The sequence below is a fragment of the Passer montanus genome, unplaced genomic scaffold (assembly GCF_014805655.1).
Source record: "Passer montanus isolate IOZ18808 unplaced genomic scaffold, ASM1480565v1 scaffold130, whole genome shotgun sequence".
Classification (NCBI taxonomy): domain Eukaryota; kingdom Metazoa; phylum Chordata; class Aves; order Passeriformes; family Passeridae; genus Passer; species Passer montanus.
In genome coordinates this window covers 67924-210694 of record NW_024359833.1, presented here as the reverse complement: position 1 = coordinate 210694, position 142771 = coordinate 67924, and the positions used below count along the sequence as shown (strand labels likewise).

Genomic DNA, 142771 nt, shown 5'->3' with positions numbered 1-142771 from the left:
TTGTTCAACACCAGCCACCAGCATCTCCCAGGCCCTGCTTCAACAGCAAGGGCATAACAAGATCAGCTGACACTTTCTCATCTGGACAGCAGAGAAAGGCAGCCGTGCTTCCAGGATCCTCTCCTGCCTGCATTGGCAGAGTTTTGCCCATTTTCTGTGTCTGAGGCTAAAAGAGCAGCGTGGCAGAACAGACATGGGCCCTCCTGTCAGAATATGGCTCCTGGACAGCTGAAAAGTGTGAGCATCTCCCTGGGAGCCTCCGTGCAGCCAAGCATTGTCCATCCCATGATTGTTCTGCAGCCCCAGTTTGGAGCAGACATACCCTTTTGGGAAGGGCTGCATTTGCCCTTCTGGTGCAAGCAATCACAATTTTTTCAAGTGTTCAGGATGCTGTGGTTTTCTCTCATTTCCCGTGAGAGCATCACTCTTAGCATGAGCTCCAGTCTGATTACAGAAATAGATCCTTTCTTGAGCTCACATACAAACAATGACTCCAATTTCCACCTTCTGAAAGCAGGAAGTTGTGGAATTATACAGAATCATGGGAAATAGGAGCTCCCTCCAGCAGGAAGATGGGATTAAGTACAGTCAGTCCTTAACTACACTCAGCACAGATTTGGCTGGCATTTGCCTGATGTGTTCTCAGAGACCCCCAAAGTCACAGGTTTTACACATTTCCACACGTTAAATACTCCAGCTTCTGTGCTGGTGGATCAATTTGCATTCCTCCCATTTACTTCTACTTCCTACCACCCACAGAAAGGAGCATCCCTTCCTTTTCTTGTATCCATCTTTTATGGCTTTTGAAAACGGCCTTTTATGGTCCCTTTTCTTCAGGCAGTGCTATTTCTTCAGTCTCTCCTTGTTGTTATTCTGGAGCTTTGATCACTTTTCTGTCTTTAACAGCTGCACATAAATAACATGAAGAACCTTGTTTGCTGCAGGAAGCCAAGGGACTTCACATGTGGTTGCTGAAGACCACTAAGAGAATTTAGGAATTATCCTCCTCTCCAGAGCACTTTCAAAATGAAGGCAGTAGTAAGTTAAGAAGGTAACACAGAATTTAGAATTCATTTTCAGGAGAACCCAAAAGGAAGCACACCTCAATCTGGCTGTTTCTGTGGGAATGCCAAGGCTTCAGCCTCATGATGTGCCCCCAAAGAGCAGCAGTTCCACGATGTTCACACCACTCCTGGGCACCCAATTTACATCCAAGCAGGAAATTTGTGGCCAGAGCACTGCAAGAGAGTGACAGGAGATGTGCAATGTGCCATCTCTCTGTGCAGCTGAAGGATCCTTTCTCCTACATGTGGGCATCTGCTTTATTCCAAGTATCTTCATTGTATCCAAGTATCTTTATTAAAAAATAAACCCTCAAAGACAGCCAGCCAATAAGCAGAGTAAGAAACATGTCAGGATTCTCCACTATGTATTATGTCATGGTAACTGCAATGAAGTGTGTTAAATGCTGCCCAAGATGACAAAACAAAGGATGAAACAGCATCTCAAGCTGCAAATTAGACTCCTTTTAATCAGTGTTAAATATACACTTGTACCTTCTGAAGTGAAAACATTTTAACCTGAAGAATATCTTACAGGTATTATCAACCATTCAAGACATCCTCCCTTTCAGGGACACGCATATTTTTTTCATTAGTCTTTTCATCTACAAAGTCAAACGTTTGACAGATTATAATTTTCTGAGAGCATCTTTTCTTTTGCTCTTAAACATTTACCACATCTGAGAAACTCACAGACTTGCTGCATGTTATTACACCAAGAAGTTCAGGACAACAGTTATGAACATGGAAACCACAAGGACATTCACTTTTTTTTTTCCATTTTAAGGAAAAAGTACAAAAAAATTCTACCTGAGAAATTACCCCTTATGATGTCATGGTTACTTTAGCAAGTGAATGGTGTTAGCAGGATTTTACATCTCTCTCTCCTTCACCAGGCAGAGCAAAGTTACCATCCAATTGAAGAGCCAGCCTGACAAGTTGTTGCCAGAAGCTGAAAATTTACTCCAGTGTTTCAGTGGCAGGAGAAACTGAAACTGAGAGGACTGGCAGGATTGCTGATGCAAATTTGATGTAACAGTTGGTATTTGTACACATTTCTTCTTTCCCTTAAAGAGTTCTGTGGAACAGAAAACTGTGAATAACCCCCATTTCAATCTACTTGCAGGAAAGCAGGGATAGCTGTAATTTGCTAAAAAACAGTAAAACATTTTACAGGGAGAACACAAGGACTGGAACATTAAAACCAGAATTTTATTTCTTTTCACGGGGAAGCCAGCCCAGCAGCATGCACCTTCACATTCTTAAAGAAGGACAAACTGAAAAATGTCCAATGTCAATAGTTTCTCCTTCCATTCACTTAGTGTTACACCATTACCACATACCTCCTGGATGTAAAGCAGGTCACACAGGTTCTGTGCCACAGAAACATTCCACTCCCAAGAGCAACCCCTTGCTCATGGTAGGGATGTACCAGTCTCAAATCAAGCACATTTGAGGTACTTCTAGCTCTGGTGTTTTGAAGTTAAACAGTCACACATCTCCTTTAAAAAAAGAGGAACTTCTCTGAGATTTTCCCATCCTAACCTTCTCTCAAGCTTGAGAATTGAACAGTCTGAAGGTTCTGATGATCCCAGGAATGTCAAAGTCACCTGGCCACTGTTTACATTTAAGGAGTCAACTGCCCGTAAGTGCACTGCAGTCCTCTCTACTCCTTTTGTGCAGCTTTTCTTTCAGCTTCCCTTCCCTCCAGCTGCTTTTCATCTTCTCCTTTAACCACGTGGAAAAAGCACGATGAAGGTGAAGAAAACACCTGTTAAGCAAAGGGAGGAAAATGTCTCCTTAGGAAACAGGTGGGGCAAAGGAAACAGATCTCCGTGCCTTCGGGCACTGGGAAATCACGAAGTGACAGCTCTGGGGACAGCTCTGCCAGCAGACAGGGGTCAGTAGATTTGGATGACATTGTCCCACTCATCAATAGGCCAGACTCCGTTGTCCTGCACGTTGAAGGGTGAGCTCTTCCAGTCCCACGTCTTCACAGGCACCTTCCACTCCGGGCCGTAGTTGGCCTCCACGTACTGCAGGGTTTCGCAGGGCACGTGCACCCTGAGCTCCACAAATTCAGTCCAGCACAGAGTAAACTTGGGAAAGAGATACCTGTGCCAGAACAAAAGGGAAAAAAGCTAGAATGCACCTCTGAGTAAGTTCAAGGAGAGAGCAAGCAACTGCAGCAAGTGGCCGTGTTACATTTGTACTGTTTTTTCTCTTACACACTGGGGTGTTATCAACAGTAACTGGTGAACGTTTTGCTTCGTGTGCTTAGGAAGGAGCATTCCTAATTCTTTTGTTGCTTTTATTCACGTCATTCTGCCACCTACAGGTTCATCCCTGCCTCTGCTTTGCCTGTTACAAATGGGATTTAGTAGTTACCCCTTATAGAAAGCACTGCATGCTTACAGCAGTGGCAGTTCACAGGTAAACTTCACAGCTTGACCAGAAATACATCCTATCAAGTGTCAGAGTCGAGCTGTCAAACAATACCAAAGTCTACCCATTATTCCTGCACAGGATCACTCCCACTTCTGAAGTTCTGAAGACTTCCACACACAAAAAAGAATTTAAAAAGTGATCCTAAAATTCCTTTTCACAGGTTAAAATGAAACCATAAGCACTCTGTCCTTTAAAAAAAAGGTTTGTACATTTGTATGATGAACTAGAACTGCCCCCTCCATCTTCTTTCAAACCTGAAGTTAATTTCATTTCTAAGCTCTCAGCAAAGAGTATGAGAAAATAAAACAATTGTGCTTCATGCCTTAAGTGGAGGGAAAGAACAAAGTGATCAAGCATTTTTTGGATATATATCCAAAGATTGCTGATTGAACTAAAATCTTACACAAAGTCCTCTTTGTTAAAAAAGTACAGAATTAGCTCACTTCAAGGACTAAAGCAAACAGGGTGGATTTGATTCCCAGACTCAGTTTTTGAGGATTCCCTGCTGGAGATTGCAACTGTCCAATATTAAATTTGCAAAGAAAGAAGAAGCCTCAGTTGCTGCAACTCCCAGACAGTATCAGGAGGATGCACATGCTTGTGTCAGGAATTCTGAGGAAATGTTTGTGCACATGGAAAAGCAAACCACACAGGCAGACTGTGAGGGTTAGAAACCAGCTCTCCAAGGAAACAGAGGCTAAAAATGACTATGAGAAATATTTTAGGGACTCAATGAGAAATGCTCTAGCTCTCCACCCTCTAATTTAGATGTACAGAAAGTATGCCTGTGCAAAAATTTAGCTTTCTGAAGAAAACACCTTCTACCTTTCAGTTTTAATCCTAGAAAAGAACTTCTACCCTTCTCTGTGATGACCCAGTAGCAATCAGCATCTCTTCTGACACTACAATTTCTTTAAAATTGTTAGAGTAGATTTAGGATTCAGCATGAGCAAACAATCACTACTCTTCTGACTGACCTCCTCACTTTTGCCTTCCTCCAAAACTCTGACAGGGCTTAAGCAACATTGAGGGTCATTCTGGTGTTGCACATAGTCAGATCAGGCATTCCAAGTGGTCTCACATCTCACAGTAACAAAAGCTGCATCTCTTTTCTCTTTTTGAGGATGTATTTGGAATAACACATGACTGGAATTACTTGGCTAAGGATTCTGAACAGCTACAGTTCTGACATGGCTCAGGGCCTTTATGGTGGTAAACAAGAAGTTTTCCTGATCCTTTTCTGTGTGTTTTAAACTAAGAAACACCAGCTCAGAATTAGAGGCTTGGCTTCCTTATGATGCTACGCCTAAGCAAAGTTATTACTGAACTAGAAAGCTACATTTGGAACTTGTAACAAGCTACCACCAAAAATAAGTACAAGGCTACAAGAAAAGGCAAGAGTTTTGTGGAAGATGGAGCCCCAAAAGAGCTGTAACACCCAAGGATACAAAAGCTGGAGTGCAGCACAGGGTCACATTGATCCCCTATTCTCATCTCTTGGACCAGTCATTATCAAAAAATGGGGGAAAAACATCTCTCAAGTATCCAAGGTTTGATGGAATTTTGAAGGAGCAGTGTCAACTCCACTGGGATGGAAACAGCAATGCAGATGCAACAAGAGCACAAAGAGGAAGAAAGGAATTTATTGGCCACCTTGCTTTTCAGAATGCACCACACATGAAAACTGGAACTGCTGCTGTATTCTAAAAAAAAAACCAAACACCAAACTTTGCTACACAGCACGTTTTCTGTGGGGATATTCCAAGACCTCTTTCTTTTGTCTATTTCTAAATGTGCCTTTTGAAGCTGGTTATCAAAATATCTTTTCCAGTCTTTATTTATCACTTCAGAACAACGATAACTAAGACAAGGATTTGGACATTATCTCCAACTGGATGACAGTGCTCACTAAACAAAAACAAATACATTTCAGGCAAAATATGAAAGATAATGAAATCCTGTAGAAGCCTAAGAGGTTTTCAACTAGTCTGCAAGAATCACCTACTGAGTGAAGGTATGTGATTGAAAGAAATAAATCTAATTATCAAAATCCACATTCAGTTTGCTGAAGTGATTGGGATTGAATCATTAAATTAAATTATTAAGTCATTGCTGATTTAATACTGAAAGGTGTGATTTAATACTGAAACAAGAAACATGGGATCCTATTCAAAATTCCATTTTGAGAACATGAACAGTAAGGACTGCAGGAATTGTCTGTGTTCCAAATTGCTACCTCAAAAATCCCAAATTGTGGGCTTTTCTGTGCAAGGAGAGTTGAGGCTTTTTGCCATAATACTTCCTCATCAAGACAGATGCCTAAGGATTAATGTTCTACTACAAAATTAGATTGTGCAATAAACACTGTTTTAGAGATTTTCCTCATCTTGGGTGTTTATGTAACTGGGAGCCTGTCACAGTCAGATAAGATCTGCTTGATATATGATATGCCAGCCCTGCTTTTGATTTCACAAGAGATCTGACATTTACTCTCTAGTAAGGCACAGGACTGTTCTCTCTCTGCTTCACTGGTCTCAGAGTGCAGAATCTCCACTGATTCCCCTCTGACATCCACATTTCCACAAAAAGCACAGGCTTTGCCAGGCAACAGCACACAAAATGCCATCAGTAAACACTATCTTGTTCAATTTCTTTCCTACTAGTGGTACAAATCCAGTTCTTACTTAAATTTCTTGCCCGATTTGGCCTGAGTTCCTCCATTCCATATGTGGTCATTCTCTTCATAGAAGAAAAAAATGTCAAGTTTCACATCATCTTCTCCCTGAAAAGAGAGTTCCAAGCTGTCTTCCACCTGAAAGACAAAAATACACACTGTATATACACATAAAAATACAAAGCAACTTATGTCAGCAGAAAACAAATTAATTTTCATCAGATGTACAGACATACTTCTATTCTAACTGAAGAAAACACAGTAATTCTGCATTATTTTTAATATTAAACACTTCTTTAACTTTGTCAAAGTCCACAAATCCACAGAAACATACATATGAAGTAAAATGTTCGTTTTCTATGTACCTTGCCAAATTTATGCTTCAGTGGCAGCCCTGCTTTCTGAAAGGCTGGAATGATGTCTGCTTTGTAGTCCCTTATAAAGATTCCCAAATCCACATCCTTGCTGTGAGGAATGACATTGCACTGCCTATACCAGCCTGAGGGGGAAGAAAATAAAGCAGAAAAATCCCAAACTAGTTAATTCAGGAATGTGAATTTAATAGAACTAAAGCAACACAAAAATGTACTCTCCTTAGATCACCAGGCAAAAGTCTTTGACTTTTGAGGCCATAAAACAAGACTTCTGCCTTTTTTTAGTATGGGATGAACCACACCAAAGGAAATAAGTATTACTGCACTTGTAGTCATTCTCTCCCTTCAGAAAGCCAAGAATGCAAGAGAAAACAAAGATAATGTATCTTCAGTTTCCTAATTTAAATCCATTTATAAAAAAAATTACATTCTTTATGTGGGTCCAAATCTAATCAGCAGTTAACAGCTACAGGGCCACAGCTGTGCTTCTGATTTGCAACTATTGTTTTATACTGCATCCAAGATGTTAATCATCTTTCAATCACCACTGCAAAGCAGAAAGACACAAAGTGGGACATCCTTTTGTCTGTTTCATTAAGGCATCTTTTAGTAACTGTTCATTCAGAAAATTATATTCCCTAGTGTTAAATAAATACAAGACAAATGTGAACACATGAGTTTTCACTAAGTGTTTCAGAAACAAAGGAATCCTCACCAGTGATAAGACACTTGTACCTTCAGCAGAACTGAAAACTTGCATTACCTACTTTAAAGGATTGTAATTTTATTAAAAGGTTGTTTTGAAAGAAAATAAATTAATGTAAACTGTATTTTAGAAGTCAGTGATAAGCATCTAATTGCATGGGAAGAAAACCAGGGTTAGAGTGTACTTGGACAGCAGAACAATGTGCTCATCACTGCATTTTCCAACTGGCACTTCAGTGAATTCCAAGTCACACAAATTAGGGAACTGTTGATTACATCCTAGCAGGGATGAACACAACACAGGTAATTGTTAACAGCACTAAACACTGTTAATTTGCCCAGCATCTCTGCCGCTCAGGTTTCTAAAGAAAAAGCTTATTTCAGGAGAAAAAAGGCCTCTTGCAATACAGTTATTACCTTCCAACCCAGTACATTTCGCCTCTGCTGACATCACAAGCAATGGAAAATCAAGTGTTTAAAGTTTCAGGTGAGTTTAAAAATACAACACAACACAATTTTTTTACCAAGACATGTTCCACTGCTCAGCCAGAACTTCACTCCCAACTTATTCAGTGTCAGGGCAGCCAGATGAAGCAAGGATTTTGCCTTTTTCCTGAATTCCACTGCATCAAGAGAGGCATCATCAGGATACAGCTGGAAGGCAAGAGCAAGCAAGTTACTGTCAGAAATCAAACTTGTGCCTTCATTTTTTCAGCATCCTAGGGAGAAATTACCTTAAATGATTAACTTAACCCCTGGGCTAATAACTGTTCTTACATACACAGTCTATGTTCAAAATATGCACTGGAATGACAAGTGGAAATTAAAACTCTGAATCACCATCCTTTCTTTTTCTCCTAACCATCAGAATGAAAATTCACAGTGGACTACAATAAGAAAATATGTATTAGACACGGATTTTCAGCACTTGGCAGCAACATGGGTGAGCCCTTGTTCTGCACATGCTGAAGTAAATTCCTGGAGTCCAAGGAGAACACAGGGATAGAAACAGTCCTTGCCAGCACAGCAAGGCTTTTCCAGCCTCCAGAACTCCATGATTAATTTATTTGGCGCCACCAAGTGTCAGAATTGGGTGTTGAGTTTTAAGGAGAGCTGCCAAGGAGAAAGTGTGAACCCAAGAATCTTGGAGACAGAACTGTGGCAAGGTCTGCCGTCCATGCAAAGCCAAAACCAACACGGGAGGCTGAGCAAACATTACCAATTCCAACAAAGGAACAACCACTCGGCTTTGTCATGGATTTCTTTAAGAGCTCTTGGGCAACAAGCAGCCGAAGAACTTTTCAAAACAGGTACCAGCAGCTTGTCTCAGTGTTAAAGCTCCACCAAAGTTCAATAAACATTTAGAGGCACATTTTCTCTGCCTGTGGTGATTTCTGCCTGGAGGGTGAAGTGGATTATATATTTTCTGTCTTCCACACTTGAAGGGACAACAGATGGATGCCCTTGTGACCCTCCTGCTACCCAAATAAGGATCTACAGCCCACTAGAGTGAACAGGAGTGGTCCCCCCTTTCCCCAACACCTGAATGACTGGAGACTGGAGCCTCCAGTGCCCTTTTCCCCCCTTCCATGAACTCAGAGATGGCTCAGATTCAGTGGTCTGACTCTGTAGTCTTAACTGTGAATTCTTGATCACTTTTATAACTCATGTCCTTTCCAAGTTAGGACAACATGCCCCCCACACTGAAGCAGAGACATTTCTATCTGCTAAATCAAGTAGTAAAATTCTAAAAATAATGCTTTGAATAGTGGTGAAAACATTAGCTTACACAGTCAGAAAAGCAATTAAATCAGTCACTTTGGAATGTGACCATTTCAGATAAGCCAAATGAGGAACATGGAACTGCAGGACGAGATGCAAAAAATGTAAAATTAAACACTTCTCAAAACTTCAAGGACTGCTATAAGGAAAGTTTTCAGCCATGAAGATAGACAAGATTTATTTGTGTATCTAATAAAACAAGCTAGTTTTATTTACATAAGATCCATTTAATGGTAAAGTTGTGTTAGAACCATGGATATGTTGGTTTCCTGTTGGGGAAAAAATGTGCTCACAAGTAAAAAAAACCAAAAAAGGCCATGATCTTCAGGTAAAGTTTTGATTTCATTACCACTTAGCAAGATCTGTGGAATGAGAATCAAGTGTTGTATTTAGCTTTGTGAACAGTCCCATTTAGGTAAAAAAAAACAGTGAACTGTTCTTAGGTTTGGGTCAATCAGTGAAAACACACATTTCATCTCAGAGACACCACCCAGTTACCACTAACCTGAAAGAAAGCCCGAGCTTCTCTGTACCTACATTCAAGAAATCTAGAGTGGGACATCTCCTCTAGAAAACTGGACGGATTTTTTGGAATTTGAACTTTTAAGTCATCGATGGAAACAAGCACAAGTTCTGGCCTGCATGGAAAGAGAGATAATATATTACCCTATTTAATTCTATTACAAACCACATGGCACTTTATCCTTTAACTCAGGTTGTAATCTTAATGCAATGCACTACTGGCAGTGATCCCTCTGTCCAAATACAGCCAAAACCAATTATAAATTAAAAAGGCAACAAGAGGTTCACCAAATTCCCCATACGTTTCAAAACTTTGGTTAAAAATAATTCCTATACCTCCATATCCCAAGCTGATTTTTCAGATCACTGATTCCTTTACTGACTCTTGACTTGAATTTGTTCAGAGATGTTGTTCAGTGCATCTTCAAATTCAGTCTATTTGGTTGTCTAAGTATGAGATGCACTTTAGAATCAAATTTTACTCTGTACTTTGAGGCTATTTGCTTTTAAAAATTAAAAAAATATTCAGCCTTCATAATGATTGAAGCAGGATTACTTAACAGTTTACTTCGAACATTTAGGCACATAACTGATACAGATTCTGTGATTTTAAAGGATGAAAGAACAGGGTCAACTTAATAGAAAAAGTTAAACAGTTTTATTTTGATGTGTGAGATGTCTCAATATTTTTCTCGTTTTCTCAGAAACTATGTTCTCAAAGCCCTCACTTTGGGGTCTCTCTCATACCCGAGCTGAATTTTAGAACCTGACTACAGGAAAGAGAGTAGTTTTACACACAGAGGGAGTAATTTTGGGAGTGCCATGATGGCTTTCTCCTTGCCCTGTTGTGAGCTCACTTTTCATAGGCCCCAGGGTAGCGGCCGAAGTGGAGCTTCCGGAAAGGCACAAACTTTCTGTCCATGTGCTGCTTGAGTCTCAGGGGCCCGTGCCAGAGGAAATTGCCACTCCTCTCATAGAAGACCACCAGGTGAATGGCATGGGATGCCAGTTTGAATATGTAGTGCAAGGGAATTTCCATCCCAGACAGGTCATCCATCCCATCCAGGCGGGGGTCCTTGTTTATGATCTTTAGCCACTGGAACCCCATCTTCTCAGCAGTTCTAAAAAGGCCCACCTGAAAATGAGGAGGACAGGAGGCAGAGCAGGCTAAAGATTAGAGAAACCAAAACTGGAAGCTAAATGCTTATTACTAACTCACACCATTCCCCATTTCATTTTCTAATCAGGCTTAAGCACAAATTAATCAAAAATCTCTAAGAGCTTGAAGACTAGCAGTCACAAGCAATTCCAACCACCTTCTTTCTTTGTCTTAAATTTTGTCCTTCAAACTACAAAATAAAACAACAAATAACTGTTGTAAGCCATGCTTGGATTAGGTTTGTTCCTTGCCATAGCACCCTAGCCTACAGTCTCAAACTATTCTCTAAAACTGTTCTTCTGCCAAATTTGGTGTTCCTAAGTCCTTGAATAAGAACACCACTAACACAAAAATGATTAATCCAAAACCTTCTTTTGTAGGGCAAATAAAAATCTCACCAAACACTGAGCACTGCTTTCAGGTAACAGGCTTTCCTATTTCTACAAGCAAAGGGAATTAAATTCAGGCTGATTTAAAAATAAAACAAACTAATCAGCACCTGAAACACCTGTCAATTTCCCCCCTTGGAATATTTTGTATAAGCAGAATATCAGCTTCTCCCCTGAATGATACAGAAATTATCACTGAGACACAAAGCAATGGGAAAATGGATTTATGTGCTGCCATACAACTTTACTCTTAGTTTCTGAAATTCCTTCACACCTGTGGGTAAAACAGCTGCCTGATCAGGCCCAGAGTGACACCCCTCTTCACTCAAGTTCTTCAGTGAAATAGTCACTGATCATTTCAGTGTCTCTTGCTTTTTCTAATTAAAAAAAAATAAAAAGGGGGAAAAAAACAAAAAAGAAAAAGCTGATTGCCATTGTAGAAATGTCTAATAAATATTTCCAGACTACACTTAATTCATGAAATAATATTGGATTTAAATTTGTCATTCCTCACATGCTACACCTATTTCTAAAACAGCCATTAAAAATGTCCTAACACCACAGAGAAGCAGAGACACCATCAAGTATCACCAACACATTAAGTGAAATGGCATTAATTACAAGGATGTGCTAAAAGAAATGTAAAATAATAGACTATGGTACTTGTCACATCAATAACTGCATTTCCTTCTTGATAAGTCCCCAAACTCCAGATTTACAACAGAGGCACCTACATTACAGAATCCAGGTTCTCCTCCTTCCTTTCTAACAGACTTCTTTCTTTCCTTTTGGCATAGACCCTGATTACCTGTGTTTTTTTTAATATTGCAGACAGCTTCTGAAAAGTTTCAGCTATAAATTACTCCTATGCATCCAGGCTACTAAATGGGCAACTTTTACTTTCAAACAAAGTTTCCTCTGCCTACAGCATTACCACCACATGAATTCAGATACAAACATGCAAGCATTAAGTGACAACATCAGAGAACAGCTGAGTGCATTAAAATACACAAATGTGAGCAGAAAACATGCACTTACATCATGTTTCCATGTTTTGTCCAGTAGTGCAAAGGTAGTGAAGTCTCTTGGAGCACAGAAGTATTTGCATTCTGGGCTGGGGCCATCAGGAGAGCTTCTGATCTGCTCAATGTCTTTATCAACCAATCCCAGAATCAAAGGGTCGATCAAATACACTGGAATGTTGTGACTGGATATCAATCCTAGGAACTTCCTAACCACGTGCTGCTTGACAGAGGACAGAAAGACCATCTTTGCATTAAAACTCTTTGGCAAAAGAAACCCCAACCACTGAAAGAAGGAAATCTTATCTCCCTAAATACATCCCCTGAGTGTACACTTCACTTCCAAAAACAGTTGTGAGGCTGAGTGAGAAGGCAGGATGCAAGTGCCACACAGAATTTGCATTCTGGTGTACCCAGGGCACTCAGCATTGCATAAGGAGTAAAAAGCTGCAGCAATTCTGTGCCTAATGCAAGGGTTTAATTTGATTCAGTGGAGAAAATTAATCAAGCACATTTAAGTGCCTGTGGCACACAGAAACCACTTACAGGAGCCACAGTCACTCTGCCACTTAAATATATTCAACTGTAACATTTTCATTTAATGATTTTAAAGCTCTGGCTTCAGAGAGATGTGAAAACATGAGCACAGGATGTGGGTCAACAACAGAGTTGTGGCAGCAGCATTACCTGTGTGGTACAGGCACAAGCAAGGCACCCCTCAGCTGCACAAAGCTGAAAGGGGAGTGATGAGCTCGTATTCCTTCTGTGACTAAAACTGGCACACCAGAATGATGAACAGGGAAAAAAAAAAAATCTGTGCAAAAGTATCCACCTTCCCAATCCATCACTACTCCAAGAAAACAGATGCTTTTCAGCTGAAACTCAAATAAGTTAAAAAAAAAAACCAACATAATGGTAGAAAAGCATGGCCTTGATGTTAAGTCACCAAGAGAAACGTGTTCAAATTTAGTATTTTGGACACATCCCTGCAGGGACTCTTAAGGAAAGCCTGAAGTGCAGGAGGTGGCAGGGCCGTGGCACATCCTTTATCACATATGATCTCAGAAGAGCAAGTTAAACCTTTAGAAGAGCTCTGCCCACAGACTGGAAGCCCCCTGTGACCGTGACACCTCACACCTGGCAGGCAGCTCCCAGGGGTGTCACCTCCAAGAACAGCAGGGCATTCCTGGCACAAGCAAGCAGTCCACAGAGCAGTTGGTTTGGATTTTTTCCAGGGACAGCTCTCAGCCAGAGCACCTTCCCTGTTGCTCAGCAGAAACCAGGCCTTCAAATGACCATCCTGCTAATTAGCAGCATTATCATGTTGCATCCAAAGGGAAAGGCAGCACATCCCTCTCCTTAACCATCTGTGCTGGTTTTCCACTGGGAGATCAGTTAACAAAAAGTCTCCTGTAGAACTGTTTCCAAACAAATCCTCGCTACAAATATGACAGGGGACCTTCTGATTCCCCAGGGTGGGCAGTTTTTGCTTGCATTCAATCCTGCAAGCCTGAAGCGAGACACAACAAACATCCCATTTCCAGCCCCTAACAGCACTCCCAGCACTGGCCATGAGGGCTGGAATGCAGCAGCTGGTGAATGCTGAAACGTGACATTTTCCTGCTTGGGAAGAGCTTCACAGCCAGGACAAGCAGGCAACAGAGCAGTGGCCAGCAGGTGAAACACCTGGAGTGGGCAAAGGAGGGATGTGTGACCCAGGGCAGGCTCAGAACAGCAAAGGAGCTGCATGGCAAACCAGCCAACCTGTTCAACTCCCGGCCTGAAGGGACAGAAAACCCTGGATCAACGCTTCTGCCTCAGGGAGAACAAGTGTTTCCTCCTGAAACTTCAACAGCGCATCCGAGCAGGGCATTGCCTAGGGCTGTGAAGCTGTAACTGTTTCTGTTTTACTTCACACTGATGTTTTGACCCTCCCTTTGCTGAGCGAAGTTACAAAGTGTGTCTCTTCATCTCCGGGTGAAGAGGGAGAGCTGAGCTTGCAGCCCCAGGTGAGTTCTGAGAGCTGTGGAAGAGCTGTGAGGGCCAGTGACACTGTACATACCCATCTGGTGCTGTCTTGGCCTGGCTGGCTTCCTCTGGCCTTGGAAAAAGCTGCTCCATTCTACCAAAAAACAAACAAACAAACAAATGAACCAAAAAACAAACCAAACCAAAAAAATAAAAAAAGAAAACAAACAAAAAAACCCCAAACCAACCAACCAACCAACAAAACAACCCCCCCCCAAAAAACAACAACAACAAAAAAAAACCCAAAAAAACTCCAACCCAACCCAAACAAAAAAAAACCCAAAAAAACAAAAACAAAAAAACCCAAAAAAAAAACACAAACAAAAAAACCCAAAACAAAACACAAAAAAAACCCCAACCCAAACAAAAAAAAACCCAAAAAAAAAACACAAAAAAAACCAAACCAAAAAAAAAAAACAACAAAAAAACAAACAAAAACCAAAAAAAACCACAAAAAAACCCAACCCAAACAAAAACCCCCCCAAAAAAAAAAAAAAAAACCACAAAAAAACACACACACAAAAAAAACAAACCACAAAACAAAAAAAAATAAGGGAAGAAAACCAAACCAAAAAAAAAAAACAACAAAAAAATAAGGGAATGGGGAGGGAGAAAGAAGAGAAAAAAAGTTTCAGCTGAATCCTTGTCCTCTTAACTTGGCATTCAGGGGCATTTATCCCCTTCCTGGTTATGGCTGGGGCTGTGCCTCTGGTCATGCAGCTCACAGTGCTGAATGTGAAACCAGGAGCAACTGCTGTGGCCCAAACACATTTAGAAGGGCAGCCCAAGCCCCAGGGACCTCCAGACACGCAAGCACTGCGTGGTGAGGCCTCGGGTTTCCAAGCCAGTGTGCCAGCAAACAGGAGGGTGACAAACCCTGCCAGGCAAGCACCACAGGGGCACTGTGTAATTTCCAGGTGTAATCCCAGACAATTCCATTTTAAGGGCAGCATTTTCACCTGAGGGAGTCAAGGCAGCTCCTGGCTTTTCCAGAGCGTGGAAAATTTCTCAGTTGTTGTTTAAAAATCGGGAATGGTGAGGAAGAAGTGGAAGGTTGCAGCAGCAGCTGTCACTGACACTGCCTGCACTCAATAATGAAAGAAAAGCCAAAAAAACAAGTCAGGGCGCCTTGAAACCTGCACGGTTCTTCTGTGAACATAAAGGGAGTTCCTTTATACAATCAGAGTTGCAATTGTAAACCAAGAACCACCGGAGGATTTAATTTACAGTAACATTCACTTCCTTTGCTGTCGCAGAGAACCACTCGCCTCGACACTGCAGGTTCGGTGTAAAAAGAGGTGCAGACAGCACTCCGGGTATAAAATCGGGATTTAAACTGTGGCATGCAGCACTTTAGGAGCACCGAGCCACAAAAGCGACTGCAAAAAGAGTTGGGGGTTTCTCTCCGCCGTAGCAGTGTTGGAAAACCTGCCTCCCTTCAGCTCAGCCTTCAGACAGAGCTCGCTGCGGCAATAAAAGCCACGGAGAAACGAGAGCTGAGGGTTAAAATCCCGGGAGCTGGAGAGGGCACCATTCCCTCCGGGAGAAACCCCACGGCTGGCACAGTGACTTGGACAGCAGGCTGGGAGCCCAGACCCGACTGTAGCCCCGCCACCGGACACCGGCCTGGGCTCCCCGCCCGCCCCTCAGGCGCTCCAGGGAATCCCGGGGCCGGGACTGCCGCCCACACGGCGCCCCGCACGGAAAGGCAGCCGGGCGGCTCTCTCACCTTCTGCGACAGGTAGAACTTGTAATAGCACAGCTGGAAGAGCAGGAAGACCAGGCTGGTCAGCGAGAGGAGCGCCAGCACCGCGTTCCTGTTGATTTTCTGCATCAGCCCCGGGAGCCGCTGCCCGGCCGCCCTCACGGCGCTGCGGCTTCAGGCCGCAAAGCGCCGCCGCAAAGCGCCGCCCGCCGTCGCAAAACGCACCCCCCTGCTGTCGTAAACCCCCCTCACGGGGACTCTCGCCCGCCCCGAACCCCCCAAATCGCCCCAAATCGCCCCAAAACGACACAGCCAGAGACACAGAGGGTTGCAGATTTGTTGTATTAGTACAAAACATCGCGTCACACGCGGACGGCACACACACACCCACCCCCGCACACGCTCCCCTCCATGGCGGGGAGCGGGATCAGCGGGATCAGCTCCAAAGGGAGCCCAAAGGGCCCTGCCACGGGACACCCACAAACAGCGACGCTGGGGCACGACACCAACACAAAGTCACGGTCAGCGTCCATCCAACACCCCGCATTCCTCGAAATAAAACCCTGCACAAGTCCCAGGCGGCTCCCCCGGTCTCCACCTGAATCGTGCACTACACTCTGCTTTTCCTGCATTTTTCTAAGAAATGAGCCTGCCACCTCTGCTCTGCCCGTTTGGTATTTGCAGAAAGTATTTATATCCCCAGATTGTTTTTTTGTTTGGTTTTTTTTTTTAATTATCCTGACACTGACATGCCTAGCTGTAGTTAACACAGTTCTTAGTTTTCCACGGGAGAATGGCAGCTAAGCTCGTCTGATGTATTAACACCCCAAGGAAAACCTTTAGTTGCTCAAAAGTCAGGCTTTCGAAGTTAAAAATAACTTCAAAAGAAAGAAAGAAAAAAAGAAAAGAAAAAAACTAAGCATCTCCTTTTGGTCATAGAGCAGAAAACTCCTGTCTTGCCACCACGCAGTATTTGCTCCGGAGCAAACAAGCCTGGTGGATTGAACTACAGACCTCCAAAAAATCTCATCCACTGCCAAAGAGCCACCCCTCTCCAAATCCCTGAAAGCGGATTCACAAAGGAAAAGGTAACTCCACAGGCTCCAGGCATCCAGCTGCAGGCAGAAACCCTGCACCCGCTGCAACAGAAAGGATCACTGGGAGCAGCGTGGGGCCACTCATCCTCCTATCATGATGGGTGCTGGAGAGACACTAGCTCAGAAAAAACACTTCAAAAAAAAAATACCTAAAGTGCTTAAGGCAATTCTTCATATCCCCATTTACTAAAGACAACTGGACTAGATGTTAGCAGCAAAAAATGGACATCTGTGCAAACTATTATATAACAAATCCATCCTTTTAAGGGCAAAGAGTCACATGTTAAGGTTCACCTAGGACATCAGTTAAACTTGCAAGTCACAAGTCACAGTATGAAACACTCCCAAGCTTTCCTCTAACTGTTATAAGAAAAATTACATTTTTACATCCGTGCATATCAAATTCACCTTGCAGGTTACACTACAACTTGCTAAAAAGGGATGGAAAAAAAAAACCAAACAAAAAAAACTTCATGATTTAAATGCTCTTGTAGAGGGCTGGATAATACTCATGGTTCTCACAACACATTAGCTGTTTGTAAACATCCCCTTTCTTTCCACAAAGGGAAATTTGAAGGGGAACTGCAGCTGAACACCCAAGATCAAGACAAGTGATGAGTGGTGATGAGGAGGTGCCAGTCTGCCCTGGTGCCTGGGCACCATATCCCCGGACTAGAACTGGCTGCAAAACTGAGTTTGTAGCAATTTATCCCCAAGAACTCCTAGTCAGGTGTCCATTGCAGTAAAATGGAAATAGAAAAGGTTATACACAGAGTATTTGCATAACAGTAACATCTGCAGATAATGTGTGAAGCAGCTTCAAACACTGTTGACCAAGAACCACGTCACTTTTGAGTGCCTTTGTCCCAAAGCCCAAGCAACAGAACACGCAGAAGAAGGTACAGTTAATCTGGGAACTGGTTTGTACTTTCCTCTGCAAAAGAGATTACACGTTCACAATGCAAATAATTAAGAGATGCTCGAGTTCCAGATACAAAATAAACATTTAGGGCTCAGCCAACCTGTCAACTTCATGACTCCTCAAGAAAAAACAACACTTTCCAGAACAGGTAATCACATTTCCTTGTTAATTTTAACTTTTCACTGAACATCATAGCCAGTTTATTAGAAGGTGTCTCAAGGAATTTCTTCTTCTCTTGAGAAATTGTGACGGACAGAAAGGAGCCAATACTGAGGTTTAACACGATTAGATGCTTATGGTTTTATGGGCTAAAGGATACACAAAAGGGAAATACATTGGCCCAGCAGCAAATGAGCCAAATCGTCATGGACCATGAATTCCTAATAGTTTTCAGGGTGATACCAGAAAACAACCTTCAGTTAGGAAACACCTGATTCAGGAGTGCACCTGAAAACTATTTATAGGCTCCTCGGCTTGATTAGAGGGAAGAAAGAAGATTAAAAAAGCCTGTAATAACCTAGTAATTCCCACTGACAAGCTGGGATTTTCCACGAAGAATATAACATGATTTTTTTTTCTTTTTTTTTAGCTCTCCCTTTACTATGAATCATTTGACTACTGTTTTACTAGGCTTTCAAATGGGAGTCAAGGCAATGGAACATCTACACGTAATTTTCTAAGGTAATTAGAATGCAATTAATGTAATGATGACAAACAGGAGCCAATATCAATACACATGGTTTTAAAAAGGAGTTACCCATGGAAAATAGAAAGATTTTGTATCACTGGGGGAAATAATCACAGCCTGCTGTTTTACTGTTTCTTCATACCAAGCCTACACATTCTTGTAATATCCTTCTGAAACCATGCTGCTGTGGTATTTTGTCAGGCTAGGCCAGCAAAAATCAGTCTGTTTTCAAAATACATCTCAGAAATCACAACTTCTAATGGGAAGCCTAGTAATAATTAAATATATAGTTAAGTAATTTGCATTAGGAGAGCTAAAAAATGGTATTTGCTATATTCTTCATAGAAGAATAGCATTTACAACAAAATTAATATTCAAGTCCGTAACAAAATGCTTGAATACAGTATTAGAAAAGTACATAGTTACAGCTCTTGCTTTCTTTTTTTTTTTTTTTAAATAGGCAACAGTTCAGCTTTCTGACATTCTTCTGGACTCCCAGCACTGGTTCCTAACACTTTAGCCCCAAACGTTTGCACTATCAGTACCCAGGCCCTAAACAGCAGAAGGTAGCAAACCCAGCAAAATCCAATGCTCACAAGCTTCTGTGAGTAGTAGCTACACAGAAAAACAAAAACATTCAGCGGGAGAAGTGTTGAACAGACATTACTAGGCAACATTATTCAGGCTGCTTGTTGAACCACCCAATCCATTTTCAGTCTTCTGAAGAGTTTTCACAGCACTTGGCACCTGCAATCCAGTAGTCACTGTGAGCCCTCCACACCAGATCTGGGGGGGAAAAGAAAAAAATCTGCATTATGAACCAAGCACATCTCTCTCCTCCCATCCCACAATTAACTAGCACAAACACAGCTGCAAGCCCTCTGTAAAATATTCTAATCACAGAGATGCTGATTTTTAAATCCATAAAGTCTAAGATGCTTCACATACTATGTTTCATAACTAAGTTTATTACTAATACCTAGTACTCAAATCACTTGCTCCTAACTAGAAAAATTCTTTGAAGGCAAATGTGCCAGCAGCAAGTAGAGTGACAGTGAAAAGCAACTCTCTCACTATGCTCTAGTGCCTCAAAGCAGTGCTTATTTTTGCTATGTCATCTGGAATTATGCCATCATAAACATATTACACAGAAAAAATAAAACTGAGAAGCTTCAGGGTCACAGGTGTCCATCACCTCTATTCTGCACATGAAAGAATGCAGTCTTTTAATGATTATAAATAAGTTTGAGAGCTGTAATTAAGCAGTTTGTCATTTCCACTTGTCCTGCTCAGTCAGTAAGGCTGCTGTCACTCTGTGAGGGGCTGGCTGTGTGAGGTGCAGAGGGATAGCCTGAATTTTGATGACTTGGGAACTGAACTTACACGAGTCAGCCTTTGCTGTGCTAGGGAATGGCTTACACATGCACCCCAGCAGCTCTGGAGCTGCTTTTTCCCCCCTATGCCGAAAATGATCAGCAAGACAAATAAACAGCTGTGAAAAAATCCAGACCTGATAAAATCCCAGGCCTACACACCCAGCTCCCAAAGCCTGAAGCACTGGATGGCACCTTACAACGCAACTGAGGCCCTCCCAAATCAGCTAAATGAATTTCTTAAATCATTAAAGGAAAACTAATAGTAACTAATCCTTCTCCTGTGTGTTTTTGGCAAGGTTTGAGCCTTTAACACTACAGAAAGTTGTCACCAATTAGCTTAGAGTGACAAAAAAAAGGTTATGCAGGGCACTGACTGCCAAGAAAATCCCACTGAGCTTTTCAAGATGTGAAAGGTGGAGACTTTTTTTCTGGAAAGCTTCTGGTGCTGTTCTGTCCCATGGCACCTGCTCTGATGGCTCAGAGCATCCTGGATTCCATCAGTTCGGATCAGTTATTGCAGTGGGCTCATCAGCCACTGCAATGTGCTATTAATTTCCTATACACAAATTTAATTACTTGTATTTACATAGCTGAGACATCCAGGTGCAGAGTCCTGCAGAGGTGCCACTGTAAGCACCACACAAAACCCAAAAGAGAACAGTTAAACACTTTTAAAAATTAGTAGCCAAACCAAGTGTTTGCAGTTTCTATCTTTAAAAAACAATTAAAACTGAATTCAGTGCTAGAAATGGCAAGATTTTATAGATACTGACCATGAAGCCTGGTAGCAATGGTTGGGTAAACTTTGTTCTGAAGGTGTGTAACAATGCCTTTGAGCTTGCATTATAAAATGAGAGCTGACCTAAGAGAGAGAGGAAGACAGAGAATAAGTTGAAATTCAGCTTAAACATAGTTTAAGCTAAGATGCAGTTGCTGTCTAACTTGTACAAAAAAATTTATTATTTTCCAGGACACACTAAGTGCAGTCTGCAAGAGTGAAAATTCACCATTTTCCCTGAATTTCAGTAGCTCTGTCACACAGATGAACTCTGTTATTTGACATGACAAGAACTTTATGGTCTGTGTTGTCATGCAAGACTGGATCAGTCTGGAAGTAATGCACTTCCTCAGCCTTGGACTGCTCCAGCTCAACAGAAATAGTAATTAACTCTTTTTACTAAATCTCTTAAGGTGTAGTTTACCTCCATCAAAGTCACAGTATACTCCTATTCTGTCTGGGACAGGTATATCTAGAGTCTTTGCTTTATTGTTATGCTTTGCTGAGAAGGTGGTTTGCAGCCAGTTGTTGATATGGATGCACCAGCTGGAATTAGTCTTTCCCAGCTGGTCAAACTTCCCCGGGTTCCTGTAGGTTACTCCCACGCTGTAGGATTTGCAGTCCTTCTGGGCTCTCACTTCCCAGTAATGCTGCCCACTTTCAACAGCAGTGTCTCCTGCCAACAGAAATACATTTAATTACAACCGAGTGTGGTTAATTACAATTGAGTGCCTTTCTAATAGGCACCAGTGATGTCTTCTCTATTTTAAGGCAAAGAAACCTGAACTGTAAGGAACAAGAAAATTGTATAATAGAACATAAATATAAAACAGTGTTATGAGACTGTATTTATCTATGCTTATTACAACAGGATACATTTAACACCAATTTATGTTTAAAAGCAGTGTATGTCAGTTACTAAGAGCTTTCTAACCCAAAGCAGAGTTGAAGACAGAAAATTCTGCTGTTACATGGGCAAACTGCTCCGGGCAGGACAATATGGAGTACGCAGCCTTAAACAATCCCAAACTTCCCCTCTAATTCCTGCCTGCTCTGCCCTTTCCTAAGGGAGCAAACAGGCTCAGCTCACCCAGCACTGTGTAGGATTCACCAGCGAAGCGATCCCGGCTGCCCCTCGCCGAGGCCCTCGGGCTGTTTGTGGATCTCTTCGGAGACGCTGTGCTGCTTCTGCAGGGGAGATCAACCACTCAAAACTTGGACAACACCACAGAAGTGCACACTCAGGTGCCCCCGACACACACACACAAACACTCTGGAAATGACACATTAGTTGATGCCTCTAGCAGCATGCATGCACAACAGCTGAGAGGGAAGAGGTGACAGAAGAAAACACACAGAATGTTGTGAAAAAAACAGGTTCAGAGGCAGCTGAGAGTGGAAACAGAGGTGGGGGGAAAAAGCAGATGTGTGGCATGTGGTTTGAATGAAACACTTCAGGATGGAGAATAGACTAATGAGCAATCAAGTCATATAAAAGAATAATTTTAACCTAATGAGGTTTTCAAACTTTTTTTAACCTCGGTTAGGCCCTCAGAAATAATTACCAATAATTTAACCATTAAACTGAGTGAGGGCTATTTGAAATATTCCTCAGTAGGCAGAGAATCACATCTGCTTACTACTTTAAAGGCAATCAGCAGCAAAGAATTCTAACTTCTCAGAAATAGCTGTACTGTTTTACAGTTTAATTTCATTGACAAAAACCCCAAAAAAGTAGTCAGTTTCTGAAATACACTTGAGAAGTAATTTTCAATTTCTCATCCTCTGCAGTCTATCACACATTAGCCTTGGAAGAAATACCACCTACAAAAGAGTTTTCTCTCCAACTGCTCCTTCAGCTACTATTTGGTGAACCTACTTGCTACTTTTATGTCCATTAATATAGTGAAATTCAGCTTGTTTTCTTTCCAATGCATTCATTATTCTCAAAAACCATTCCAGAAAGGTTTGGGACATGTCCCTTTTTCCTAAAAAACCACTAAAATAAAGTCACACGGGAATCAAAAGCTAAGTGACACTAAGCTGCTAGATGTATGTATGCTAAACTCTAGTTCATGACCAAGTTTTTTTTTTCCATTTATAGAAGCCTACAAAAAAATAAGTGATGAAAAAGCTGTTTATTTGAGCATTACTATTTAGACAACTAAGCTTCCAAACTGCTCACAAGAGATACATGAAGGGGTTAAGTGTACAGGTGCACCACATCAAGTGCTTTTGGATTCTGTAAATATGGGGGATGCTGCAGTTTACTTACCAAAGGAAAAAGTTAGCAAGTGATAGCATGAAAAAAAAAATAGCAAAGCCAAGAATTAAAGCATAATTTCGGAGGGAGGCACTCTGCAGATTCCAACCTGCTTCATGTGCATCAGACATCATCCACTCACATTCCCAACAAACGCTGCTGAAAATTTTCTATTAGACCCAGTGCTATGCAGAAAGCAATGTGGCAATGTGGCCATTTAGAGACTCACAATAAGAAAAATGCAAGCACTTTGCTAGAATTTTCTCAAGGTTAAGCAAGCATTAAAAGCTTCTTGGTATAATTTACTTTGTTCAAGTCTGTAAATGGCCACTGCATGTGCTTTGTCCTCTCAAAATTTAATAGCCTTTATCAGTACAGAAAATTACACTGACTATTTGACATAAAAGCTGCAAAAAAAAACCAGTTGCTCAGGCTTCTTTTCCTCCACAGTGCTTATAACTTCCTTCCAATGGAAGGGAGCAAATTTCATAGCAGGAAGTCAGTTTTGTGCCCTTTTTCCAGTAGAGCACAGTCCTTATTAGCCAGTAACTGACATATTTCTTCCAATATTCAGGGGCAGATATTCTTGTCTCATGGTTCAGGATTGTTGCCTACAGCACTGCAATTAATCCCCATTTCCTCATCCATTTCAGACTATATTCCACACAAGATGTATTCTCTTCTGGAGAGGAAAGGTCAAGGAAGGAGATCAGAAATTATTGAAAGGCTTTCTTCTGGTCTAATAAATGAAAGAAAATTAAGAATTTTGTTGCCATTGTGTATTTCCAACTCTTAAAAACTGCACATTTTTTGCTTAAAGTAACTATACAATTTTTACTCCCACTTCCCATGGGGCCAGCTCCAAATTTCCCTTCTAACACAGACACCTCACAGATGTTTTTAGGTGGGAATAAAAGCCTCCTACAAGAACAAAGCTCATCTGAATCCCCTGCTAGAACAGGTCAGTTTGAGATGCAAAATTGAACATGTGACCACATCCTTCCACCACAGCAGAGCCAAGAACTAGGAAAGTTCTTTACTGACAGCTACAAAGAGAGACCAAAGTGTAAAATTCCCTGAGCTGAACAAGTAGGAGCATCTCCAAGACATTTTTTAAACTTAGGTTAGTACAAATTGCTATAATTTGTGTAGTACAACAATTGAAATTGAATGGCTTCAAGAGCTTATTTTGCTTTTTATATAAGCTCTTCTTTACTTCTGATTTCAAATCAGAGATAGATCCACCTGATAGATGAATAACAAGGGAGTAAAACCTGTAAGAACTTTGGATCCTGGGCACTTCTTTTGATCCCATAACTTCTAAAGCAGCAAAATAAAGCACAATATCAAAAACAGGAAAAGCAATTTCTCAGAAAGGTGTTTCACTAGAAAAACAATGAAAATATGTGACACTAAAAAACCACAATTGCACAAAGAATAGGAGAATATTTTACCTAACTTTACATCTCAAAAAAAAGGACTGCTCATTCAAACACTTGGTTCTGCAACTGGAATGCCCATGAAGCTTTTAACATATGCTTCACCCTCTTAAAATATGTAAAAACACTTACTTCTTACCCTCTGATGTCTAGTAACAGCTACAGCAAAAGTTCAGAAGCAAAGAGGTTTTTGAGGTTCAAAAATAATCACCAAAAATATTTTAAGAGGTCTCAGAAAGGAGATCTTTATCATATTTGTAAAAAATTTCCTAAAGGGTTAAGAAAGCATCAATATGTTCTGTAAGTAACAGGGATCTTTGGATCAACATTAAAATACACAATGCCCTTCCAGCCATTGCAAATCAGGTTTCATACACATTAGCATGAATCCTTCCAGAAAAACTCTCTTCCAGTCACTGGAGAATATATAATCTCTGTGAATCCCAATTAAACTGCAAAATAACTTCTAAATTCACATGTGCACTGTTACTGATAAAGGCTATTAGATTTGTTTTTCATGACACCAAGCAAAGGAAAGTAGCACAAATTCCCAAGAAAACTAGGTGCTAGATCCTAGGAATAAGAGGTATATTATCACCTTCTATTGCTCTTCAGCAGAGGTTTCTGGCCACTGTCGACAGAAATAAGTAGTCATTAAAGAACTGGTGTAGCACTACAGTAAATTATCCCCAGTTTTAAAATGCCAATAGAAGTTATTCTATCATGCCTCTGGCAATGTATGACTGTGGAGAAAACATTTGTTCATAAATTATCTCAGACTGTGACTATGGAAAGCCAATAAACTGTGGCTGAGGGAGTAGCCAGTTGTGTGGACCCATTCCCACAGAGCATCCCCAAAGCCCAGGAGGTGAGGCACAGACTGGGAGTGGGGCCAAGGGCTCTGCACAGATCCAGGCTCTGAACACCAGGCTCACAGCCCTCCAGGTGAGGAAAATCCACACAGCAGGACAGGCTGGGGGACACCCAAGGGAAGAACAGCTCTGCAGAAAAACCACTGAGAGACAGTTTGGTAAGCAGAAGCTGACAACAACGCTGCCCTGTGCCCTCGTGGCAGGGCTGGACAGCCAAACCCAGCCTGCAGCCCCAACACAGCGACCAGGAGCTCAAAGCAAGTGACTTCTCCTCCTCTTTAATGAGGTAACAGGAAGGGGAGCAGAGAGGATCAAGCCAGGCTGTCCTCACAGGGGTCACACTGGTGGCTGAGAAGCACCTGGGAGTCACTGCACCACAGGGAATTCCAGTCAGGTACCAGGATATTCCTCCTCTCCCATAAAAGTGGGCTGGAGCAGAGGGCTAGCAAGTTAACACATTCCTCATGCACACATTCTTCATCCCTGGAAATATTCAAGGCTCAGCCACAGTAGGCAGAGTTAAACATTCTTCCAACAGTGTTTATCCAATGACTCAGAATAGCAGACATCTAACAATCTACCAAGAGCTCTGCTGAAGTTAAGTGCTTTTCCTGGATGAAAGCAGTATGTTTAGAGCTGCCACATCCACAACAGTTATGTTTCATTATCCCTTACCTTTTGCTGTCTGTTCTATTGGTACTTTTTCCCCTCCAATGAGGGTTTGAGATAAATTCAGACACTATCTACACACAGTACCAGTTTTATTTAACCATTTCTTTCTCAAAAGGGCAAGGCAGTTAGCTCTTTCCTTATTTTTTTATAGTAGAAATACTGTCTATTGACTAGAATTGACCTGCAACACTAGTAAACACAGAATTACATCAGTTGCCTGTTCACATTTACCTTATCTACTGCCCTGGCCTTATGTGGCAAGGTTTTGGTACCAGGAGAAGGAGAAGCTAGAGGAGGTGGGTAAGCACCTGGTGGGTAGCCAAGGTGAGTCCATCACAATTATCCCTTAGCTCAGTACACTGAATGATACTCTAACAAATGCATTTTTGAAATAACTAAATATTCTTTAACAATTACAACACAATTCTAGCCTCTACATCAGTGTGACAGAGGAAGGAAAATAAAAAAAAATTTAAATTTCTTCCAGAGAAACATTTCTGAGTGAAATTCCTCTCATGTCCCACTGTCCCCAAGTGCTTTAATTCCTGCCCTCTTCCTTTAACTGCCAGAAGTGATATGCCAGACACTTACAAAACAGAGCTCTTACCTGTTTTTATTTTCCTTCCCTTTTATTTTTTCTTGTCCTTTGCCTCCAGTAGGATCCCATTCAACGTAAGTGTCTTCAACTTTCAAGTTCGGATGAGATGAAGTACTGTCCAAACTGAACAGAAATGCTGGTCAAGAGAAAACAGAAAACAGTGAAATGGTATAGTGGTTATTCAGAGAAAATTATAGAAGCAGTAGTAAAGTTGTCACAGAACTTTACTGAGCCTAATGGAAACACCAGCCTTTCAGTCTGACACATAAAAAAAAAACTAATACAACAGACTGAATTTCCTAAATATATTTACAGACTGTTCTATAAATGTCCTGATATCATCAGATATTACAATCTGACCCTGAAAGAACATATACTTGAGATTTTTAAGAGTTCAGAGCTCAGAAATGCACAAGTGTAAACAAAATTTATTTTCTCTGGGTTGATTATTAAAGAAACTGAACTAAGTGTTCACCCAGGAATAATTAAAATAATATGGGAAGCATGGTAACTGCCCAGACAATCAAAACCAGAATTACTTTTCTGGTACTGGACTAGAGAATTATGTGGCTATTAAACAGATACTATGTCTCTGACAATGACTGTTGAGTATCAAACAAGATTATTCAAGAGTATTAAAATAATTATAGAAAAGTTACCAGAATGCCCACCAGCTCATTCCAATTCTATACAGCTTTATTCTTCTAAATAGCATTCAAAAGGAACAGAATTTTTACTTATATAAATTATACAGTTGATACCAGTCTTTTGACCTTTTACACCAGACCTGGACGTAAATCAAACCTCAGGATCACTCTCTCACCTTAACAGCTTTGTGTTCTGTCACAAAACATCCCTTCCAAGAAATTTCTCTTTCAGTTTATTTACAAAATGTTAAGAAGCCACTCTAACAATTCTCTGATCAACTAACTTCTAACACCATGACCACACACCTCAGGCAATTTGAAGCTGCCAGCTTTTTAAATATTAACAGTAAACAGATACTGCAGCTACGAAGTCAAGAAAACCCTCTCCAGCAACTTCTAGTTACAGAATGCTGTCTGCCACCAATAACAGGATAATCACACCAACTGTTTAGATGCCCAAAGAGTCACCCACAACATTCATCCTTCTTCTTGCTGTATGTTGGCATCATGCAGCAGCACATGGGACTGTCACTCCACAGTTCAAAGCAACCAGTGCCAAGCTTTTGGAGAAAGTGACATTAACTGCCCCAATTTTTTCAGGGTCTGAATGCCAAAAGGGCAGCTCTGTGCCAATAAGCTTCTTAATCCTTTACAGTTGTTTCCTTTTCCACTTAGGAAGTGTTTCAGCAGGGCTCATGCAGAAGCAGACTGAACATAACAGGTTCATGTATGAAGGCAGAGAAGTTTAAGTGCAGGATTTTCACCACAGATAAGGTTCAAGAGTTTTTCAAACTTTACCTTTGGTTTCCAGAGTCACGGGGTCAGAGTATTCACCTGCCACAGCTTTGTTGCAAGCTTGTACTCTAAGGTTCATGTACTTTGTATCAAATTTCAGACCTACAAAGCAAATGTTTACAAATTTGAAGTTGTGTTTATTACTGATGACTCCTACAAGACTAAGATCTGTCCCCATGTATCTGTCTTTCATTTACCTCAATCTGCAAAAAACATGCTTGAAGACCAGTGTGAACTTCATATAACACACAATTTTTGATAAAACCTCAAAGTCAAAATAAAAGACAGAACTGTTATTGTACAAAGCACCCACAACTGATGTGATATAATGGCAGCTTCATTACATGCAGAAAAATGGGCATTTTGCAAAACTTCCAAGCTTAAAGAGTTATATCAATATTCTTGGGTTTGAAGTGTAAAAAACCTTTACCTGATAATGTGTATTGAGTAGCTTTAATGTAGTCCACCAGCTCCCAGCGCTGTTCCCCTTTTAGTCGAGGGAGCCCATCAAAGTTGGTTTTCCTGTACTCCAGCACAAAATGATCAATTCTGCTGTCTTCCTCAGGCATTTTCCACGATATTGTTATGCAGTTGTCAGCAACCAGACATGCTGCTACATCTATCTCTGGAGCTTTAGGGACTGCAGAAAGACAAGCACACAGGTCAGTTTGAAAAAGAGAAGGCTAGAGTAGAGTGGACATAAAAATATGAACCTACATTTGGATTAAACACCACACAGGAAGAACACCAGGAAGCACACTTCTGTTCCTATGTCTATGGAAGGTAAGTTCAGCTGCACCCCTCACATAGCATCACTTGTATTTACTTCCATCACTACAGACACTAATATTTTCCACTAGCTTCTCTTCAGTTACCCAGTTTTCCTTTCTTTTCATCCCTTTGCCTTGGAAGGAGGGGGGAAACAGTTCCTAAGGTCCAATAAAGACTTAGGTTTTGTTTACAGGCAAGAGAATTCTACTTCCACAAAATCAAACAACGCTTAAGTCTGTGGAAAAGAAGTTTTGGGAAAAAAGGCATTTACAATTTGTAGAGCCTAAAGGACATGCAAGGAAGACTTTTGATGAAGGAAATGAAAAAGAAGTTTTATTGTTTTCAGTCTGAGCTTTTGATGTCTGAAGCACAGCACTACAGTTGAAAAAGCAAGACTGATACCCAAACAGTCAATTTTCCTGTTAACAAATCAGAGGCCCATTTCAAATTCCTATCTATTTAACAAGGAAATAAGTATAGGAAGGATCATACTAAATAATACCTTTATCTAGACAAAACTTTGTTCTAACTTGCTGTTAGATCTTTGCACTCCCATTGCTGTTAAACACGTGCACTGTGAAATCCAGGGCAGTGACTGACACCCAGAGTCCAAGACTAGAAGGTGAATTTCTGCCTGGACACTGCCAGATGACCACTAGGAATAACAGTGGTCATTTACTGCACCTGCTACCACATACTGTATCTGCAACACATGGGGCAGAAATGAAAACTGATGCTGCCAAGTCCTTAACAGATTTGGATTCGTGACCTAGAGACGAAACAACTTTACATCCCTGCCAGCAGTGCTCTTGTCAATATATTCTCAGTAACAGCCAAGGGCAAAGTGTTTTAAATTGGAAAGCAATAGGATTAAAAAAGGCATGAAAGATACACACTGGTCTAATGCAACCAAGTTTAATAGCTACCACATACTGTATCTGCAACACATGGGGCAGAAATGAAAACTGATGCTGCCAAGTCCTTAACAGATTTGGATTCGTGACCTAGAGACGAAACAACTTTACATCCCTGCCAGCAGTGCTCTTGTCAATATATTCTCAGTAACAGCCAAGGGCAAAGTGTTTTAAATTGGAAAGCAATAGGATTAAAAAAGCATGAAAGATACACACTGTCTAATGCAACCAAGTTTACTATTAAACAGGAATAGATGGATTAATACACAATTTGTAATATGGTGGTATCACTGTACTAGTGGACTGTCCCTCCCTTGTATTTCAGACTGTCACCACTCTTGTAAGCGATGTCTAAGTTTACAGTTTCACACAACACTGCTGCACATGAGCAGGACTTTGGGGTGCCACTCAGGATCAAGCTGGCATGGACAGCCCTAAGAAACCTCAGGTAACTTCACAGAGTACAGAGGAACTGACAACTCATGAAAAAACTTGGTCCAGAAGACTCCCTCTCACTTCTGAGATCAATACTGTTGTCCAAAACGGTGTCTTGTGCAGAAATGAACACAATAAAACTAGAAAACTCTCATCCTCAAGGTATTCAATTTAACATACCATGAGTAAAAATGAATTTAGGTACTCTGAAAAATTTGCTTATTAGGGCGCAAGAGGTGCAATTTTCTTTTGTTTGGTTGGTTTAAATATAGCAAGCTGTTCACATAGCAACAAAATAAACACACTGAATATGGTTTTTACCTGGCAAAAACTTCACAGCTTGGAGCATCCGCTTTTCCAGGGCAAAGTCCACCATCATATGAGTCATACTGTCACTGACTTTTGGTTTCAGAGAGAGGCGGAATGCCGAAGCCACTGTGGCACTGAAGCCAAGAAAGCAGCATTAGCAAAATGTATTTCACATTGTCAAGTCCTATACCCCATTTTCCAAAACAGCAATCAGACAATCTGTATCACTGACGTCAAACTACCGATCAAAGATTAGAACATTTTTCTAACACATAATTGTTTACCATTTAGCACACTCAAAATAGAAAGTTTTGCTAATGTGACTGTCTCAGAATAATGGTGTGAGCTACCAGCTGTTCCATATCACTAAGCAAATAAGTACTCATGGGATGACTAAAGATGAGTTTAAAACTTTTTACTAGTGACAAAAAACCTGGATAAGAAACAGAACAAAATTCACATCACCTGACATAAATTCAGCAAGTATGAAAAGTTTGAAGTAGTGCAGACTCAGGATCATGTTTATGCATTTCTAGACAGAAATTAACAAGCTGACTATGCTGATATTATATCTATCTATTAATAATCTTATCAGGGGAATAAGAAATTTTTCAAGCTGTGAATTAGGACATGCAAGCACCAGACCAGTTTTAGAAGACAGACTAAACACTGAAGAACTTTAATTCAACGAAGGAAATGCAGAGTCCTGCACCTGAGCAAGAGTAACCCCAAGCACCAGCACAGTTCAGCGTGATCTGCTAGCAAACAGCTCTGCAGAGAAGGACCTGGAGGTGCTGGGGGACAAGGAGACCAAGGGACATTAGGACAGATGACCCACTGTGGTCCCTTCCTGGGATTCTGTGAAGCACTGCTCCCATTTCCACTCCTGAAATCTTAGCTGAGTACTGTTACAAACACTCCCAAGACATTTTTTTACTCCAACTACACCACCAAAAAAACCCCAAGGCTCTCATATAATTCTCTAACTCTGAAGATACCAGGCCATGAAGCAGAATTGGAGTAACATTGATCCAGACAGCACAGAGATCCCAACTCCTCCTTTAAAAAAAAGATTCTCAACTACAAAGTAATATACACACCACAAGAGTCAACTGCCAAGACCTGAATCCATTTTACAGCCACTCATGTGTGGCACCTTTAGAACACCTAATACATATTCCTTCCTGCACTCCACCAGTATGTAAGAGAGATTGTATGCTAACCACAGATACATCAAAGAACACTGAAAACCAAAAAAATCTCGTAGTGTGGAAGGAAATGGAAATACGTGAAGTTTAATACTAAAGATATATGCAAGTCAGGAGTGATGAGCTTTGCAATTCTGGGGTATGAGACAATTATGAGACTGAGCTGGACATCATGAAAGACAATTCAATTGATTTCCCAAGACAAAGCTGACACTCTGAAATTCAGCATGGGCTGCCTAGCACATCAGTGCTCAGCCAGATGGGAAGAGAAAAATCTCTCCTTAAGGAAGAATAATCCTTTTATTAGCAGCAAGAAAACACCAGGGAACAGTGGGCTTCAGACAACTTTTTAACTTCTGCATAGACACAGTCTTGGACAGAGAACAACAAAGGATTGGGTGATAATTTCAAGAAACCAAAAGAGGATGCTCATTACTGACAAAAAGTGCTGAAGAGTCCCTTCACTGACACTATCCACTCTCCCTCTGACCTGTTAAGGATACTAAATCTTTACCTCTGGAAAAGCAAAGATTAAATTAAACTCTAACAATTACTCATTTTACACAGGAGGTCAGAGAATTCAGTAAATCAGAGCCTTCACTAAAAAACCTGCACACTGAAAGCCAACCTATTTGGTCCAAAAATAAACTACATCCATCTCAAAATATTACGTACATCATAGAAAGTTTTCTGAACTAGAAGGTCATACTTTTGGAATAGAGTTAACATTCTTCCAAGTGAGGAAAATGGCCTTAATATTGATTTTGAAACAGCAAAGCTTTGTTTTTTAAACAATTGTTCAAAGAAACAGCAAAGCTTTGCTTTTTAAACAATTGTTCAAAGAAAAGCTACCAGAAATAATTTCATTGTGCTAGTGTCACCAGAAGTATTTCCACAGCTACAAGACTTTTTACATTTTGAAGAAAAATTAGCTAGCAAAAATCTTTAAAGAAACAAAAAACCCAACAAGATTCTCTCACAACTAAAAGGGGCAGAGTCAGCTTGAAACATCATTAAATTTCAGCCATGAGGTATTAATAATAAGCTTATTAACGATAATAATTAATGATATACATATATATTCAAAGACATGATAATTGCAGCAGCAGCTGATGCAGAGCTCCACTTCCCTGCATCAAAAACATATTTTTTAAGTTATGGAAAGTCAGGAAAAACCATACGACATGAGCAGCATAGAAGTTTTTAGTTCCCTCTCAGAAACTGTGATAACTAACACTTAGAAAAGAATGAATTTGGTTAAAGCTGACTATGGCCCTTTTACAGTAAATGCATTTTCAAGGATAAGATTAATGCAAAGACACAAAAGTGATGGATTTTGTACTGTACCTATCTTTGATCTGTCTGGCAGCCTTGATGCATGTCAGGGAGAAGAGAGAGAAAGTAGTTAGTATTTCCATGCAAGTATCAATGGCAGTAACATGCAAGAAGGCCAAGAACAATCTCTGCTGCATTGCTCAGATTTGAAGTTCAAAATGAGTTTAACATCTTCCTCAAAAGAAACTGTCCTGTGAAGCATGTTAATAGCACGGGTTAGCACAGCAACACTGTAACACCTGGGAGGTGAAAAAGCTGATTTCCAGAACCACACCAAACCAACTCCAAACTACTCAACTTTCTGAGTATGACTTTGTATTTTTAGATTTTTCTTAATCAGTTAGACTTACTCTCCATGGCTTTTTAAAAGAGCTACAGGACCAAGCCAATAACATTTAACTGGCATGGTATTTTCTGTGAAACTACACAACTGCTTATTTGTGGCACTAACCATGCCTGACTTGCTGAACTACACACCCACGATGCCCTGATAAATAAGACAAAAATAGGACTTAATTCTAACTTTTCCTCTGAAAGGTAGGAAGTGTAGTTGGAAAAGTATAATCAAACTCTCTCCGCATGTCAGCATTCAAAAATGACAGCAAATAGTTCCCCTCAAATAAATAACACTGAAGCAGATGACATTTAAAAGATAAACATCAGCTGGCCATGCGGAAAGACAAAAATCTCTCTCCTTCACCAAAAGGAGCTACAAACCTAAGACAAAATATTATTGCTGAAGTAGTGAGGGCTTGGTTGTGTCTGTTGAAGCCTTACTTCAACACTGCTCCTTGATCCAGCTGCTCATTCAGCTGAATTATTTTCCCTTTCAAAGGGACAAGAATCATCAGGCAGGTTCCCAGTTTGAAGTCCAAAGTGGAGAACTTCCCAATTTTTCACTAAATACAAATCACACTGAAAAAAACAAGGGAAATCAGGCTGTCCCTGCTACAAAACTGATTATATGTTCCTAAAGTGGGAAGCAGAAAATAAACCAAACCAAGTGTTCAGAAATAATTTAGCTTAGGAGGTAGCTTTGCTTTACCTCAAAACAAAGTTACTGTAGGAATTACTGACTGATTTTCCTACATGACATAAAACTTCCCAACAAAATCCTTGGGTTTCAGCTCCATGTCTTGTAAAATACGGGGCAGCCAGGACTCAACATCTTCTGCAAGACAGTCCCAGCTTAACTTCCCTGACTTTAGTTTGTTTCCAGGCTATGGACAGAGCTACAGCCCATCCCTGAGGAGCTGCCCAGCAGTGTCTGATCACACGCTACCTAAACACTGAACCCTCCTGCAATCTGCCACTCATGTTCTTTTGACTTCCAGGAAAATTAATTCTGAGAATAAAGCCACAAAAATATAACATAAGAAAAAAAAATTAAAATAATCTTATGCTAGTTGCCCCTGAACTGATTTACTGGAGTATCCAAGGAAAATTTGTGAATATGCCAGAGTCAGGGCTGGAGCTGTCCCTTCAGAAACACTTGCTATTCCTACCAGCAGAGCAATACAATTAGCTGCCTAATAACCAAGGCAGTATTACCTTAAAATGTGTTCCCCAAATGCACAAATGTAATACCAGTATCCAATCCTGCATACTGGATTTCAGTATCTTAATCTTCAGACTCCAAATCTGAAGAGGCTTTCCCCCAGAAAATCCTCAGCTAGCTTTCCTTGGTGTGTTTGATTGGGGGAAAAAAGCATTAGAGAGATCTGAAATAGAACAACTTCCAAGAAAGTCAAAGCTGCATTTTGCACAGAGTTCAAGAGCCAACTCAATTTTTTGCTACAAGGCAGAAAGGACAACTCCAGCTGAAGTAAAATATTGTTTAGGAATTGCAGTTATTCGAGGCAAATAAATCAAAGCTGACACCCAGAAAGCATGACAGCACACAAGCATGCAGCCAAAAGGTAAAACTGACACAGGAAGACAGCTTTCCCCCTTGTAAACTGATTTGTGTCCGTGTTCCCATTAAAATGTAAAGAGAAAAAAATTAATTGGGCCTTGGATTTGGTGTGGCTGATCCCACTGCTACCACCAGGATTACTGTAGCAAGCATGACTGTACTGATTCAGTGGACATGTGGAACTGTTTCCTTAATTTGCAAGTATATTCTTCTAGTTAGATACATGTTACTTCACCCTCCCTTTCTGGGGTCATCCGTTCAAGTTTGCTTAACAATAACAGTTGTCCAGGAGAAGGCACTGTATTCCCTCCCCATCACCCTAAAGTAGAAAAAAAACAACTTATTTTATCATAAATTGCATAAAAATTCAGGACTGCAATGTTTAACTTGGCTTTTCAGCAGCGCACTGTATTTCATATTTTATATGCCTGTCTACCCTCACTCTAAGTACACCTGGTAAGTTTGCAGTGTCCAGGAGAGCAATGCAAAGGATATTTCAAATCAAGACAGATGTCAACACCTGTCTCACACACATCCAGGCAATGTTTTCTACCTCTAAGAGCTCCACAGGGTTCTTTATGTCCAGTGACTGCACAGCAAGTTCCAGCAGCTCTTCTGAGCTCTCAAGGGCACGGCTGCACTGGCTCAGCTGATCCTGGAGCAAACACAGAAAGAATAATCTGCTGTATTCCCACCAAAAACAGCAACTTGTGAGGCACCAGTCCCAGGAACTACACGGATTTGTTATGCATTTGTGACAAGTTATTCCCTTATATAACCAAGGCCTCTGACAGTGCCCTCACTTCACTGTGCTTGACAAGTGCACAGTGATACTTGGCACATCCCACAGCTCCAAGGGGGGGGAAGCTGAAGTCTGACTTAAAAGCCAGATTTCATTTCAATGTCCTGTTTCCCCCAGCTTCAGGGTTTCAGAAAGCAGAGAAGTAAACACTTATATTCATGTGCACTACAATTTCTATTTACAGGACTGCACTTCATCACTGAATGACTGTGTAGCAATAGCCTTGAAAAAGACAGTGACTTTACCAGCTCTGGAACTGTCACAGGACAATCCTGAAAATCAATATTGCTGTGTAACAAATGGGGATAGCACAACAGGAAGAGAGGAAGTTTTAAAATGCTTCTTTGCAGCTGCAAAATTTTTTCAGAAGGGGTTATTTATTTACCTTCAGAGCTTGAATTTTACGAGCTTCTTCTTGCTGAATAGTGTTGGCCATGCTCCCCTTCATCTCATGCAGGACAGAATACAGACCATCAAACTCCTCATCCAGCTCGCTGATGGCATTAGAGGAGTTTGCCTGAGAAGAGAATTGAAAATGCTGTTTAAACTGGAAACGCTGCCAAGAAACTGAAGGTCACACAATTCCCTACACATGTTTTGCCATGACCACTGGATAACTTGTGACTGCTTTTCAGCTTATCAAAAAAGGGGAAAAATATTATGAATGATCTGTCTCCTAAGCAGACTCTATATCAGGATATATCAGAATGCTGCAGCCTGTGAAAATTCCATGATACTCAAACTTGCACAAAACCAGCACACTTGGCAACTTTGTTCCATGCCAAAAGCCTTGATTTTCCTCACACAAACTGTATGTGGATTGCTAGATGTTTGGAAGGAGGAAGTTGCTCAGTTCCAAGCAAAAATATTTCACTTGATGCTAAAAACTGCACTCAAGAAGGCAGTGTAAAGATTTGCTGGATAATTTCCATTTCTGCAGCCAACCTGACTCAGCTTTAGGACGAAACAACTTTTGGCTGATTGACAGGCTGAATGAACCTAAACCTCATCCTCTTGCAGATGCTTTAACAATCATGTCTAACTATAAACTTGAGCCCAACAATTGGAAACTGGTGAAAACAAAAAGACTAAAGAATTTTCTCTCAAGTACCATTTTTCAGTCTGCCAAACAGAGCAGAAATCTGAAAATACAGACTATTTCCCACTAATGGGAGACTCAGATCATGCATCAGATTAAAGATTATCTTTCCCACAAAAACGGAGTTCTACAAAACCTCTTCACAAAAAATGCAAGACTACCACACCTGTCATCTAGAGACAGAAAAACATTTTAATTTTTAAGTCTGTCTAGTTCCACCATGAAGACGTATCTTGAACTGGATTCTCACAGCCCATCCTTTAGACACTACAGAGTTTGAGACTAAGAAAAGTGCAAAGGTGCCCCCCTCCCTCAGATACAAGCTATGAGCCTTAAAATAAATACCTGAACATTTGATATTGTGTGGTTCAGCATGTCAATGAAGTTGTGAATTTCATCATTTTTGTTCACTAGAGTACTGACAATCCTTTGCAGAGTCTCCTAGAATTAAAAAACAAGTAAGAGAAGTTGTAAAAAATTGTCTTGCAATTTTTTTTTCAAACCATCACCACTTCAACATGCATGAAAATTCATCACAGACATTCCAGCTGCAGCAAATTCAGTTCTGATGGGATCAGAAAATGCATTTTCTCAGGACAGAGAAAGAATATTAAACCTCCAGGTTAAATTAAAGATCTCCAGGTGTTAGTCTGAGAGAAATCAAGAACCTGCTTTAAGATACCCCACTGCTTGACACGTTTTTCTACATAAGTCACCTGCACCACAGCTTCTTCAGATGAGAAAGCTCGTCCTTGTGCAGCCAAATAAAAGAACCAATAAAGAAAATTTTAAAAGCTGGTAAAAAGAAACCCAGAAGAAAAGCTGTGATCTCCTCATGTCAAAAGAAGATACTGTGAAATAACCACGCTGACAGTTTATTCTACATGCAGAATAAATCTGTAAAAGTGATTTGTAAACTTATTCTGCAAGTGGGAGAATATTTTGGGTGAGTAATTTCTATATTCCAGTTAAAAGTGACCTCAAAGACGAAAGCTTCTGACAGCTGAGAAAGAGAACCAAGGTTATTTCAGTGGTGTGCATCCCAGCTGTTCAAAAAGCAGCAGATTCAGCTTACAAAACACACCCCAAGCCAGAAAAACTATTAAAGGACATCAAAACTTATTTTAAATTAAATAAGACCATCAAGTCTAATTTTGTTGAGCAGCTAGTCAGATATTCCAAGAATTTGACAAAAACACATTAATGCTTGGTACTTAACTTTAAGTCAAGTTGTATTGCTCAAGAATTTTAAGTAAAGTTGTATTAATAAAGCATATCAGGATATGTAAGTAAAAATAAAGGGTGATATGATGAGTTAACCAAGAATTTTCTATAATTTAACTCAGGCTGGCTGGTAAGTTTTAGACACAAATCTAACTTTAAAAAGAGAGATCAACATTGTCTTAATTAAAACATTATTAATCAGCTGATCCAGAGTTTCAATTGCTCATCCTAATGTTGTTGCCTGATAAAATTTAGGAAACCAAGGCATAGGGAGATGAAATACACCTTGGAAACAACCAGACCACCAAAGGGGTGCTGCAGAAGTCCCTCCCAGAAGCAATTTCTTAATAACCATGTACTGCCCAGACCACATTTGTTTGCTAAAAAGCAAGAAAAATGTTTTATGCTTTCACGACACCCACGGTGAACCTCAACACTACACCAGATTTAAAGAACTTCTCTATTAGCCCTAAGATGTGCTCCTCCCTCTTTCCTCTGACACCTCCCCAGGCAGTTGCCAACAAACCTACAAGATATTTATGGGTTCTCCAGCCCCTGCCTGTTTAACAGTGCCATACTCAGGAAGTCAAACCACAAGAAGAAAAATCAAATTTTAGTGCTTTTGCCACAGGTGTTGATGGTGTTACACGCAGAGGTAACAGAACAGAGAGCAATGACTCAGGTCTGCACTCTGGGGAACAGAAACCTTGGCTTCTCACAGAAAACAGAGGCACAGAAAATCCTGACCACTTCATTACCGAACCACCTCCTCGCCTGGCGAAAACCGAGCGCGCTTGAAGGCAATTCTGTAGACATCAGAATGCCAGATGAATAGCCATTGTCCAGCCAGCTGCTTCTGCATTCACCACTGACCAGGGGCAATTGTTGTCACAGGCCAGACAGCCTGGAGATAAGCCTTAGATCCTATGAGCACAACTGTCAATTTGGATGAACACGGGAAACGCACAATCCTCTTTCAGCACGGGTCTTAGGGCTTACTCAGCTGCAACACACGGGGGAAAAGTGTTCCTGCGTGCAGTGCTGAGCAATGCTGCTTGGTTTTATAGCTGCATCCTGGTTAAAGGGAAACATTTACATGTGGGGAACGTTTAAAAGACCTTTACACAGCCAAACGCACGGCAGCAATTGCAAGCCAGCTGTTAAACAAGATCTTCACCTGAAGTTACAGCAAACTGACTAAATGTGGGCTGGTATGGCTCTTTTTAAGTAAGCTACCAATTTCTCTGTCACGAAATTCAGCCAGGTTTGGTGAAATTTTAATGAGTTTTGTTGGGAACTCCCCATGTGTGGAGTCACGAGGCTTGGCTCCATGTTTCAGAAGGCTGGCTTATTACCTTATGATATATATTATATTAAAATACTACATAAAAACTATACTAAAATAATAGAGAGAAAAAGATCATCAGAAGGCTTGAAAGAGCAAGAATAGAATGAATAACAAAAATCCTGTGACTGCTCACAGCCTTGGCACAGGTGGCTGTGGTTGATCACTGATTGAAAACAATCCACATGGACCAATGGAAGATTCACCTGTGGCACTCCACAGCAGCACGTAGTTATTGTTTCCATTTCTTTCCTGAGGCTCCTCAGGAGAAAAATCCTGGAAAAAGGATTTTTTCAGAAAATATTACGGCTACAGAGTTTGAATTCTCTTTAAAAGTATGCACCAACAGCAGACAGAATTTTTCTAGAACACCAATGCACAAGCCACCAGAGCAAAGGCAGCTTTCAGGAACCACTGTCTTACTCTATTTCCCAACATAATTTTCTCTTCACTAATAAGCAATAAATAGATTTCCTTCCAGACACACCATACATGCCAATTAAAAACATGCTCCAGTGTTTTCACTTCTTCCTTTAAGGGGAATTTCTGAAAAGCCAGTATAATTTAATAGAAAAAAGGCTTCTAGAAAAATTACTGGTGTAAGCAGCACAAGAGGCCTACATTAGCTTATAAAAGAATTGCAACAGCACTAAGCCCAGTAAAGTTTCTTGGTATTTCTGCACCAAAGGACATTTAATTCTACTGCCCACTGAAATACTGAATGCAGTATTTCACAGAATTCTATTACAACCAATTTTCTTTGAGCTTTCTCTCTGACCTCCATGTGAGGTCAGTTTCAAATGGATTTTCAAAGCATTATGAAATGTTTATTACAGAGGTAATTTTTGCTGCTCCCAGTGAGCTTTCATGATGCTTTTCCCTTTTGTGTCCTAATCTTCCTCTCTGAATCTAATGCACTTTGCTAGGGAAACAAAACAAAAAGGAAAACAACTCAAACATGCCACTGGTAAAGCAAGAGTGTGGACGAGCAAAGGATTAAGAGTAAAAAAGGATAGAAAAAATACAAAAGGGAGCCCTACAACATGTAGTTTGTAGTCTTGCCAAGTGGATGAAAACAGAACATCCAACTTTGAGTGTAACTAACACGACATGGCACCTCTTGAAGCACACAAGCAACTCATAAAAACTAAATTCTGATAAATGAAACAATCATGGCAATGCAGCACAAGAAGCAAGTTACAAAGCTGCTCAAGATCATAGTGAAGGCTCACGAGCTGCCTGCACGCAGAACAGTTCCTGAAGCAGTCCTGGGTCTAGGACAGAATCACGAGACATTATAACCTTCACATCCAGATCAAATTTCAAGGAGGTCGTGCTTACTTGGCTTCCATTAATTTAAACTCCTGCACTTGTCAACACAGTGAGGCTGCCAGAGTTTGAAGAGCTCCACACAGTACAGGTGACATTACCAAATTAACCCTTGGCAGAGGAACTACTGTAAAATACGAGACCCACTGCAGCTTCACTGCCGCATTCAGAACCTCTGGAACTCAAATATCATCCACGACCCCACTCAGAAACATCCCTAGAGCACCCACAACAGGGGCAGTCCTCGTTTACTCTTCCCCCAGAGGGACAAATCTCAGGTGGAGCAGGCAAAGACAGACCCAAATCCACGGTTTCTACCAGAAGCACACTTCCTATGGCGCTCCGCACCTCACATGCCAAAGCACACCTTCAGAAAAATTAGCTGCCTAGCATAAATAGGTTTTATGTAAAATAAGTTTTACGTGAAATAAGTTATTTAGAATGGCAGTATTTTGTGATTTAGGGTGCTGCTCACTGAGGAAGAGGAGCTGGATTTGGCCTTGGGCTGCCAGCTGTGAACTCACAGCAAGTTCTGTTGTGGCTGGGATACAGATAATTTCCTCAGCAACTTCCCAGAAACTCCCACAGTGCTGTCGCTTGGCTCTAGCGGGAGAAAATCACACTGATCTGTAAATTTCATTATCAGCACCAAATTTCTCGGTCCCCCCCCACACACACAAACCCGTTCCCAAGCTGAGGAAAGCACAGCTCCCACAGGACACAGGGCGAGGAGCCCTTCTGCACCGAGGGAATGGCTCAGCCACAACTTTTCGCAGAGGAATATCTGTTCAAGGAAAGCCCCGAGGCTTTGGGGCGAGCATCCCTGCCCTCCAGCGAGCTCCCCGAGGGCTCTGACGGCAGCCAAGGGAAGGAAGGAATTACAGGGCAGCAACCACGGGGGAAAAAAAAAAAAATAAAATCCCCAACAAAACCCTTTTACGCCTTAGTGCCCTCCAACACCAGATTACATCAACGGCAAACAGAAGGGCTTACGCAGGCACCGTAATTACTTATGACAGCAATGCACAGAATGAAAGAGCTCCTCAGCCGCTGGAGCACTTCATTCCACAACCAGGGAAGAGCCAGGGGCTGGGAAGGATCAACCCCATCCCTGTGGCGGAGCAGGGGACACCGGCACGTCCCCAGGAGGAGGGAGACACACCCAGCCGGGAGGCGCACCGGGGGTCCCTCACAACTCCGCCAGCACCCCTCCCCTCCCGCACCGCGCCTCCTCCCAGGCCGAGTGCCGGGGAAACGCCGGGGAATCGCGGGGGAGAGGCCCTGCCGGGCGGCCCTCAGCCCCAGCCCCGCGGGGACTCACCCGCTCCTCGTCCATGTCTGCGGCCGGGCCGGCGGGGCGGGGACCCCCCACCCCGCCCCGCGGCGCCGCGGGTTCGAGTCTCGGCCCCGCGGGTTCGAGTCCCGGCCCCGGTCAGGAGGTGGGCGGCGGGGGCAGCGCTGCTCTCGTCGCCTTGAGAAAGCATCTCAGCACCCCATACCAATGCTCCCAATCCATAGCAACACCCCCAATCCATGGCAATACCCCAAATCCATACCAATAACCCAAATCTATATCAATACCCCCAATCCACAGCAATATCTCCAATCCATACCAATAACCCCAATCCATATCAATACACCAAATCCACAGCAATACTCACAATTCATAGCAATACTCACAATCCATATAAATAACCCAAATCTATATCAATATCCCCAATCCACAACACCCCCAATCCATACCAATACCCCCAATCCATATCAATAACCCAAATCTATATCAATACCCCCAATCCATACCAACACCCCAAATCCATACCAATAACCCCAATCCATATAAATACCCCCAATCCAGATAAATACGCCCAATCCATACCAACACCCAAAATCCGTAGCAATACCCCAATCCATAGCAATAACCCCAATCCACAGTAATATCCCCAGTCCATACCAATACTCAAATCCATACCAATGCCCCCAATTCATACCCACACCCCCAATCCATACAAACACCCCCAATCCATATCAACACCCCCAATTCGAGTCTCGGTGCCGCGGGTTCGAGTCCCGGCCCCGGTGAGGCGATGGGCGGCGGGGGCAGCGCTGCTCTCGCCGCCTTGAGAAAGCATCTCAGCAACCCATACCAACGCTCCCAATCCATAGCAACACCCCCAATCCATGGCAATACCCCAAATCCATACCAATAACCCAAATCTATATCAATCCCCCCAATCCACAGCAATATCTCCAATCCATACCAATAACCCCAATCCATATCAATACACCAAATCCACAGCAATACTCACAATTCATAGCAATACTCACAATCCATATAAATAACCCAAATCTATATCAATATCCCCAATCCACAACACCCCCAATCCATACCAATACCCCCAATCCATATCAATAACCCAAATCTATATCAATACACCAAATCTATAGCAATACTCACAATCCATATGAATAACCCAAATCTATATCAATCCCCCCAATCCACAACAACACCCCCAATCCATACCAATACCCCCAATCCATATCAATAACCCAAATCTATATCAATACCCCCAATCCATAGTAATACCACCAATCCATATCAATAACCCCAATGCATAGCAGTGCCCCCAATCCATACCAATACCCCACGCTCCCAATCCATAGCAACACCCCCAATCCATGGCAATACCCCAAATCCATACCAATAACCCAAATCTATATCAATACCCCCAATCCATACAAATACCCCAAATCCATACCAATAACCCCAATCCATATCAATAACCCAAATCTATATCAATACCCCCAATCCACAGCAATATCTCCAATCCATACCAATAACCCCAATCCATATCAATAACCCAAATCTATATCAATACACCAAATCTATAGCAATACTCACAATCCATATGAATAACCCAAATCTATATCAATACCCCCAATCCACAACAACACCCCCAATCCATACCAATACCCCCAATCCATATCAATAACCCAAATCTATATCAATACCCCCAATCCATAGTAATACCACCAATCCATATCAATAACCCCAATGCATAGCAGTGCCCCCAATCCATACCAATACCCCAAATCCATACCAATAACCCCAATCCATATAAATACCCCCAATCCAGATAAATACGCCCAATCCATACCAACACCCAAAATCCGTAGCAATACCCCAATCCATAGCAATAACCCCAATCCACAGTAATATCCCCAGTCCATACCAATACTCAAATCCATACCAATGCCCCCAATTCATACCCACACCCCCAATCCATACAAACACCCCCAATCCATATCAACACCCCCAATCCATACAAATACCCCCAATTCATACAAATACCCCCAATCCATAGCAATACCCCCAATCCCTACAAATACCCCCAATCCATACTAACACCCCCAACCCACAGCAATAAGCCAAATCCATACTGATAACCCCAATCCATAGCAATAACCCCAATCCACAGCAATAAATCCGTAGCAATACCCTACTCCCAATCCTCAGCAATACTCCCAATCCATGCCAACACCCCCCAATCCATACAAATACCCAAATCCATTGCAATAACCCCAATCCATATCAATACCCCCAGCCCACACCAACACCCCAAATCCATATAAATGCCTCCAGACTCGTTTTGCTGGTGCCCACTGGCAAAACCTCAACGCCAAAACTTCCACCTGAGTTTTTCCACTGAGGATGGCAGGGCACTGGTCGGGTCACACGCCGACTCTTATCTGAATCTCCTCCTGCAAGTCTTTGTTGGAGAAGCTTCTTCTGACCTGGGGTCTCAGTGGCTGCTGTGTAACAGGACAATACCGAGGCCCTGTGGGTGTTTATTCCTTTCATTACTTGTTATTTTAGATTTAAGAGGAAATAAAAAAGAGTGGATGCATCCAACGGTGTATTCTCCCTGGTCAAATATAGCATGGATTTTAAGGGGGTGGCATAATTGTGCAACCGGAGGAATAACGATGCTTAAGTGCAGGAAATTATTTAGAGGTGAAAGAGAAGACCTAAAGATAATAACTGTGGCACGGAAAAGGCTGTCAAAATTCATGGAGAGCCATTAAACACAGGAAACAGTGACAGTCAGCTGTGCAAGAAATTACTGCGCAGTGCCAACAGCATTGTTGTGCTCAGCTCTTGAAATGCTCCTGCCCCAAGTGACCAAAACCTTTGGAAGTTGCCTAGGAGACCCTCTGACATATTACACGTCTAGAATGCAATCTTTTTTGCAAACTTCTGTGGAAGGCTGCCTCTCTGAAGACATCCAAACCCCATCTGGGCATGTTCCTGTGTCACCTGCTCCAGGTGTGCAGTTCCCTGGGAGCAGAGCACAGCCCGACCCCCCGGCTGTCCCCTCCTGGCAGGAGCTGTGCAGAGCCACCAGGGCCCCCCTGAGCCTCCTCTGCTCCAGGCTCAGCCCCTTCCCAGCTCCCTCAGCCTCTCCTGGGGCTCCAGCCCCTTCCCAGCTCCGTTCCTTTCTCTGGACAGCACTTGTATGAGGTTGGATGTCCTGTGAGGCAGCTTTGTTTTACCTCACATCTCACTAATCCAGTCACAGGAAGCGTTGGAAAGAGGAACAGTAGCTTCATGATGATGGCATTTGCCAGAGATGCAGTCACTGGGCTGGAGAGCAGCGTGGTGGTCTCCTGGCAGCTCTAAGCACCGTGCTGGAATTGAAATGAAAAATTAAAATTTGGCACGGGCCCAGCAGCAGGAGCCCACTTCCAGTGCGGAAATTCACCAGTGTGCAGAGATTTTTGTGCCTTTTCCAGCAGCAGCACTGCACAAATCCAGCAGCAGTGCTCCAGTCTCCCCAGCTCCATCCAGAGACCTCCTGGCACTGCATTCACTGGCACCAGGCTGGGCCCTGGCTGTGGTTTGAATATCCATGTTGTCTTCCAAGTACCTGATATCTTATTTTTTTTTCCCAATTAGCACCCACAACCTGGGCTGACAGTGGTGGTTTCAATTTGCAGCCAGCCAGGAGATAAGGAGAGAAAATCATGTCTGGTCATGCCATGCCTCAGGCTGTCCAGAGGCAAGGACCATGACCACGACCACGAGCCCATGAAGAGAGGTTTTCCCCAAACAGTTTAGAAATAAAATACTAAAATCCAAAGGGATTTTTAATCTCTTGGCCTGGGAGGCAGCAGAGTCATAAATAGTGCCTGTGGTCAGACACCCAGGGGTGCCAGCAGCACTGAAACCCTCTGCAGTGTGTTGGGTTAAATTGATTTCTGCCATTCTGGGCCCACTCCTTAATTCCAGACTGGGTTGTGTGGGAAGATTCGACCACAAATTCCTTTCTAAAGTGCTAAAGGAGGGGAAGCGTCACCGCTTGTGGAGAAATATTTCCACAGCTTTGTGGGCTCCTCCAGCACCCTTGTGATGAGTCCAGAGAAGGGCACCAGAGGGGTGGAGCACATCCCATCCAAGGAAAGGCTGAGAGAATTGGGATTGCCCAGCCTGGAGAGGAGAAAGCTCTGGGCAGACCTAATCCCCACAGCTGAAGGAGCCCACAAGAAAGATGGAAAGAGAGAATTTTAAAGGACTTAGGGTGACAGGGCAAGGGGGGATGGCTTCACACTGGCACAGGGCAGGGTTAGATTAAGCACTGGGAAGAAAATTCTTCCCTCTGAGGGTGGTAAGGCCCTGGCACAGGTGGTGGTGCTAGAGGGGATAAAAAAATATCTTCAGAGTGAACACTCTCAGTGTATCTTAGGCCAAAAAGAAATGTCACAGACAGGAGACATGAAGGAAACCATGGCCAGAAGTTGGAGGAGGAAAAAATACTTCAAGCCCCTTAAACAATAATGGACCAGCTTGGGCAAGCACGAATAACACAAACAGAAGTTGCATTTTATCTGTCTCCATGCAGGGTGGTGAATTAGATGCATCTCCTTGTCAAATTTTTATTTGAAACACGGCTTGGAGTTTTAAGGAATGATTTTTTTTCCCCAGAGAATTTTCTTCTGCCACCAAACACAGTGCTTCCTTACACTTATCCCCTGAAGCATGAACCAGAGTTAGCCTCACCTGGCCACCTCCTAAAAGCACTTACTATCTTGAAAGTCACAAGAAATAGAATATTAACACACTATTCTTGCTGCTGCAGGCATAAGACAAGGCTGCTGTTGTGGAGTTTTTTTTTTTCCAAACAATAGCCAGATGGAAGCACTTATATTTATTTGCAGTGCCAGATAAATCTGTGTAAAGATTTACAAGATCTAAAAAATCTGAGAAGAAGAGGGAGCAGGTTGCTGCATTTCTGTATGGAAGAAGTCTTGGAAGCAGATAAAAATTATATAAAAACTCCTTCTGGGAAAGCAAGGGCTAACCAAATAACAGGAGGGGAAGAAGGCCTGTGTGGCACAGTAAATACCCTTTGGGCTGGCTTCGGGAAGGGCTGGACCCTGTGGTGCCTGCTGCAGATGTTTAGAGCTGCTTATGTGCAACTCACTGTGGCTCTGGCACCTCTCCTGGGGCAGCTCCAGGTCACTGTGACTTCGGAAAAGCCTTTTTTTTGGGTGGTTAAAGCAACACCACAGCCCTCCTGTGGTTTTTGGGGGGTTTGTAAGTGGAGGAAGCAAGGAGTGAGTCACAAACCGCCTCCTCGTTGTGCAGGCTTTTTGTGATGCATCATTCCCTCCTTGCCTTCCCCTGTTTTGTCCCTGTTTGGAGAAGGCCGGGAGCCACCAGCACAGGCAGAGGGGGATCGGTGGAGCAGCAGAGAAGGCTCTGTGAACGGGACGCGAAATAATCTGAGAACAATGAAGACTTGCCCGGCTTTCCTGCCACCAAACCACCTGGAAATGGCTGAGCCGCCGGCAGGGAGTCACCGCGGGGGGACCAGCGCATCCTGACAATGCTTGCTTATCACTTCATTACCCTGATGAAAAGCCTCAGAAGCCGCTCTGCTGACGGATCGTTCGCCTTTGGATGTAATTGATGCAGTGCTCCTGTCACAACCCGAGAAAACGAGATTTGTGGAAGTTCCCCTGCTGCCCAGGATCAGCTTCTGCTGCCTCTCTCAGAGCAGAGCAAGAACAAGTGGCTGTGGGCAGGGGAAAAACAGGCTTTCCCTCAGCTCCCTGAATCAGCCCTTGCTCTGAGGGAGACACAGGAAGGTTTTATTTGTGTGCGCGCAGAGAAAGCTGTGGCTGTCAAATCTGCTTTTATTGTTTCCACAGTAGGCTCTGCGCCGATTTAAAATTAAAATCTGCGCACAAGCACGGCTCTGTGATAAGAACTGCCTGTTATGCACCTATACTTGGTATAGCAGAGCTTTGATTCCCCGTGGATTTTCTCAGCAGTAATTTCCGATTAGAAACAGAGGGAAGTAAAACGTGTCCCGAGACTTGAGCAACTGATTTTTCTCCCCTGGAATTCCCATTAAAATCCGCCGCCTTTCTAGTTTTATACACATATTGTAGTTTTAACCCCACCTGGCAATCAACCATCACACAGCCACGCACTCCCTGCCCCACCAGCTGGATGGGGGAGAGAATCAGAAGTGTGAGAGTGAGAAAACTTGTGGGATGAGACAAAAAAAAAACCCCACAAACCCTTGAATTGCTCTTCATTTAGTGCTACCTACATGCCCAGTATAAACATGGTGTCAAATGAGGGCTTGAATCTTTAAAAATAGTATTTTTATCATTTAAAGCACCGTAAGTCAATGGTAAAACTGTCTCCAGTGGAACTGCAAGGAGGGAGGAAAAAAATTGATGTAAAACCCACAGTCATCACTGAATACATCATAAATCAGGATGGGTGGGATGAAATCTTTTTGTCCTCAACTACAGCTTCACATCATCAATGTGACAGAAAAGCTTGGGAGTCTGGATCCTTTAAGGACACATCCTGATCCTGTACCAGGTAGCAGAGTGGCTGTGCTAGCTCTCTGCCCCCTGCTCCCTGCAGCTTGGAGTTCAAAGTTTGGATATTTCTGAGTGAAAGAAAAAAAAAAACCTAAAAACCAAAAACCAACCAAACAAAAAACAAAAGCAAAAACAAAACCAAAAAAACAAACAAAAAAAACACACACAAAAAAACCCCAACAAAACAAAACAAAAAATCCCAAAACAACAAAACAAAACCAAAAAAAAGAAAAAAAACCCAAACACAACAACAGCAAAAAAGCTAAAAAAATAAAAGTGGTATGGAGCACTTCCTTTGATAGTCACAACACTGGAGATTTGGAATTTATGCTGTTTATTTGGGTAGAAAGCTGATTCCTGTAAGCACAGTTATCTGGTAAAAGAGTGGATGCAGGACAGGCTGTCCCACATTAACCCTGCAGCTCCTGGAGGAGGCTATTTCTGTCCTGGTGTTGAACCACAGCCTCTTCCAGAGAACATAAACATCCTGCCCCTTGCAGGTTACTTTTGCGTGTTTCTGTTGAAAACACCTGTACATGCTCCTGGTAACAAAGTGTTCTTAAAATTAAAAAAAATTCTAGAAGAAGTGACCAGGAGAGCCATACCTGAACTAGTAAGTTAGACTGCTGAAATCCACATTCCTTTCCTCTCCCACTTCCTGTTTCCATATCCCTAGGTTCACACTCTGGATATTTCTACCATGCATGACTTTCCCTTGAGCACCACACACCATTTCACACCCGTTTTTTAAGCCAGCTCCTTTGTCAGAGTGTGGTCCCCTTTAGACACAAACTTCTGCCACGGCACCAGAGGTACCACAGAGCCCCTCAGGGCTGTGCCTGGGTCACAGTCTTGTTCAGATCAGTAGAGTGGTAACAAAAACTGCACGTGGATGCAGAGGAAATAGGTGCTGCATGTTTTGGGTGCATCCAAGCCTGCAGGAAACAGCCCTCCAGTGCCACAAGGTGGTACAGAGCCCATGTTAGCCAGGACTGACACAAAATAGACATTCTCCATCCTTGGAAATTGGCCTGGCATTAAACCTCATGAGCTGTGGGGATAAAAGGGAATAGCCAAGCCCAGTAAAACGAGTTCTGCTCATGCCATGCATTGCCCTGTGCTGCTCTGGTAGCACAGCAAGGCTTGTGCCATGGCTGGGACACTGCCCTGCTGTGAATTTCATTTTCCTGCTAATGGTTCCATTGGGTAAGTTTCAAAGGAACCCAGCTCAGTCGAGTTTGGCCTTCAATTTCACTTAAGTACTGTGAATTTCTTTCTTTTCCGACCTCTCTCACTGTGTGCTGTGAGATGGCTTCAGTCCCAGCAGTTAAAGACCTGGGTGGTGGGAGTGTGGTTCATCCCAGAGGCTGGAAAATTCCCTCAACAACCCCTGAGAGAGAGAGACAGAGAGAGGGAGAAGCTCTTAGGAGACAGGAAATATTTGTATAAATAGGATATACCCACATACATGGCTCAAGTTAAGCAGAGCCAGAGGAACTCATGAGGGCTGCTGGAAAGAAACAAAATTACTCACTCCATGGACACTGGTCAGGAGTCACCCATCTGTGAAGCTGAGTCCCTCAAATCACATCGCTCTGTCAGTTTCTGAAGTTGCTGCTCTCATGACAAAGCACCTATTGGAACAAGCTTTGACCCACCTCAGAGGACAGGAAATAAGTACATTTTCTTAGCCACTGCCTGTGAAGGCTTTGCTCAGAGCCACACAGTCAGAAGTCACTTTACATTTTAAAACCAGTTTTGAGAAGCCCTGCAGCCAGCCAGCAGCAGAAAGAAGGCAGGCAGTGAGGGGATAAACTGCAGAAGAGCAGAGGTAACAAAAAGAGGGGAAAAGAAGAGAAAGGGAGGGTTTTTTAACCTGGCATAATAGCAAGCACAGCTGGGGAAAATGGTCTGCAGCTGCCTGGTTTTTTCATGTAGCAGAAGGTAAGAGGAGGAGAGAAAATAAGAGCTCTCCCCTTCAGGGAGAAATGTGCTGGCATATTCCACTGGAGAGGCCAGTTGTGGTGGAAGAGAAGGAGCATAATTAATGAGGTTTTCAAGGCTGTCTGTGCTTTTGCTGGGCTATACAGTCAGCTGCACTCCTCTGGCCATTAAAAATTAAGGAATACTGTTTCTCCAGCTTGTCACATGGACCTCCCATTTCTTTTCCAGAGGTCCCAGAGAGAATTGTGGGCAGGAGCTTCTGCCTCCACGGCAGACTGCTGCTAGGAGGCAAAAGCTTCCACTGATGTCACAGACTGAACCTCAGCCAGCAACTGCTCACTCGCTGTCCCTGCAACAGGACTGGGGAGAGAATTAAAAGGGTAAAAGTGATGAAACTCATGGGATCAGATAAATACAGTTTAATAAGGAAGGAAAAACCACACACACAAGGAAAGATAAGCAAGGAATTCATTCACTGTGTGCAGGCAGGTGCCAGCCATGCCCAGGAAAGCCAGGCTCCATCAAGGTGGCTTTAGAAGACAAAGGCCATCACTCCAAACATGCCCCCTTCCCCCTGCTCCCCGCAGCTCTGCTTGCTGACCCCGACACCATATGGTCTGGAATATCCCTCTGGTCAGCTGGGATCAGCTCTCCCAGCTGTGCCTCCTCCCAAATCCTTGTGCATTCCCTCGCTGGCAGGGTGGTGTGAGAAGAAGCTGGGCAAGTCCTCTTCAGCAATAAAAAAAAAAAGATCCCTGGGTGCAGAAACCCTCCCCAAGGATCCCCCTGATGGGGAGACCCCTAAAAAGTTCTGTGCCAGGATTGAGAGACGGATGGGACTTTTGGCTTTTTTCGTCTTCAGGTTGCTGTTTATTTTTTCTCTTATCAATGGTTCAGCACGCTCTCTGCTCACAAGATTTGGTGTACAAGGAGAAGGCACCAAAAGTCCCAATATGCACAGGTTCAAGGTCTCTTAAAACTATTTTGTCCAATTAACTCTTAGAATATATTTTATTTCTACCTTTCTACTAATAACTAGTTATTTGTCTGTCATGCAACATTTGCATTGAGGCTCTTTCTAACCAATCACTTGGTGCTTGCAACAGTGCAGAAAATGGAGTAGGTGAAGAACAAGAAGGAGATCAGACAACACCCAAAATCCTCCATCTTGTATTCTATCTACCTCCATACTAAACCCCCAAAACTCTAAGTTTTTCACCCTGTGATTTCACACACTCGTATATCCCGATTCATCCCAAAGTCTTGGAAGCTTTCTCCATGGACGAAGGTTAAGAGCAGTGTTCTCCTGGGGATCAGGACTTCTCAGGACAGGCAGAGAAACATTCCCTGTGCCCTGGGTTCCAACACCTGGGTTATCAAGACTGTTTTCAGCACAGAGCCAAAACAGCCCTGTCCAGCAGCCCAGAAGAAAACTCACTCCATCCCAGCCCAAACCAGGTGATAAGTGCTGGCGCACCTTGCAGGACACAAGGCCCCTAAATCTCCTTTGCAGCAAGGATTAGCTGCTGTCCTCTTAATAGGCTCAGGAGCTCCTAATCCTGGTTTTGTGGTGGTTTGCCCTCCTTGCCTCGGGCAGGCACAGGCTCTGCTTGCGCAAGGAGCTTCTCCAGGGAGGAGTGCTGCTGGATGATCCAGCCCCCCCTCCTGGCTGGAAAACTCTTGGACAGTGGCTGCCAGCGCCCAGCTGATGGCACTGCGTCCCCTCAGCCTGCCCGGCCGGAGGAGAAGCGATTCGCCCATGCCTGGCTGGAAAAGCCTGGTTTCTGCTGGCCGAACGAGTCTTTAATCCGCCGGGCATTTATATTTAATAGTGTTTTTACCCGATCCTTCTAGGTGGCTGCAACTCTCTTCACAAGAGGACTGCTGAATCTTGGAACAGAGAGCTGCTAAAGAAAGATGCTAACAGCTATTACAACGAGTCTTTAATCCGCCTGGCATTTATATTTAATAGTGTTTTTACCCGATCCTTCTAGGTGGCTGCAGCTCTCTTCACAAGAGAGAATCTTGGAACAGAGAGCTGCTAAAGATGCTAACCGCTATTAGAAATTAATCAGATGTGACATCATATAATTATCGGGTACTACAGAGAAAATTTCTGGAATGCCATGGCCACTGGGGCTGAGGCTGGCTCGTGGCTTTCCAGGGCTTTGGGCTGGTAGCTGGCATGTCCTCTTCAGAAGTAGCTGCAGTTTTGCTCAGGTCAATAGAAGTTGTTGGGCACGTTTGGACAAGTTTGTCAAAGGTCTGAGGAACAAAGACAAGCCAGGGAGATGGAGGGTGTGAATTTGCAAGCACTTCTGTTGGCTTTGACATGCCCTGCAGCATCCCAGGGCTTCTGCCACATCACCACAAGACCCGAGTCCAGGTTTGGCCTCTGAATGAAACGTAGACAAAGTGCTGCTTGTATTTATATTTCTTCTTGTCTTGTGGAGAATGAAGTGCTAACAAGGGACCCTGCATCTACCACTTCCACTTTAATGGTACTTGAAGAGTGAAGTTCAAACCCACACTACACGAGAGTCCTTGCTGAAGTAATTTTAAGGTAATATGGTTAAAGGTACTTGAAAGTGCCTTACTGCCCTCCCCTTTGTCTGCTGAGGGGGTCAGAGCCAAGAGCAGTTGAAAATCCCACCAAGGCATTTTGTAGGGAGTGGAACCCCCGGTTTCCTCCACAGAGAGAGGAACTGCAGCAGGGATGTGGGAGGAAGTAGCGCTCACACTTTCACTGTTGCCAGCAGAAAAGCAAGGAGATTAAAGCTCAAAATAGCAGTAGAACATGGCCACCAATCTTGCAGGGCAGAGATTTCCATATATGTCACCATCAGGGCAAGCCAGAGTTGGAGACAGTTTCCGTTCTTTTTTCCTTTCCCCCAGGTAATGTTTAATCTGTGAGTCAGACAGATTTTATATCTGGCTTGACAAACGACAAAGAGAAAGAGAGAGGTGGAAAGGCAAGGAGCTTTGTCCCAGGTTTCAGGAGCAGGGCTGGGGTGTGCAGCTGTGGCTGTGTGACACCTCAGGTCTGAGATGGAGGAGAAGTGACACGGAGGGAAGGTCTGGGTGGAGGAGAGGTGTGGATCATACATGGTGTGCAAGGCTGGGGCCATGGGATTGATCTTGGAGAATTATGGGGCAGCAGAAAAGAGAGGGAGGCACAACCAGCAAGGGTTAGGTGAGAGTTTGTGGACAGAAGGGGCTTAAGGCAGATAATGGAGAAGGAAAGTGTCAGCAGAAGGCCAGACTGAGTTTTACATGTGGCATGAAGACCTCCTGTGTGTCCAAAGAAAATAAAAAATTAGGACTACAGTGACTGAGTTAAGGTAAAAAGCAAAATTCAGGGTATGTGAGCCTGGGGGACAGGAAGAGGATTACTAAAAGGCTGAAAGTTGCATTTCTGCACCTCTGCAAAGGCAGTGTTGTGTATTCTTGTGTGCCCTCTTAGAAGAGCAGCAGTGGATGGTGGACCTCACCCCTCAGCTTCCCAAACCTTGCAGGGATAAAGATTGGCAGCAAGAAGAAAACTCCACAGCATGGTTGGGCATGATAAGGTAACAGAAATCTGGGGAGCAGAAAATGGGTGTTCTGACCCTGTCCTATGCTTTCTGTAAATGAAACAGGCAGAAGATGACCTTCGTGTCAAAGGCTGATTCTCTGCCACCTCTTGGGGAGCAGCAGCTTCAGTTTGGTCACACAGGAGCCTGGGAATAGCTGGGAGACAATCTTCTCTTCCATCCTTCCTTTTTCTGGCAGCACTCCTGGGCTGCCTGCATGCAGGAGCACTGAGCCACACAGCCCAGCTCACTCAGAACAGGGCTGTCCCCAGCAGCAGCTGGTCCAGGAAATGCCTTTGAAGACTGGAGACTGACTTGGGATTATTTTTCCTGGTCATGTCATGGGCTCTCAGGACACTAACTGCCCTTTGCTGGTTTGTTAGAGGCCTGGGACAGATGTAAAAAAGAGCTGTGTGCTCTGGCAGGGGAAACCAGAGGAGGAAAAAAAGGTCACCATTTCCTTTCAGGGAGCTGTACTCAGCCTCCAGTTGGAACAGTGGGAGCACCATTGCTGTGGGGCTTCCAAATCTGCTGCTACGTATCCATGCATGCTGTGGGCAGCAGTTGTACACTGCTAGGACACATTCACTAATGAGCTCTGAGCTGCTAGTAAGATCCAGCAGCCTCAGAAAATTCAATTTGCAAGGATCTGCAGCAAAATGAGCAGGTCTGGTTTGGTTTCTTGATCATGCGTAGGGTAAAAAGCAGGCCAGGAGTGTCCCAGAATAATAAGTGTGGGTCAACACACACAAAGTTGAAGCAAATGCAATTATTTATGGAGGATTTCACAGAGCTGAGCCTAACACTGGGTGGCTGCAGGTCCAGGAGGGGAGCTGTGGGCAGCCTAAAACCTTTGCAGGTGGCTTTCATAACCATGCTCTCCTGGCTGTGCTGGGAAAAGGGTACCAGACAGAAAGTTTGCTCTTCAGCAGTGGTCTGAGCACAGCACCCTGCAGGGAAATCCCTTTTGCTGGCAGCCCACGATGAAAATTGCTTCCTGGCTTCTTTGTGACACTGCTCAGATAAACACTCAGTGAGTTTCAGGGAATATGCATTTACTGGCATGCTGCTTCCATGTCAAAATTACCCAGCAGAGTGTTTAAAATGGGGTTATGGTGAGGCATTATCATACTCATTGGTTTTACTTGCTATTTAGTCGTTGTGTATTTCACAGCCACATCACAACGGGTGGCAGTGTAGATTATATTTCCCATTTCTCGTGGTGTTAAACACTTCTCTGTAATGAAAAATTACATAGTGATATAACATTATTATCATTACTTTAGGGCAGCTGGGGAGCACCAAAGCCCACTGAAGCTTTAGCACAGGCTATAAAGACTCCTGGAGAAAGAGTCAGGTTTGGTGTTTTGTAGTATGACATAGACCCATAGCAAAGCAGGTCCCATGGATACCAGAGGGTCTACTGAATCTGTAGCATTTTGAGGGAAATGTAAAAGATATCAACAATTAAATAAATAGTCCTTCATAATCACAAGTGAAGGAATGTATTCTGTGACAGCCAAACTGTTGTGGCAGCCCTTTATAGATAAAGTTAATTTGCTGTGATATTTTTTTCCTCCATTTTAACAGGTAACAGGTCATTAGAAATTGTTTCTCAGAATTTGAGGGGTTGATGCCCCCGAGTGCCCCGATAAGCCCTGACCCCCAAATTTGGGCTGCCACAGTTCTGGGGGTCCAACTGAGCCCAGCCTCCCCTCAGGAATGGGTGTCCCAGCCCTGGGGGTGCTGCAAAGTTCAGGAGATGCCCTGACAAAAGAGAATATCCAACCTGGGGGGTGTCCCACAGCCACCCCAAGTGTCCCAGGGCTCCTGCCAAGCCAGCGTGCCCAGGAAAGAGGATCCCATGGGGATCTGGGGCCACACTGCTGCCAGCCCACCATGCAGGAACGGCAGCCAAGGGGCCAAAATTTGTCCCAGCCCCAGCCACCTTGTCCCTGGGCAGCCATCCCCGGCAGGCAGAGAGAGCTCGGGAGCCGCGTTTGTTCTCCTGCAACGGGAGTTTATTGACAGAGACTGGAAAAAACGGCACTAACAACAGACTAACACAAAAAATATTCATAGCAGTTCACACAGAAATATGTAAAATGAGCAAACAACAAATGTACCCCTAACCAAATATACCAATATACCAAATAACCAATAATCAAAATTTCATAGCAATGAACACAAAAATATTTATAACAGTAAACATAAAATATTTGATGGTAAACACAAACATATTTAATGACAAACACAAAAATATTTATGACAATAAACATAAAATATTTGATAATAAACACAAAAATATTTGACGATAAACACAAAAATATTTAACGACAAACACAAAAATATTTATAACAATAAACACAAAAATATTTATAACAAGTAACACAGAAATATTTATAACAATAAACAAACAAATAATTACACCAAAAATGCATAACGATAAACACAAAAATATTAAAAATAATAGACAAAAAAAATTACAGCAATAAACAAACGCAGAGACCCAGTCCTAACACTAAATATCACTAAATATGCCCAAGCCGAGGTGCATCTCTAGCCAAGGGAATCCTTGCTGCCATCCCAGCTCCATCGTTCCCCCGAGGGGCTCACAGGTCCCGCCCGCGGACGAAGAGCGCCCGCCGGCCGCGCCGGCTCTGTCCGCGGAACTGGCGCAGCTCCTCCTTGAACGCGGGGTGCTCCATGGGCCGATAGTCCCGGGGCTCGCAGTGGCCCTGCAACCCACAGCTCCGTCAGCCCTCGCGGCTCAGCCCCCGGCCCGGGACAAAGCCGGAGCCCGGAGATCCCCTCTCGGAGGCAGAGCCGCCCCTCCCCACTGCCCCGTGCCCCCCAATTCCTGCCCTCCTGCCGCCGGCAGGGACTCACCGGGAACTGGAAGAAGAACTCGCGGTACCCCCCCTTCAAGACGTAGAGCTCGGGGTAGTGCAGCTGCGGGTACTCGTGGCAGGAGCGATCCTTCTCCCGCAGGAATTTGCACCTGTGGCCGGGCAAAGCCCACGGCATCAGCCCCCGGCGGGGATCGGGGGGCTGGCACACCCCGATGTGTCCCCCCCCGAGCCCTGGCTTACATTCTGGGCCCCCGCTCAACAGAGAATTCGCAGTGGAAGATGAGGATCACCCTCTTGCCGGTGTCCTGGGGCACGATGGGACGCTCCAGCAGGAATTTCTCCACGTCCTGCTGCAGCGGCAGGTTGACGGCGCCCTGGGGAGGAGGAACACGAGGCGCCTTTTCCCCTCTGCCTCCAGCTTCAATTTCTCCAGGATGCTGCCCCCACCCTCATGCTCCTCTTTCCACTTGGGAATCACTTTGAGGGGGCGGCTTGGCGCTTCTCAGGGGCTGCTCCATCCCTCCGGGCGGCTCGGGACCCTCCATGGGGAGGGGCTGCTCAGTCCCTCCGGGATCTCAGAGGGGCTCTGGAGTGCTTCCCTCCCCTTTGGAGGGGTTGCTGAATCTCTCGGAGGGTATTCAACAGATCCCGGGGGGATCCTGAATCCCTATTGTCAGCACCTCGGACACCCCCCTTCCTCCCGGCCCCGGGGCCCCGCGGGGGCTCTGACCTTGACGTGGCCGCCCTCGTACTCGTAGGGGTACCGGCAGTCCACGACGACGCTGCTCTCGATGAAGCTGCTGTAGCACCTCGACAGCACCTTGTCCAGCTGCGGGGGGAGCGGGTCACCAACGGGGGACACACGGGGGACACACGGGGGCGGGGACAGGCAGGCCACCCCTCGGGGGGGGCTGCGGAAGGGTCGCTGTCCTCTTACCGTGCCAGGGGAGATGTACTTCAGGCCCGGGTCCTTCCCCTCCACCGTCGGCAGGAGGTGAGGCTGGAGGAGAAAAGCCTGGGGCTCATCGCCGTCCCAGGGGCACTTCCCGGGGGTGGCACCTGTCCCCCCCAGCCCAGGAGCCCCCAGTGGCCGGGGAAGGGACAGATGGACGTGCCTGTGGCACGGAGCAGAGGAGCAGTGACGGGGCTCTTCACCCCCTGCAGGTGCTGCAGCCCCAAGGCCCCGTGTCCCCAAGCAAGGGCCACCAGCTCGCTTTGGGCTCTCTTTGGCGGCACTGCGGGGCTCTGATGCTGGCCCCTGCTCAGAACAACGGGGACAGCGCCCCAGAGCTGCCCCATCCTCGTGGCCCTACCTTGGAGAAGTCCCCAATGAGCTCCTGGTCATCGCTGGCCAGCAGGTTCTCGACCTCCTCCAGCCGGGCATTCCTGCAAGGCTCCGGCCACACTCCCTGCGGAGGCACCAACCAGAGACACCCGCAGGTGTCAGCAGGGGCTCTGGCACAGCCGGGCTGTGGCACTGTCCTGCCAGGGACACGCTGCCTCTCCCCCCACACCTTCCCCATCACCCACCGGCTCCAGCGATGCCTCCTGCTCAGGGCTGCCGGCCACCCTCCTCTGCCGCCTGGCACTGTCAGGGCTGTCCCTGTCCGAGGGAAGTCCCCGCTTCGGGACGGGCCCGGGGACACCGCCGGGCACCGAGGGCGAGCGGAAGAGCTGCCGGCCCTGGCCGCGCTTGCCCGGACGCTGTGGGGAGAGCCCGCGCCGCTGCTCACCAACCTGCCCCCGCCCCAGGGACCTCCGGCCCCAGACCCCCCTTTGGAGGGGGGACCGTGGGGCTCCGTGCACTGCCAGAGGTGGCCACGTACCAGCTTTGCCTCCTCCTTCTTTATCACTGGCGTGGTCACCGGCTTCTCCATGCCCTGGGGCGCGGTGGCATCACCCTGCCACGGCAGCAGCTGGGGGAACTTGGTGGGGAGGCAGAGGAGATGGTGAAGGGGACAAGCCCGGCCAGCTGCTTCCCACCCCCAGGCAGGAACGGATCCCTTGCCCAAGGCCATCCTCGCAGCTTTGAAGTCAGGGGGTGCCCGTGACCCCCCAGCCCGCCCATCTCCCACATGCACACGCCTCCCGCAGAGGCAGAGCGGCAGATGCCACTTGATGGCCCATGATCACCCAGCCGTGGTTCCTCCGGGCGCTCCAGCCTCTCTCACCAGCAGCTCTGGCGTGCCGCATGGGCTCTTGGCAAGGAGGTCCCTCCTGGCAGCCCCGCGGCTCCGCTGGCCCAGCCTCTGCAGCTTCCTGGGGACAAAGCCCTCCTGCAGCGGGGGGACACGGCGTCAGCACCCCTGTGCCCCCTCCCTGACGCCCCCAGCTCTCGCCGTGCCCCTCACCTCATCCTCGCTCTGGCGCTGCCGCCTTCTGTCCCTGCGCACCTGGAGCTGGGAGATGTCCTGCAGGACGGGGCTGGCTTCCAGCTGGCACTGCTGCGGGATAGCCAGGGGGTGAGCGGTGCTGCACAGCCTCGTCCCCTCTCTTGGCTCCATTCTCCCCGTCCCGGCACGGCCCGAGACTCGGCAGGACCCTGCACAGGCTCCAGCACTCACCGGCAAGGAGCCGATCCTCCGGCGAAGGAGCTTCCTGCTGCAAGAGCCGGGAAAGGAAAGCATCGAATGACTGCAGATGTCCCGCATCGCTGTGTCCCACCCCTCTGCCATTGTCACCTCCGTCCCCTATGTCCTCAGGGTGGGGAAAGGCCGCTAAAGGGCTGTCACAGCTCCCCAAAGGGACGTGGGACAACGGCACTTCCAGGCACCGGGCAAACATCAATGGCATGAGTGGGACTCCAGGAGGGACACGGGGACAGCCTGGCTTTTGGGTCTGAGACAGGGACAGCCCGGACACGGGGACAGCCTGGTTTTTGGGTCTGGGAAAAGGACAGCCCGGGCACGGGAGCAGCCTGACTTTTTGGGTGTGGGATAAGGACAGCCCGGACACCGGGACAGCCTGGCTTTTGGGTCTGGGACAGGGACAGCCTGGGCACGGGGACAGCCGGGTTTTTGAGTTTGGGACGGGAACAGCCTGGCAGTCATGTCCTGCCGCAAGGGACAGAGCCCCTCCACGTACTCTTTGAGAGCTCTCCCAAACTCCGCGATGCTTTTCTGGAAGCTGTGGAGAGAGCAGAGAGGGGTTTTATCGGTGCTCCACCCGCGTCCCCGCCCAAGCAGCTCATGGTGCCAAGCTCAGACACAGACTGGGGGTCACAGCCCCAGGCTGAGCCGGGGCCCTGCTGCTCGGGACAGGGACAGGGGCTGTCCCCGGGGATGGGGGGACACCGAGCGCCACAGCCGCGGGAGGGGCGGCCCCCCGTGCCCCCTGCTCGGGGGGTCCCGGTGCCTGCGGGCGGTGGGGACGGGACAGCGTCAGCGCCTCGGGTGCCCTGAGCCCCTCCTTGCCGCGGGCAGGAGCCGAACCATCCCAAAAGAGTCCCAAAAGCGCCCTTGGGCACGGCCCCGCGGCTGTGGGGAGCCCCGCGTGGGGCGGGCGGACAAAGCCCCCTCACCTGTCCCGGCCCTCAGCCGTGCCCGCCGAGGACAGCGGCGACACGGCCGCCAGCGGCACGGGCAGCCCGCGCAGGGACATGGCCCGCGCAGGGAGGGAGCTCCGGAAAGTGGCGGGGGACAAGAGGTGACACGGGGAGGTGAAAGTAGACGACGGGCGAGAGGCGTGTGTTGCTGTGAGACGACGCGACGCGCCCAGCGCCCACAGCCGACTGCGCTCCTGTTTACAGCGCTAACAGCAATAACAACAACAGCGCCGCCCGCAGCCAATGGCAGGCCGCGGCGGGCGCGAGGCGACGCCGCCGGCCAATGGGAGCTGCGCGGGGCGCTTGGGGGCGGAGCCGCAGCCGGCGGGGGGCGGTTTCGAAGCGGGGTCCGCGCGAGGGAGGGGGCGTGGCCGACGGGGAGAGGGGCGTGGCCAGCGCTCTCCCCACACGCGGCGGGGCCGGGCCGTGTCACTGCCGGCGCCACGCTCGGTGGCTGTCGTGTGCCGCCTGCAGGGCAACGGAGTGCTGCTTTTCACCCAGCCCTGACAGCCAGGGCCACGTCCAGTCGCGAGAAAGCAAGGTTGAATTTTTTTTTTTTTTTTTTTTTTTTTTTTTTTTTTTGTGGTGGTGGTGGTGGCGCTTCTGTTTTTCAAGGCATCACTGTGTGTGTGGCCTGCTCCGTTTACCCTGCTGAAAAGTCTCATTTCTGTGTTAAACTGAAGCAAAATCCGTTAATTGCCACCTGTGCTTAAGGGTACTTGATTTCTTTCCTCTTGAAAGCTCGCCCTTGCTGTTGAGTCCTGGGTGTTTATTTCCTGTGTGGTTCCAGCCTCAGTTTCCTCATGGATGTGCCCAAACAGTTGGAATTTTAAGAGGTGAAGACTGAGGGGGGAAAAAAAAATCATAACCTAGAACTAATCTCAAGTGTTGGACTGTGCCTCCCTTTTCTCCTAAATACAGATCAAGCCTGCCCAAACTCCTAAAGGAGTTTAGCAACACGAAGTTGTAAAACTTAAAAAAAAACCAAACAAACAAAAAAACACTTCAAAAAACTTCAAAACTGTACAAACTGGATACAGGGTGTGAAAAAACACTCCGTGGGTGTTTGGAAGGCACCCTGTCGCAGTGCTGAGAGCCAGCAGCTCTGACACAACCCTGCAGAAAGCACCACTTCCTCCTGCTCACGGCAAACTCCGTGTATTTTTTAATATATACATATATTTACACACAAATCAGGAATTCTGAGAAAGCTCTGCATCATTTTGTGCTGTTCAAGTACTGCCAACTGCTGCTTTCAAAACATTTTAAGAGCCTAACGGGGAATTGGACAAAAACTCAAATTGCAGGTGATTTTTCCGCAAAGTCTTTTTTCGTCCCCTGTTGTGCAGTCATTTCTTTTTGCAAGCAGTAAATGGCATTTCTGCTTTTAACTGCTGGATGTGGCTGACAAGCTGCTGTTCAGTCACAGCTTGGACCTGATGTCTCAAAGGCCTTTCCCAACCTAGCTGATTCTGCAGTTCTGTGTTTTGCGGGGTATTTTTTTTTTCTGAAATGTTTGATTCAATTTTAATAGGCCAGCGTTTGTGCGGGGTTTTTTTTAAAAAATTATTTCTAGGTTTCCTTCTGCCTGCCAGCAGCGGTGATGAATGAAAAGCCAGGAAGGGCACAGTGCATCCTCAAAAACTTTATTGGAGCGGCACGGTGCGGGCTGCAAGTACAGTCACGAGTCTAAATATCCCCAACTTCAGCCTCTGCACCATCCCCCTGGGCCCTGCTGCCAGTGCCAGCCCACGGCAGGGCTGTGCGAGGGTCAGGACGTGCAGAAGGACATTCTGCAGGGCAGGGAGGAGGAGGAGGAGGAGGAAAGCCCACGGAGGTGGTGGCACACCCAGGGCTGCGGCAGCCGACCCGTGAGAGGCGCCTGGAACAGCAGGAATGGGGCTCTGCTCCCTGCAGCAACACCTTCAGCCCCCATCCCTCTGTTCCCTGCTGGAGCGCCAGGGACAGGAGGAGTAGAAACAGTGCAAAATAAGATAAAAAGGAGCCCGCCCCTGGACCTGAGCTTTGATCGCTGCTGAGGCTCGCGCGCCTCCTTTCCTTCCCTTCCCCACCCCTTTGTGTTGGTAGCTGTTACATTTGTAATTTGTCCAGTCCAGGAGACTCCTGAAATTATGAGATAACAGTACAGATACAATTGGAAATAATGGTGATACTAATAAAAAAAAAAAAGTCCTGCCCTAGTGTGTTGTAACTACTGCTAAAGGCAGCATCCCAGATACCTGCTCGATGTCCAGACGTGCTGGAAAAAGCGGCTAATCCCCAGTTTCTCACTCTTTAGCCACCCCACAGCTGGCCTGCAGCTTCCCACCAGGAGCTGGCCTGAGCAGAAGGCTGCACAGCCCAGCTGAGGGTAACTAAAGCTCACTATATTCCAGAATACTTAATGCATCCACTGCAACATTGAAAAATGCTAGCACATATGAACTCTTCAGAGATTTACAGGCACTATGTGAAGATTATGTGCAAAAGTCTGCAGATATTTTTTCTCTTTCTTTTTTTTTTTTTTTTTTTTTTTGTTAAACTGCTTCTTTCCTTTTCAGCAACCAGAAAAATAGTTCAATTAAAACATCCCACTTAGGTTATCTCTGTTAATTCTCAGTCTGAACTCAGGGGCTGGAGTTAGGTGGCTTTAGCTGAACTCTTACACACAATACTTCTTGCAGTCTAAAGCCAAAGTCAGCAAAAAAGCTGACATTTAATTACCTTTTCCTTAATTAAATCATTGTTCACCTTGGATCAAACTGAAACCTTTTGGAAAATGTATTATTGAACACTTCACTATCTACTTAGCCTTTGATTTTTTTTTTTTTTTTTTTTTTTTTTTTTTTTTTTTTTTGCATAGCTCTTCTTTGGTGCAATATATTTCCTGCAAATAGAAAGCATTCTTTCCCCCTGAATGCTGAAGGAAATGACAAAAAAGTCAGACTATGTGAGTCAATAAACTGAATTGTTAGGGGAAAGAAACAAACCTGAGTCTACTACTGGGAAAAAAAGAAAAGATGAGAAAAAGTCCAGCAAGTATCACTGTACAAAAACCACCCAGAATAACTATGTGCTTTTGGCATCAGCTTTTGTTCTTCAGGAATAATCATCCACCCACAGAAAGAAGACATTTTACACGATGCAGCAGGATCCTGGTGGGGGGAGACACAAAACAAAAAAATAAAGTCAAGAGTGCTCATACTCTGTTAATTGGAAATAAAACTCACAACGTAAATCTGGGAGAAATTATGGGAACTAAGCCTCCAGGTGGATCCAGAGCAGAGGTAGTGACACAGGATCAATACCCAAAGATCAAAACCCCCAGCTGAGATGTGCTTGATCCTCATTACTCTGTGAAAATGTCTTAGGGAAGCAGCATGTTACACCTTGGAATGCTTGGAATTCCACCAGCCTAAAGGAGTTTGGCAACATGAAGTTGTAAAACTTCAGAAAAAAAAAACAAAAACAAAAAAACCCCAAAACTTAAAAAAAACTTCAAAACTGTACAAACTGAAGGGGTGTGAAAAAAACTTTCCTGCCTGGGAACCCTGAAGTGCAAAGTCATCCCAAGCATTTTGACATAGCAGCAGTTTTAACCATGTCTTGGTTTGGTTCAAGGACTGCCAGCAAAACTCAGCTTTAACTCACGAGCATGAAATTGTCTTTGTGGTAGCCCAGGGAACAGGGAAGAAGAAATCTCACCTGGTAAGGTTAACGTTTAGCTTGCTTTCTGCTTCTCAGATTTGCTGCTGGAGGACTGTCCCTTTGCCTAAAGAGAGGATGAGACAATGAGAAAGTGAACCAAGCTAAAACCTGAAATCAGGCAGTGACAAGACACTCGTCAGAATTACAGTTCAGACATAAATACAAACTGCAACTGAAATACAATAATTTAACAAGAGTATTTGTGACTTGTGCTGAGTGTGAATATTTTCACCTTTTCACCATCAATGGCTTTCTTTAAGACAATGGGTTGTGCCTGACCTCATTATTCCCTGTTCCCTTTTATCCACCCCAGTGATCAGGCCACAGCTCAGAAAGTCCTCCTGAATAGGAGATAAGGACACCCCTCAGTTTTACACTGAGAACTGCAAATCAGTTCTGGGGTCTCAAAAAAGGCACCTGTGGTGATTTAATAATAACAACAACCAGAAATCCCATCACTGACATGTGAAATGTAAAATTCCCAGAGCAGATGTAATCATCTGATTCAGGCATCTATTGCACGTATCCTCTGTGAGAACAATATGATGGAACAAGCTTCACCCTGACCTGAATCAACTTCCTCTACTTCTGGATTAAAAAAAAAATCCAAGCAACCCTTTTTACCTTCCCCTTCTCACCCCTGTTTTTGAATATAGAAACAGCTGCCTGCCTTTCCCCACCATGTTCATTCATAGTTTTTTAATGAAAGTATGTGGGTCTTCATTAATTTAAAAAATAATTATGTTAGTAACTTGAGAGCCTGGCTGGGGTTGTAGGAGTACTTTTTAATCACTTTTGGATGCTGTTACTCAAAACTGTCAAGAAATGAGAGAAGTGGTGGGGATCCTGTGCCTGAGACAGCTACAGGCAGGCAAAATGGGACCCTTAGATCTACAAATCTGGGAAGGAGAACCTGTGGAGCATGCCCCCAAAGCCCCCCCTCAGAGAACAACACTCTGTCTGAAATGTACATATTTTTTGCCCCTGTTTATTGCCAATTTCCCTTGAAATAGAAAGGGGCCTTTCTCCTCTGTGCATGTTTACAAAAATGGATCTCAAAATAACAAAAGAGAGAGTTTACAAAACCTCTCCCCAAAATAACAACCCTATAATATAAGTCCAAAATCCAGCTGCCCCTGTTGTATGCCTGTCCATAGTATAATAAATGTGTCTGTACCGTTTTAGGGTCTCTGGGCTTTCCTTTATCCTTTGAGCTTGGTTTAGTGGTCGTAGATTCCTTTCCACTTTTGTCCTACACTCCAAAGAAAAAAATAATTACAGTTACAAGGAGAATAGAGCATCGGTGGCTCCTGCTTTGACATCTGCCAAAACACAATCTTTGGAAGGGTTTGGCAGCAACACAGGCTGTGCTGACAGGAGACTGCATCAGAAAAACCTGGTAGAGATGGGCAGGTTTTGTATTTACTACTGAGGAATAATGCTGCAGCAGCAGATTTAGCCCTGGGTTTCATGAGCAGATGAAGCAGCTCTTGAAACACCAGTGGTCCTGTCTTCAGCTGCCTGAGGGAAGCCCCTGGGGAAGCACTGCAGTGGCCAGAAGAGCTGTTTGGAAACAGCTCTTTCAGGAATACAGCTGATTTGAACATCAGTTTCAAAGCTGCTGCTCCTTTTCTCAGTTAAAGGACCTCTGGAGCCCATTCCTTCTGCTTTCTTCTTGTCAACTCTACTGTTTTCCCTAACACATCTGAAAGTCTTTGCTGCTCCTTGCTTTTCCCCCTACAAAACCCTCTTGTGTCTCAGCTCCCAGCCAGCAACCATTGCTACACAGTGCCTGCTGTCATTGAGCAAAGGTTTCTCTGCCTCTCTGCAGTTTATGAACACTCTTAAAAACTGTTACCACATTTCTCTGCTCGACTTACTCCTCCAAGCCTGTCTGAAAGGCTCTAACTACCACAAACCTTCCTTCTTCCAGACATTTAGTACACAGCAAAATACATCCAGCTTCCACTGCAGAAGTGAGACAATCCCTGCATCTGGACAGGCTTCCTGTAAACCTAAAATGAGCTACTGCAAAGAAAAGCGAGGAGTGAAAAACTGTTTATTCTTCAAGTTATTAGCAGAAAATGTCCTACCTTTGAGGGCTGGGGTGTAGCAGGAGCCTTTGCACAAGTATCAAAGTCACCTGATAAGGCATCAATAGCTGCACTGTCATCCGCAGGTTTCTGCAATAATTTTAATTTTGTAGTCTCAAAATGTGCAATTCAGCGTCCCACAGTCAAATTAGCGGTTCAGGAATTTATGTCTGCTTTAATTAATCATCCCTTTTCTTAAAGAAAAGCACACCTGAACTCCACACATCTGTTAGAGATATCTATTTGAGGCTCCCAAGAGGCATGATTTCCTGAACATTCATAATGCAGTTGTACATAAAAACTGTGTTTATTGTGAAGAGTTACTCCTCACAAAAGTTTTACTGTCCACTACTGTTCCTATCACCACCTTCATTTATAAGTATTTGCAATTAATCACCCCTTAAGCCTACAGTGACACAACAAAATCATAGCCCATAGCATGAAAGAAAACACAGAATAAATATCATAAATATTAAAAAAAAACTACCAAAACCCCTCAATAAACCCCATCATAAATGTTACCTTCTTTCCTTTGTGTTTCACATCATCCTTTGCTGTTGGCTTTGCTGGCTTACTCTTGGGAAGAAAAAAAAACAGATCCTCACTCATTTTGAACCAGACAGATTAGTTTTAAAATACAAGTATTTACATATGGCACTACTGGGTGTTCACAGATTGCCAATGAGCCTGCACTGTTCTGAATGGATTTTTTTAGTAGTTCAAAGTGATTGATTTGTTCAGACTGCCCAGCTGAAGAAGAAAAAAACCAGCAAAACAAGAACAAAACTTCTTTTTTTTTCCCCTCCCCTTTTGTTTTTTTTACTTATAAGCATGTGAGGATAGAGCTACTCTCACTGAAGGATATTTCCATGTTTTACCCTAGTTCAGTACAGACACTCACTTATTCCACTTGTAATCCCAAAGAGGACAGACTGGCTCAGACAGACTCAGTTTCCACTGCTGCAGATAAAATCTAGGGAAGTTTTTCCTTACCTGCTCACCTGACTCCAGAAGTTTTCGATAGTCAGGTGGGATTGTTTCATCCTTCTCTCCAAGCTTGTCTCTGTGTTCAGATTTAGCCTTTTCCTGAAAGTATTCCATTAAAAAAAAAAAAACAACCAAAAAACTTTGTTATCCATGTTAGAAATATTAGCAATCAACAAGTCAGAGGGCAGGCATATCAGACTCAGGACAGATATCCTTTTTCACTTTAAAATTTTAAAAATACTGAGAAAACCCCCATAGTCATTTAACTATGAAGCGTGTTTCACGCCTGAAAGTTTTAAAAACTACATTTATTTTTCAACTTGTGCTGCTCTGATTTTTGGCAGCATACCAGGAAGATGCCACACAGAGCACCACAAGTTGGTTTTTAACAGAGTGCTGAAGAACATTTTTGTCATTCTTAATGCAGACATTTTAGGGATCTCTTTTTTCTTTTTTCTCCAGCTAAGATTCCAGCTTAAACTTATTGATAGGCAGCATATGGTGGTTTTGTTTTCTCCCAGTAATGTACTTTACCCTAGCTATTTAAAATTACTATTTATTTGTATTATTACTACTATTACTACTATTATGCAGAAATTTATTTTCTTGTTAGCAGAAGGGTTTTATAGGATTTTATGAAAGACTAAATGAAGACAAGACCAGCAGAAACAAGGAAATTTAAAAATGTGATTAAGTGAGCTTGTCGTTATAAAAGTCAAAGCTTGACAGAAAGAGGGCCAGAAAATCAATTTCAGAAACTGAGGCCCAAGAAGACACCTGGAAAATGATGAGAATAATGGCAATGAAAGGCACTGAATTAAAATTATTTCAAATTTCCCGTAACATTTCAACACTTGCCCTGGAGTGGCAAAAGTATATTAACCAAATCATAATTTTTCACAGAACACATAGGTAATCCAGATGACTGAAAAGTGGTTGATATACCCATATGTAAGAACATGGATTTTTTTTTCCAATAACCTTGCTCTAACAACATCTAAAATCCCAATGCCATATACTCCTGTGAGTGTGTGGGAACCATTGCAGATTTTTGGGGGTTTGGAGGGTTTTTTTTTGGTTGGTTTGGTTTATTCCCTCCCACCCCTCCTTCTCCCCAAATCGGTTAAGTTTCAGAATGTCTTTTGTTACCTTCACTTTATCCACAACTGGTTTGTTCTCATCAGGGTCAGGTTCCCTCTGTCCCAGGGAATCAGACAGGAGATCTAAGGCTTCATCCATCTCTTTTCCTCCCTAACAAAGCAGAAACACATTTGTGAAAGCACATCTGCTGCAAAAATGATGTAATGCATCAATCTACTGTAAGTACTGGCTAATGAACTGTAGAACTTGAGTGAAAAAAGAGCATTCCTGTTGTATTTGCAGTGTAGCACAATAGCTGGGGGAAAATACAGAATATTCCTGACCTGTGGAAAACATAATTTCAAGAAGGGCTTATGGAATTATCTTAAATATTTTTTTAAAATGTTTGTTTGTTGTGTTTTTTTTTTTCCCCCTAAATAAGCCTAGCTGCTGCAATGATAACAGATCTGTGAAACAACTGGCAATTGCTTGGCAGTTATTGTTTGGCAATTACCATGGGTTTTGCAATTTTATACAGAGGCTGGATAGGAAAAAAGCCCTTAAAGCCAAGACAGGCAGGAGGAGCTTTATATTCTCCTTCCAAGCCAGGCTGGGAGCACCAGGGGAAGATCCCCCAGCATGGATCAAAATGTGTGAGCAACATTACAATAAACACCAGGAAGGAAAGTTCCCCTGGTATTCAAAGGTGCTCATGGTACTGCCTGTGGAACTCTGTTGAAAATGGAGGGTTCCACTCATTCTTTTTTTCTCCACTTTTTTTTTCTTCCCAGGGGAACATTCTCCTTCTCTGCAGTAGCCATTTTTAGCAATAAATTATTAACTTCTGCAACAATCCACACTGGTCACACTGTCCAGATCACACTGCTGCCTTTCCTCACTACTCAGCCCCTTGTTTTGGTGTAAGAACCTACAGGAGAGGTTTCTTACAGTGGCAGAAGGTGCAGGGGCTGCTGAGTGCACCGAGGAAACTGTAGCAGCAGAGATCACATCCGAGGAACTCGCAGGCTTGGCACCATCCTTGGATTTCTGGAAGAACAGGGGAACCAGAGAAAAACACTCATCAGACCCAAAAATGTATCCAAAACACAGCACCCACACAGCTGATTCCTAGGATTTAATTTTCTTGAGGAGCTTTGCTTATTTCAGATGGAAACACACCACCCCCCCCCACACACACACACTGTGCAACTGTTCCTCATCTCAGTTTGTTCTTCCATCTCAACCACTGGGATAAACCTCACCACAGCTGAAGTTTAAACAGGTTTAACGTGGCTCCAAAAGAACTAAGATTTCACCAAGCCGTGTAATATTCCCAAAAAACACTTTTAAAATCCTCAGCTGGATAGCAGTACTCATGCAAGCAACTGGTAAAAAGATTGGTCGCATAACTAGTTTTTTGTTTGCTTGTTTTTTAAAGTCCTGCTCTTCTATTAACTTACTGCAAGAAGTATTTTAAATTTTTAGTTATTTGATTTCATTGAAGGAAATTTATATAAAGAAAACATAGAAAATGTCATTATTAGTCAAACAACTTGAAAATAAAATCCGATTTCAGAAATCTAACATACTCACCTTTGGTACTGTTGATGTAGGCAGTGGTGCAGTTGGTGATGGAGAACAGGAAAATCCTTCTGTCAAACCCTCTAAAAGATCATTGTCACTCATAGGCTGCCATTGGAAAGAAAAATAAGAAGATTATAACTCTCCTTATCTCTTAAAAAGTAAGCAGTTAACATATCCCATTTTTAAACTGAACACTGGCTAACCCTGTTCATATTTGGTAAGTCATAAATGAAACAGTTATTTGAAATAATTCCTTTTTTTACCTGTGACTTCTGTTCTGGTTTTGGTAGGAGTGGTTTTCCATCTTTATCCTATAAAGAAAAAAAAATCCCTTGCATTAACCCTTAAAAAGCCATGCAATCCAAGCATTCTGGGAGCATTCTCTGAGCAACAGAAGGTGTTACAGGGGACAGGGACCTAACCAGCAGCCTCTGCAGCATCTACTGCTGCTACTTAAAATGCCACTTAAAACATCCAGGTCCTTGGGGCTTACTTAACAGCTTTAACCAATCACAATTTATTTATTTCTAAAATACCAGAAGCTACTGAAAGACTCTGGTGGACTGATCTCAGAATTATTGATATGCAGGTACCTGCATCTAAACCACTTCTATGCCAATGACAGATGACAGATATTTGTGGGAACTACAAACCAGAATTTCTAGATATTATAAAAATGGCTGAATGAAAACTTCAGTGTTTCAAAATGAAATGGGAGTCTCGGTTTCACCCACATGTTCTGAGGAATGAAAGGGAAGTAAAACTAAGCACATTAAATTACTTTGGTTTCTGTTAATCTGTACTCTGGAGGAATTGTTTCTTCTTCTTCACCCAGTTTTTTGTGTTGCTTCTTTTTGGTTTTCTCCTGTGAAGGAAAAATAGGAATCATGGTAAGAAAAGCAACTACCCCTAGAAATTCACATGAGCAAGCTTCCAGCCTTCAGTCCTCTGATTCAAATTGGTCTTTCTCATTCAATCCAACCACTAGATGCAAATCTCATGAAAGTTAAAATAAAGCATTTTCTCTTGAGAAAGCCTTCATTCATGCCTGTTTCTTCCTCTGTGTATTAGAAGTAGCTCTATCTATTTCAGTGAAGCTAGCAGAGGTAAGAGGTAAGAATAGACAAGGTTGGACCAAAATCAAAAATACCTCCGAGTCTTAATTCTTAACATTTTTGCAAATTCACTCAACAGCTGTCTGGGCTGCATGCAAAGGAAGGCTGAAGAGAGAAATCAGTGGCCCACTTCAAAAATTATTATCCCCATATGAGTTATGCTGGGAAAATGGCAACTAAGAGAAGGGACTAAAGCCAACTTTGGGAACTTCTGCTTGACAGAATTCCAGCCACTAGAAGGGCTGTTTCTGACTCCAGCCAATTCCATCTGGTTCAGGGTGGCACATGAGGGCATTCAGACTTGAACAGCATTCCCCTGGAAAGGATTTCAGTGTCTTACTTATGATTCCCTATTTCAATATAGAAATCCCAAAAATTGTGTGCATAATTCCCAATTTAAACCCCTCATCATAAAGTTGGTTCCTTCAGAAAAAGGACCATACTGTGTGCTACCCCTGATGTGCATCTTAATTCTGCTTCAGTTCAGCAGCACACAGCAAAACACAGTTTTCAGAAACTGAGGGAACTACTGCACTGCAATAGTCAGAATTATTAGGAAAGTGTACTCATTGTGTTGAAATCCTACTTGTACTTCCTAAGCAGAACAGAACTGCTTTCAACAGTACATTTGTTTGTTAAAAAAAAAGTGAAAATGTAATGTCTAATTGTTTGTGACCTGAGGAAATGGAGTAATGCTGAAGGTAGTTACATCAACAGTCTATTTTTTCAGGTCTGATTTTTTCCTCTACCTTAACTTTGTCCACAGCAGGCTTCTTCTCCTCTGGATCAGGCTCCCTCTTTCCTAGGCTACTGGACAAGGCTTCCAGTGCTTCATCTGACACAGGACCAACCTGCATGGGTGTTGATACAGGAAAAAAAAAATTTTTAGTCTGAAGTAACGTGGTTTTGTCTTCTCCTGCAGTCCCTATTAGGTTCACAAACAGCATCCCCTTTAGGGCAGGAAGAGCACAAGACACCACAGAATATCAGTTTGGCTTCCTCTCTGGGGAAGGTCACTGACCATTCATTTTGTGCTTGACTTGTGTTTTTTTGTTTGTTTGGTTGGTTTTTTGGTTTGTTGGGGTTTTTTGTTTGTTTGTTTTCTTTTTGTGAACCACTCAGCCTTTGTGGGTTACCACCGTGGAGGAAGAACATGCAATACTGAAAAGAGCATCCCGACAACATGCTCTACCATTCCTTAAATGAAACACTGAGTTTTGTTTCAGCTCCAGCTGAAGGGGCTCACTACTTACTGAAGGCACAGGAGCTGCAGACTGCACAGTGCATGCTGTGGCACGGGGGACCACCTTATCCTCAGTAGCTTTTGCAGACACAGAACCTGATTTCTTCTGAAACAGAACAATTTACACTGTATTTTAGTGAATATGCTTAGAAAACATAAAATATGCCTGTTAAACAGCTTTTTTTTTTTTTCCTAAATACAGTACTGAACAAGAAAGAAAAGTCTAAATTTAAAGGCTGAAGATGCTCAGTGAAGAGCTGAGTGCCAATACTGCATGTTCCACTAAAGGCAATGGGAAAAAAACAGGAAGAGAAGAAATTTTTTTTTTTTTTTTGAAAGAACACTAGCACTACCCAATCTTAGCAAAACTGTCAGTGTCAGCTTCTCCAGTGAGCCAAAAAGACTTACTTTGGATATGTTGCTGGGCTTTGGTGCTTTGGGTTCTACTGCAGGCTGTGCAGGGCAGGAAAAGTCCTTTGAAAATTCATCAACAAGATCAGATTCACTCATAGGCTGCAAAAAAACCCAAAAAACAACCAACATGTGACACAGGTGACTCACTACCTCTTTTTAGTTTACTTTTTCAAAAACTGTATTTCAGCTACTCATAAAGCGGGAAAACATCTGTTGTTTACACTGAAATAACCTTTCAAAATTATGTGCAACAGAACAGACTTAATTTTGCGTGCATAAAATTAAGAAAAACACACTTCAGAATAAGTTTCTTTGTTATCACAAGTCAATATAATGTAGAGAACTGTACACATAACATAAAACGTAATATAGAGAACCAGATGTATAATGTTCAAGACAGGGCTACTGGAAAGGAAAATAAACCTCTTAATTAGAAAGAAAATGCTAATATTTACTAGCAGAACTAGAGTTCCCTGAAAGTTCCCTTAGCTGTCCACTGACTGCTGACACTCAGTGGTTTTCACTGTGTGTGTTTTGGTGAAAAAAATTCAGTTTTAGTTTCCTGCTGTTTGTGATATATTACAATCTACTGATGCTATGTGAACTAGGCAATCCATATATCCCTACATCCATACACCTGAAGTTCCTGGGACCCTCCAAACTGCTGTTCAAAGCTAAATGTTTAAATCTTTGCCAGCAGTGATGGTCATTCACCTGCTGCATGGAACTCGACAGCTTAGGGACAGACTCACAATGCATAAAATTACATTTCTGACAGAGAAATCCCTCCCTCATTCCCTTTCCCTAATTCTTTGTCAAGTGTCTCAACTTTTCATAATGCCTGAAATCCTCCTTCAGACACTAAATAAGAAAAGGTAGTAAATTTTATTTGGTAAGAGTAATGCCACTGCTTAAGGCTACAGAGAGTGGACGCCCAAGAAAAGACAAACACTGGCTGATCTCCTGAAGGAAGGCTTTGCTTTCACCAGAAATCATGGAAGAACAGCAGGTGGCTGATGGTTCCCAGCTATTAACACAGTTTTTAAGACAGCTTTTGCCATTTTGATGATTTTGGGTCCCCTGATCTCAATATTAGTGGTGATTCCCTGACAGCATGGCCTAGTTCCCCCCACAGCAGAGCTGCTCCCTTTTCCTCCTCATGACAGGCCTGGCAGGAGTTCCCTTCTGTCCAGCTCTCAAACATCCACCACTCACGACAATCACACGTCTGAGACCTGAAATAACAATTTTTAGAGACCAGAAGTCTTTTGGTTCCCAGCACTTTGCACTCCCTCCCTCCACACTTTAACCCTGAACTTCAGATTTCTGCCCAGAAGTTTCCTCCTCATGACAGGCCTGGCAGGAGTTCCCTTCTGTCCAGCTCTCAAACATCCACCACTCACGACAATCACACGTCTGAGACTTGAAATAACAATTTTTAGAGACCAGAAGTCTTTTGGTTCCCAGCACTTTGCACTCCCTCCCTCCACGAAGGCACTTGAGCTGGTCCTGACCACACTCCTTTCAGGAGAGCAGAGATTTCCTGTGCTTTTCCAATTTTTGGCAGCACTCTCAGCTCAAAAGCACTCCCTCCCTCCACGAAGGCACTTGAGCTGGTCCTGACCACACTCCTTTCAGGAGAGCAGAGATTTCCTGTGCTCTTCCAATTTTTGGCAGCACTCCTCGGCTCAAAGGAGTGGAGCCCTCAGTTTCTTCAGTGCACAGTTCCTTTGCTTTCTTCCTCTGCCTTTAAAATTAGTGTTTGCAACTGTCTCTTTCAGTATTTTCATCCTCTCTTTCACTTTCTAGGCCACAATGGATACTCTTTGTAAAGTCCAGGTTGTTCTTTGTGATTAGGAAAATGTCCACAGCAGCTTTTTTTTCCTTCTTTCCAGGCAAATTTCTTTATATTTGATCATTAGCAAGAGTAAACTGTCAAGAAAATAAAAGATTTTCCTGCTTCACCTCTCTCTGTCCTTAACAGCTCCAACAGACCTCTATAGAATACTTTATACTAGCTCCCCACACAGCCTTTTTTTCAGTCAGCAGTAATTTTTTTAAAATCTCTCCTGTCTTGAAGTTTCTAAACCTTTTCCTTATATGAGCTCTTCATTCACAGACAAGTGAATTTCAATAAAACCAACTTCCACCTGATGCTTGTGACCAGCAGGTTTTGTGCAAGGAAGTAAAACGCAAAAGCAGACCAAGAGACTTACATCATGGTACAGAGAGAAGTGATGACAGAGAGGGAGAAAACAGGATATCTAGCCACACTCCTACAATATTGTCAGTTTTCTAACCTTTGGTTTTTCTTCAGGCTTCGGCAATATTGGTTTTCCATCTTTATCCTAGAAGGAAATTAAGTATTATTGACATTTTTCTGTTGTTACAGGAAGTGCCATACTCTGTAATCACCAGCAAAATAAGGTAAAGTAAATGACATACTCAAGAATTAATCAGTGACAGGAATTCCCCTACATGGGGCATTTTTACATGGCCAGATATGTAGACCAAAAAAGCAAATGGGATGTCAGCACATTACAAGAGACCAAAAAAAAAAAAGCAATTTTCCCTATTCCAAATAGTTTCCCAATATTTTACATCAGTGCTTCAAGGTTACATTACAAAAGAGCACTTCTGCAAAAGGATGGATTTTTATAAGGCTGAGATTTAATGTCAGAAACACAAAACTTCACTTTTGGAGAAGGAATGGGTGACTTTGCCATTTGAGATTACTCAGATGAGATGAGATCTTTGCCCACAGCGCCTGGAAAAAACAGTGATACCCACAAAGGAAGAGGAGGGAATAAGAGGTACAGGAATCACCAAGAAGAAAGCCATTGATTAAATACTATTTTAGTTTGTTTTCCCCATGTTCTTTCTCTCTCTGTAATGAAAGAAAGTGTCAGGCACAGTGCCCTGCCTACAAAGCAATGGAGATATAAAAAACTTACCAACTCTGGTGTTAACCTGTACTCTGGAGGTATTGTATCATCATGTTCTCCAGCCTTTTTTTCCTTTTTCTCTTTGGCTTTTGCCTTGAAAAGAAAAAAACATTAAAGAAACAAAACTACTTAAAGAAATTAAAATGAAATAAAAGCTGTAGGTACACAACTCCACTATCAGGATTCTTCTGCCTACTGTGTACAAAAGGACTGGCATCAGATCAAATTAATTCTGTGTAGCAAGATACTAAAATACCTCAATTTATTTCTGTCAAATGTCTCTAGTAAAATCATAATGGTTTAAGATTCAACACCATATGTGAATACTGCTAAATTATTTTAAATCCTAAAAACTTAAATCCTAAAAACTCTAGACAGTATTCAGAGCTCTTTTTGGCAGGCACTTTTAGAATTTTTGTGTGTGTGTGTACAAAATTGTCAGGTTTTATTGCACTTCAGAACTCTGATTACAGAACCCATAATTGTGTATCTTTTACCATCACTGGCACCAAAATGAAGTTTTTAATTCTCTGGGCCTCCTCAATAAAGAAATGCATCTGTTAAGTTATCTGAAGGCCCAGACTGACTAAATCTGCACTACAAGAAGCTCTTTTTTAGTCAAAATTTAGCTCAGCAACAGAAGATTTTTTACTATTTCCCCATTGTTTGCTTGCTCTGAACTGTAAGCGAAGACAGGAAAAAACTTGCTCTAATTATTGTTATAGACAGAGTTTGTAAAACTAAACCAAAAAGTTCAAGTTCAACATGCAAACACAGGGTAACTATTTAAATTCTATCTGTTGGGGAAAAACAAAACTCTCAAAAGACAGTGAAGGCAAGACTCAAATTAGACAAACAGTGGAGTTTGATGGAAAAAGGAGCACACACACTGGAAATCAAAAATCAAACAGCAAATATGTGAAAAAGGAAAGATTGCTATAAATTGTGTATAGTGCTGAGGCAGAAAAAACTAAACCAGAGCTGTATCTACTTGTGAATTTATGTATGTATATATGCATGTTTGCTTGTGTAAGCAAACAAATTACATGCTCATAATTTTCCAGACCATCTTATTATGTTCTATTCTAACTGTAGCCACTTGGGATTCTGAATATTTTTCATTTTCTTAACCACACATTCCTCAGGCCTTTGATATCAAAGTCACTTTCTGGTTACTTTACACATTTGTCCAGTATCTAACAAAGAAAACTCAGGATTCAGAGTCAGAGTCTGGAAGCCAGGGTAAGAAAGGAGTGAGGTGTTACCTCTGACACCTCTACAATAGGGGTAGGATCTTCTTCAGGTTCAGGTTCAGGTCCTCCAAGAGTATCAAGGAGAGCATCCATTGCATCATCTTTAATTTCCTGTATTTGAAGAAAATGTGCAAACCACTTTGTAATTTCTTTAAACTGGCATGGGTTTTTACCTCAAGTATTTTTAGATTGTATATGAAGAAAACTGCCAGCACCAGATTGGTCATCTAGGGTAAAGCCAAACTGATTTGGCTTTACCCAATTTACTTAACACCAAATTATGTGACAGAATTAGCACAGTTTTAGTCAGACATGAGGCTTTTCTTAAGGAGACAATGGAAAGAAAAATAAAAAGAAGTAAAAAAAAAGCAAACAAAACAAAAACAAAAACCACAGTGTCATAATGTAATCTAACACAATTCTCATGTGCTTTGACTGGGCAAACTGAAAACTTGCTCTTCAGAGGGAAAAACCAGAAACTTCATAAAACATGAGAAAGTTACTTCATATCCAAGTTTTAAACACATATCACAGAGCTAAGAAAATTTTCCTACAAATATTTCTACTCTACTTCCTCTAATGAGAAGAACCACAGTTATTCTTCAGAATCCAGAAGGAAAATCATCTGATACACCAAAGCAAGATCTTTAAGGCACAATGGAATCTGGGCAATAGCATTTCTTGTTATTCCTGTACTTTCTATGATAAAGTGGATTTACAATTGAAAATTAGAATGACGAGCATATTATGAGAATAAAAAACACATAACAGCAGCACATGCCAGTAAATTTTAATTACAAGGTAACCAGTGAAAGAAGGATTATGTGTACCTCTTTTGATTTTGTTTTCTTCTCCTTAGGAGGAATTGAGCTCTTGACTGAACTTGCTGCTTGTGCTTGCACAATTTCTCCTTCTTTATTTGGTTTCTGCGAGCGAGATGAAATTACAGACAAATTTGCAAATACAGAAAAGAAGCAGGAAATTTTACCTACTTTAAAATGAAATATTAGGATAACAGTGTCATTTTTTTCCACGCAATAAATGCATGCAGTGGAAAGGAAAGTGTCAATACCTCTGTAAGACTTGTCTTCTCCTCCTGAGCAGAAGCAGCACTGCAGGTGAAGTCAGATGACAGGGCCTCTGCAAGCTCATCATCTGTCATTGGCTTCTGAGCAAGGAATTGCAAACCCAGTTATGAACATGAGAAACTTCAAATATCATCATGGCTCAAGCTCAGTTTACAGCCTGAGTGTGTCCCACAATTACTCACACAGTGACCTCACTGGCACAAGTTCCTGACACAACAAAAAATAAAGGTGCTTGCCCCCACTGGTTGATTCATGTCCCAGATAAGCTTTTATTTTTAGTATGTCAAACTTCCTAACCAGCAAAATTGTGCTGGCTGACAGAAATCTCTGGCCAAGTACAGAAATACAAATAGTCTTTGCTGAAGGCATTACAGAGAGACTCCTGCTTGTGTAGTATTTCTCCCCTTTGTTATTTGTATGCCCAATATTTCTGTAAGCATTTATTTGATTCATTTCAGCTTCAGCATCGTGAAAATTCCTACAGCTTTATTAAAACCATCTGTGCCAAACTCTATTCAGTTTTATCAGTAGCTGGGTTATTTGGAAGTCCACATCCCCCTCCTACTACTTGGAACTTTTGGAGAACAGGCAACATTTGTATTTTCCTAGGAATTCAATGATAACTGGGTTATTTTCACCTGGGTTACTTTCACCTTCCAGTATATAAAAAAAAAAACAAGTCTTACTTCATCTTGCTCATTCGGTTTTGGTGGAACCACGTCTTTGCCAAATCCTTTGCTCTAAAGTGAGAATGAATTTTGTAGTAAATGGAAAGAAGAAATACCCACTATTGCAGAAAACACACATGGAGAATGTACTAATTTTTAACTCACCTTCAACAGTTTAACATACTCTGGAGGGAGACTACCTTCCCGTTTGCCCAATTCTTCCAAGTATTTTGAATATATATCTTCCTGTGAAAATAATGCATACAATGTTTGTGCACCGTTCTTTACTGAAATAAATTTCTGATAGAGTCACCTACAGTGATACCACCAAAAAGAAAATGCAAATATTGACTAGGACACTCTATAGCATCTTTCAGTACCTATTGTCATGCACTTGCTTCCTCATCTGCTTCAACAGTGCTCATCATCCAGCAGAACATTCCCAGATTCCTAATTTAAGCCATTTCACTGTCTCAGACCATAGGATGTATTGCTGAACCTAGATTGCTTTTTAAATATTTATGTATTCCAAAATTTTTGTCATGTTTTACCAACCCACTAAGCTTGTAATCTAATAATTTTTACATGATTCTCCTATTCAGACTCAGAAAGTTATGCATTCTTCACCAAATTCCCAAAACTGTCATTTCTATATTAACAAAACCAACATTAAAATGTAACTGTGCACACTCAGTTTTAACTCTTTACAGATCACAGGTACAAGTCCTGGATCAATGCAGTAATGGGCCACTACAGATGTAATTTAGGGATGAATCTTCTAAGAAATAAGAATATGAAGTGTGAAATACCGTAATTTCCGGGCCAGTGTAAACAGGAGTAGTGGGCACGTCTTCCTCAGGTCCACCAAGGGTATCTATTAGGCTATCAAGTGCTGACTCATCCATACTAGGCTAAAAAAAAATAAGCAAACCATTACAGAGGTTACAAAGGTGTAGACAGGGGGGAAAAAAAACCCTAAAACATCTGGTGAATCTTTAGAATACTCCTAGAAACCAATCTAAAAGCTTTCTTTCAGCAGGATATGTACTTGACAAATTTTTCAGTGAGAATGGTTCTAAACTCAATTCTACAGTGTCATTAACAAGGTATTTTATATTTGTGTCAGTGGATAGACATATATATTCAAATATAACTGAGTTTCAGTGAGAATGGTTCTAAACTCAATTCTACAGTGTCATTAACAAGGTATTTTGTATTTGTGTATCAGTGGCATATATATTCAAATATAACCGAAGATAGGGAGTAACTGATTTTCAGCTTGTATAATTTTAAGCTAGCTTCTGAAGAAGTCCTATTTAGCAAAACAGAAATGACACACCAGTTGTTTTCCACCTCTTCCTGCAGATGGCCCTCCACCATCATACACACATTGAGGATGTAACTTCAGCAGTTACCCATTCATTTCTTTTCCTGAAACCAAAGTATTCAGGGAGAGGAGCACTCTCTGAGACATTATCACAAGGGAACCCTTTGTCTGAGGCTGTGTTTACTAACCTCAGTACTTGATTTGTCAGCAGCAGCAGCAGCCACACTTGCACCAGCTGTGCCTGTTCCAGCAGCTGCACCCGTCACTGTGGACATCTCCTTGGAATTTTGCTGGAGAAGTAAAAGAGAAAAAGTAAGAGACAGTTTATAACAATGTTAATAGAGAGACAAAAAAAAAAAAGTAAAACATCTAATGCTGAGGCTGTGCACAGTGTTTTGGACTCAGCAATTGCCTGGTGCAAATGCACAGCACCCAGATGTTTGGGCAGAGTGAGCTACCACCATAACAGCTCTGTTTCCAGTGAGATTCTGCTGTGGGAAAGAAAGCTTGTTATTTTAAGCACTCTACCTCCTTCCTTTTGTCTGCCAGTGAAAGAAATCTGCAGGGAAGGAAAGACTTTGAGGCCCCTTCCAAGTCTTTTTGGAAAGCTGTCACTTACTTCTGGTAGCTCTCAATGCTCCATTAAACTCCAGCAGCAAAAGGTGCTCAAGCAGGTGGAGTAAAAACTGCTGTAGGCAGGGAGGTGGAGGGACACCACCACCACACAAAAGGCAGATTTCTGCATTACTGACAGTGCCATTTACTGCCAAAAACTGTGTTGTAGCAGAGCTGCAGAGCTGTTACGTGTTGCCCCGGCCTTGCCACCAGACACATGCACACCAGCAGAAAAAACATCCACATTCTGATGCCATTTACCATTTACCCTGTGGAAATCACCCCTCCCCAACTTTTTCTTCCCCCAGCCTTCCTCACTTTAGTTTTTTTCAGAGCCTTCCATTCAGGGCTGACCTGCTACATTTGGAGCCAACTCTGCAGTGAGGGGCAAGGGGAGAGCCTGGCAAAGAACCAGTGACAGCTGTGAAACTACAAGGAACTCAGGAAAAAAAACTGAGAAAAAACAGAAGAGCCCCAAGCACACAGAAACGGGCCTAAAACTGTGATGTTCTTACTGTTATTTGCTTGGCCAAGAGCTTAACTACATTGTGATTTTTGGGGGCCCAGAAGTCTCACTTGACAATACTCAGCTAAACAATCCATGTTTATATGGATTCCTAACACTCCCTCAATAAAATAATAAAAGTTAGCTGGAGTAATAAAAACTGGTTGTGTTTCTACGATACCTTTGGTGTCTCTGTGGATGTTGCTGGTGGAGGCTGGCCAGCCTGAGTTGTAGTTACTTTTCCTGTGTTATTTGGTTTAGAAGCTGTTGTCACAGTAGGTGTGGTTTGGTTTTTTCCCTGTGTAGAGATAAACCATTATCACTAGATAAGGAGAGCAGGCTTTTTGTTTTTTCAAATAATTTTTTAAGTGAAAGACAGAGGTAAAGTACCAGAAGAAACCCTTATTAAAAGTAAAGTAAAATATCAGAAGAAACCCTCATTAAAAAATTCAAAGAGCGAGAGAGAAAGAGAGAGAGAGGTAGAAATTATACTACTTACATCACTGGGTTCCTTTTGCTTCTCTTCAGACAGCTGTTTATTTTGAGAGTCTGTTGGCTGTCATAAAATAAAATATTGAGATAATTTACCATTTCTACCACTCAGTGCTACAGAACATGATCCAAGCCAGTCCAAACAAGCACAAGACAGATCTAAAGATGGTTAAGAGGACACTTCTTGGGCTGTTCTGAAGTTTATGCCCAGATATGTCACTGGTCACACACCAGTTTCATGTGACACAGAAACAGCCAGGAGTTCAGCCTCTTTTTTCAAAGTTAGTAAAAGACCAAAGTGCAGCAGCTCTGCAAAGGTGAAAGGTAGATATTTACCTTGTTTGACTGGGTGTTTTTTTCAGTTCCTGCTGTGGTTGTCGGCGCAGACTGAAATATAAACAACATTTATGCAGCAATTAATATGCATGGTTATTTGCAGAGGATCAGATTATGTAAAGGAGAATATCAGACAGGCTCACACTTGTCAGTACACATGCTAACTACTACACACTAATCTTGCAGTTCATAACATCCTAACACGGGCTACCAGTGATTTAAGAGCACTCAAATATGTGCAAACATCCACACACAAACACACTCATTCCTCACATGGGGGACTGACAGGGAAAGATGTTAAAATATAGTAACCAGTTAGATACCAAACCCAACTTGCCACTAGCAATTTCTGAAATAGCCTCAAATATTATTTGGATTATGTGGATTGAATGGATTATTTTTCACTAATTTATCAATAAAATAATTATAATTGCAAAGTAAGTAATTATAAAAATACATGTAGGCATGATGGAAAAGGCATTAACTACTTAGATTCAATGGCACATACACAGGCTGGGACATGTTCAGTTAATACCCTTATACTACACAGCAGAAATTTGTATTTTTTCTTTCCTCTGTAACCTCCTAATGTTCTTATTTTACAACAGAGCTGGACAACCTGGCTAGGATAATCTTACACGACTGCATTTCCAGGGTTTACACCTGAGAACCTTCTGCAGCCATGCCACAAAAGCAATTCCTGTGATTCATCCAGTCAAAGTACAGTAAGCAATAAATTCACAACAGTAAGAGCTGAAAATGAAAAATTGTGGAATTGTTGAGAAGAGAGAAACCCAGCCTCCTCACCATGTTTTTCTTCCTATTTCTTCTTGCTGGTTCACTATGAGCAGCACAGAAAGAGCCTTTCATCTGCCAAACATTCACTACCACTTAGAATCACCCAGCTTCCGTTTTCTGGCTGACCACACAGAGAAATTTGCTAAGTTTGTTTACATTTTGTTACGCAAGTATTCACACCCCCACACTGAACTGCAGACACTTGGCTGGGAAATCCTGAGCACACATTAAACGCAGATGCCTGGGCATAATCCTGGCAGAGGTGTTGGAAGCTTTGAGGGACACACCTCCACGCACAAATGGGGAGATAGTGATGGAGAGTGAGAAGCAAAAATTCTCAAAGTGAGGAAAAGATATTAAAAATAAATGTTTCACTTAAGGTCGCAGATTCCCACCTTCTCCCCAAATTCCCTGCTTTGTATTTTGTCTTGATGCCTAAAACCTGATTAAAGCACAGTATCTCTCAGGTTCAGTCATGCTTTATATACTCTCACTTGTGTGTCCTTGTTACTTGACTACTGCTAACTCAAAGACACACATCCCTGTTTGTACCTGTACACAAAATAATCCTGTAATGAGAGGATAATCCAAGATTTTCCTAGTTTATAAAACAAATTAAGATTGGGTGTGTTTCTGTTACATCTGTAGCAAATAGTCAATCTGACATGAGGTGTCCTTCAGCAGCAAGATGCAAAAAATATAACAGAAGTGCAGAGACGAAGTACAAAAAATACAGAGTTTGACTCTGGGACTACTGCTTGCTCAGGATTCTAAGCACCCTGCTGTTACAGTACAAATTCAGGTTTTTCTTATCTGCCTTTCAGAAGAAAACTAAGCACGCCTTATTTTTGCAGGACCATAAAATACATGTACTTGCACTTCTGCCCACACCCAGCAACACCTGTACAGAGCATTGAATACAAATTCTCAACTTGCCAAACCAGTTATGAACAACTGTAAGTCTTCTTTTTATACTGTAAATATTATTTTACTGATTATATGCACCTTCTGTGTGAGACATGCATCACTCACTATCCTTTTCTATAATGTTTAAAATATGAGGAATTACCCATACTATAAATTTATGATTGGTGATGCTGAAGAATAAATAGACCTATATGGGCAAGGATTTGATTCAAGTCTTGCACACAAAAGCTGAGGCCACAACAAAACACATTATTACAAACACCTGCTCACACACAGAGACACATCTATTTAGATACACTTTTAGCAATTATAAGGTTCAAATCTAATTTAAAAAAAATCAAACATAAAAACCAGGTAATCAAACCAACAATTTTTGTATGAGACTATCCATTCAGAGGAATTGTTCAGCCATCCTTTACACAGAGCCAGCTGTGAGCAGCCACAGACTGAAGCCATGGCATCAGCTGATGGAGTGCACTGAATTTCTGTGGAGAAAACTGCCCACCTAAGCCCAGGCTTTGCCCACAGAACAAGAAATTCCACATTCCTTCCTCCGCCACAGTGAACTCAGGGCTTTCTCGGAGAGGCACAGCCCTGAGGGTTCACTGGGGGCAAAGGATGCACACACAGAGAACTGGAGGTTAAGGAGGGGTCCAGAGCATGTTTAAGAGCAGTGGCACACTAGAGAGACTTCAGGAAGGACAGAGGAGGTGTGGTTATAGCAGGCAGCTGGGAAAGATTTGTTAATTTGCAAGAAATTTAGGACTAGAAATTGAAGTGACTCAGCAACCTTAGTTCTACTCAAAGAAGTCTGCTGTCAAAAATGCAAATAACTTGTTTAATCCAGCAGGAGAAAGACATTAATAATGCAACAGACATTAAAAGAAAACATTAATTATGTTACACATGCAAATGCAGGCCACTGTTTCAAAGGGATTTGTGTTTACCAGTCTTACAGTGCTGAAGCATGCCTCTGCTACTCTATTTTTGGCTCATTTACCACATTCTTCTGAGAGTTGTTTTAAATTTCAAGTAGGGAAAGACCATAGCTGTCTGGGTTAGACCATATGGAGAACCACAGCACTAATGAACATGACACAAATGAGTTTGCCCACAAACACAACAGGGAGGAGAAACCAGATGCTGGCAGATGCCTTCATTTGTGAGTAATGATGATGGTGCACAAATGGAAGACTTGTTTAATTGCCATTCAGCTCTTAGACGTACGTGTGCACGGAGGAAAAGGGTTTCAAAAGGCTGAGTGGAATGTAGTGGCTAAGTCCAAATGCAGAGATGGGCGTGCAGGCCAGAATGAGCAGAGGCAAGAGTGAAAGATTACCACAAAGAAACTTCCAATTTGATAAATGGGGGAAAAAAAAAAACACCACTGTGAAGGTAACCTCAGCTCTGACTGTGCCAACAGGCTGTAGGTGCCCAAAAGGTGCCTGGCAGGGCCTCCAGCAGTGCCATTTACCTGCAGGGCTGGCTCTGGGGCCTCACCCCTCCACGCACCCCTTTTCTGGCATTTACATGAGGTGCAGGCAGCCCGAGCCTTTACCACCACACAAGTCCCTGCTGGCCTGCTGTGGCATCCAGCTTTTGTTGGTTTTGCTGTTATGGCTGCGGAAAATGAGAAGGGCTGGGGGGGTAGAACCATTAATCATCTGTTGAAACAACACAGGTAACTCCTGCTGGGCGAGGTGAGGACGATGAGTCTCCCCTGGCCAGCAAAGGGCAGCACTGATGACACAGCCCTGACACTGAGGAAGCCCCAGTCATAAAACAAGACAGAACAAGCGTGAAGGGCAAAGGCAGGGGAGCTGTCAGACAGGGAGACACAGGAGATTAACCAGAAGATGCAACTGTACGTACGGAGAAAGCTGAAGCTCACCCTGGACTTGTTGAGTGTGTGAAAAATCATCACCAGTTAAATAATTCTGCAGTTTCACTGGGGGGAGCTATGCGCATGTCACAAAACTGACAGAGCTAAAATTTAACATTGCAATTTATTTTCTTTTTATTGCCGTTGTAAAAACCTCTGCTTGCTTTGAATAGCACTTTTTTAGATTTTTTTTTTTCCTTCTTTTGCAAAGGAAACTAAGCTACGATAAGAAATATGGGTAAAGTTATTCAGTATCAAAGTGTTAAAAACTAAATTCCATGGCTTCATACATGGGCCCTGCAAGCATGATTTCCTTCTGAAATTCTTACCCTAGTTTCAGATGGCTTCATAATTTGTGGTTTTGATGCATCCACAGAAGGAGACTGCTTCTAAGAGAAAAAAAAAACAACTTTACTTTTGTAATAAATACTTGTATTAAGCAAGCATAAAGAATCTGAATTCACTTGTTATCAGATGAAAATGAAGAATAAATTATTTCTGACAATTAGAGTTATTTTTTGAGATCTTTAGCCCAGCCTGTATTTCCACAATACATATAGAACTTTGACAGAGGCCCACAGACCTTCTTTAGACATTATATTTTCTCCTCTGACATGCACTGACAGCAAATTTTCCATCAAGTACCAAGACAAACTCAAAGCCTGCTCTCACACTGAAGCACATATACTTATTTTGCAGGATTCGCCCATGCTACTTTTTAAATTTCTTAAACAAAAATTGTGCCTTTGGATTTACTGGTTTGTTACAAAAAATACTGAGTACTGAAGTATCAAACTTAGATATGTCAAGACAAAAAGGAGTAGTTAATATGTGAATAACACAAGTCCCCCTCAGTGTTCCTATGTATCATCTGACCTTGGAACTCTACAGAAGATATGGTCTCTTCTCCTGGCTTCAGGGATGTCAATCCAAAAAAAAACAAGGTGTGTTGCTGTTGTGGCTGTATCAAACTTCAAAGCCCAGAACATTCCAGCTGTCTCATCAATACTTTATAAAGAAGTAAGACTACTCCTCTATTCCTGCTTCATGCTCCTCTGCTTAAAGGTGTATTTTGTATTTTTGCAAATGCTCAAAGCTGTATTCTATGATTCTGTGATTTGCCATCTCTGTCACAGTAACACATTCTTAGGTCACATTTAAGTTTACTGCACAATTTATAATTTTTTTTTTTTTTTTTACTTCTTCTCCTCTCCATCCATTTTTTTTACATTGCCTCTGTTTACCACGCTACTTGGAGTATGAAAACACACACACACACGTTTGAATGAGCAGAAACCATATTACTACTCTAGACCCCAGGGTGGCTTCTTACTTCCACATGGAAAAAAATTTAATTTCCTTAACTTTTTGCACCACAAGGATTTCCCAGCAATAAGAGGAAAGCTGTACAGAATTTAAAATGCACACTGTGATGACAACAGCATGGTCTCCCCACCAGCTTAGCTGATGTCTCACACATCTCAGTGAGAGGTTTGATTATTCCAAATATATATTATAGAGAATCTGCAGTTGTCACACTGCAGAAAAGTAAACAAATAATTCCTGCTTCCATATACCTACAGGTTGACTACTTAATATGTGGGAGTTTTTGCATGGGTGGAGACACACACAGGAATGTAAAGAGCCTCCTACATCACAGCAGAAAAATAAAGTTTTTAATAACCTTTTAACCTATTTCCACTACGACCATCAGCTATTTTTTCTTAATTTGCTCTTCAACAGTTTTCCTCTCCTTTTCTTTCCTCAGCAAGAAATTAATCTGAATTCCTTCTGCATGACTAACAAGTAGGTATCTGTTCTACACCTTAGAATTAGTCACCATAGTCCCTGTCTGTTTAATAATGAAAACATTCATCTGAGCCCTTCTCCCTTCCAGCCCTCAGAAAACTCCTACCAAGCCACTGTCTCAAAATGCACGGAAAAATTCTTTTTTTCCCCAGCAGAGCAGCACCACCACAACCTGCAGGGATGAGTGAAAACTTCCCAAAACCCCAGCTGCTCCTTCCTGCCCTGCCCAGCTGGAGGGCAGTGACCAGCAGAAGCCAAGGGGTGAAGAATGGAGGAGGAGGAGCCCTCTGAAAATAAAAAAAAAACAGCTCGATGCTGACCAGGGGCTGTGGAGGACACCAGGCCATCCTTCCTGGGGACACTCAGGGGAACAAAGCCCCGAGGATCCAGAGAAAAGCAGGACAGGTGGGAAGAGCACAGGAGCGCCGCGCTTCACTTCCTGCTCAAGTCCCACAATAAAGGCCCACCATTTTCCACTCTCTCCCCAAAAAAGAGCCACTCCAGGGAAGAAGCAGGGCCCTTGTTGTGCCAGCCCCTCAGCCAGGGGGGTCTGCAGCCAGGCTGACAACGCCAAGAGGCTGCTGAGCTCCAAGCCCTTTGTCTGGGGTGGTCACCTTGTCACCGCCAGCCTGGCTCAGGGATCAATCAGCCTCTTACCTCACGCTGCTCTGTCCCCAGGACCCTGCTCTGCCGCCAGCTGTGCCCAGATGTTTCGGCCACAGCTCCACAGAGGGACTGCAGAAGGCGTGAAGCAACATCGTGTGTCAGGCGTGGAGGTAAATAGTGAAGCGCTGCCTGGCAACCTGGCAACAAAACCCTCCTGACGCAGGAGGAGGCTTTTGCCATGTGGCTGTGGCACACCCTGCCCACAGCCCAGGCTGGACAGCCCCAGCAGGAAGGCTGGGGTGTCACACAGTGAGGGTTTAGCCGGGAGGCTGGGGCAGGGAACGTCAGGAGATGCTGCAAGAGGGAGAGTGGGGTGCCCTCTGAGCTGTCAGGGATCCCTGGAGGGGAGAACCAGCACAGCCACTGCTGGTTCCTCTCCTCCTGCAGCTGCCCCCGCTGTGGGATCTGCCTGAAAGTGGGTTCTGGAGGGTGCTGTGCCAGCCCTGGTGCCCTGCGAGTGAGGGGCAGGAGGGATCCCAGCCTGGGGCACGGCTAACACACAGCTCTTGTGTCAGCTGGGAGGCAAATCCACAGCATGGATCCACCTAACACCGCCACAGCAGGACTCAGCACACAGGGAAGAGGTCACAGGACAGCACTGATTAGGCAAAGGCTCATTAATTACCCCACCCTGCCAGCAGAGCTGCTGGGTGACCTGCGGTGTGGGGTAACACCAGTCTTTGCACCAGAGCTGACCAAAGGACCTCAGGTTCTCCTGAGTTAGAGGATGGCTTTCCAGGAAGGGCTGATGAGGAGATCTGGGATCCAATTTGATGGAGTTAAGAGAAGGAATACCCTTGGAAACCCATTTGTCAAGTTAGCAGGGCAGTATTCGTGCTGGTTGAAAGAGAACTGTCACAGAAGCCAAGCAGTGGGTAAGCAAAACAAAACAATCAGAAATTGGTTATCCGGTCTCACTGTGAGTTCTACAGAAATCTGCATGAAAAATGGAAAGTGTTACAGGGGAAGAAGAAAATAATAGTGACAACAGCAAAATAAAAAATTTCAACAGCTCAGAGAACTGCCCTCTGAAAAAATAAAACAGGCAAATAAATCCATGAGTGCTCTCAGTTTCACAGACTTAAAGATCATTGAAACTACACCGAGTGCAGTGGGAACTAACATCAACTAAAATTATAAATTCTGGAAATTCATGAGGAAGATTCATCAGGCTGAGGAAGGTCATTGCCCAACCTCAGAAAAGAGCACAAAGCACCAGGTGGGTCTCTTCAAAACCAGAAGAGATGCTGCAAACATTTAGCAAGCAACCCATACAGAAATGCTGAGATGACAACAAGAAGATAAATAAGAATAAAGAAGAATAAAGAAGAATAAAGCAACAAACCTCCAGAGGAGGACACACTGCCAGTGCAACTTTTCACTTTGCTTGAGGTGACATTTTCTCGAATAAAATGGGGAAATTGGTCTGTAACACTGAGTTACAATCTTGCTTTCAGAATAAAGCAGCGCTCCTGATCTCTGACACTGGTTGGTAGGCTGAAGGCAGCAGCACAGAAATCCAAAACAACACCAAACCCTTCTAGACAGGCAGCAATACTGACAAAAACATGCAAAGGCCATAATGTCACAGAGTGAGATTCTCCTACCAAAACCAAACAAGGGAAGAGGAATCTGGGAAAAAGTAATCTGTTGCTGTGACAACGTAAATATAAATGTAAAATGTAACTTCCAGCCTCTTTGGCTTAAGGTTCTCTAGGTCAAGTACTAGCACAATTTTTGCCATCACACTGCATCAGAGAGGAATATTTTAAGATACGAGGACAGGTTTAGGGGGGAAAATTAAGAAAAATTATGTATGAAGGAATTAGTGGCAGGGAAAGGTGAGTCAGGACCTGATGCTTTGTACTCTGGCCAGGGCCCCAAGAAAATGGGAAGCAAAGAAGTGACTTAGCCTTTAATAAATAAAAAAAAATCTTTCAGGTCTGTGCTCAAAGATCTTCCTTCCGGAGAGAAGACCCACTCTGAGGCAAAGGCTGCCTGCATAAATCAGGCACCTCCAGCTCTAGCAGCCTTTGGGGGAGCTTGTACAAACATTTTTAGAGTGATCTAGCCGAACTGAGTCTAGAACAGAGGACTGAAGAGCTCCTGTGGGATAACACCCTTTTGGTATGACTGAGCTGGGACTGCTTCCCTATGATTCCACAATTACTAACTCACAGGGTGTGTAATGCAAGGGAAAACCTAATCTACCTGACTGTGAGTGGCTGCTTCTCTCCTATGAATGGCCCTAATTCTGAGCTTTAATTAATGGCGCTTGTAAGATGTGGGCAGCAAAAGCTCTTCAGGGAACCACTGTGAAAAATAATGGGTTATTTCGCTCAAGTGTGAAATACCACTTGAGCTGTTAAGAGGTTAAACCTCTCACTTGCTTTGATGGTGTGTGTGCAGCCCTCCCATCCCTGGACACACACACACACAGAGGCAGAAGGTGGGGCAGGGACAGCACCAAGGGGGTGTGCGTGTGTTCACATGTACAAATAAATACATAAATCTATAAACATTTAAAGCTGCACGGCGTGCCAGACGTGCAGTGACTTAAAATGGGAGAAAAGATTAAGCATTAACTCTTTAAATATCTTTTATTGCTACGGTGTCTATAAAAGCTGAGTTAAAATATTACAACTTTGAGTGCCTCCTGTGTTATTTTCCATCCCAAGTAATTTTGGAAATATTCTACTATTTTGCAACTGCTGCTCTTATATGCAGCTCTGATATTATATTTCTAAGAAAAACAACAGATTTTTGAGGGAGAGACCAAAAATACCCACAACAACCAAGAAAACAATATTGTTCTCAAGATTTCAAGCAGTCAGTAAATTCTGTGGAGGCTCAATACTAAGAACCCAATGAAATGGAAGAGCAGGATGCAGGTTTCTAGTTAGCACCTGTGTATTACTCAGACACTGGTGTAGCTGTCTGAGATGCTTCCTTGTGCTTTTAGCATTCATAAATTCAGCTGGTGTGAATACAACCGAAAAACATCTACAATCTATTACTATCATTATAGTTCAAATTTCTGCAGCTACTATCGTGAAAAAGAATAACCCTAAAATTTCATTATTCTGCCATTTTCTCACCACTCAGGACAAGCATTTGCAACAATTATTAATCTACACCCAGAAGCAATATCAACCACCATTTAGAGAAGGTAAAAGACACAGAGGAAATACAGCCATTTCCTCATGAAACAAAAACATGACAATTTTTTAAAGGAACTGGTTTGAACCAGGAGACTGAGGTGCTGGTTAGCCTTTAAAGACTCTTTTACGGCCTCAAGTGCTGCTAAACTTATTGATGCTCATGGAATATTGAGACAGACAACTTCCACTACACAGATTCACTGGTTTCTTCCTCTTTGAATTTAGAATAAAATTTCTGCCATTCTGACACAGATATGAAACTCTTCAATACTTCTCTACTGAATTTCATGCATCGGCTAAAGCTGGTTAACCACGTTACTCAAATTCAATTCAACAGGTTTTCAAGCAGTGTTTTCAGAGGCAACCTACTTGCACTTGAATTTGGCTATACTAAATGAAATGTTAACAAGCAAATCAGTGAGTAAGAACCAGTATTATATTTACCACAGCGTAGAACAAGGCTTCACACCTCCTAGAAACTGCCAAACCACCTTTAGCTGAGATGTCTGTCTTACAACATCTGGATTGCAGTGACCTAATTCGAGGTTTAATATTTGCATGTTTGTTTTGTCTTCATTTTAGCAACTGTTAAGATTCTGGAACAGCTTTATGCTGGAACAAAGCACAGCTGAGGCCAGTGAATGACAATTCACTTTAAGTAATTTTTGTAGTATTTCACTTTTCCTTTAATTTCCAACACCTCAGTCTATGCTCACTTATATGCAGGAAGTTAGGGCTTTAACAAAATTTTTTAAGTATCCCACACCTGGTGGCAAGAAACACTGTGCCTGTTTGCTTCTCCTGGAAGCAGAGGGAAAGCTGGTCACAGGTCATGCACAATATTTACACAGCAAGAATTTACAAACTCACAGTTCAATTTGTGGCCATGAGGAATCACTTAGATTCCAGCATGCGGCTTGGCCTACTGCTTTAAAGACTTCACTATATACAAAGTCAATTTCTATTTAATGCTCTTCCATGATATTGGAAGTGACCTGGAAAAAGAGTCAGTAAGTTCCAAGCAGGGTAACAGACTTCATCTGCTGCCTTCACATTCTGTGTGTCTGCAGACAGACCACTTCAGCATTTCAGGCTGCACAATCCTTCTTTCTTTTAAATTAATCAACAATCAGCTTTAAACTCCTCATTCTTATTTCCCCTTAAAACGTGCTCTTCATTTACCTCCTCCTGGAAACTTCCTCCTTCTGTGACAATAAACTACAAGCTGGCAGGCACTGAAATTTCACTTTCACTCAGTCACATTCAGATATTAGAAGCAGTGCCCCAGCCCTGTCCAGCCTCTTCTCAGGTTCCCACTCTGCACAAGAGAGGATTGCAGTGATGTATGAGCTGCTCACTGCAGACTCACTCCCCTGCTTTTGTGGGCAGCTCAAAAATCCTCTTTTCAGTTTTGCCTCACGTGAGCATCTAGCTGCAAGTTCTCCCGCCAGCTGTTTCCATTCTCTGCGTGCTGTTTCAAACACCAGAACATTCCACACTTGTCTGCAGCAGCAAGCTGACACATAAACACCAGGAAAACAGGAGATTAGGTGCCAGCCACATGCCACGCGGCGCTGCTGAGCTCAGCTGGGATTTGTGTCACTTGGTCTGCAGTGTCACACCACACACTGTGCTCTGCAGGGCTGGGATGCAAAGGGGAGCCACAGACAGAAGCAGGGAGCTACAAACAGAACCAGTGTTCTCCAAAGTGGGGGTTGAAAAGGACACTGAAACACAACTTCAGTGTAAAACAACTTTACGTTCACAACGTAAAACGCAGCTTCGTCTTGAGGCTAAAGGTCTCTGAGGTTATGAACTCGATTATTTCCACTGCAGCAACCAAACCAGGCAATACCAAATGTGGGAGCAGCACTCAGAACAGCAAATTTGGTTTTTTTCACTCCCAGATTGCAGAGAAGATGGAAAGAAAAAATTATTCATGAATGGTTGTATGGAGTGACACACACGTGGCTACCAAAATGAATGGAGAACACAGGAGAATAGATAAAAAACACCAAGGAGAATAAATAAAAAACTCCAAGTCAAAGAATCTGAATAGAACTTGGCTGTTTAAATGTCATCTCAGGGCAAAGCTGCACAACCAGGGCTGCTGGTGGTGTCACTGGGCTTTGTTCTTAGATAATTTTAGAAAATTTCAGTATTGTGTTATTGCTTCCACTTAAAAAGAAGCAGATTGGGGCACTTCTTGCTTCAGCATTGGCTTCAAGTTAAAATTACTTCAGAAGGGCCTTCAGGATGTTCTGGAGGAATAACTGCATTATGGTCCAGGTAAAAAAAATATGAAATCTCCACTTTAGTGAGATTTTATCCTGCCTTACAGGGGGTCTTCCCTCCTGGGGATCAAAAATGTTCATTTTCTAGGTGGTTCCAGCACTGAGCATGGCATAAAGGCAGGCACAGACCTGACCTGTTCCATGAGCAGGGCTTCTGAGCCTTAAGGAGCTCCCAAAGAGTGCTGAAAGCTGCCACCCTCCCTGACTCCATGCCAGGCTCTCCCTTTGGCAGAAGGGCAGACAAAGCCCCGCAGCGTTAATGAGCACGAGCATCCTCCCCTCAGGGAAACAAGGGGCAGAAATGGGGACAGTGGAGAGGCTGGAGACCAGGGCAGTGGAAAAAAAGCTCCTTTGCTTGCTGGAGATAGAGATTTTCTTCTCTACCCTCACTCCCAGCCCTCCAAGGGCCACCAGGGCAGCACAGAATTCAAACTGGGAGTGTCCCCCTAATGTGCAAAGCTCTACAACCAGAGCTATGAGGAAAAACTGGTCACGGAGCTCACTTCTGCAACTCCATGATCAGAAACAGAATTTTCTGCAAGATCTACACACCCCATGTATCTAAGCACTCAAAAGAAACAAGAAAACCCCCAAAACCCAAAAAAACCCCCACAATCCCAAACCAAAAAAGCACTCAAGAAAGCACTGTTATCTAAAAGACTGAAAGTAACAAATATTAGTCTAGAAAGGAAAATGTCGAATGCAGAAATAGCTATTATAAATTGTATTACATACCACAATATTGAGGAAAATAGTTACAAAAAAAAAAAAAAAGAAAAGAAAATAAAAGACATCAAGTACTCAGCAGAGGTGTCTGCAATGTTTAAAAATTCTGGGCTATTTCATGCACTACTTTAACTTTCTACAAAGGAGAGATAATATTACCAACAATAATCAAACAGTGGCATTACTTAAGCAATGCCTACCCTAATGTTCACTACGGCAGAAACAATACAATCAATTGAAAAGTGTTAGTTTTTCCCAGATGTTTTAGCACATTTCAGATATGCTAAAACACATATTTTTAAGTGCAATAAACTACAGATACCTGAGCACAGTTCAAACAAGGAGTTGCTCTTGCAGAGCACCACACCCTGGCTATGCAACACTCAGTACAGGCTTCATAGGCTCTGCATTAGTAAGCCAAAAAAAAAAAAAATCACACAGGTCTTGGAAGCCAGAACAGCGTGGGCTGTGAGCGAGGAAGAAAATACCAACCCCGCCCCAAAGCAAAGATATAAATACAGAACAACTTGGACACAAAGCTGGCTCTTCCTTGTCCGAACTGCCGTGTCACGTGGGCGTCCGAAAAGGCTGTTTCCAGCCTATCCGAATAAATAAATGAACTGAAAGTTGTAAACTACGCTACGTTCCAGGCTGGTCTGGAGTGCCTCAAGCCTGCTGACAGGGGAGGCACGCCAGAAAAGCCCCGGAGCTGGCAGCTCGTGTTATCGCAGCCCACAGGACTCCCAGAGCAGGGGGAGAGAGGGGAGAAAACGACAAGAAAAAGAAGAAGAGAAAAAAAAATAAAAAGAAGAAGGAAAAAAAAAATAAAAAAGGAGGTGGAGGCAGCAGGGAAGCAAAGCAGGGAGAGCCAACCCCAACTCACTTTGGCGGGCCTGCGGCTGCTGCCTGCTGCAGGGACGAGGCTGCTCCTGGCTCTTGGGGCTTCCGGGAGCTGCTGGCCAAGCCAAGCCCTTGGCAAGGGCTGAGCCACAGGATCCCCACCCAGCAGCACAGGGGAGGGCACCCAGACCTGCAGGTTTGGGCTGAGCCACGGGGAGAGAAGCCCTCCTGCTGCTCCTTGGCGATCCGGCCCGAGCAGGGTGCCCCAGCTGTCACCGAGCTGTCACCCAGGGACAGGCAGCAGAAGCAAGGGGTGAGGCCAAATCCGGCGTCCAAAAAGCGGCGTTTGCCTCCCACCCTTGGATTTCTCAGCGCTGGTGCCGAGGGAAGGAACCTGCTCATTTCCCCTCAGCCCTATGACAAGTTTACAGTCTCTAATTTTGGACTGATTGCCCAGACTCTCTGAGTTGCTAACTGAAAGTAATTGAGATGGTTTTGGCCACTTAAGGCCTAAATGTGACTGAGTAGGGTTGTTTTCAAGCATAACAAACCCAAATAATCTGTATCAGTTTAGAAATTAACAGGTGCTTCTTGAAATACCAATAGTGATCTGCTCTTGCATTTCTTTTAGCCATATAATCAAATTTCCAATACCTATGGTATTACAGGAGAGTTTGGGTTGTTTTTGGTTTGGTTTTTTTTTTTTTTGTTTGTTTGTTTGGTTTTTTTGTTTTCTTTTTTTTTCAAGAAAAAGCCCTATCCCACTAACAAAACCTTCAGCCACTTTTTCATAATAGCCTCTGTATTGCCCTTTGTCCTGAGTGAATAATAAGAAATAAGTCAGCACTGGAAGGGAATTAGAAAGGCATAAACATCAGCAGACTGATGAAAAAAATATCCCATTTCTGAGTGAAGTATAGAATTTTTTATTTTTTTTTTTGTGCAAAGGTTGTGCTATTTTGACCACTGCACAGCTCTGCAAGTTGCAAATCCTACATCTTTACAGAAAGCCAGCTCTTCCACGCATGAGGCACCTTTTGTACTCCAGCAGCTTCCAATTTTTAATGTTTAGGCCTATTTTTAGCGTGCCTCTGTCACCAAGAAAGCCAGCACTGTTCCCCACACAGGCACAGCCCTCCTGATTTTCACGTGCTGCCAACAGCTCTGAGGGCAGCTTCCAGGAAGAGCCCCATGGTTTGCCACAGTCCTGCTGCAGAACACCTATAAATTGTGAATCTGTGTCATGGCAAACATCCACCCCGGAGAGAACATGGAAACTAAGTCCTCAGGTAACCTGAATTGTTATTTTTCTGAATAATGTCAAATTTTAGAAGTAGCATTTCCAATCTTCATAATATGACTGGAAATGTGAAAATAAATGTAGTTATTTCTGTGGACATTCCCAAAAAATCCTGTGACTTCAGATCCCTTCTACTCCAAAAATTTCTTCCTTCACAATAAGGTGCCTCTGCAAAGCTCACAAAATAAAAATTTGCTGAAGGTTAATAAGGTGTGCAGCAGAAAAAAACCACTGAGAGTAGGTGTCATTTTTGATGATAAACTAGATAAATTTGTCTGCTGCTAAAATAGTAGGGATTTCACTCAAAGATACTTATCAACTTCTCCCTTTTCCTTGTTTTCTTGTTTGCTGCATGAGAAAGCAGAAAGGATTCCCCTTTAAAACAATGTTAATTTGGGTGCCAGCCAGAAGTAATTAACCTTAAATTTCTTAAATCATTAAGGTCAAGAAGCTTCCTCTGCAAATTGGAAATAATTATTAAAAATGTTGTTGAGCTCTCCCAGCACTGCTTCAGTAGGCCATGAAAGTAATACAGACAAAGATTCTCACTTCTCTAAGCCATAGCAGCCACCCAGAAAAAGAAAATAATTACTCATTAGGAGCAATGCAAAAAATCTGCTGCATAAAAAGCAGCAAAACTCCATCTGTTATCAGCAGAAATACCACATAAGAACACAAAGATCCAGGAAGGGTGTCTGGATCCAGCTGTGTTCAAGTATTAGTGCCTTCTATTAATAGGCACGATTGAACACTGAGGTGGAAATTGGCTTTCCTGATGGCTGTGGAACTGGCAAAATCCTCGTTAGAGGCTGTGAAAGGAAACACAGCAGCACTGGCAGGAGAGGGAGGAGGTGAGTTCAGCTTTTCCTCCCCACTGCTGCCTGCTAATCCTGGCGGCCGTGACCTGGTTTGTGCACCTTGGCAGGCAGCGTGTGCAAGGAAGAGGCTGCTCTTGGGCAACCCAGCAAGCATTCCTGATGATGGCAGCCTCACCTGAACCTCCCTTTCCACTCCATTTACCTGCCAAGCCAGGTGCTCGCTGAAAACCCCAAACCAGCAGTCGAGCAGCGCTCCCCCATCGAAGAGGAAAGAAAGGTTTGTCACAGAAAAAAATAAAAAAAAAAGAAAAGGATTCAGAAGAGCTGCCTCGGTGAAGCCTCTCTAAATTATCCACTTGGGTTTGAGTCACACGAAAACTGGGCACGTCCAGGCTGCTGACTGAGCCTCCTGAGTGCAGAGGAGGAGGAGGAGGCAGGAGGGGCAGCACCTCTTGCACCACAGGGACACTCAGGCAGGGAATCCACACCCCTGTAAGAGCACAGGGAGCAGAGGCAGTGGGTGAACGCTGGCTGCAGCTCCAGAGTGACACAACAGGGGTAAAGTGGAGGCAGGGAGAACTGCATTTCTGAGGGACAGGGTGGGAAAACAAAGCCAGGCAGCTGAGTGCCCTCCCTTGGACAATCAGACTGCCCACACGACACAGTGACAATCCTCCACCCCACACAACTCCTCCATCTGAAAGCCAGAATGCCCAGAAGAAACAAGCCACCAGTTATTATTGCTTTCTAGCTGAAGGAAAAATTACTCAGGCAGCAAACCCCCTCTAGGCTCTTCAGTTTAATTAATTTCACCATAAGGCAGGAATTGGTTAAAAAAATAAAAAGCATGAGCTGGAGCAACTTAACTATCCCACCTCCCTTGCCACTGTTCAGGATTTAGAAATGTAGTTGGGATAAGCAATGACAAGTAAGCACTACTGACCATCAGAATTATTAAAGTTACATTAGGGGGAAATAAATAATAGAAGAAAGAGTGACCCCAAAGTGTCCAAAATCTCATGGAGTATCTCTGACTGCACTAAAAGATTTGATCTGGTTTTGCAGCAAAGTAGAAAGTGCTGCCTTGACTTTTCAAGAAATACTTCCCTTCCTGTAAAATTCCTGCTAAAATAAAAAAAAACCCTGCAAAATTATTGTTTTCAATAGATAATTTAGAGACAAAAATAAAGGTAGAAAAGAAAACAGCCAGACAAATGGCTTGAAAAAAGGTATGTGTGGTACAAACTACAATAAATCTCTGAGTTTCCCTCTATTTTAAGTAACACTAGATGATCACAGGAGATTGTTGAGAGTAAAAGTTACAATTAACAGAAGATTTAGCCTAAGTGAAAAAAGATGGAAATGGCCGAGTGGGAACTGAAAAGGCTGAACTTGAATTAGCTACTGATTAAAAGTCAATATTAGGTAGTATGAGGTGAGTATTTTTATATTACATAATCTTTACCAGTAAGTATGCTGGAATGTCACAGAAACTGGAGAGTACTGCTAAAATACACAATCTAAGCTGCAATTCCTGGTAATTCCATTGCATTATTTTCATGACACTACCTTCCAGTTCCTAGGCTTAATGGCATGTATGAATTGTGCCTTCCATACTTCAAACTTATTTCTACTAATCACAGAAAGAACATATACTGAAAAAAGAAAAAAAAAAGAATGTATTAGTAAGAAAATTAGATGTAAGCATCCCTGTGACTAGGCAGCTGGTGACATCCATGTTGAGTAGGAGGAGTAAACCTTGGCAAAGTACAAGGAATAGAAAGAAAAGAAAAAAAAAATAAAATGCTGGCCTGTCTTTAGTAATAGACAGAAACATTGAACGAAACAGACAACAGGATTTATATCTTTGTCTCCTCCCTCACTGAGTAAAAAGGAAAAATAAATTGCTTAGGAAGCAGGCAGATATCTTTAGGTGCATTATGTTACAAAAGCACTGACTGCGAAAGTAAAAAAATCCCATTCAAAAGCAGAAACAGTTCCTGCTGTTAGGATCCCTCCAGCAAGAGGCTCTCTCCAGACATGGAACACTGTGGTGGATCTGTGGACCCCTCTCAGCTTGCCTTAGCAGCAGCCAGCTCCACGTCTTGGAGGAGCTGGAAAGCCCCTGGCACACACATGGGAGTGAAGGTGGGCTGAGAAATATCTCAAAAGGTGCTTCTGGAACCCAGAATTTCAAGGTAACCAAAGTACAGGACATGGTACCAGACCCAAACAAAGGCATTAATATTGTCTGCACTGACCAGCACCCAGCTGCCTCCCTCCTGAATGCTGCCATCAAAATGGGCCCAGCCTGAGCTCTCCCTGGACTCCAGCTGGAGTTAAACTTTACTCTCAAACTTCACCAAATTCAGTAAAAAATATTTATTTACCTCAATAAAACATAGTGCTTGTCCTTTAAGTGATCTGAATTTTTCTCACCTGTGACAACTGTGCACCTAACAATGGCTACCAGGGGCAGCACCACCAGGAGCATTTTCAGCACCCTCCTTCAACACCCTGCCAGACCCGAGCACCCTGCTTCCCCTCAGGGAATGCCACCTGCACCCCTTTGCAATTCAGCCTTAAAATTCTTCTTGAATGATCAGCTGGACTGCTCTGGGGGCAAGGAAAGCAAAGACAAGCTGTCAGCTCTTCAAACTCACCGAGTTCCACCCAAAAAATACGAACACCTCAGGTTGAAAAAAGAAACACAGCACCCCCAAAAGCCAAATAATGAAGGTGCCCACTGACAGCAGCAGGGCCAGGATCCTTTAAAATAACTGGGAAACTAACAAAGAACATGTGTAAAGGGAGAATGTTACCATTTATTTCCTCACGATTTTTCCCTTTCCTTCCAACAGGTTACAATTTCTAGCAAGTCACAAAAGAGCACCCCCGTGGTGTTGGATGGGGGCAAACAAATAATTTTCCACCCCAGTGCAGGGGATGGAGTCACACCACATCCTCTTCACTTGTAAAAAAGTACAATTTCCTTAAGTACACACATTACCTTAGCAGAAGCAGCTGCTCCACTCGTCTCCATTTTGGGCGGCTGGCTGACATGAGCACTTGCTTGTTTCTTCTAGAAAATAAAAATACATAATAAAGGTCAGAAGTGTCAATGAAGGAAAATAAAAGCCAACTGTAAAACAAACAAACAAAAAAATCCTCCCTCAAACCGAACTCAAACTGTTAAAAAAAAGAAAAAGCACACTTAAAAATGTCCCCTAGAACATTTTTGCGAGGCGAGTCATCAAAAAATGAATTCTCCTACGTAGCTTTAATTCAGACAGGCACATTTCAGAGCTCAGAAATGTGCACACCCAGAGCAGACTGAGTTTTCCTGCAGTGTTTTATGGACGATACATAAATCTGTGCTATTTCCTGCGGCACATTTTAAGCTAACAGTTAAAGCAACAATATCTACACAAAAAGTATCCCGAAAAGAAGAGGGACAAGTATTGCTGTTCAGACAGAATGTGAATGACCAGCCAGGAGGTAACACAGGGGCAAGGAAGTAAAGATACAAAGTTAAGGGCAAAATCATGTGGTTTTTTTTTGGGTTTTTTTTGTTTTTTGTTTTTTTTTTTCCTAAGAAGCACAAGATTCACAATGCAATTCAAGATTTCACGTGTCAACAAGCAGGGCAGGGCTGCAGAAGGACCAGAGATTCAAGCAGCAAATTCAGAAGCACCAGTTCTCAATGGAGAATACAATACACCAGAATTGTAACAATCTGGGGGATCCCGAGACCTCTGCCATTCAGGCAATCCCACCTCCTCTTTCTGGTTCTGTTTGAAAAACAAAAAGCTGGGGCAAAGGTGCACATTCAGCAGTCACCTCCAGAGATGAGGCAGAGGGCCATGCACATGAGATTAACAAAATATGGCCCAAATCTGGTGCCAAGTGAAACTAAGAGGGACAGCCAGGAACCTCACAGCTCCCCTCCATCATGTGCCAGTCAGGTTTGTCTTGATATTTTCTCCTCTGACCACACATTCCTAAGGGAGCAGACAGTCTCCTTGCACATGCTCTGCAACCCTGGCTACAAGGGGCATTTTTAACTCCCTAAGGAGGGAAGCAGTGCTCCAGCTGGGGTGGTAATGATCCTGGAGGCGGGCGATGGAGGTGTGATGCATTTGTGATCTTGCAGAGACAGCCAGGAGATGCAGAACGCCTTGGGCTTTGTCTCTGACACAGTGCACTGAAGACTCTGTAATGAGCATTCCCCACCAATGCTTCAGCTTTTAATTAGGTTGTCCAAGTAGCTCAAAATCTGAAGTGCTAGCCTCCCCTTTTCATAGAGAAAATTAAAAAAAAAATAATAAAGTCACCATAAAAGAATCATGAAAAACCCCATGGAGGCGGGCGATGGAGGTGTGATGCATTTGTGATCTTGCAGAGACAGCCAGGAGATGCAGAACGCCTTGGGCTTTGTCTCTGACACAGTGCACTGAAGACTCTGTAATGAGCATTACCCACCAATCCTTCAGCTTTTAATTAAGTTGTCCAGGTAGCCCAAAATCTGAAGTGCTAACCTCCCCTTTTCAAAGATAAAAAAAAGGTCACAATAAAAGAATCCTAAAAAAACCCCAAACAAACAAACAAAAAACCTCAAAAAACCCCAAACCAAACCAAGACAAAAAAACCCCAAACAAACAAAACAAGCAAACAAACAAACAAAAAAACCCCCAACAAAAAAAAAAACCAAAAAACCAAACCAAAAAAAAAACAAACCAAGAACAAAAAAACCCCACCAAACAAACAAAAAAACACCCAACAAAAAAAAATACACCCAAAACAACAACAACAACAACAAAAAAAAAACCCCAAAAAACCAAACAAACCAAAAAAAACAACCAAAAAGAAAATCTCTGAAGAGCAATCAGAATTGTGGGCACACCCAAAAAAAAAACCCCAAAAACAAAAAAACCCCCACAAACAAGCAAACAAAACCTCTGAAGAGTATCAGAATTCTGGGCACACCTTCACTTTCAGCACCACAGATCTTGACTGCCACCTCATGCTCAGCCTTTGGCTCAGGGTTTATGCTGTTCAAGATTTACCTTTGGTACCAAAGACTATGTCTAACAGAACTGTGATGCTCTGAAAATATCACCAAATCACAGAATTCCATAAATCCACAAAGTACTGTTTTAGAGAAGGGAGTCTTTATGACACTTAGCAACACACCCAAAAAATTTCAGGCACAAGGAAAGCTTTCCCCACCTCCCTGCAAGTCTGCACTACAAAAAAAAAAAGCCCCCAAAAACCAAACCAAACTAAACTAACAATTAAAAACAAAACAACAAAAAAAACCCCAAACAACCCCCCAAAATAAAAACCAAAAAGAACCCCCAAAACAAACAAACAACAACAACAACAAAAAAAAACCTAAAAAAAAAACCCAGAAAAAAACCTAGACCAAAAACCAGAAACAAAAAATCCCACCTCCCAAACCCCCCCAAAAAAACAAGGAAAAACTAATGTCTCCCTGAAAAACAATAAAAACAATCAAAGAAAAGCCTTCTCCAAAACCAGAACCAGCTAACAGAGTGAAATAAATTCTTGTTCAGAGTATGAACTTGTGTTAAACAGCTAAACAGAATTAAAAAAAATGTTAATGCCAATAATTATTTGGTGGCAAACCAAACAGCAATAAAAGATAGAGAAGAAAAAATAACAAATAAATTATCCTCTGCAATAGAGAAAGACCACTTGGAGGTAAGCCATGTGGAAGCTGAAGCCACCATATCAGATGAGTATCACTCAGTGAATGCTGACCACAGCACATGGAGTAATATATATTTTAGTTCCCAGAGTCATCTTTCAACAGCAACTTCTTTGGTATCCAGGTATCCTCACCACACTGGTAAAAGCAGAAGCACTGACCACATCATTCAACACTTATCATTCAATTCAGGTTTATCCTTCTTTCACCCTGATTAAAATAAGGATATTAGGGCGTGTCCCAAGATGTTCTCTCCATGCAAACCAGCTCAAATACACTTTACTGACAAATGCATCACAGCTGTTCTCATCTTCTGCCCTTCCAAGAACTGGAAGAGTATTTTTCTCCTGTCACATTCTCAGACACAAACAAGTGAAGAATTACCTTGCAGCTGTGCTCACACTTTGATTGCCAACCTGATATTAACAGAGACAATGAATTATCAAAGCACATCTTCTTTATGAAATGAATTAAATGAATTATGGGCCTGTGAAGAATTGTGTGTGAAGGAATAAAAGCTGTGGCTTACAGTCTACTCGTCATTGTTAGCAGTGGCTTCAAAAAGACAGAACACTGTTTCAGAGTGGAAATATTAATTCTGCAGGTTTAATAAGGGGGAGATGAAATATACATTCTTCTGCTAAATGGATTTGCAAAGGAAGACATGTATTAAGACTGGTGTCCAGAAATGTGGACTTAGTGTTCATTTTGGACTACAACATTCAAGTGTTCATTGTAAGATTGCAGTAAGAATTCTTACAGTACACTTGTCCTGAGGAAAAAAAAAAAACCACAAGAGGCAAGGATGTGCAATCTCTGTTCTGCAAATGCTTTTGACAACCATCAGCAGCACTTCAGCCTCCCCCTATCAATCTTTAATTCAAGAACAGCTTGAGCAGCAATCACCCTATATTCCTTCTGAAGGCAGACACTTACATTGCAACAGCTCTCAGCGAGTACCAGAATTTAACTGAAATAATGCTATTTTTCTACTACCTTTGGCATTTTAGCCAAAAGAAGCACCAAAACAGAAAAGGCAGGCACATAAAGAAGCTGCTGCTGTGCTTCCCAGAACTTTCCCACTCCTCTACTGAAGAGAGATTAAGGCCACAATCCCCTCTGCCAGTGTTGAGGTGCTGTGAGGCACAAAGGGGAAGGAAAACAAGCAAACAAAGCAGATATAAATTAATAATTTGGTACCAAAGTGAAAAGAAACCTCACAAACACCCCAGGTAAAAGCTACCCATGCACTTCCATGACTCAGACCAGCAGTGGGCACCCCAACGAGGTTTTCACCAGTCATGATGCCTTTACTCAGCATCAATGCTTTCTCTGGATAGGCAATCCTAAGTGGCAAGCCTCAGGATTAAAAAGTATCACGGACACACTGATTTCAGGGCAAAGAATCCATTTTAAAAGGAGAGAGGTGCTTTAGCACCAGTCATCACCGTCATCCTTTCAAAGTAAAGAATATATTTCTTGATAAGTACAATGAGCTGAAGAAGCAGCACAGGTTCTGCCTGCATTCCTGCAAAGAGCAACTCAAAATGCCACCTTAGAGAGGGCCCTGTTTCACACCACACCTGGTGAAATACGGCCTCACTCTAAGCTGGAGCTTCCAATTCCTATAATATATGACTCTGTCTTCCTTTTTACTAGCACATTTTCACATCCAGACAGCAGCCATGCACAGGCTGGGCTTTTACACAGATGCAGAATCTCTCCCTGGCATTTCCCTCTGCGACAGTAAAAAGAGAACAGGCCTTTCTCCACATTATTAACATGGATCAGCACAGAGCAGGAGGCTTTCAGAGCACAGCCACACACAATGCGAGCACTTGTTCTGCATTACTCGTGTGAATTTCATGTGGCAGAGCACACTGTGCCCCAAGGGCAGCCCTCTGACAGGCTGGACGTGGCGTGCAAGGTTAGGACAGCAGGACCATGTGCCTCATCACAGTGCAAGAGCTGCCTCCCTGAGTTTGGATAAGCTTCACTTTCATCATTCCCCGGTCTCTAACAGTGGTCAGGAGCATGTAGGAAAAAAACCAAAACCAGTTATGTAAAAATAGTTCGGGTCTATGTTGATGTTTCTTCTAAATACTCTTCCAGACTCAATCTGGGGGTCAGGGTTTTCTAAGTTCAGTGTATTTGACAAACCATCCTGGGTTTTTCTTCTGTGTTTTTGTGCCACCTGCCCTTGAAAGCATTTATGTTTTAGCATCCAAAAGTTTCTAGAGGACTCGTGCCCCAATGGCCTCAAAAGTGGAAGTGGTCTGAAATTGGTAGAAGGGCACACACATATGTAAGTTGAAGACAATGCCCAGATGGGGAATAAAATAAAACCACACCAGCTGTCCCTCACGTGCTGACAAATCTGCTAAAAGCCTTGGAAGACCGGGAAGCAAGGGGAAGAAAGGAAATTTACTGCTCCATACCCTTGTGCAGCAATGGCACGCTGCAAACACGCCGGCTCAGCTCCACGGGGTCCCATCACAGTGAGAGAACAGAGGGAATGGTCTGGGAAACCTGCAGCACTTCTACAGGCTGGCAGCTGCATCCCAGCTGCAACACTGTGCCACAGCTTCACCTGCAGGAGCGACCAGCAGCTGCAACAGCCTCCATTCTTTTCTGTTAACACCCCCCTATTATTATCGGCGCTTTAATTTGAAGGGATGGGGCCACAGCTGGGCTAAAAACTATTTATTGCCCAGATAAACATCAGTCTCAAAGGCTGTGAGATTTCAAAGAGCAAGCAGTCAGCCACACAAGGTCTTTTTTACAAGACAATAAATAACTTTCTAATCCAATGGGCAGTTGCTACAAAGTTTATTTCGCGTTTTTAAACTATCACTTTTACTTATGTCTGTTGCAATTAGTATACTTTTATCCAATGGGCTACTGTCACACCTACACACATGTTTCTATTATAACTTCTAAACTCTTTGCTTACTCTATACAATTACATTGCTACACTGTAAAACCTTCACCATGTATCAAAACAGTGTATTATTTAAGGAATACTCACAATTATAGAAACATAAGTTTATAGTTTTTCCTGCTTGATGTCTGTGTACTTTATTTTTACGCCAATCTAAGTTTCTTCTAAGGCTGCAGATCAAATCCTTCAGTGTCTGTGGAAGTTTCTATTTTTCCACTTCCCACATTCCCCCATACACACACCCACAAGGAATGAAAACATTTCAGTAAAGCTGAAATGAGATCCTCAGCTAGGTTTTTTTCCCAAGATTTTCAGCAAGTGTCTGATTCTCCCTAGAAAGTGAACTCAATAAATGTAAGGTTCTAACAACCAAGACATCAAGATTTCAAGACAGCTCCCTGTGATTTGAGCCTTTGTCCTGGAGCAATGCCTAACACAACTTAGCACATACACTTTTATTGACATCGGATGAAGAACTGCCTTTATTTTAATTTTTTTTTTTTCCAATTACATATCCTAACACATCTGGAACTTCCAGCACATCTTTTGCCTGTTTCCACAAGGCTCCATGCACACACTCAGCTGCTCATCACTGTCCACCACGGTTTCCCTTCTTACCAAACAGGTTCCTATCTACACCAAACCTGCTCTGTTCTCTTCAGTCTGCTTTTAAGCCTCCAAGAAGGAAGGGTTAAGAAGCCTCTTCTACACCCCAACACTATTCATGCAGAGCTCCTCTTGATGCTGTGGCTAACTGACATCTCCCACTCAAACCAGTGTCAGGCCCTTCCTAAATTTGCTTTCCAAAGCTCTACCCTCCTTCTCTCACTCCTTCACTCACCCAAAGAATCTGAGAGGCAAGAGTTGTTTGTTGCTATTTTTGGTTAGAAAAACAACCATACTGATTTTACTGTTTTCCTTTCGGTATGGATACAAACTCTTCAAAGACCTCAATGTGTTATTGTAATTTTTCTAATGCCAAACCTTTTCTAGTAGGCAGGTGAACAAACTCAATATTCTAGACAATGCTCGCCAAAGCTCTCTACAGATACATTACAAATTTCTGCCTTAAAAATTGAAGACTATAGGAATTTTCTCTGATTTTTAAACAAAAATGTAACATTGCAGACTCTTGGGAAAGCTGTTGAATGGTTTTGAGTTGTTGCCTCAACTGCTTAAGAAGTCAGAGTGTCTTGGATGTAGGTATGAGTCACAGTGGAGTCAATGACCCTCAGTGGGTCTCTGGAAGAGGTTTTTGATCTATTTCTACTTTTAAGCACTGCAGAGTGGATGGAACAAATAAAACATACGAATAAATTCACAAGAGGAAACATGCATGCAGTATTCTAAGGACTCAAAAAAAGAAGAAGTATCTGGACAATAAATTTTAGTAGGAGTCTTGTTTTTGCTGGAAACTGATCTTCTCAATAAGAGGTCAGAAACATTAACCCCAGAACCCAAAACTACAGGCCTCAGCTCCCACCCTTCCCACAAAAATACTTCTCTAATAGGAAGAGCAATGTGCAGTCAGAGAATATGGCACTAAACCAAGATTGTACAAATGCACAATGGTATTTATGAAAAAAAAACCCCAAGCTGTCTGGAGAGGAAAGGTGGAACATATTCTCAGGCTAGAGAAGCTTTCCTTGCTTTCTGGGCAGGAAAGAAAAGCAATTGCTTGAATCATCTACTTCAGAGGACTGTAACAAAAGCATTCACTGACCCTGATTTGCAGTGCAGTCAAACAGGCTTAGGCAAAGTTATTTCCCACACAGCTTCTGCTGGGGATGAACCACCAGGTGGAAAGCATCAGGGTGCACTCCCTTCACCTGTACTTCTGGGCAAATGAAAAACCAGGGCCATCAGATGTGTTCCACACTGCGCCAGCACTGCACAGCACACACCCCACTGAGGTAACTTCCATGGATACCAAGTATTAGGCATGAAAATGTGAACAGAGCAAAAAAAAAACAAACCCAAAACATTTCCAGTAGGATGTTCAGCAGAACAAGACAAATCTAAACATTCCTGGGGTGAATAATGACACACACCCCACTGAGGTAACTTCCATGGATACCAAGTATTAGGCATGAAAATGTGAACAGAGCAAAAAAAAAACCCCAAAAAAAAATTCCAGTAGGATGTTCAGCAGAGCAAGACAAAGCTAAACATTCCTGGGGTGAATAATGGCTGTCTGGAGTCACCAGTGTGTTGTCCAAAAGCTACCACTTTGCTATCAAAAGGCAAAAAAATCAGTAAAGGAGGAAATTCATTGCCAACTTTTCTAAATATATTCAAACATTTGGATTTACCTCTTCCACTTCCGCTTTTTTCTCTCCTGCCTTGGAAGAAGCTTCACTTGCCTTCTTGTCACCATGCTGTGAACAGAGAAAACAGATGTGTAGTTATTTAGACCTTAACTCTTATCTTCCACACAAAGAAATTATCAAAATTCTTAGTGCAAGGATGATTCATTTCAGCTACCACAGCAGGGAATGCTTTAGAAGTTTTTCTTCTCATTAATGGACAGGATTTCTATCCTGCTGGATAACTTCAAGAGAAATCAGTCATAAGGTCATGACTCTTAGGGCAGTTACGTGACTGTTCTTGTGAAAAGTTCTGGGAGATATTCAGCTTATCACTCATCCCTCACCAGCAAAACACTCTCCAGTGCTTGTTTTGGAAATGTCAGAGCCACAGGCTTCAGCAGCAAGTGAGCAGCTCTCAGAGACACCAGCATGGTGTATAAAACCCACTCCAACATCGGAACTCCCCTCTGACACTCTGAAATGCTTGCTATGCCCAGCCCTCCTCACCTGAAAGAAAGATGGTGCCATGATTGCTGTAATTCTGGTGCTGACACAGAAAAAAATAAATGCTCCAACAGTTCAGGCACAGGTGCAGGTTAGGAAATACAGTCCTTTCAGGACCCCTGAACCTCCTGCATCTTTTATGTGCTCTTCCTTTCACTAAACCTGATGTACAATCCCAGCAGCATCCCATGTGCAGCAATGTGAAGAAAGACACATTTTGCTCAGCACACACACTGGTATCCAGCACGTTGGCACTGCCTGCATCTCTGAAAAGTGGTGAATATTGCCCCTCAAAAAATATATATTTTCAAAAATAATGAAAGAAAAAAGCATAAATTAATATGAAAGGAAGCATAATAGAGCTGCTCTCTAGTATCTCAGCTAGTGTAACTTCCCACAGCAACTGAGACATCTGGGAGGGAGGATTCACGTCTGGTTTGTTTCGTTAAGTAAAGACAGGAGATGATCCAAGACCCATTTATTCCCTTCTGTTTTTGGGACTGAGCAGCAGGAGGTAGAGCCTGCTAATCCACTAAGTAATGAGTTCCTGCAGATTTTTCTTTACATGGCTATAGGGAGAAAGCAATGATCCATGTACCACTGCACTGTCTTCAACAGAAATCAGTTCCAGCACATCAGCAGGAGAAAATGCAGGCTGAAAAAAAGTATTATAGCAACAAAAATTTCAGTACTTGTTTTGGACAACCTCTAACAATTCAAGTTTTTAAAACGAGTTTGGTTATGACTAAGACACTCAACGGGTTTTAAAATTGGAAATGCTATAGTCATGTTCCAAATGTGCCTCTTCAGAGGAAAAACATGCCCCATTGGTTGTCTATTCAGGTAAGAGATTAATTGATTCACTGCTCCATAATAGCACTTCCAGTAGAAACACAATTTACCCAGCTATCTGTGCTTTTTACTGCTACAATAAAAGCACATTGCACATATATCAGTAAGAGCAGTGCCAGTGAGTCTCCTGTTGCTCACAGAAGAGGAATTTCAGAGCCAGCAATGCCATAAGGCTCAGGAGCTAAAGGAGAACGTTGTTGATCAGGCTCTCTTCTTGCATGGATACCCTCAGCATCAAAATGCTCCAAAAATCAAGTATTATCCTGAGTCCAGCTATTAAAGTCTTCTCTTACTTTCACTTGTTTTCTTCAAATTTCTTCAAATTCAGACATAGCTTTAAAAGCAGGAACACCAATTGTAGTGTAGGATCTCTTCTTTGGTTTGTTTTTTCTTTTTTTTAAGTTTTATTAAACGAAGTCAGGGAATGTAGGAACGAAATTCTTGATTCTTACTGAGCATGCCAGGCCTTTATCAGGGCTGAATCCGTGTTGTTCTTCCTCCCTGAGTCCACCTCCTCATCCTCACACGAAAGAAACCCACAGCAGACAGGACCATGGCACCAGAAGAGCATCCAAACCCAGGACTAGGAGGGAGATGTGGAAGGGGACTGGCAGGATTCCCTCAACCTCAGGCAGAACAAATCCCAGAGGGACCCCAGGGCAGCTTCAGTGCCCAGAGAGGATGCAGAACAGTCCAGGACAAGAACCACAACTTTGCTACCCCTAAACTCAAGTCAGAGAGACACGAAAAGCATGACATCTTCCCTCCAGAAGGCAATGCCAAATACCATCTGTAATAAAGAGCCTTTGACTCAGAGGCCAAATATGTTTATTCCAGCTCAGGGAACAAAGCACATATGGTCAGAGGAAAGTAGTTTTGTTTTGGTTTTCTTTTTTTTTTTTTTTTTTTTTTTTTTTTTTTTTTTTTTCCCAGTAAGTTGAGTAATGCACTGTGTACACATGGAGCCTTGATACTCACTCCCTGGCCTCAGATAATAAAACAGCCTGTGAAAGCACTGCCTTGCAGGAAAGTCTGCTGTCCTGAAGAGGGAACCTGGGAAAGCACAGCTTCACAGTACACCTGATGCTTAAGCTATGATGAGGGATCCCCATTTCAGTAATGCCCTTCAACAGCACTTTTCTTGTCTGGATTTTCAAGCTTTGAACCCTCCACTAAAAAATTAAATATGCAAAAATAAATAAAACAAAGAACAAATTAACAAAAAACTCCAAACAAACAACAGGGAAAAAAAAAAGAAAAAAAAAGAAAAAACCCACCAAAATAACCCAACCCAAATCAAACCAAACAAACAAAAAAACCCACCAGAACCCAAAAAACTCAAACCAAACCAAACAAAACCCCAAACAAACAAAAACCCGAAATAAAACAAACAACAACAACAAAAAACAACAGCAACAAACCAGGCAGTAAATCAATTTGTTTAGTCAGAAGGCTAAGCTCAGGTTTTGTGGGACAGTTGTACATCCACTGCTCATTCATATTCACAACTCATGGTGACAAGCTGACTTTTTCTTTGGGCACTCTTTCCTTTTCCTGCTCATCTCCCAGTGCCAGAGGTACAGATTCATAACCAAGGCAGTGGATCAGAGCAGCTCCAGCTCTCTCACATCCACAGTGGGCATACAGCTGAAGTGACAATTTTAGTTCAACTCATGAGCTAACAGTTCCTTGTAGCTTTCAAGCTGGCTCAAAATATTTTCCAACCTTACTATCTAAAAACAAAACAAAACAAAACAAAAACCCACACAATCCTACCCATAATCACATGTTCACAAAAATACGTAAGTGTCATGAACAAGAAAGTTTGCCCTGAGATCTTCATCCTGTTCTGAAGTGCACAAAAATGTCACCACACTATTAAGACACACCTTTAAGCTTCTGACTCAAGCAGCGCTCATAAACTAGAGAGTAACTGGTGAAAAAGCACGGAGAAAATTACTAACAACTGAACAGACACCTTTGCGCACAAAAATCCACCCCTCACTAAAGGCTTTGCTTGCAAGGAATTCCTTCTAAACCTCAGGAGATTTAGGAAGCATTTACAAGCCTTTGGTTTAAGGCCACTGCCCAGCATCTGGGGGATGTGCAATAACTGGGTGAGAAGTGAAGCCTTGCAAGATTCTCAGCTAAAGTCGCCCAACTGAGCATTACAGACATTTAAGGAGATGGGAGTCTGACTTGTGCTCTTAGCTGGAACCGGGAGGAAGAGAGAGATCTCGGACACAGCTTGGAAAACTGTCATAAGCAAAGAGTTGCCAGGGGAGTTACAATCAAGCCAGGTGAAGAATCGAAAGGTGAAGCCCAGGTTTTTATTGCATTCAACCCCAGGTTTAAATGCACCAGCCAGTAAAAACCTTAATCTCCTTTGTGCCTGTCCCTCTCATCCACCTCTCCTGCCTCCCCAAGAACAGAACAGGACTCCAGACCCACAAGAGCCAACAATCCCCACGAGCCAGGGGTTTCCAAAGCTGTGGGGGCAGTTTCCTTGACACATAGGTGATCCTGGTATCTTTTCTTCCCCTGGGTGCAATGACACAGAGCTAAGGAGGCCTTTTAAATCCATTCCATAACCCAATGCAGTAATTCTCAAACTTTCCCCCTTGTGCTACCTCCAGCACACTGATCTGACCTGACACAATGACTGATACCTGAAAACACTGATCCAAGCCACATGAGGCAACTTAAAAGTGCACTTATAACTGCAAGAGGCTTCATCTACCTGATCACATACTTAGGAAATGCATTAAAGTGATATTTTCTCTGAAACCAACATTTCACAACACACGCTTTCTGTAAAACTTTAACAGAATGCAAACTTTTTTTTTTTTCTTTTCACCATTTCATAGTGAGGCCAACTGCTTCCTCCTACGTGTAATAAACCATAAATCTTTCTTAAAGGATCTTAAAAGCCCTTTAAAGTAGTCGCGGGTGCGTCAAAGTAATGAGCAGCGACCCAAAGTCCATCCAAGCCGCACGGAGCCGTCAGAGAGCTGTGGTTTGCTGTGGTTTTTGGGGAGGATCCGGCAAGGACGGCTCTTCCCGGCAGCACCGCCGCCCACCTGCCGTGAGGAACACGCTCCCGGGAAAAGCCGCCGGGCATTTTCCCCCCCAAAACAGGAACATTCCCACACAAAATCCCGTCTCAACGCGCTCTGGCGCGGTTTCATCACGCCGCCAGCCTGCGCAAACCCCGGGCGATGGCGAAAACCGCTAACAGCACCAAAACCCGCAGTTTTCTGCGTCGCTTTCTGGCAGCGCGATGGGACAGCGGGAGCGCTCCCACCTGAAGCACTGGGGCTTTTTTTAAAAAAAAAAAAAAAGAACCAAAACAAACAAAAAAAAATCGGGGGGTTTTTAAAAAAAAAAAAAAAAAAAAAAGAAAAAGAAAAAAAGAAGAAGTGCTGTCTCGCCTCCAGCCTCACAACCTCCTTGCCTTACCCCCTTCTCCATCCCGAGGAGCATCGGGAGCATCCTGCCCGCTCCCACTCCGGCCTCTCCCGCGGGGTTCCCGGGCTGTTCCCGGCTCCCCAGCGCGGTGTTCCCGGCTCTGCCGGGGCTCTCCCCCCGCACTCACCATAGCGTACCACCAGCGGGCGAAAGCCATGGCGCTGCGGCTGCTCCTGCTGCCCGGCACGGCACGGCACGGCACGGCACGGCACGGCCCTGCCCGGCCCGGGACGCGCCCAGGGCGGTGCCGCAGCGGAGCCGCTCCCCCGCCGCGGCCGCGGGGCACCGGGGGCAGCTCGGGGCGGCATCGCCGCCCTCCTCACACCCCTCCCCGCATCCCCGAGCCCGCCTTACCGCCGCGGGCGGCGGCTGCCGGCCCGGCCCGGGCGCTGACATGCCGATCCCGGGGAAGAGCAGAGGCTGCCCGGCGGATCGCAGCTCCAGGGGCGGCTGGAGCGGCCGCCGATCCCTCCCCTTCCTGCCGGGGCCGAGCCGGGACGGGGGAACCAGGGGGGCTGCGGGTGCCGGGGGAGGCGGCGGGGAAGGGACGGGGAGGCGGTGGCGGGAGGCGTTCAGCTGGGTTTTCTTAAAAAAAAAAAAAAGCGCAGATTTTCTTCTCCTCACTCCGGTCATTCCCCTTGGGACAGCGTTTGGGTGTCGGCAGCCCAGCCTAGGAAGCTCCAGGCTCCGTGGCAGCCCCCAGCGAGGATTTTGCCCCGAGATGGAGCCGGTGCTTGGGGCTCCTCTGCCAGCTTCCCTCCCACACTGTTCCTACGGCAGCCTCCTTCCCCAGCCTTTCCATCCTGGCTCCCCCACCAGCCTCTGGCTCCTGTGCCAGCCCCCCTAGAGCTGTGCCACCTGGGATTCTCAGCTGGTGGCCCCATCAGCTCGTCCCCACCACGCAAACACACGCGGCTGGTTGGGAAGTTGGCCGCGCATCCCGCGTCTTGGCGTGCTGCTAACCCTCACATCCCGGGGATTTGTTGCGGGTCAGGCTATAAAATGGAATACACAGGCACTGTGTGCAGGAACAAGCAGAGTTTGACGAGGTTGCCTCGCCGGTTTGTGTGCGGTCCAAGTCAGTGTTTGGGGTGTTCTGTGCCGGGGAACCCCAGGATCAACCCCTTCCAGGGTGGGTGGAACAGCTGTTGGATGAGTGCACTGCTCTGAAGGGGAAGCAGCAGCAGCTCCTGAGCTCGTCCTTGTGTCAGGAGGCCCTGTCTATAAGCAGAAGGAAGGAAAAGTGTCCCAGTCTTTAGGGAGTGCTCGTCAGCTGCTTCCTTGGGGAGCAGGCAGTAGGACTCATCCGCGTGGTTGGAAGCCTGTAAACCCAATTAGTGCCCATGCCCTCGGCTGTCAGACCCCAGACAAGTGGGTGAGGCCTTGGGAAAGGACTTTGTTCTGCAGAGAGAGGGGGAATGTTCAGAGGGATCTGCCTGAAGCCACCCCTGCTTTTCCTTTCTGATTTTAGCCTTCGCCAAGGTGCTCCAGAGCTCCAGACTCTTAGGCAAGGCGCTCCTACGTGGGGCAGGTTTACCTGGGGTCGCTCTGACAGGTCTAGCAGATTGTGCTGCATTCCTCCAGCTGGCTGCAGGCAGCCCTCGGGAAGCGTCACTGCCTGATGACAAACAACTGGAGCTGACAGTAATTGGGGTGGTGGAGCTGCACAGGAGCAGGGCAGCAGCACAAGGAACCCTCGGTGATGTCAGCCTGCATCATGCTGGGCATTCAGGGTCCTGCTGACCCAGAAGCACATCATTCCAGCTCTGCTGGCAGGTCCGGTTTATAAATGAGGCCTGAATGCTGCTGCAGGAAGGAGGGGAGCTGCCCAGACGCTTGCCCCAGTTCCTGCACTTGTTGCAGAGTTTTGTAAACTGATTGGGCTCCCTCCAGCCTTGCAAGGAAATCTTGCTGTAGGGCCGAGGGCTTGGCATTGTTGCTGCTATTAGAAGGCTTCTCCAGCTTGCCACTGCTTCAGGAAACAATTGTTTATTGGCAATTTCTTCCCAAGTTTATTCTTGGCTATCTGTAGTTTATATGTAAAGGATGAAGGCAGCACACATTTACCTGGGGATGGAAAAGCAGGTTCTTCTTTGTCTGACAGAAGGAGAGTCAGCTGATGGATGCTTGAGTCAGCTTTTTTAAATACTAAAGGCCTAAACACCACTCCAACAGTTTACTCATTTGGGTGAAGATTTGGATGTTTGAGTAGAGCAGTCATAATTATCCAAGTCAGTCTGACGCTTTATTATCTTTAACTAAGGGAAAAAAAAGTTTTCCTTGCAGCTTGCAGCAGCATACAAGTGTGTGGTATCAAAATCACACTGTGTTTTCTGTCATAGTTTCTACTTATTCCTTCAGAACATCTGCAAGTGAGCAAATCCACTGAGGCTTGCTGAGGTTTTACATGGCATTAGCCATGGAGTTCTGCACAGGGCTGATCAGAAACAGATGCAAGACGTGATGGGCAGCACAAACATAATTTTTTTCAGTGTTTATTGGCTGGAGAAAGAGCAGGTGACCACATCAGGAGCACACACAGGTTGTTTTTTACTGCAGTGATGTGAACAAGTACTCAAAAAGAGTTGGTGTGCTTTTAATAGTCATGGATACATTTCCATGTAATTCAAGGTGTTAGGAGTCTAAAATTGGAATGGAGAATCACAGACTCATTTTCCCCACCATGCCTCATCTCCAAAGGGCACCAGTTGACGTCAAATGCCTCCCAATAAAAAGGTGCTCTAAATTCTGGCAGGATGGGATGAAATTTTTGCCAGGCATACATATTTTATTAATATAACTTGCATAATGGTATGACTGCAAGCTTATGAGTCATTCATAAAATCTACAAAATAAAGTACAAAATGTCTTGTGTGACTAGATTTTTATCTAGGGTATTTTAAAAGAAGTCTTAGTATAAAAACTAGTTTAAATAGTTTTTTTTTTAAATTTCTTTCATCCTCTTCCTGTGGTTTACAAAGAAACTCATTAGAGGTTGTTGTTCTCTTGTCTTCCTCTGAAACCCAAAACCATCAGGATTTACTTTTTTTTTTCTTTTTAATTTGATACATTCAAATCCTGGAAGAAATTCAGTCCCACCCTGTTTTATCACATCAACAACAAAAAAAAAGACAGAGAAGTAAATTTCATTTCTTCTTCTACTATTTTTGTTCACAACACATTCAGAAAGTGGAAATTGGAATTTTAAATCATGGAAATTCTGTTTGTTGATAAGCCTAGTTGGATGACATTCTTGCTCTAGAAAACAATGCCAATCCTTACTATTGAAAAGAAAGGTTTATTTCCTTATCTATGGATACATGTAGTTTTGCACATATTATAAGCATCTAATATAATTTAAGTTGTATGTCCTCTGCTAGTTTAGTGGAGTGTGAAGATTTCCTGCTGGACTTTATCCCACTCCTGAGTGGGGATTTCCTCCCCTGAGACAGAAGACATAAACTTTGACACCAACCAGGAGAAGATTAGTCTTCCTTGAGGTTTGATATTTTGTAATTCCCTAAATACCGAGCTGAACTTTAATTAAAAATCAAAACCATTTCAAAATTAATATTGAATAATTTCCAGCACCAGATTTGAGTGATATGTATGAAAGTTTTTATCTATGCAAATTTTCTCCTTCGTTACATTGAAATGCGGCAAATCCTAATGTTTAGTAAATGTATCACATACAACCATGAGGGGAAAAAAAATAAAATTGTAGCCTTCATCACACAGGATTGTGTTTCTCCCACCTGTGTTTGGTCCTCTCCTCTCTCTCTGTTTTCTACTGGGGCAGCCAAAGGCTGCTGTCAGTTCTGGGAGTCAGCAGAAATTCAAGGTAATTGTCTTGAAAACCGCACTATAAATTAAGCTTTTAGCAAACCACAGGCATTTTTTCCTGGGCTGGATACAGATCCAGATGAGGTTGTGACCCCAAAGTGAGTCCAAAAGGAAGAGCAGCAGGACGAGTGAGGCGTTGCCCCAGTGAATGTCAAACATTGCAGCTATGCAGGAGTGCCCAGCCTGCAGCTCACTCTGTCTGCTGGCTTTGCCTGAAAAGGACTCTCCCACTGTGAGGTACGTTCTCTCAGGTGTAAACTGAATTATGAAAATGCAGAAGGGTTTATGGACTAAGCCTCATTGATTTTTATGAACCTGATTTGTGAATATTTATGCATATGAAAATGACAGTACCATTCATCTTGGGTTCTCAAACTATGGGGTTAGAGTGGTGGGTAGAATTCTGTAGGTAGAAATTGCAGATTGGTGAGTTTTGTGAGCGGTGAGGCAGAAAAGCCTCGTGTATTTAGAAATATACTTTAAACTCCTTATACACTAGGGTTTCAAAATCAATAGAAATCCATGCTCACAAAATAAAACACATTGCTTTTAAGTACAGCTTACACTGTCAACGTGCAGGTTTTTAGACAATGCTTTGATCTGTGCCAAGTCATAAAATCCATGCAAGAGATTAAAAATTCCACGTGCTCCTTGGACATATTTTCACATAGTCTCCATTTGCTACAGAAACAGTAATTTGCTTGAGACTGATAGCATTCCCTCCAGTGCCACAGTGCCCTCATCCTTAATCATCAAAGTAAACAATGCTTCCCTCAGGGCACTTCCCTTCTTCAGGTGAAATTAATCCAGAGATTCTTGGTATTAAGAGGCTCCCCGAGGAAGGGCTGTGAAAAAGAGTTGTGTTTTTCTGAAGTGCGTCTGGTAAAAGAAGTCAAAAATGGTCTGTTTTGGTTTGCAGAGGTGCAGTGGGTGAGTTTTGATGCCAGGGTGATGAAGGTAAGGTTTTACATGTCATCATACCCCTGCTTATGTTTTGGTTTGTCTTGCCTTTTCTCACTGCCTCACTCAGATACACATGGCATCAAGGTTGGAAAAGCCCAAGCCAGATCAAAATACAGTTTATAACTAATCCAGAAGCAAAGTTAAAGCTAATTCTCAACTACTTTATATATAGCGTGCATGTGCATTCACACATACATGAATATCTTGCAATTATTTTGTACAAGATATAATGCACTGTACCACTAAACAATGCTCCCATGGTTCACAGCTAGAATAAAAGACTAATGACTAAACACTGAAGGAGAATAACTCAAAACAGCACTGATAGGCAATATAAATTTGCAATGAAGTTACACACCAAAATATTAGCGTACGGTAGAATTTTGACAGAAACCTTGGAGATCATCTGTGGCTAGGAATGTGAGGAAAAAACTTCTTTCACCTGCCTCCACTCAGCTTTTTCACGGGTTATCCAGATAGCAGCCTTGATATCAGCTGTTGCTGACAGTGACAGAAGCAGCTCAGTGTGGCCATGACACCTGTAATATAAAATAAAAGATTTTACAGCTGTTCCTTGGGAGTTTTCAGGACTGTGCTTCTGGAAGAGACCTGGACAGTGTTGGTTGCTATAAAACACAAAATGCTCTTCTGCCAGGACTGTGAAAGATTTCTTTTGCTTCCTCCTAGGGTTTGAAAATCCTTCCCTGATCCTATGTTGTTTGGAGAGTGATGCTGCCTAGGTGGAGTCACCATCCCTGGAGGGATTTGAAAGGCATGTAAATGTAAAAAGGCACTTGAGGACATGGTTTAGTGTTAGGCTTGGCAGTGCTGGATTAACAGTTGGTCTCGATGATCTCAAGGGTCTTTTCCAACTTAAATTATTTTGTGATTCTATGATTCTTCTTATATCCTTTCAGCAGCTGCCCGTGAAACAAAATGTCAGTAATTACAAGAGTACTTCCATAGTGTTTCCTTCTGCACTTGTGAGAGGGTATGAAAAAAACAACCAAACCTCTGGGAAACAAGAAATTCCTGTTGAGAGGCAGGGAAATTACAATGCTGGGCTCTGTCTGCTCAATAATTGCGGATTGGCTGGATGTGGAGCAATTATCAGCCTTGTTAGCATCTGGTTCATCCTGTGTTTAACTTGGTTAACTAGTGCCTCATCTGAAAGTGATATTAATATGTTAAAAGCTGCATTAACATTGACAACCATGTATCTGCTTACAGCCTGCCTCCCTGAATCCATTATATCCACTGCACTGCCATTACTTCCCTCTTCATATCTTTTCTCAGTTGCATGGATCAAGTTCTTCTCCATTGCTGGTACCGTGGCTCCCTCCAGATAAAGTTTCACAGGTTTTTCTTAGGTTAATACCACACTTGGTGCCTCTTAAGAAGCACAACTTCCAGTCAAAAGAACACAAAGGAAGCCAAACCAAGGGCAGGCCAGCACAGGAATATTTTATGGGAAATTACAACACTGCTTCTTGGTAAATTATTTATTGTTTCAGAAGTGTGTGAAAGCACGGAGATGGGATTACTTGGAAAGGAAACATGGGTACCATGGAAAACATTTTACAGCTGTGCACTGCTCTGAAGGCAGCAGACATTTTTTGTGGTTAAAAAAAGCCAGGAGATTGAACGGGCATCGAGCTGAACCGTGGATAAGTGAGCACCAGGGCCGCAGCACTCCGTGCAGCCTGGCTGGGTGATGCATTGCCCGAGGACATCCCTGCTTGCAGCAGCTTCCCTTCCTGCTCATGCTCCTCTGAACACAGGCATATGGCATTAATGGAGCCAAAGAACAGATAGCTGTCCCTTGGGAGCAGTTCTCAGCCCCTCCTTTCTCTTTTAATCTGCTGGATTTGTGTTTGCCCTGAGATGTGTGGTGGGGCTGCCCTGCACTGCAGCAAAACCCGCTTCCTTGCACGCTCAGGAGCAGAGGAGAGCACAGGAGTGCAGAGAACTTGATTTGTGGTGAAACCTCTTGGTAGAGCAAGCCAGCACGATTTACATGCCGCTGACGTGCAAGTCACCATGAGCTGCGGCGGGGAGGGAGGGCGTTTTGCACATCACAAACCCACAGATCTGTCACTTCTAGGCAGAGCCACATGGTGCTTCTGTGAGGCAGGCTGATGGGGACAGACAGCCCTGTGAGCTGAGGTGCTGCTCTGCTCCCCGTGGGCACTGACCCCCCCAGAGCTGCCTGTGGGTGCCCAGTGCCCCGTGCTGTGTTGTGAAGCTGAGAAAACTCCATCTGCAGACACACCAAACTTGTGCCACAAACGTGGGTGGGTGGCAAATGCACGGCTGCTCTGGGGGAGCTTGGGTTTTGCGAGCAGCAGCCCCAAATGTTGCAAAATCCGAAGTAATTCCAGTCACCATGGAGCAGGAGAGGAGTGACAGGAAATCCTCTGCTTGGGGAAATGAGTTTGGTTGGTGTGGAGTGGCTTGTGATGGCGCTGCAAGGGACAGACACACCATGCCCAGCCAGAACCACCCCATAAGCTGGTGATGCTCTGCCCTGGCACCAGCAGAACACCCCTGCCCTGTGTCCAAATTCCTAGGCTGCTTCTGGACGAGGAGCAGAGAAGCTCCCTGGAAGGGGAGAGGGGCTGGACCCCAGGATCCATTCTGGAAGGTGGATTACACCCTCACCCCGTGCCTGCTGCTCCCCTCACAGCTCTGCTGTGACTCTCCCCAGTGAGATCCATGACAGATCTCTCCTGCTCTGCTCTCCTGAGGCACCAGGCCAGCAGCACAGCAGCTTTGGGGTGGAGTAATAAGCTAAATAATTAACTTGCAATTATTAAATGTGGCAGAAGTAACAGCCTAGAGTGAGAAAATGAATGCATGGTGCCGTGTAGACCCCGAAAATCGAAATTTTTATAAAGAACACAGTATGAGTGCAAGTGCCCACCTACTAGGGGAACCAGGAAGTCAAAATCCTCCTCCGCCCCTCAGAATCTGCCACAGCTGGAGGGAATGTGGTCGCTTGTTCTTGCCAGGGACCAGCTGCAAACCTCAGTGTTGGTTGGCTTTCCACTGCCACTCAGTGAGTTTTAGATCAAGTCAAAAAAACCATTATGTTTGCAACAGCTCAATGTGGAAACAGCATTTTGCATGAGCCAGGTTAAGATATCTACACTTGTGAACATCCTCTCCCACTGTAGGGAAAATATTGATAAATCATGACAGCAACATTATTCTTGCAAAAAAAAGCTCTGGAAAACTCTACCAGCATTGTGCCAGAAGAGAACCCATCCTTTTAAACCCCAAACCTGCTGCCAGTGGCTGAGAGCAGGCCAGCGATTTGGGAAGAACAAGGAGTTTGGAGAGTTCTGCACCAGGATTTGCACGGTGATGTCAGCACTGACATTTCCTCCGCATCCTCTGCCCCCACTGCCCAACCCCTGGGTTTGCAGCTTTGCCCTCCCAAGAGAGAATTCCTGGGAAGCCGGGACGCCTCTGGGGATGGGAAATATGAAGTTCAGCCTGTGAAAAACGCCCATGACTTGTTTTTAAAATTTTAAAAGTTTAATAGTAGTAAAATGGCTATAAAAATAGTAATGTAATTAGAGTAATAAAATCTGAACAATTGAGATTAGGAGAATATGAGACAATAAAAACAAAGAGATATGTCCAGGTACCTTTTCCTGGGCAACACATGCCCGGAAAAGGACCCCCATTAACAGAGGATTAACCCTTAAAAATAATTGCCTTTTGCATATTCATACATCTCATACATGATGCATAAATTCTATTCAAACACAGGATTCTGTCAACTTCTTCCTCTGAATCCTCATGCTGTCTTCCTGTCTGAGCGAGGTGGGAAGAAGTTAGTTTTCTGCTCATAAGGGAGCAATAAATTCCCTTTCTCTGAAAGATTTAGGTGTCCTGTGGCTTCTATCTGGTGCGAGTCCTTTCTTAAACAAATATCTTACACAGCATAGTTTCTATTTTAGCATTATGTTATAACCTAAAACTATATTTAATACACTACTTAAGAAAATTAATATAGCATAACTTTCTAGCATAATACAACATTAATTTTAATACTTGCGAAAAGCCAATCATAAAATACACATTTTTCACAGATACACATTTTTCACAAGCCCACAAGGGGGAATTCCAGAGCGCGGCGGGAAGGCTTGGCGGTGCGAGGCGGGGAGCAGCGCTTGGCTTGGGCAGAGGTTTATCTCTGTTCCCAGGGCTGGGCGGAGGGGGTGCCTGGTGATTTTCCTCCCCCTGACCGCAATCCTGCCTTTCCCCGCTGCTCCTCGCTGCCTGCCGTGTTTACAGAGCAGCTCTTTATGGGATGCTCAGGGCGTGACTCACCCGCAGCAGTGCCCGGACCTTGGCGGAGCTGCGTTGTCAAAGCTGAAACTTCCCTTTCCCTTCCCTGACTCTGCAGATGAGCCGGGCTCTGCTGACAAGACTGTGCCTGTACTCTTTGTTTTTCTTGTCTTGCCAGAAATCCTGTGCGGGAAGGTTCCTAGGAGTCATTCTAGCCCGGATCTGAATTTCTGAGCCGAGAAACGACGTGTTTGGGACAAGTTGGGCGCTGCTGTGCTTGTGCTGTCGGTGTGGCTGCACTGCCCCCCCTCCTCTCCATCTCCTCACCGTGTGGACCAGGGCTCTGTAAAAAAAAAACAAACCCAAAATCAGCTGCACCACACACCCAGGAGGTACCAGACTTCACACCCTTTTCTCTCACAGCTGGAGATATGTGCCAGACATTTCTAGACCTTGCCCAATAAATTTCACCACAGTGCTTTTCACCTTTTTTTGGTTGTTTGTTTATTTGCTTGGTTTGGTTTTGTTCTTGTTTTTAATGGCTACTGGGTGCTTCAAGCTGTCCTGCTGGCAGCACAGGTTCATTCCAGGTAACTCATATCTGGGTTAATATTTGCTGTACACAGGCTTTTGTGACCTCAGCCCCAAGTCCTCCAGAAAGGGCCCTTGGTGTGCCCTGCTTTCTGCCATTCCTGGGAATCAAAACAGCATCAGCTGTGCACCATTACTTTGGTTAAATTGTATTATTTAGTCCTTTTTTTTTTTCCAAGACTCTGATGATATTTGTGAGTCTCAAGCATCTCCCTGCTGTACTGAGAAATACTGAAAGATGTGGCAGAAAGACAGAATCTGGGGAATTAAAACTCTTAGACCTGCACAGCCCTTTTACAGCTCAAAATGGCTCTGAGCATCCCTGGCATGAGAGTGCAGGGTTCTCCTGTCCAGTGGTACACTTCACCCCAGCTGTGTCTCCTCTTCTTCAGGGTGCCCCAGGAGTACAGCAGGCTTTGATTTCTGCTGTCTCTTCTCTGGGGAACTCCCTTTGCCCCTCTGGGGCTGTGACTCATTTCCTCCCCATGGCTCATCTCATCCTGTCTGCTGCCAGAGCTCACAGCTCCCTCTTCCCCTCTGCAGCAGCAAAACTTGTTACAAAAACAAGTGGAGCCTCCACGTTGCTGGAAATCTTGTCCCCTTTCCTGCAGCACTTAGAGAGCCCTGTCTGTGGGGCTCTGTGTATGGTGTGACATGTAAGGAAAAGTGGGGAAAATATCCTGTTATTTGCATGTGAAGCCATTTTTTTATATTCCTGTTGTGCAATGTGGGGGGAGACACAGCCAGTAATAACACAATTAGTGAAGTAGCCTCCAGCTTCAGTCTCCAATTTGCTAATGTAAATTAAAATCTTGAGTAGTGAATGAAGGCAGAAATAAGCATGCTGGCAGTACCAGTTCTGGCGGTGAGAGGCCTCCTCAGAGTGAGCTGGCCAGGAAATTGGGGTGCACATTTCCCTGCCCTGTGGGTGGGACCCTTCCCTTTCATGTGCAGCATAACTTCTATCTTTATGCCCTTCAAGGTAGGTGATCTTTCTTTGCCTAAGAAACTGATCCTTTCTGAGATTCAAAACACAAAAATTTTCATTGTTATCTTTCCTTGCCTAAATCTGTTTTCCCCTCTCACTCAGATTCAGTTTGTGCCATTATTTTTATAAATTTTGGAACAGGAGGCAAAGAAAGCTGAGTGGTAGGAATCTTAAAATGATGTAATCTCCTTTTAACAGAACTTAACTCTGGTGTTTGGCTTCCTGCAGCTACCGGGGAAAATAAAGACTTCTAATGTCTAATTTTATTTTTTTTTCAATTCTTCATCTGGTTATAAAGCCCCCTGGGGAGGTGCCAGTGGGTTTTTTTGATTCCGTGAAGAGTTGCTAGAGCTTGCCACATCTAAAGAACTGGGCTGAGGGATCCTGCAGGTGGAAGTGAAGGATTGCCATCATGTTGGGCCTGAGACAGGATGCAGCAGGACTTTGAAATGTGGAAAAATTAAAATCATTCTGTGAAATCAGTGTCCAGGCTGTTCCCAGGTTCGTGTGGAGAGGGACCCATGGGGAAAATATCAGACCTCTAACAGCTGAGAGAGAACAGTCTGCTGTGGACTCTGTCAGATGCATCCTGTTTTTTCAGACTTCAATTTAACAGGTAAAGGGCAGCACTGTAGCAGTGATGGTTCACTGCTACAAACAAAGGCATCAGTGTTCTAACCTCAGAACTGATTGCAAATAAAATTAGATGCACAGGATATTCTGCCAGTATATGTGTGGGCACACAGCTGAAATTCCAGTAACACAGAGCCAGTTAAATTTTAATTAATTTGTTAAAAATACATTTACTACTAATTTGAAGCTAGAGCCAAGCTGGCAGAAGAGAGATTATATTAATGGAGCATAGTCTGTTGATACATTCCTTATTTTCTCTTGAGACACTTAAAATATGTTAAAAAAATCTCCTTGATTAAAAAAAAAATTATTCAGTTTCCTTTTCCTTCTTCCCTCCCTTTTTCTCTTCCTGCCACAGGATCCTCCCAAAGGCCACAACATCCCCTGAAGGGCCACAGCTTCCCCTGAATGGCCAAAGCATCCCCTCAAAGGCCACAACATCCCCTGAAGGGCCACAGCATCCCCTGAAGGGCAACAGCAGCCCCTGAAGAGCCAAAGTATCCTCTCCATGGTCACAACATCCCCTGAAGGGCCACAGGATCCCCTGAAGGATCTGCATCCCCTCCATGGCTACAATATCCCCTCAAGGACCACAACATCCCTTCAAGGGCCACAACATCCTCTCCATGGTCACAACATCCCCTCAAAGGCCACAGCATCCCCTGAAGGGCCAAAGCTTCCTCTCCATGGTCACAGCATCCACTGAAGGGCCACAGTAGCCCCTGAAGGGCCAAAGCATGCCCTCAAAGGCCACAGCATCCCCTGAAGGGCCACAGCAGCCCCTGAAGGGCTAAAGCTTCCTCTCCATGGTCACATCATGCCCTGAAGGGCCACAGGATCCCCTGAAGGGCCACAGCATCCCCTCCATGGCTACAATATCCCCTCAAGGACCACAGGATCCCCTGAAGGGCCACAGCATCCTCTCTATGATCACAGCATCCCCTGAAGGGCCATAACATCCCTTCCATGGCCACAACATCCCCTCCATGGCCACAGCTTCTCCTCAAGGGCTGCAGAATCCCCTGAATGGCCACAGCAGCCCCTGAAGGGCCAAAGCATCCTCTCCATGGTCACATCATCCCCTGAAGGGCCGCAACATCCCCTCCATGGCTACAATATCCCCTCAAGGACCACAACATTCCTTCAAGGGCCACAGCATCCCCTCCATGGTCACAGCTTCCCCTCAAGGGCCACAGGATCCTCTAAAGGGCCACAACATCCACTGAAGGACCAAAGCATCCTCTCTGTGGCCACAACATCCACTGAAGAGCCACAGGATCCCCTGAAGGGCCACAACATCCCCTCCATGGTCACAGCATCCTCTGAAGGGCCATAACATCCCTTCCATGGCCACAACATCCCCTCTATGGTCACAGCATCCCAAGGGCCACAGGATCCCCTGAAGAGCCACAGCATCCTCTGAAGGGCCACAACATCCCCTCATGGGCTACAGCATCCCCTCCATGGCCACAGAATCCCCTCCATGGCCACAGAATCCCCTCCATGGCCACAGAATCCCCTCCATGGCCACAGGATGCCCTCCATGGCCACAGAATCCCCTCCATGGCTACAGGATGCCCTCAAGGGGCCACAGCATCCCCTGAAGGGCCACAACATTCCCTCAAGGGCCACAGCATCCCCTCCATGGACACAGAATCCCCTCCATGGACACAGAATCCCCTCCAAGGCCACAGGATGCCCTCAAGGGCCATAGCATCCCCTGAATGGCCACAGCTTCCCCTCAAGAGCTACAACATCTCTTCATGGCATGCTCCCACAGCCCTACCAGGATGCTTCTGCTGCAGGCCTTGGCTGAGGCTCATCAGTAAATCTGAACAGGGGAACAGGGCCCAGAAAGGGCTCAGTTCTCCTCAGAAAGGCTGTTTGGGCTTGCTGCTGTCACAGGGAGCCCTGTGCCACAGTGCACCTTCTCTTGGTCTCAAAAATTCTCTGTTGAGATGTGTATTCTGGAGTGCAGCAGGGATTAGATCCTGCTCCAGCAGCGAGCTCTAAGGGGTTAAAGGATGGAGTCATACAGCCTGGGACTTTGCTCATCGACTTCTTGCTGCTGTTTGCTGTTGCAGACATTTGTTATACCCTGCATTAGTCAGATTGTCCTTTAAGACACCTTCCCATTACAACAGCAGCCTTCCCTAGTGAAGATTTCTTAATTAGGATTTCTTAATGAAAGCCTTAAGGTTGCTCTTCTGTATTCACACAGGCAGCCCAAACCCATTTCTTTTCATTGGCTTGAGGAGTTCTCCTCCTGAGGGAAGAGAGGGCATAAGAGAAAAACAAACATGTTTCTAGGGCTGGGAGGGGAACTAGGGACAGCTCCTTCCAGAAACAACTCTGAGGTGATTAGGGGGGAAATCATGGGCAAATCTTGACCTTGGTGTGAGGCACTGGCTCCACCCTTGCTGCTCAATTCCTGCAGTTCATCTCGTGCTACCAGAGAGCGTTGCTGTAATCAGGAGCTGCAGCTCCAGAAGTCTGACATTGCTCCCTGGGGAGCCATTCTGGCTCTGCTGGAAGAGGCAGCGCGGTGCCTGCGGAGCAACACGTTCCAAAAGCCAGGAAGAAGGTGGTGCTGGAGCCTCAGGTCTGCATTGCTCATATCTGCAGTGCTGATGTGTCTGTGTGCCCAAGTACCCACCCCTGGGTTTCACGCCAAGTGTTGTTTCTAATACAATGATTTCCCTGGAAAAGGGCAAAATCTCCAGCTTCACACATCCGTTATGACAGGAGAGACGGGGACTGGCTGAAAAAATAGATGACACTTGGAAAACAGAAAACAACTGACGGGATTTTGTTATACCAAAGAGCTGTTGGCAGATTATCAGTGCCACCATGTAGACACTGGTTTGAATCTTGTGAGGATTCACGAATGAATCATAAATCGTTGACTGGAGACTTCAGCACTGGAAAACATCACATGGTCAGCCTGATTCCAACCTCACAGGTGCCATCTGGGAGGCCAGAACAGTGTGAGCAGCTGAGGAGGCTCCTGAGCCTTCCTCCTCTTGACCAGCCAGCAGCCCACAGTGAGCAGAACCAGACCCAGGGCTGCTGCACTGACCCAAAGGAGCCACTGCTGCTGCAGTGCAGAACAGGGCTGGGCTTCCATGCTGCTCCCCTCAATCTCCTGCAGGAGCTAAGTCATCTCCTGATGGAGATATTCTTCATGCTCCTGTATCTCTTTGGCCGTGGGCACATCAGCCTGGTGCTGCAGCTTCAGCTGGGCAAGATGCAAGAGAGTTGTTGTTGGACCCATGGCCTGGAGAAGTGGGGCAGAAGGTCTGGCTGGGAGGGAACAGGGGGCTGGTGACACCCAGAATGTCCTCAGAGCCTCTCTGGGCACCTGCCATGCTGAGAGCCCCAAGCCCCACTTCCAGCTCTCACTCTGGCTTTAAATCCCCAGGACATCTTTCCCAGCCCCCATCCAGCCCAGCATTTCCCCTGCATGTGCACTCACTGGCTGCCAGAATCCAAGTGTGCTGGGGCTGGGGCTGCCTGGTGATGTCCCTGGCACAGCTCCCAGTTTGACACACCCTCCATGATATTGAACCCCCCAGAGCCACATCTCCCAGCCCACAAGGCCCAGCCTTGGTCCCCCACTGCTGGGCTCAGGTTCTGGGCATTCCCCCCCTGGGCAAACCCAGCCACAGGAGCCCCCTGGGGCTCTCTGGACTAAAGGGACCTTTGACCTGACCCTCCAAAGCTGTAGCTGAAAGGAACATGAGGACTTGCTGGCACAGGTGGAGAGGTGAGATGTTTTCTGGACAGTGTCATCTTACTCTGAGTTTTACTGCAATGAAGAGTTAGGTCCCCTTGCACAGAGACAAAATTCTCCTCCTGCCCCTCCTCTTGTACTCTTGGATTGCTTCTGCTCCTGTAATTGGTTACCTTGGAGAAGAGACCTATCCCCACCTTGCTGCCATCTGCTTTCAGGGCATTGTAGAGAGCAAGAAGAGCCTCCTTTCCTCCAAGATAAGCACTTCCATCTTCCTCAGCCACTCATGGCTTAATCCCTAAACACTTTCCTGACTCCACTGAGCTTCTCTGGACACACTCCAGCACCTCAATGCCTTTCTTGCCATGAGGAACCTAAAACTGAACACAGGATTTGGGATGTGACCCCAGCATTGCTTTTCTCTCACCCACTCAGTCACAAAAGTAGATTGGGCTGGTGAAGCAAGGCTTGCCCTGTGGTCACAGTTCTCCTCCACTGTTCAGCTGCTTGTCAATGCATTGAAACGAAATCTGTGTCTAGTTTGCATGAAAAAGTTTGCATGATGAAATGGATTCTTTCATTCTGGCTGTTTTGTGGTCAGGTTGGAAGCACCAGTGTCAGCAAGTGACCCAGACAACTCTTTTGAGTCATGGCCATATGCTAATGGTGTCTGCATTTTCCCCTTTATTGCAATCTACAGTTTCTAATCTTTAGTACAAGTTACAGGTGGGTTTTTTTTGTTTTCTTTTTTCCCCCCCCAAACTATTTGGATTTTTTGAGGACCAACAGGAAGGGAGGGCCAACATATGTAAGAGCTCTTGCCCAGCCTTTGCATATTCTCCTGGAAAGAGGAAGAGCTGCATGAGAACAAGCCAGCCAGCAATGAGGAAGGTCAGATTCCAGCATGATAACTGCCCTCCTGCACTGCTGGTTCATCCACTTTTCAGCTCCTTACAAGTGCAACCCAGCAGGGCAACACGTGGAGCAAGGGTGACACGCTGTGATAGCCCGGGAGAAGTACAGGGGCGTTGCTGTGGTTGTCCCCTCTTTGCTCAGGAGGGTTTCAAATGCAGAGTAGATGGAATGCATTCGCTATGGCTCAGGGGCCAGCTGAATGCCCACCTCACGGGGTCTGTGAACACACAGGATCAGCAGTTCTACAGGAACAAGCTCAGTCCCAAAAGCAAGTGAGAGGAAAACACACTGGGCAAAGCACCAGCTCTGTTCGTCTTAGCAAGGCTGCCCGTCCTCTTAAGGAATAGAAAAATAGTTTTAAACCTAAAGGTAAAAATTTCCCAAACAAAATCCTGTAAAACAGCTTGCTCCTTGATCCTGGGAGTCAGTCAAGTTTGGATTCTCAGATTTGTGCCTTCTAGTTCTTTCCTACTGACTTTCAATAGGGCTGCAGCAGGAGGGCCTGCCCTGCTAGATGTTAAGGGATGTGAAGGTGTCATGAGATGAATCTAGAAAGTCTTCAGCCTATTAGATATGAAAAAACCTTTCTGACCATCAAAAATAGTTAGGAAAGAATCCAAGCAGAGTGTCCTCTGGCGCCTAATAATTTATGAGCTCTGAAGGAAGTTTTCATTTCAAATAATACCACCTATAACAACAACTGGGAAAAGTTAGTCCAAGTATGGACATACCTACTGCCGCTGGGTCTGTTGGATTTCTTGTACAAACAGAAAAAAAATAAATCACAGGGTTCAAAGCTCTTTAGGAAGCTAGGCTAAGAATGCAAGATAGGTTTTGTTTTAGGAAAATAACAGCTCAGGAAACAAACATATTTAGTAATGATGAGTATCCTGGGCAAGATTCAGCTGGTTTCCAGCACTGCTTTGGGTATTGTCTGTCTTTAAAAGGAGGCTTAAATTGGCTTCTTCACCATATGTGAATTCTCTATGTCTTTAAAAAGGGCAGGTCATGGAGCACGGCTGCTGTGACCAGAGGTGCTGGGGTTAGAGCTGGAAATTAAGCAGCCTGAATTCCTGTGAGACCCTGAGAGCACAGACAGCATGTTCCCACCCCAGAAGGGCCATGCTTCTTTTCAGATTCCTGATGAAAAAAGCCCACAAGCTGTTGTAGCTGGATGATGATAAAATAGAGCTGCTCCTCTCTCAGAGCAACACAAGTCTGATCTCTGTCCTGGAGCTACAGCTGAATGATATTGCCTGTTTTCCAGCATTTGCTGAAATACAGAGGTCTGACAGACAGAAAAAGGGTATTGAGAATGTGACAGCTCCTTCCCTTGCATAAACTGAGTTTTCAGAGATTTTGCTCAAATCAGGATAAGAAACCTGATACCACTTCTCATGATGCTGTCTTTGAAAAATAAAGGAAAATCTTACCCAGAAAAAATACACACATTCATAAAGCCTATACAAATGATTGCTGTGTCTTCAGTCTGTGTCTGTTTTGCATTATTAACCAATCTAGGTTTTATTGTGAAGCTTCATTGATCATTTGCATCTTGCAGAGGCAACACAACTGGAAAGCAAATGAACTTCACCACTGGCTCTGCAAGTGATTTGCATTTTGGAGCTCTTGGGATGGTGGTACAGAATAAATTTTATCCTGAAATCCTTTCCTTGGGGCTTCCCACTGTTAATGGACCCTTTTTCTCTTCCAGTACCAAGTATTTCCCTGCAGATGTTATGCTATATTTCTGTTCTAACTTCTCATACATTTGTAATATATTCTGTCATATTTGGAGTGACTGATGCCAAAATGTAAAAATATTTCTTTATCCTGCCCTGGACCTTTGCAGATGCTCCAGACTGTTGTTAGAAACACAGCTCAAACTATTCATGTTTTCTTAATAGAAAATGTTACCCTGGAAGATTGAAGCTATTACCTCCCTGCTGTCATTCTCTGGAAAATCGATCAATTTGCTAAGTAGGAGGAAGAATAACCTGCTCTACTCACCAGTTTTTTTAATCAGTGGGTATGTTCATGGCTTGTTAGCAGAGCCTTGGCTGTCTCTCTGCGTGCTGCCAGCCTGACACAGCATCTCCTTCCCCAGCCCTTTCCCTAAATCTTCATGGGAGAGCTGTTTTCTGAGAGAGGCTGGCTTGTCCTCGTGGGTATGTGATGAATTTCTCTGCTGCTGTGTGAGTCAAAGGATGTGGCTGTTTCAAAGGGATGGCTACAGCCTTGGGTACAGCCAGCATGATGTGAAAGCAGCTTTTCAGTTAAAAGCAGGGCAGCTTTTTCTTTCCTCCCATTATACTGGCAGCCAGACCTTTGAAAATAAATCAGAGGAATTCCAGCAGCTGGCACAGAGGGTTGGTAATGCTGGCACAGCCCTACTTGTGGTCAGACTCTGAGGGCCAGGCTGCTCCTGGTGACAGCAGATCCAGAGCTGCTGGGTTTCAGTGGGCATTGGAGGGACCTGGAGAAGCCCAGTGTGCAGTGATGTGGGTTTTGGTCCTGCCACCTTGTGTGTAGGCACATTGTCTTGCTTTGAAAGGACAGGTGTCTGCTAAGGAAGGGAGCAGCCTCCCCTGAAATGGAAATGTAAATCCCCTCCCTCTGAATTATTATAATTTCGAAATTAAGGGGGGCTCTCTGGCAAAGATATGGGACCAGGAATAACAGTTCTTTATCAGGGAAAAAAAAATTTTAAAACAAACAAACAAACAAAACAACTAAAAAAAACCCAACCCCCCCAAACAACAATAACAAAAACAAACAAACAACAACAAAAAAACAACCCAAACACAAAAAAAACCCCAACAAAATTAAGGAAGGGAGCAGCCTCCCCTGAAATGGAAATGTAAATCCCCTCCCTCTGAATTATTATAATTTCGAAATTAAGGGGGGCTCTCTGGCAAAGATATGGGACCAGGAATAACAGTTCTTTATCAGGGAAAAAAAAATTTTAAAACAAACAAACAAACAAAACAACTAAAAAAAACCCAACCCCCCAAACAACAATAACAAAAATAAACAAACAAACAACAACAAAAAACAACCCAAACACAAAAAAAAAACCAAACAACAAAAAACCCCAATAAAAATCCCCACAAAAACCAAACAAACCCCCTCAAAAAAAAAAACCCCTAAAAAACCAACCCCCCCAAAACCCTAATGCAGTAATACAAAACAACACTGACAGAGTCAGAACACAACCTGACACCCTGTTGTTCAGGGGGTTGGTAGCAGTCCAATTGGAATGGTGGCTGCCGTCCTCCTGGAGTGTCAGATGTGGTTCTGTTGAAGCAGTGATCCTGTAGAAAGGTGTAGTCATCCTCTGAAGATCCAGTGGTGGTGTAGATGGGCCTGGTCTTCCTCTGGGAATCCAGTGGAAAAGGCTATCCTGGTGTCCAAAATCTCAGATGATATCCAGTTAGGAATGCTTGGCTCCTCCCTCTGGGCAGAGCTTCTCACAATGTGGGATGATGTAGTTTTATCAGTCATGCAGTGACATTCAACATCCCATTAACAAAAGATATTTCCCAGAGGGAAGGCTGGAAGAGATAAAGAAAACTGCCCAATTAAGAGAAGATAACAGAGCCACAGACAGGAATACAACACACACACCCATTTCCAACCTGAGACACACATGAAGATGAGTGTGTGGCACGTGGGGACGTGGTTTAGTGATGGGCTTGGCTGTGCTGTGTTAACAGTTGGAGCTGATGATTTCAGAGGGCTTTTCCTACCTGTATTGTTCTATGATTTCCTGTGTCTGTGATTCTGTGAATATAGAGACAGTGTGAGCATTCCTGCTGGCTATGGCTGCTGCGTCCACCCGTGATAGAGGCATTGCAAAACTCAGTTTCTCCATGCTGAGATGACTAACTAAACCCCATTTTCACTATGGCTAAACTTGGCTTAAAAAGGGACCCAATTGAACCTGGTGAAAAGGTTTTGCTCCTAAACTTGTGGAGGTATTTTAACATCATGCTTCACACCACTGAGATATGCCTTCCAGCACTGCCTGTCATCTCTGGTGGTCTTCTGGTAACTCTCCTTTGAGCCCACTTTCATTTAAGGCTTATTCCCCTCTCTGCAGAAAATGCTTCTTCCCAGTAATCCTATTTCATAATCCCTCCCATGACTGTTTGATTTTTATTGCCTCTAACCTCCCATGATCTCCTGCAAAGCAGCAATCAGATCTCTGCAAGCTTGTCCAGCCCCATTCCCTCTTCTGTCAAGCTGCAAACATCTCAAGAAGCACCCCTGTCCTTTCCTGCTCTTCCCAGATGTGGCTCAGACAGAGCTGCCCAGCCTGACAGGGGACAGCCAAATTGCACTGGTGCCATGGAAAGGATTCCCAGTGCTTCTTGCTGCATTCTAAACCTTGAGGAAAGCTGACTCTGTGAAACCTGTAACTCACACCCCATTGCCTTTAGGAAGATCATGAGGACCTCACAGTAATTTCTGCTGCATTTCTGCTGATTTTTTTTCTCAATGCTGCCTCGGAGACACGGTAGTAAAAGACAGTTTTTAGTGTTTTATGGAAAAGTCTATACAAATCAGGTTAGGGAAGTCCCTCTTCCACATGAGATGATGTGATGTGCTCTCTGTACTCCCTGTTGGTGAAAATGGGGCTGCAGCATTTTGCAGACCCTGACCAGAAGAGACTGAACTGCTTTACAAGCACTAATTCTCCTGATTTGTGCCTCAGTAGCATGGACAAGCCACTGGAGCTGTCTCTCCTTCCCTGGCTTTCCCAGGAGTGGGAAAAGCTGTGGCCAAGGGGCTGAACACCAGAATTTTGGCCACAACCCTGGTCCTCTGTTCCCAGCCCAGAGAAGGGGCTACAGATCCAGGCCCCAGTGCTCCCCTGGAGCATCACTGTGCTCCCAACAGCAGTTGGGAAGGATTTCTGCCTCATTTGAATAATGGGCTAATTAGTGCTCCTCTGTCTAAAATTGCTCTGTTTCCGAGTCCATGGAAGTCTGTGAAAGCTTTGTCACGTGTTTTATGGGGATTAGGAGGCAGCATAATTTATATAAGATATGGAAAAATGATACAGGAAAAGGAAGAAATTATTCCAGAATAGAAGCCATTAGCACAAACAGTAAAAAATGCTTTCTTAAAAAAAAATTAAAAATCTATTTCAAGAATTCATATCAGTATTTTTGGGCCTCATTCTCTCTCCTAGCACCAGGCAGTGCCATGGCAGGACCCAGCTCCATGACAGGGTACACTGGGCTTGTTGTGTAAAGCCTTGGGTGACCTGGAAGTATTCCCCTCTTTCAGGGCAGGTGAAAGCTGTCAGGAAACACCTGGTGGTGGGGGGTGGTCAGCTTCATGAGTTTGTTCTGCAGCAACTTCAGCAGAAGAGAGGAGGAGGAGCTCTGTTTGAAGGGACTCTGTAGGTGGTGCAGAGAGCACATCTACATCTTTCTTTCTTTTTTTTTTTTTTTTCCTGAGAAATAAGTGGAGATAAATAATTCATCAGGAGAAACAGAGAGTTGAATTTGTTGCCATTCCTCACAGAGCGGGCTGTTAAAACACATAGTACTTTCTGCCAGGACCAGATGAAAACTTACTGTTTAAATGCACGAAAACATATTAGGAATCCAAGCAGGGTTTCTTTGCATGAAAATAACTGTGGGTGAAGACAATAAAATGCTATGCTGTAGGAAACAAATTCATGAGGTCATTGCATAAATGAGAATTAGCTGGTTCAGGCTGAGCACACGCTGAATCCAAGCATTCCCCTCAATCTTCACTGCAAGTGCAGAGTCTCTGAGCAGAGACAGAGCCCGGCTGCCTCCACTGGCAGGGCAGGCTCTGCAAGGCAGGGAACAAACAGGAGAATCACTGAATCACAGACTCATGCAGGTCAGAAAATTTCTCCAAAATTAGGTTGGAAAAGTGCTCCAAAGTCATTGAGTCCAGCGCTGCCAAGTCCACCACAAAGCCATTTCCCCAAGCCACATCTACATGTCTTTTAAACCCATCCAGGCATGGTAACTCCACCATGGGAAGCCTGCTCCAGCATTTGACAACCATTTGAAGTGAAGAAATTTTTTCCTAACATCCAAACTAAACTCCCCTGGAGCAGCTTTAGACCCTGTCCTCTTGTCCTATTACCTGTAGCTTCTGAGAAGAGGCAGTGCAGGGGAAAGATCTGGACAGCAAAAGTCTAATTGGAAGGCAGTGACAACCCAGTATTTATAAGCACTGTCTTTGTTAAAGTCGAGGCACCAACATCACTGGAATTTCCATTAATGTGAACGTTCATTATATGCATTCTGGCTCTTAGAAAGTGATGCTTATGGCAGACTCTTGGTGTGGGGCTATCACAGCTTCACCAGGACGTGTGGGAGCCACTTGTGAAGACAAGAGAAGCTGCTGGATGCTGGTTTACCTCTGGGGATCTCTTGAACCGAAGTCCAAGCCACCCTCTTTGCACCAATGAGTGGGAGCATGGGCTGTCATGTTTTCTGTTTTTAAGGCAAAACTTTAAAATATGATGTGAATTTATCTCATCTTGCCCTCCAATGACATTTCAATCGAACAGAAGTTTGTGAAAGCACCCTGACACCAATTTTTATTTTTAAAATTTCTCTAGAGAAGCCAAATAACAGGAACATCTAGGGTCAGCTGGCAATTACCTCTGTTCCCAGGTATAATCCTGCTTCAGCATATATTTTTCAACTCCTTTTCAGGCCAAGGCTGCATACTGTTCTAACTACCCAGGAAGCTTGTCTTGAGAAGAGATGTCCCACTGGCAAAGAGATAAGCACATCTGAATGCATTGTAGAGGTTTTCCTCATAGCTCAGGCCATTTGCAGGTGGCCATACAAACCTGTTTTTGTGGTTACAGCTGCAGCTCTACTTACCATGGTTATAAGTGGACTGGTTACAGCATGAAGAAACAGAAACAGCAAGGAAACATCTTGGGAATGCCCAGGTTTCATAGCTCCCTGCTTTCTTGGCTTTGTGGTGGCTTGCCAAAACTGGTACCCTGCACTGAGCATCATCTGTGGGGGTTTGTGAGGTGGGACCCTGGGCTGGTGCCAGCTGCAGAGCTGGGAGGATCAGTCCATTCATCAGAACAAGGGATGTGGGAGTGCATCAGTCTTCCCATGCCCTTGACACAGGGTCAGGGATGATCTCAGGCACCAGCAACTTTCATTACCTTGAAAACCCTGACTGCCAGTCCAAGGCATGATTCCTTGTTTGCAGAGATAATGTCAATGGCTGGAATAATCCATCGACCTGATCCAAACGGAAAAGTAAACACTTTATTTCCATCCAGAGCCCTGTTTGCTAGGCTGTAATGCTTGTGACACACTGGAGGATGAGCTCATACTCATGAAATATTTCAGTTCCCACTTCTATTGTACTTTGCAATGGAAGCTCTCACCTCTGTTTTAACTATAAAACCCTTGTAGGAGACAGATCATCTGCAGTTCTGACTCAGACCATTAAGGGCATGTTGAGAAATAACTTTCATTTCCCAGAAGACTAATTTACGTCAGCAAGCAAGAAGATAATCAGAGTCATAAATCTTTGTCCGTGTCCATATCTCCTGATTGCTTTAAAAATATTGGGACAATACTTTCTATAACTTAACCAAATGCAGAAATTCAGCTTGGTTTTCCTAAGATTTGCAGAGCATGGTAGTTAGGCTGGTTTATATCTGCCTCATTTCCAGCAGGCTGGAATTAGGCATGGCCTGTAAATTATGCGTGACTTTTTAACATTCATGAATCCCATAATTTTACTTCATTGATTAGTTCTTTACCATAATTGGCAACAGCCCATGAGGAAATGGATGTTCTACATCAGGCAAATGGGAATTTTATTGATGTAGTATTGAGAAAGCAATAGGAATGATTAGCAAGCTAAAACGTTCCTACCCTTGATGTTCATTTGAGAGAGTTGGTGTCCTCCTGCCTGCATTTTACCTGGGGTCTTCATGGGAATTAGAAAACCCGCTCTATTCAATATTTATATGGAAGCTGTCTTATCCATCTAGCCCTCTATTAATATTAATGAAGGTAACCATGTATGTTCCCTCTATTAATATCAATGGCAAGTGAACACAAGTGTCAGTGCAGGGATTCCAAAGTTTTTCCGTAGGACTAGCAGCCAATTTTTCCTTTTCCCTCTCTCTCAACCTTCACTGCACACACTTCCTGAATGGCCACACACATGGCCAACTGCAACGCCAGGCTCTTCTGCTGATGCCCATGCTAAAGGAACAACAATTCCTTTCACTTTAGGAGGAACAAACCCACCATAAGTAATCTGGTTAATAAAGGCCGTGTACTGAACTACAGCCTTTGTCCTGGTGTCAGCTGTAAATTACAGAGGCACAGTGTCATTCAGGTGGGAAAGAGCTTTAAGATCATCAAGCCCAACCCCAGCACTACCAAGGCCACCACTAAGCCACGTCCTCAAGTGCCACTTCTACACATCTTTTAAATTCTCTCCTGGGATGGCGACTGCACCACTTCCCTGTGCCAACACCTGACAACCCTTTTGGTGCAGAATTTTTTCCTAATTTCCAGTCTAAACCAACTCTGGAGCCACTTGAGGCCATTTCCTCATCCTGTTGCTCACCTACCTGTGAGAAGAGGCCAGCTTCCCTCTTGCTATGACATTTTTTGGAGGGTGGTAGGATCCCCACTGAGCCTCATTTTCTCCAGGCTAAGCAAGCTCCTCTCCCTCAGACAATCCTCACCAGACTTGCACTCCAAACCCTTCTACAGCCCTGTTGCCCTTCTTTACACATGCACAAGATTTGAAACCCATCAACAGCCAGAAAATCAATGTCCAGGGAGGAGCCACAGTCATGTCTCTGCTGTCCTTATGTTCACATCATGGGAAAGGAGAAACTGATCCATTTATTCTATGGGTAAACATGGCCTTTAATTAGATAAAATAGCTTTCTTATAAAAGTGGTTTTTGGTTGGACAGGGTGGCATCTACTCATTTATTGCTTTCAAGAGTGAAGACAACCTTCCTGGTGGGCCATGTGGCAGAGACTTTTAGATGATCTCCCAAAGCTCCCAAAGAGTAACCATGATCATAAAGCATTGACGGAGGCCTTTCATGACTCCAGTTGTACATCTGTGGAGGTAAAGATTCATAGTGTGAGGGTAGTTAAAGGAAGTTTAATTCTCTACATGCCCCTCCTAAATAAATTTAATGTGGCATTTGCACTTCTTGCATTCTGCTTTGGGAAGACACCTGATTGTGTTGATAAAAGTGGTTAGGGCAAGAGAGTTAATCCTTTGTCAATTAATGGGGGTCCCTAATGAGATCAGTTTTCTCATTTTATTTCCTGCTCATGGATCAACCTTATGCTTGTTGGGTGTAACTGAATTTGTGTCCAACAGCAAAATGAAGGTATTTAGATTTACTCTAACATAATCTTGTACCAAGGTTATATTAAACTGCACAGAAAAATGGCAACTGCTCTAAAACATCTTAACTTGAAGTCTGCATATAGCAAAAATGTTCATTGTTCAAGCATAACTTGACTTTAAGTCTTCATTTTTCTCTGGAGTGCACAGTAACAGAAATAGAAAAATGGAATGACCTCAGGCTTTTATTTTTTGTTCTTTTTTTCTTAAGGAAGGAGGGAGGGAATAGTTGATAGAATAGTTGCAAAATAGTTAATAGAAAACCCTTAATTGTGCTCTCAGAAGGTCTTGGATGGGCTCACACCTCATACAAAGTACAAGTCTCTGTAGTTTGTGTTAAAATTAAGAAAGGATGGTTAGGCACAGAAAAAGCCATTGCACACAAATAATCTTGAAAATGAAGTACAGGGTGCATTTAGTATCCATACTGGCAGGGAAAGCCAGTTTAATGCATCAGGTAGGTAAAGGATTTCTTCAAAGATCCAGGAACCCAAGAGCAAATTATAGTAAAGTAAAATGGCTGAAGAAAATCCAGTTTTCACCTGGTCCAGATATTTTTCAACTCTTTAGAAAATAAAGCCTATAAAGCAGAATCCTCCTTGTACCAAAAAACAAAAACAAAAACAAAAAACCCCAAACAAACAAACAAACAAACAAACAAAAAAACCCCAAAAAAACCAAACAGCAACCAAAAGAAAACCCCCAAAAACAAACAAAAAAAAACCCCCACAAACCAAACCAAAAACAGAGGAGAGGGTAAAAAGGAAACAAAATATCATAAACTGGAATGTGTACAGTCCTGGTCCAAAGGAATTTGTTGCAAAAACATCTTAGTGACAGTATCATCAACCTTCTTGGGAGAGTAGCACTCACAGACAGATTTTTTGGAGTAAAATCAAACATAACCTCCAATATTTTAACTTACTGGCTATTAATAAATGGTTTATAGGAAAACCATTCTTTATTACATATCATGTGAGAGAACATATGTCTGGATTTTCAAGTTTTTGGGAAAGCAGGGAATGCAGTGAACATCTGATTGAATTACTGACTATTTTGTTGGACATGGGGAGCTAAAGCACTTTGTTTTTTTTATAAATAACACTTTTACCTTAGGACTACCTGATATTACACAACCACAGCATCAGAGGGCACTTACCACACTTCTTTCAATGTGTTTGATCTTCATCGTAACTTTGTGACTATGAAGAACTCTTCATAAATATTTAATTCTTATTATTCTGCAGGCACAAGTGCCAGGGAAGAGTCAGAAAGTGACTCATTGTTTCTTAATAAGAGATGAGGGACAAAGGAGCTCTGGCGTCACAGTGGGAGAGGGTTCTCAGTGCTGATAAAATCATCCAAAGATGTAAAAAAATCCTGTGGAATGAAAAAAAGTATTTCTTACACCATCAGCAAGGGTATGTTTGAAGAAACAAGCACAACCGGTCTACTCCATAATAACAAAAAGAAATGTTAGCAGTAAATTAATTGTAAAAACAATAGGAGTAATTGCTTTAATCTTTCAAGAGCTTTATCCATTATATAATGGATGGAAATAAGAAGAAAACAGTATGATCACACACTAAAATAATTGATTTATCGTTGAACACTTGATCCAAAGTAGAGCCATTCCTGAGCCCTTCTGGTACAATTTAATTGACTTGTGTATATGCTCACATTTTTCTGGAATTTGTCTTCACTGATTTGGTGGCCTGCAGCAAATTTACCATAAATGGTTAATTTCAGGATGGCTCTGAGACAGTACCAAGCATTAGCCCCACCTTTTGAGTTTAGCTGGTTAAACAAGAGCAGGTGCAGTGACAGCTATGAAGATCCTGCAGGAAAAACTGGTGAAAAGATATTTTCCTGAAGTGAAATATGATTGAGGTTTTCCATCCCATCCTCTGGGTGAGAAGGTTACACTCATTCACCCAAGCCACATACAGAGATGGCTGAGCTGTCTATGACACTGCATGGGAAATTTATTTACTATTCCTTTTAAAGTCAGTAGGAACCCTTTTAAAAAACAAACAAAAAATACCGCAATCGACCAAAAAAACAAAAAAAACCCAAAACAAAACCAAAAAAAACCCTAAACAACAAAACAAAAACAGCACAACAAAAAGACCAAACATGGTCTGTCTGCAAATGGCAGCTGGTCAGTGGCTGTTGCAGGACATCAGCCACCAGAGCAGGCTTTGTCTCCTCAATGCTGCCTCTTGTGAATTGTTTAAACGTTCTTGAAGATGACTTCGAGATGATTTTAGCTACCTTTTTTTTCCCCCAGAGTTTGTGAAAGTTTCCACTCCATAAATCAATAGAGATTTTATTCAAAAATGGCTATTTTAGATATTCAAATATCCTCTAATAAGGATGTTTGAAAAATGACTACTCATAATTATGTCAGCCTCTTTGGTGTATCCTCATTACTTGACACTTAGTCTCTTTGCATATGAAGGTTTTCCTTTTCTTTGCATACCCTGGTGTTAAATTCTGTCTTCAAGCAGAAGTTTGAGCAACAGCCCAGGAGATAAATGGTCTGGTGTGCATTGCTAGAGTAACCATATATTTCTATTTTTGTTTGACTGGGCTACATTTTGAGTTGCAGCACCACCCCTGAAAGTGATGTCTGATGTGTGACAGTTATTGTTATGAATTGCTTTTGCAGATCTTTCAAGCCTGCAGGATGCTATCAATCCTCAGGGAAACCACTGAAGGGTAAATTCTGCATCAGTTCCCATTTTAATTTTAAATTAACAGTGTCTTGATTGCGTGGAGCTGCACACTAAATGAGCATCCACAATTTCATGAAAGAAAAAAAACCCCTGTTGTTCCTGGCTTTTGTTGGTCCTGCTATCATTTTTCCTGCACCAAGAGGTCAGTGCTGCAGAGTTTAACCCATCTCCTGGGGATCTGCCAAGTGCTGCTCAGGGTGAAGGGGGGATTGAACATGGAGATGCTCCTGCCTTCACGTGGAAGGAGCAGGCATTTTCTTTTACAGCCTCACTCAGCCACCAAGAAGGTTATTAGTCAACCAAGAAGAATGTGACTGAAAGCAGGTTCTTCCCTATTATTCCCTACAAAACAGATCAAAAACTGTGATTCTACAGCTAATGCATGTATCTAGTGTTTCCTGAACCTGGCATTAGCACAAATAGAGCACCTTCATGCTACTGTACCAACTCAGGTGCTGCATAAAGACGAGTGAAAATCCTTCAGGGTGGATTAATCCTCCGTGTTCAAATCAGCCCTTCATTTGTTTTATGTCTGCTAAAATCCTGATTCAGTATTCAGTTATGATTTTAATTCCTGATTCCTGATTCAGTTATGCTGCAATATCACCAAAACTCACTGGGTACTGCTGCTGCATGGCTTTGCTTTGGGCTGCTGTGTAACCTTGGAATGGCCACCAAAATGAGAAGAAACTTGTCCTTTTCAGGGTGCATTGAAAATACAAATATTTGTAGCATTTCAGGGGGCAGAGAGGCCACAACAACAACAACAACAACAACAACAACCTAAATTGCCTGAGCTGTTTTACCAGCCAAGAGGGTGGCAACTTTGGGGGCAGATCACTAAAATCTGAAAGGCTGTGTCAGGACAGTGGATGAGTGCTGAGAGCAGGGCCAGGCAGGCAGGCACATTGCAGCATGTCTGCAAAACTCCTCTTTGGCTCAGAGAAGCTCAAACCTCAAGGAGAAGGTGGGGGTTGAGTGATGCCTTTGGTCCTGCATGGCCTGCAGCTGATAAGGGAAAGCATCCCCAAAAGGATCCTGGTGACATCCCTGCCCTCCCTGCTGCCTGTGGCCTTGCTGCTGTCCAAGAGATAGAAATTGCCTTTATCACCCCTGAATAAAGAGCACTGCCTTTTTCTCTATCTCACAGACATCCAGGCTTCCAAATTTCTGCAAAAATAAGCAGTAAAATAAGACATAAATTCAAGATACTGCTGTTTTATTCCCTGAGCAATGCCAAAAGAGCTAAAAAAGGCATCACAAATATCTGCCTGCAAATGGGAAGGCTGTTGTGCCAGTTCTATGATGCCAAGGTGAAGCTGGTTTAAGTCACTCCTATAATTTACACAGGCATGGCACAGGCTTTTGACGCTCATTATCTTTTCACACCACCAAAAGTTATAATCCTGAAAGTGTGGATCCACTTTATTATCCTATCTTTTCTTGGAAAGAAGCATACTATGTAAGAATTCTCAAAAATGAGGTACAGGAGAAAATCTGGGCTTATTTCACCTGCAAAATTTGGTAACTTTTCTGAGCCAAGTTTTGTGTCTTAAGACTAGACTGCCTAATATAAATAATAGTCCCATAAATACATAAGAAAAAAGCTTTTTCCCCATTTGAAATGTGTGTTTACTTTGTAGGAGAGGTGTTT

The 142771-nt window shown here is 43.6% G+C and overlaps 4 protein-coding genes across 17 annotated transcripts; all 4 read right to left on the bottom strand.

Moving 5' to 3' along the window:
* Nucleotides 1-1505: 1505 nt before the first annotated feature.
* Nucleotides 1506-16077, bottom strand: FKTN (fukutin). Of its 2 annotated transcripts, none has more exons than XM_039699180.1 (9): nucleotides 15894-16077; nucleotides 14199-14258; nucleotides 12153-12356; nucleotides 10424-10701; nucleotides 9550-9682; nucleotides 7787-7916; nucleotides 6549-6682; nucleotides 6194-6321; nucleotides 1506-3176 (listed from the first exon to the last, which is right to left on the bottom strand). In XM_039699180.1, the coding sequence occupies exons 1-9, from the start codon at nucleotides 15996-15998 to the stop codon at nucleotides 2963-2965; spliced, it is 1386 nt and encodes a 461-aa protein (XP_039555114.1). In that variant the 5' UTR covers nucleotides 15999-16077; the 3' UTR covers nucleotides 1506-2962. The 2 variants fall into 2 exon arrangements, with proteins under 2 accessions (XP_039555114.1, XP_039555113.1); XM_039699179.1 differs by having other exon boundaries at nucleotides 12153-12359; nucleotides 15894-16042.
* A 115-nt stretch (nucleotides 16078-16192) lies between these two features.
* Nucleotides 16193-42065, bottom strand: FSD1L (fibronectin type III and SPRY domain containing 1 like). 2 transcript variants are annotated; one of them, XM_039699167.1, is made up of 14 exons: nucleotides 42024-42065; nucleotides 37150-37245; nucleotides 36091-36222; nucleotides 35457-35558; nucleotides 33001-33023; nucleotides 30458-30579; nucleotides 28447-28656; nucleotides 28020-28118; nucleotides 26584-26710; nucleotides 25031-25063; nucleotides 21821-21918; nucleotides 21155-21406; nucleotides 20726-20814; nucleotides 16193-19362 (listed from the first exon to the last, which is right to left on the bottom strand). In XM_039699167.1, the coding sequence occupies exons 1-14, from the start codon at nucleotides 42036-42038 to the stop codon at nucleotides 19243-19245; spliced, it is 1518 nt and encodes a 505-aa protein (XP_039555101.1). In that variant the 5' UTR covers nucleotides 42039-42065; the 3' UTR covers nucleotides 16193-19242. The 2 variants fall into 2 exon arrangements, with proteins under 2 accessions (XP_039555101.1, XP_039555102.1); XM_039699168.1 differs by lacking the exon at nucleotides 25031-25063.
* A 14421-nt stretch (nucleotides 42066-56486) lies between these two features.
* Nucleotides 56487-61045, bottom strand: LOC120497548 (M-phase inducer phosphatase 2-like). 10 transcript variants are annotated; one of them, XM_039699194.1, is made up of 12 exons: nucleotides 60490-61045; nucleotides 60054-60095; nucleotides 59321-59570; nucleotides 59141-59245; nucleotides 58796-58894; nucleotides 58500-58673; nucleotides 58283-58378; nucleotides 57907-57969; nucleotides 57700-57798; nucleotides 57210-57343; nucleotides 57007-57118; nucleotides 56487-56855 (listed from the first exon to the last, which is right to left on the bottom strand). In XM_039699194.1, exons 1-12 carry the CDS (start codon nucleotides 60567-60569, stop codon nucleotides 56730-56732), a joined length of 1380 nt encoding a protein of 459 aa, XP_039555128.1. In that variant the 5' UTR covers nucleotides 60570-61045; the 3' UTR covers nucleotides 56487-56729. The 10 variants fall into 10 exon arrangements, with proteins under 10 accessions (XP_039555128.1, XP_039555124.1, XP_039555125.1 ...); XM_039699190.1 differs by having other exon boundaries at nucleotides 58283-58894; nucleotides 59321-59413; nucleotides 59534-59570; XM_039699191.1 differs by having other exon boundaries at nucleotides 58283-58894; nucleotides 59321-59410; nucleotides 59534-59570.
* A 2321-nt stretch (nucleotides 61046-63366) lies between these two features.
* CAST (calpastatin) lies at nucleotides 63367-113488 on the bottom strand. 3 transcript variants are annotated; one of them, XM_039699182.1, is made up of 30 exons: nucleotides 113347-113488; nucleotides 108172-108237; nucleotides 100198-100269; nucleotides 85903-85962; nucleotides 81967-82017; nucleotides 81638-81694; nucleotides 81320-81436; nucleotides 80207-80308; nucleotides 79501-79602; nucleotides 78857-78937; nucleotides 78710-78763; nucleotides 78008-78103; nucleotides 77766-77861; nucleotides 76948-77046; nucleotides 75692-75775; nucleotides 75038-75085; nucleotides 72732-72836; nucleotides 72334-72429; nucleotides 71830-71931; nucleotides 70747-70830; nucleotides 70229-70276; nucleotides 69975-70070; nucleotides 69330-69428; nucleotides 68451-68552; nucleotides 67308-67400; nucleotides 66837-66890; nucleotides 66315-66404; nucleotides 65399-65473; nucleotides 64219-64285; nucleotides 63367-63668 (listed from the first exon to the last, which is right to left on the bottom strand). In XM_039699182.1, exons 1-29 carry the CDS (start codon nucleotides 113386-113388, stop codon nucleotides 64235-64237), a joined length of 2322 nt encoding a protein of 773 aa, XP_039555116.1. In that variant the 5' UTR covers nucleotides 113389-113488; the 3' UTR covers nucleotides 63367-63668; nucleotides 64219-64234. The 3 variants fall into 3 exon arrangements, with proteins under 3 accessions (XP_039555116.1, XP_039555115.1, XP_039555117.1); XM_039699181.1 differs by having other exon boundaries at nucleotides 63465-63668; nucleotides 65399-65478; nucleotides 85903-85959; XM_039699183.1 differs by lacking the exon at nucleotides 113347-113488 and adding an exon at nucleotides 113120-113272 and having other exon boundaries at nucleotides 63465-63668; nucleotides 65399-65478.
* Nucleotides 113489-142771: the final 29283 nt, after the last annotated feature.

What these genes read in the sequence shown, in the direction of transcription:
- FKTN (XM_039699179.1), bottom strand. Translation starts at nt 15,998, where the DNA reads ATGCAGAAAATCAACAGGAACGCGGTGCTGGCGCTCCTCTCGCTGACC. An exon ending in GCCAAGACAGCACCAGATGG is followed by an intron (nt 12,360 to 14,198) that starts GTATGTACAGTG and finishes TCCTCTGTCAAG; the next exon opens with CAGCACGTGGTTAGGAAGTT. An exon ending in TGAAGCATAAATTTGGCAAG is followed by an intron (nt 6,322 to 6,548) that starts GTACATAGAAAA and finishes TTTGTCTTTCAG; the next exon opens with GTGGAAGACAGCTTGGAACT.
- FSD1L (XM_039699167.1), bottom strand. An exon ending in ACACAATATCAAATGTTCAG is followed by an intron (nt 36,223 to 37,149) that starts GTATTTATTTTA and finishes TTCTCTTCTCAG; the next exon opens with GCAAACTCCTCTAATGCCAT. An exon ending in TGAATCCTACACAGTGCTGG is followed by an intron (nt 21,407 to 21,820) that starts GTGAGCTGAGCC and finishes TTCTGTTGGCAG; the next exon opens with GAGACACTGCTGTTGAAAGT.
- LOC120497548 (XM_039699186.1), bottom strand. Translation starts at nt 60,569, where the DNA reads ATGTCCCTGCGCGGGCTGCCCGTGCCGCTGGCGGCCGTGTCGCCGCTG. An exon ending in AGCGCCAGAGCGAGGATGAG is followed by an intron (nt 59,246 to 59,320) that starts GTGAGGGGCACG and finishes CCCCCGCTGCAG; the next exon opens with GAGGGCTTTGTCCCCAGGAA. An exon ending in AGTACATCTCCCCTGGCACG is followed by an intron (nt 57,799 to 57,906) that starts GTAAGAGGACAG and finishes CTCCCCCCGCAG; the next exon opens with CTGGACAAGGTGCTGTCGAG.
- CAST (XM_039699181.1), bottom strand. Translation starts at nt 113,388, where the DNA reads ATGTCAGCGCCCGGGCCGGGCCGGCAGCCGCCGCCCGCGGCG. An exon ending in CATCCACAGAGACACCAAAG is followed by an intron (nt 80,309 to 81,319) that starts GTATCGTAGAAA and finishes TTACTTCTCCAG; the next exon opens with CAAAATTCCAAGGAGATGTC. An exon ending in AGTATGTTAAACTGTTGAAG is followed by an intron (nt 78,764 to 78,856) that starts GTGAGTTAAAAA and finishes TTCTCACTTTAG; the next exon opens with AGCAAAGGATTTGGCAAAGA.